General features: G+C 38.3%; 1 protein-coding gene and 1 pseudogene across 7 annotated transcripts; both read left to right on the top strand.

The window, feature by feature from the left end:
* The first annotated feature begins 5,480 nt into the window (after positions 1-5,480).
* LOC132439182 (heterogeneous nuclear ribonucleoprotein A1-like) lies at positions 5,481-6,443 on the top strand (annotated as a pseudogene).
* A 55,349-nt stretch (positions 6,444-61,792) lies between these two features.
* A1CF (APOBEC1 complementation factor) lies at positions 61,793-143,461 on the top strand. Of its 7 annotated transcripts, XM_060034562.1 has the most exons (13): positions 61,834-61,906; positions 85,236-85,296; positions 87,277-87,420; positions 104,423-104,557; positions 106,363-106,493; positions 111,391-111,629; positions 117,921-118,085; positions 121,148-121,245; positions 125,680-125,953; positions 127,902-128,107; positions 131,602-131,738; positions 132,452-132,603; positions 135,652-143,461. In XM_060034562.1, exons 3-13 carry the CDS (start codon positions 87,322-87,324, stop codon positions 135,801-135,803), a joined length of 1,788 nt encoding a protein of 595 aa, XP_059890545.1. In that variant the 5' UTR covers positions 61,834-61,906; positions 85,236-85,296; positions 87,277-87,321; the 3' UTR covers positions 135,804-143,461. The 7 variants fall into 7 exon arrangements, with proteins under 7 accessions (XP_069397634.1, XP_059890546.1, XP_059890550.1 ...); XM_069541533.1 differs by lacking the exon at positions 85,236-85,296 and having other exon boundaries at positions 61,793-61,906; positions 127,926-128,107; XM_060034563.1 differs by lacking the exon at positions 85,236-85,296 and having other exon boundaries at positions 61,793-61,906.
* Positions 143,462-144,179: the final 718 nt, after the last annotated feature.

Below are 144,179 nucleotides of genomic sequence, written 5' to 3'. Positions count from 1 at the left end.
CCGGGGGGGTTGAATCACAAACTGGAGAACAACTGTATCACAGAAGTCCACCCACTGGAGTGAAGGTTCTAAGCCCCATGTCAGGCTTCCCAACCTGTGGGTCTGACAACAGGAAGAGGAATTCCAAGAGAATCAGACTTTGAAGGCTAGCAGGATTTGATTGCAGGACTTTGACAGGACTGAGGGAAACAGAGACTCCACTCTTGAAGGGCACACACAAGGTACTGTGCACATGAGGACCCAGGGGTAAGAAGCAGTGACCCCATAGGAGACTGAATCAGACCTACCTGCTAGTGTTGGAGGACCTCCTGCCGAGGACAGGGGCAACTGGGGCTCACCAAGGGACAAGGACACTGGCAGCAGAAGTTCTGGGAAGTACTCCTTGGCCTGAGCCCTCCAGGAGTCCGCCATTAGCCCCACAAAAGACCCTGCATTCTCCAGTGCTGGGTTGCCTCAGGCCAAAAAACCAACAGGAAGGGAACGCAGCCCCACCCATCAGCAGACAAGTGGACTAAAGTTTTACTGAGCTGTGCCCAACAGAGCAACACCCAGCTCTACCCAACACCAGTCCCTCCCATTAGGAAGCGTGCACAAGCCTCTTAGATAGCCTCATCCACCAGAGAGCAGACAGCAGAAGCAAGAAGAACTACAGTCCTGCAGCCTGTGGAACGAAAACCATATTCACAGAAAGATAGACAAAATGAAAAGGCAGAGGACCATGTACCAGATGAAGCAACAAGATAAAACCCCAGAAAAACAACTAAATGAAGTGGACATAGGCAACCTTCCAGAAAAAGACTTCAGAATAATGAAGGTGAAGATGATCCAGGACCTCAGAAAAAGAATGGAGGCAAAGATCGAGAACATGAAAGAAATGTTTAACAAAGACCTAGGAGGATTAAAGAACAAACAACTAGAAGAATTAAAGAACAAACAGAGATGAACAATACAATAACTGAAATGAAAAATACACTAGAAGGAATCAAGAGCAGGATAACTGAGGCAGAAGAACGCATAAGTGACCTGGAAGACAGAATGGTGGAATTCACTGCTGCAGAACAGAATAAAGAAAAAAGAATGAAAAGAAATGAAAACAGCCTAAGAGACCTCTGGGACAACATCAAACTCACCAACATTTGCATTATAGGGGCCGCAGAAGGAGATGAGAGATAGAAACGACCCAATAAAATATTTGAAGAGATTGTAGTCAAAAATTTCCCTAACATGGGAAAGGAAATTGCCACCTAAGTCCAGGAACCACAGAGTTCCAGGCAGGATAAACCCAAGGAAAAACACGCCAAGACACATAGTAATCAAATTGACAAAAATTAAAGACAAAGAAAAATAATTAAAAGTAACAAGGGAAAAATGACAAATAACCTTATAGGAGTTCCCCTGTATGTTAACAGCCGTTTTCTCAGCAGAAACTCTACAAGCCAGAAGGGAGTGGCATGATATGTTCAAAGTGATGAAAAGGAAGAAACTACAATCAAGATTACTGTACCTGGAAAGATTCTCATTCAGATTCACTGGAAAAATCAAAACCTTTGCCCACAAACAAAAGCTAAGAGAATTCAGCACCACCAAACCAGCTATATAACAAATGCTAAAGGAACTTCTCTAAGTGGGAAACACAAGAGAAGAAAAGGACCTACAAAAACAAACCCAAAACAATTCAGAAAATAGTAAAAGGAACATATATATTGATAATTACCTTAAATGTGAATGGATTAAATGCTCCAATCAAAAGACACAGGGTTGCTGAATGGATACAAAAACAAGACCCATATATATGCTGTCTACAAGAGACCCACTTCAGACCTAGGGACACATACAGACTGAAAGTGAGGGGATGGAAAAAGATATTCCATGCAAATGGAAATCAAAAGAAAGCTGGAGTAGCAGTACTTATATCAGATACAATAGGCTTCAAAATAATGAGGCAAGGAAGGACACTACATAATGATGAAGGGATCAATCCAAGAGGAAGATATAACTATTATAAATATATATGCACCCAATATAGGAGCACTGCAATACATAAGGCAAATGCTAACAGCTATAAAAGAGGAAATCGACAGTAACACAATAATAGTGGAGACTTTAACACCTCACTTACACCAATGGACAGATCATCCAAACAGAAAATTAATAAGGAAACACAAGCTTTAAATGACACAATAGACCAGTGAGATTTAACTGATATTTATAGGACATTCCATCCAAAAACAGCAGATTACACTTTCTTCTCAAGTGCACACAGAACATTCTCCAGGAGAGATCACATCTTGGGTCACAATTCAAGCCTTGGTAAATTTAAGTAAACTGAAATCATATCAATTATATTTTCCAATAACAACGCTATGAGATTAGAAATAAATTACAGGGAAAAAAACCCATAAAAAATACAAACACATGGAGGCTAAACAATACACTACTGAATAACCAAGAGATCACTGAAGAAATCAAAGAGGAAATCAAAAAACAAATGACAACAAAAATGAGACAAATGACAACAAAAACACGACGACCTAAAACGAATGACAACAAAAACACGACGACCCAAAACCTATGGGATGCAGCAAAAGCAGTTCTAGGAGGGAAATTTATAGCAATACAATCCTACCTCAAGAAACAAGAAAAATCACAAATAAACAATCTAACCTTACACCTAAAGGAACTAGAGAAAGAAGAACAAACAAAACCGAAAGTTACCAGAATGAAAGAAATCATAAAGATCAGAGCAGAAATAAATGAAATAGAAACAAAGACAACAATGGCAAAGATCAATAAAACTAAAAGCTGGTTCTTTGAGAAGATAAACAAAATTGATAAACCACTAGCCAGACTCATCAGGAAAAAGAGGGAGAGGACTCAAATCAATAAAATTAGAAATGAAAAAGGGGACGTTACAATGGACACCGCAGAAATACAGTATATCCTAAGAGACTACTACAAGCAACTCTATGCCAATAAAATGGACAACCTGGAAGAAATGGACAAATTCTTAGAAAGGTATAACCTTCCAAGACTGAACCAGGAAGAAATAGAAAATATGAACAGACCAGTCACAAGTCATGAAATTGAAACTATGATTAAAAATCTTCCAACAAACAAAAGTCCAGGATCAGATGGCTTCACAGGTGAATTCTATCAATCATTTAGAGAAGAGCTAACACATATCCTTCTCAAACTCTTCCAAAAATTGCAGAGGAAAGAACACTCCCAAACTCATTCTACTAGGCCACAATCACCCTGATACCAAAACCAGACAAAGTTACAGCAGCAACAAAAAAATTACAGACCAATATCACTGGTGAATATGATGCAAAAATCCTCAACAAAATACAAGCAAACAGAATCCAACAACACATTAAAAGGATCATACACCATGATCAAATGGGATTTATCCCAGGGATGCAAGGATTCTTCAATATACACAAATCAATGTGATACACCATATTAACAAATTGAAGAATAAAAACCATATGATCATCTCAATAGATACACAAAAAGCTTTTGACAAAATTCAACACCCATTTATGAAAAAAACTCTCCAGAAAGTGGGCATAGAGGGAACCTACCTCAACATAATAAAGGCCATATACAACAAACCAACAGCAAGCATCATTCTCAATGGTGAAAAACTGAAAGCATTTCCTCTAAGATCAGGAACAAGACAAGGATGTCACCTCTCACCACTATTAGTCAACATACTTTTGGAAGTCCTAGACCTGGCATTCAGAGAAGAAAATGAAATAAAAGGAATTCAAATTGGAAAAGAAGTAAAACTGTCACTGTTTTCAGATGACATGATACTATACATAGATAATCCCAAAGATGCTACCAGAAAACTACTAGAGCTAACCAATGAATTTGGTAAAGTTGCAGGGTACAAAATTGATGCACAGAAATCTCTTGCATTCCTATACACTAAGAATGAAAGGTCATAAAGAGAAATTAAGGAAACAATCCCATTCACCATTGCAACAAAAAGAATAAAACACCTAGGAATAAATCTACCTAAGGAGGTAAAAGACCTGTACTCAGAAAACTATAAGACACTGATGAAATTAATCAAAGATGACACAAACAGGTGGAGAGATATACTATGTTCTTGGATTGGAAGAATCAATATTGTGAAAATGCCTATACTACCCAAAGCAATCTACAGATTCAATGCAATCCCCATCAAATTACCAATGGTATTTTTTACAGAACTAGAACAAATAATCTTAAAATTTGTATGGAGACACAAAAGATCCCGAATAGCCAAAAGAATCCTGAGGGAATAAAACAGAGCTGGAGGAATCAGACTCCCTGACTTCAGACTATACTACAAAGCTACAGTAATCAGGACAATATAGTACTGGCACAAAAACAGAAATACAGATCAATGGAACAGGATAGAAAACCCAGAGATCAACCCACACACCTATGGTCAACTAATCTATGACAAAGGAGGCAAGGATATACAATGGAGAAAAGACAGTCTCTTCAATAAGTGGTGCTGGGTAAACTGGACAGCTACATGTAAAAGTATGAAATTAGAACACTCCCTAACACCATACGCAAAAATAAACTCAAAATGGATTAAAGACCTACATGTAAGGCCAGACAGTATAAAACTCTTAGAGGAAAACACAGAAAGAACACTCTTTGACAGAAATCACAGCAAGATCTTTTTTGACTCACCTCCTAGAGTAATAGGAGTAAAAACAAAAATAAACAAATGTGACCTATTGAAACTTAAAAGCTTTTGCACAGCAAAGTAAACCATAAACATGACAAAAAGACAACCCTCAGAACAGGAGAAAATATTTGCAAATGATTCAACAGACTAAGGATTAATCTCCAAAATATATAAACAGCTCATGCAGCTCAATATTAAAAAAACAAACAACCCAATCCAAAAATGGGCAGAAGACCTAAATAGACATCTCTCCAAAGAAGATATACAGATGGTGAAGAGGCACATGAAAAACTGCTCAACATCACTAATTATTAGAGAAATGCAAATCAAAACTACAATGAGGTATCACTTTTTACCAGTTAGCATGGGCATCATCAAAAAATTTACAAACAACAAATGCTGGAGAGGGTGTGGAGGAAAGGGAGCCCTCTGGCACTGCTGAGAATGTAAATTGATACAGCCACTATGGAGAACAGTATGGAGGTTCCTTAAAAAATTCAAATAGCTGGGCTTCCCTGGTGGCGCAGTGGTTGAGAGTCTGCCTGCCAATGCAGGGGACACGGGTTCATGCCCCTGTCCGGGAGGACCCCACATGCTGCGGAGCAACTAGGCCCGTGAGCCATGGCCACTGACCCTGCGTGTCCGGAGCCTGTGCTCTGCAACGGGAGAGGCCACAACAGTGAGAGGCCCACGTGCCGCAAAAAACAAACAAAAAAATTCAAATAGCTTTCTGCCCATAGACACCACCGAGTAAGCATCGTTGACGTCTCCCCCCTCCACTGTCGTTATGTCTAAGTCAGAGTCTCCCAAAGAGCCCAAACAGCTGCGGAAGCTCTTCATCGGAGGTTTGAGCTTTGAAACAACCGATGGGAGCCTGAGGAGCCATTGTGAGCAGTGGGGAGCACGCACAGACTGTGCGGTAATGAGGGATCCAAGCACCAGGCGCTCCAGAGGCTTCCGGGTTGTCATGTATGCTACTGTGGAGGAGGTGGGTGCGGCCATGAAGGCAAGGCCATACGAGGTGGATGGAAGAGTTGGGGAACCAAAGAAGGCCGTCTCAAGAGAAGATTCTCAAAGACCTGGTGCCCACTTAACAGTGAAAAAGATTTTTGTTGGTGGCATTAAAGAAGACACTGAAGAACATCACCTAAGAGATTATTTTGAACAGTATGGGAAAACTGAAGTGACTGAAATTATGATCGACCAAGGCAGTGGCAAAAAAAGAGGCTTTGCTTTCGTAACCTTTGATGACCATGACTCCATTGACAAGACTGTCATTCAGAAATACCACACTGTTAATGGCCACAATTGTGAAGTAAGGAAAACCCTATCTCAGCAAGAGATGGCTAGTGCTTCATCCAGCCAAAGAGGTCAAAGTGGTTCTGGAAGCTTTGGTGGTCGTCGTGGAGGTGGTTTTGGTGGGAATGACAACTTTGGTCGTGGAGGAAACTTCAGTGGTTGATGTGGCTTTGGTGGCAGCCGTGGTGGTGGTGGCTATGGTGGCAGTGGGGATGGCTATAATGGATTTGGTAATGATGGGAACAGTTTTGGAGGTGGTGGAAACTACCATGATTCTGGCAATTACAACAATCAATTTTCAAATTTTGGACCCATGAAAGGAGGAAACTTTGGAGGCAGAAGTGCTGGCCCCTATGGTGGTGGAGGCCAATACTTTGCCAAACCACGAAACCAAGGTAGCTGTGGTGGTTCCAGCAGCAGCAGGAGCTATGGCAGTGGCAGGAGGTTGTAATTACTGCCAGGAAACAAAGCTTAGCAGGAGAGGAGAGCCAGGGAAGTGACAGGGAAGCTACAGGGTACAAGAGACTTGTGAACTCAGCCAAGCACCATGGTGGCAGGGCCTCGCTGCTACAAAGAAGACATGTTTTAGACAGTACTCATGTGTATGGGCAAAAAAACTTGAGGACTGTACTTGTGACTAATTGTATAACAGATTATCTTAGTTTCTGTTTTGTGGAAAGTGTAAAGCATTCCAACAAAGGGTTCTAATGTAGATTTTTTTTTTTTTGTACCCATGCTGTTGACTGCTAAGTGTAATAGTCTGATCATGACGCTGAATAAATGTGTCTTTTTATTAAATGTGCTGTGTAACGTTAGTCTACTCTGAAGCCATTTTGGTAAACTATCCCAACAGTGTGAAGTTAGAATTCCTCCAGGGTGATGCCAGATTCCATTCAAAATTTACTTACACCCTGCTTTGGTGGAGAAGCTATTGTCTTCAGAAACTTCGGTATAGCTGAACTGACAGTTACTGTGTTGTGACCTGGAGTTCACTGTGAAAAGGGTCACCCAAGCAAAGTCATGGAGTTTTTTGGTTATTAATATGATTGTTGGCACATATCCTATGCAATATATCTAAATTGAATTATGGTACCAGATAAAGTTATAGGTGCGAATGAAGCTTGTGTATCATCCATTATCATATGTAATCAATAAATGATTTAATACCCTCTTCTTTGGAATGACAACTGTATGGATTTGGGACTGGCAGAGCTTTGGACCTTCCCTACCCACTACCCCTGATAATGTTGAATGCTACTATCACAATTCAAATTCAAAACTCTGCCAGAGAATAGAAACCAGATGCTGGTTAATGCCACCCCATAAATCCACAAATTAGAAGTTTTCAGGAGACATTTTTAAACTGACCAGTACCAGTAAGGATTTTACTCTTAACACAAAAACAGGCTTACATTAAAGGAAAACTGTGGTTTCTCTTCTGGTTGGGTGGAATGACACACTAGTAATTATCTATATGGAGATAAAAATTTGCTGATATGGTAAGGAACCATATTAGCTACTTTAATTTATGCTAACTGCAGTTTTCCTTTAAATATGGCACAAGATGACACAACCATTCTAAAATGTTGTTTGTATAGAAAATGATTTCTAAAACTTTATAACAGTTTACTTAATATCCAATCACTGTTATTTGTACATAGCTTCCTTTGAGCCCTCCCTTTGGTGCCCTCAGTTTCAGTGCCATTGTACTTAGTAGGATAGAGATTTGTTTATCACTAGGGAAAAAAAATTAAAATAGAATTACCATATGACCCAGCAATCCCACTACTGCACATATATCCGGAGAAAACCATAATTCAAAAAGAGTCATGTACCACAATGTTCACTGCAGCTCTATTTACAATAGCCAGGACATGGAAGCAACCTAAGTGTCCATCATCGGATGAATGGATAAAGAAGATGTGGCACATATATACAATGGAATATTACTCAGTCATAAAAAGGAACGAAATTGGGTCATTTGTAGAGATGTGGATGGACTTAGAGACTGTCATACAGAGTGAATTGAGTCAGAAAGAGAAAAACAAATATTGTATATTAACGCATATATGTGGAATCTAGAAAAATAGTACAGATGAACTGGTTTGCAAGGCAAAAATAGAGACACAGATGTAGAGAACAATGTATGGACACCAAGGAGGGAAAGCAGGTTGGGGTGGTGGTGGTGGTGGTGGTGGTGGGATAAATAGGGAGATTAGGATTGACATATACACACTAATATGTATAAACTAGGTAACTAATAAGATCTCCTGTATAAAAACAGAGAAATAAAATTAAATTTAAATAAATACAAGATCTATGGGATAATACAAAGCATGCCAAGTTACACATAATAGGGGCTCCAGAGGAAGAAGGAGAGAGAGAAGGGAATCAAAAATGTATTTAAGGGACTCCCCTGGGGGTGCAGTGGTTAAGAATCCACCTGCCAATGCAGGGGACACAGGTTTGAGCCCTGGTCTGGGAAGATCCCACATGCCGCGGAGCAACTAAGCCTGTGTGCCACAACTACTGAGCCTGCATGCCACAACTACTGAAGCCCGTGCACCTAGAGCCTGTGCTCTATAACAAGAGAACCCACCACAATGAGATGCCCATGCACTGCTACGAAGAGTAGCCCCCACTCTCCGCAACTAGAGAAAGCCCGCACAGCAACGAAGACCCAACACAGCCAATAAATAAATAAATTCGTTAATTAATTTAAAAAATGTATTTAAGAAATTATGGCTGAAAATTTTCCAAACCTAAAGATGGAAACAGATATTCAGGTGCAGGAAGCACAGAGTATCCCAAACAAGATGAACCCAATTAGACCCACACCAAGATATATCATAATTAAAATAGCAATAGTTAAAGAGAGAATTCTAAAGGCAGCAAGAGAAAAACAAAGAGTCAATTACAAGGAAACCCACATAAAGCTATTAGACAATTTCTCTGCAGAAACTGTGCAGATCAAGTCCTGAAAGGGAAAAATGTGCAACCTAGGATATTCTACCCAGGAAGATTATCATTTAGAATAGAAGAAGAGATAAAGAATTCCTCAGACAAGCAAAAGCTAAAAGAATTCAACAATACTAAACCTACCCTAAAATAAAAATTGAAGGGTCTTATCTAAATAGAAAAGAAACAAAAATCTACAGGAAAGGGAAAAATCATAATAGGAAAGGCAAATATATAGTCAGGACTAAAGATCACTTAGATAAGCCAGGACATAGATTAAAAAACCATCCAAAAATTTTGTAAAAGTAATTGTAACTACAATTAAAATCAAAATAATAAACAAATGACACAATAGACCAGTTGGACTTAAATGATATCTACAGGACACTACATCCAAAAAATCCCCCAGAATACACATTCTTTTCAAGCTTGCATAGAACATTCTCTAGGATAGAACACACACTAAGTCACAAAACAAGCCTCAACAAATTTATATCAAGCATTTTCTTCCAACCACAATATGAAACTAGAAATCAACTATAGAAAGAAAAATGAGAAAAGAACAAACACATGGAGACTAAACAATATGCTACTAAAAAACCAACTGATCACTGATAAAATCGAAGAGGACCAGAAAATACCTTGAGACAAATGACAATGAAAACTCAGCTTAACAAAATCTATGAGATGCAGCAAAAGCAGTTCTAAGAGAGAAGTTCATAGTGAAACAGGTCTTCCTCAAGAAACAAGAAAAATCCCAAATAAACCACCTAACCTACCACCTAAAAGAATTAGGAAAAGAAGAACAAACAAAACCAAAGTCAGCGGAAGAAAGGAAATAATAAAGATCAGAGAGGAAATGAATAAAATAGAGATTAAAAGACAATAGAAAAGATCAATAAAACAAAGATCTGGTTTTTTTGAAAGATAAACAAAATCAACAAGCCCCTAGCCAGGGTCACCAAGAAGAAAAGAGAGAGGACTCAAATAAATAAAATAAGAAATTATAGAAGAGAAATAATTACTGATACCACAGAAATATAAAAAATAAGGGAATACTATGACCAGTTATATGCCAACAAATTGGACAACCTAGAAGAAATGGACAAGTCTGTAATTAAAAAAAAAAAAAACCTCCAAGCAACAAAAGGCCAAGACTGGATGGCTTCACAGGGGAATTCTACCAAATATACAAAGAAAAATGTATACCTATTATTCTCAAACCATTTCAAAACTTTGAGGAGGAGGGAACACTCCCAAAGTCATTTGATGAAGCCACCATCACCTGGACACCAAAACCAAAGACACTACCAAAAAGAAAATTACAGGCCAATATCTTTGATGAACATAGATGCAAAAATCCTCAACAAAACATTAGCAAAGTGAATCCAACAATACATAAAAAGGATCGTACACCATGATCAAGTTGGATTCGTCCCAGGGTCTCAAGCATGTTTTAACATAGACAAATCAGTCAATGTGATACACCACATTAAAGAAAGGAAAAACAAAAATCACATCATCATCTCAATGGATGCAGAAAAAGCACGTGATAAAATTCAACCTTCATTCTGATAAAAACTCTCATCAAACTGCGTGTAGAGGGAACATTTCTCAACATAATAAAAGCCATTATGGTAAACCCGCAGCCAACATAATACTCAATGGTAGAAAGCTGAAAACCTTCCTGCTAAATTCAGGAAGAAGACAAGGATGCCCACTCTCGCCACTTCTATTCAACATAGTACTGGAAGTCCTACTCACAGAAGTCAGACAAGAAAAAGAAATAAAAGTTATCCAAATTGGAAGGCAAGTGTAAAACTGTCATGATTTGCAGATGACATGATACTCTGTAATAAAAACCCAACGACCCAAGTGCCCATTAACAGACGGTTGGTTTAAGAAGATGTGTATGTATATACACATACATATATATGGAATAATTACTCAGCCATAAAAAAGAATGAAATATTGTCATTTGCAGCAACATGGATGAACCTAGAGAATATCATACTAAATGAAGAAAGTCAAAGAGAGAAAGACAAATATTATATGGTATCACTTATATGTGAAATCTAAAAAAGAAAAATACAATGAATCTGTATACAAAACAGAAACAGACTCACAGACATAGGAAAAAAAACTTGAATCACTCTGCTGTACACCTGAAACTAATACAACATTGTAATTCAACAATTATTTCAATTTAATAAAGAAGCCAAATTATAGTGGGTCAAAGAGTAAATGAGAACTAACGGAAAGGAGAAAAGTCTTTAACAAGCTACAATATATACAGAGAAACAGACACATCACACACAAAATGCAGTTATCACTAAGATATTTAGATACCTTAATTTTATAAGTAATGAAACTAATAGAACATTTAGGCGCCATGATTTTTTCTGTGTGCCTTTCAGACACCCTTTAAATTATCTGTGGTGTCTGATCTGCCTATGGTAGGCAGATGCATGTATTTAATATGAATTCTTCAATCTCATAAATGCTATAATTCAATGTGGGATTTAATCTTAATTCCAAAACTTACTAGTTTCATGACCTTGGGTTATATGGTTTGTCCAACGTCATACATCTAGTTTGTAAGGTAATTTGGGTTTTAAATTCAGACCTGACTCCAAAGCTCACATTCTTCACCATGGAGACTTCTGGTGAACATACTGACGTGTGAGTCGGCCCCCACTTTCATCAATGCCAGCATGACTTTGGTTTTTTCACACGAAGCTACCTATCCTTCCCTTCCACAGCACACAAAATGAGAGCTATATGAGGAGAGACTGGATAGAGGTCCCTAGGTCAAGAATACGGCCAAGAGGCAGGAGTAAAAGCGTTATAGTCTCCATATTCCTAAGGATGAGGGGTCCATTCCTTCCTCCTCGCTAACCATGCCCTTTCCCGAATTCCCAGCCAGCTGTAGCCGAGAAACAGATAACCTGTTATACAGAAAAGTTCTCCAGCAAAAGCCTGTGCGAAAGAAGAGTGTAATTAAGTGGTACCATTTATAGAAATCACTCACATGCAAACTTCACAGGCCACTCTATATTCATTGTGGAGGCCTTCCAAATGGCATCATCTGTGATAAGAAGAAGTATGTCAATTATGTCATTATCAGAGTGAAAAAGTGTGTGGACAAAATAAAGCTCTAAATATTCCTTTGAAGTCAACCACTCGTTTTAAATGGTTTGGACGTATAATGTAGGGAAGTGTTTTTAATTGAAAGAGAGTAAATAAGTTACTACAAAGGGTTTCAGAAGAAAAATGATTGTTATGCTAAACTGCAGCTATTTTTAATGGGTTTTCCATGGCCATAGGCTTGCCTTCTTTGCATTTTCTTTTTTTCTTCTACTAGTGAAGAAACAAAAAATGACAGCAGCTGATGCCAAGTCCCTTTGAGCCACTGCTCTATAACAAAGCAATTTAGGGAGGCAGACAGAGGATGGAGTCAACTTTTATGAAAAAGTTGCTCATGTTTTCCTCTGATACAACTTTTCCATTCAGATGTTTTATGACAACTACAGTCTCTAAGGACTGACTAACTGCAAAGTTAAGACTGATATTTTACAATAAGACTTCCCTTATTACTTAATCACTGCAATCTGACAATAAAACCATCTGCCTATAATGGGCCAACTCCACAGACGGCACACGTCCAGAAAGCTGTATGTCTAAAAGGACTCATTGTTTTAACCTGGATGCAAAATTTTACTTTCAGACAGACTTTGAGTCTGAATTTTATGCCATCAGTGGGATAAGACATTTTGCTATTTTTTCCCCACTATAGGCACCTTAAATTTAAAAAATCTGATTGGCTTTACATTAAATGATGAAAGAATCATCATCAGAAGTGCTTGGGATGATACAGATTCTCATATTTGATAATCTGTTCCTGTTCTACAATCACAGTAACAAGAATTCCTGAGATTTATTTAGTTGTTACACAAGGGAGTGTGCTTTACATGCAAGTTATTGTTGAATTCACACAAGAATCATACAGGATAAGAACTATTATTTTCTCCATTTTACAGAGGAAAAAAACCTAAGGCTTAAAGATATTGAATAAGCTTCCAAAGTCACAGAATTATTAGTGGCAGTGGTGGGACTCAAACTCAAGAGGTTTGAGATTAGAGTGCAGTACTCCTAACTTTTATTACAAAGAAAACAGAAGGCATCAATTGCTATAAGGAATGGGAATCCACATCTAGAAGACCGTGTCAAATGGTTAATGAGTTAATGCACCTCAAGAAAGGGAGATAAGAATATTTTTTTAAACAATGTACATAGCATTTAAGAGACCTACAAATATGAGCCTTTTTTTCACTTTTGACATAAAAGAATATTTTGAAAAATACACAAGAAAACTAAATGGATGACTTTAGGTCAGAACTATTTTAAGGAGGCTAAATCTTGGTAAGTAGACCCTGTTTGCTAAGCACTTGAGAAGGTTTCTAATACTTTTTAAAGGAGAAGTATTTATACCCAATTCATTTGGGTTTTTAAAGACTCAAAGGAAAAAAGAAAAAGTGCATTTTGTTACTGGTGACATACTTTCTAATTATGACATCAATTTCTTGAATTGATGCTTCATAACCAGGTTAACAGACTTGTGTCACAATATTGTTATGAACTGATCAATTGAAAGCCCATTATTGACCCAATTATTCCAGAACGGGACAAATGAATGAGATGAAAGTCATGGTCTCTGAGGGGCCCAAGCTTGATCAGTTTGATTCTGTTTAAATGGAAGTACTTTTGACAGTGGTAAGGGGCACTATTAATGATTATGAGGAGGGAACAGATGCAAAGCTATGGACATTCACTTACCCTAGCTAAAGCTCACTCTCTGCTTATCTCTTGGTGCTGCTACTGTTGGTTATGGTAGGAGAGTGAGACCCTCTGTGGAGTGTCGGGGTGTTAGAAAAGGAGCTTTTGATAAGAGTGGGTGTAGACAAATTGCTTGTGCTCCATTAAAGAGACAAGATGAAAATTCCTGTTGAGACCATGTTTCTTTAAATGCCAAACTACTCCAAATCTGGACTAGTGGGTCATGGTTTATGAGTTTTGCTGCAGTTTGTACATGAAAGAATCCACAGGATACATATGGACATAATCAGAGTGAGGCTGGTAGAGGCTGAAGGGATGAAATTCATGTGAAAACAAGAATGAGATAATAATAAGGTCCTGCAGAAAGGGAGAGCATGGGCAGTTTAAGTTGCAAGGAACAGACTTAAGCTGTAGTACTTTTTTTTATATATAAGATACATGTGGAAATAAGGATGATGAGACTGACCACATGCCGTGAACTTACAAAAATTTATAGTCACACAGATTGGCTTCACATAGAAGGAAATATTCAGAAATTGGAAGCTGGTTTAGAATCCAACATAACTCTAGACACTGGGTTGTCTCCTCCCCCTGGGCAACAGGAGCTCCTTGCTTCCTTCTCTGCTGTGATGTGAAACTACCCTCTGCCTCTGCTTCTTTCTAAGTCACTGTCTTCTGCCCTTCCTTCCAAACACTCACTTTTTTATGTGCATCTGGCATCTGGTATCTCCAGTGTAGAGAATCCATTTTGTTCATTAACCCACCATCCAATAGAGGGAAGGGTATTTGTGTCAGAAAACGTAATAGGCTTCTGGTTAGTCTGCAGGCCAGTTGTCTTTAGGTCAAAAGCCTACCCCTTGCCCAATAGCCATGGTCATGGTACTGGAATTACAGCAAGTAGAATGTGGTTACCCATGGTGCTGGGACACCACACTCTCCTAGATGTCCTCCCACCTCTCTGGCTGTCTTCAGGTTCTTTTCCAAGATTGTGTTCTCTGTCTAGGCAATAAATGTTGGATTTCCTTGAGGCTGAGCCTTAGGCCTTCTTCATTTTTCCCCAATATTTTTCTCCTTATATAATCTCTACCACGCCCATGACTTCAGTTCATACACATATGCCAACAGTTTTAAAATGTATCTCTTACCTAGGTCTCTCCTTTGAGCTCCAGACCAGATATCTAATTGTTAAGCTGATATTTCCACTTTTATGTCTGAAAGACTTCTCATTTGCAATTTGTTCTTGACTTACGTTCTTCTGCTTCAAATCCGTATGTCTTCTCGTATACCCTTTCTTCCAGTATCCACCACTATCCATTCTGCTGCTAAAGCCATTAGCTTACGAGTCATGTTTGACATATGCTTCTGCCTCAAATCCACTTTCAATCTATCCCTCTGTTCTGTTAATCTCACTTCCTCAACATCTCTTAAAGCCATTCCCTTTCAGGCTCTTCAAAGCCACCACCCTAGTTCATGCTACCATCATCAATCTCCTGAACCACTGCAGGAATCTGCACATCGGTCCCCTTCATCTACTCTAGCCCCTTTTTGATGCACCCCTGACACTGCAGTCACGGTGAACTTTACAAAAAGCAACTCTTACCATGTCATCCTGAAATTGAAAACTCCCAGTGATTTCCTATTGCTCCTGGAATTGAGAACAGCATTTTTAATGTGGTCCTGCGTATCTAGTCTAGGCCCCCTCTACCTCACCACCTTCATTTTACACAGTTACTTTGTTCGAGCCACATTAGCCTCATTTCTGACCCTTGAATATGCTAGGATCCTTCACTGGGACAAGTTCTTTTTCAGTGGGCTGATCCTTTACATGGAAAGCTCTGTACTGCCTGGTCATCTGTATAACTCCTACCCATTCTTCAGAACTCTACATTTTCTGATCCCCATCTATGTCAGGATCCTCTGCTATAGACTCTCATAGGCCCATATTTCTGTCTTTCAAAAGGATAGAGATGTGATTATTATTTTTTTTATGTTTCCCCTCCAGACTCTAATATTCATATTAGCTAGGAACATTTTTTAAATTAGTAAATGTGAAATATATGGGCTAAAAACAACAACATAAATATGCACACAATACTACATCAGAAACCCCTAACACCACCAACAGCACAAATCTTTAATTAGAATATGTAGGTATAAAGCTAGACTACGTTTGCTTACTATAGTCCTTCTGCTTAAATGTGTTTTCTCCTATTTCCAGCTGAACCCATAAAGTTAGAAGCAAAATTTTCCAGTAGGTACTATTTATGATCTGTGCTTTGCTTTTCTAATTACCTTTGCTTCCATAATATAATATCCTTAACCTATAGTATCTTTCCAGTGATAACCATCTTAATTTACAACAACTTCCTCCTTGACTAAATTTAAATGTTAGGCCAATTCTGTTCAAGCTTTAAAAACTTCATTTGAGTTGGTTAAGTTGTCAGTCTAAACAATATTAATTCTTCCAATCCAAGAACATGGGATACCTTTCCATTTCTTTGAATCACCTTAAATTTCCTCATCAATGTTTTATAGTTTTCAGAGTATAGGTCTTTCACCTCCTTGGTTAAGTTTATTCCTAGATTTTTTTGTTTTTTTGGATTCAGTTTTAAACAGGATTTTTCTTTAACTTTATCTTTCTGATATTTCATTGATAGTGTAATAAAAAAACTGCAACAGATATCTGTTGGTTCATCAGTTGTAACAAACGTACAGCTCTACATGGGTTACTGATAATGGGGGAGAGTACACACATGGAAGTAGGGAATGGATAGGAAATCTCAATAACTCCCTCTCAGTTTTGCTCTAAAACAATTGTCTTAACTGGACACCATAACACTCTTAGAGGAAAACATAGGCAGAACACTCTTTGACATAAATTGCAGCAATATCTTTTTTGATCCATTTCCCATAGTAATGGAAATAAAAACAAAAATAAACAAATGGGACTTAAACTCAAAAGCTTTTGCACAGCAAAGAAAAACTGTAAACAAAATGAAAAGACAACCTATGGAATGGGAGAAAATATTTGCAAATGAACTGTCCAACAAGGGATTAATCTCCAAAATATACAAACAGGTCATGCAGCTCAATAACAAAAAAACCAACCCAACCAAAAGATGGGTGGAAGACCTAAATAGACATTTCTCCAAAGAAGACATACACATGGCCAACAGGCACATGAAAAGATGCTCAACATCACTAATTATTAGAGAAATGCAAATCAAAACTACAATGAGATATCACCTTACACCAGTCAGAATGGCCATCATCAGAAAGTCTACAAACAAATTCTGGAGAGGGTGTGGAGAAAAGGGAACCCTCTTGCACTGTTGGTGGGAATGTAAATTGGTACAGCCACTATCGAGAACAGTATGGAGGTTCCTTAAGAATCTAAAAATAGAGCTACCATATGATCCAGCAATCCCATTCCTGGGCATATATCCAGAGAAAAACATGGTTTGAAACGATACACGCACCCCAGTGTTCTTTACAGTGCTGTTTACAATAGCCAGGGCATGGAAGCAACCTAAATGTCCATTGACAGATGAATAGATAAAGAAGATGTGGTACATAAGTACAATGGAGTATTACTCAGCCATTAAAAAGAATGAAATAATGCCATTTGCAGTAACATGGATGGACCTGGAGATTATCATACTAAGTGAAGTCAGACAGAGAAAGACAAATATCATATGATATTGCTTATATGTGGAATTTTAAAAAATGATACAAATGTACTTATTTACAAAACATAAACAGAATCACTGACTTAGAGAATGAACTTATGGTTACCAAGGGGAAGGGTGGGGAGGAGGGATAGATTGGGAGTTTGGAATTGACATGTACACACTGCTATACTTAAAATAGATAACCGACAAGGACGTACTGTATAACACAGGGAATTCTGCTCAGTTCTCTGTGATAACCAAAATGGGAAAAGAATTTGAAAAAGAATAGATACATGCATATGTATAACTGAATCACTTTGCTGTAACCTTGAAACTAACGCAACATTGTTAATCAACTATACTCCAGTACTAAATAAAAACTTTAAAATAATTGTCTTAAAGAAAATAAAACTATTCAAAAAGACAAGTTCCCAGAGGAGTCGTCAGCTGATCACAGAAGTATGTGATTCAAAAGGAAGAAAGATAAATGTCAAAAAAATGAAAAAAAAAGTATACTCTCACTAGTAATTTTTTTCAGTCTGCAAAGTAAAACAATGGGGTATAATTTTGCACCTCTTATGCTGAAAAACACTTAAAAGAATAAGAAAACCCACTGTTGGCATAAATGTTGGGAAAATCTTGGTCGTAATGGAAATGGATTGGTTCAATAATATGTATGTCAAAATTTTAAATATGTATGTCAAAATTTTAAAGACATATATCATTTGACCTAGACATTAAATCTGAGAAAATAATAGGAAAAGTGTAAAAAAAAATTTTTTTTTGAGACTAAAGATCCTAATTTCAGCATTGTTTACACCAGTAAAAATTCTATAAACAACCTAAAGTTACAATAGATTGGTTAACTAAATAAATATGGTAAATCTACTCTATGGAAACCTCTGTAACCACATCTTTTCTTTATGTTGATGTATATTTAGTGACACAAAAGATGCCTGTGGTTTATTCTGTAAAATGCATATTATAAAATAGCATTTTTCATATATCATATCTATCCTCTAGAAATGCTTCCGTCTGCATTTAAAGATCTCAAGATTTACCAAAAAGTTAACAGTGGATATATCTGAGTAATGAGATAGTGATTTCCACTTTTAATCCTTTCTATATTACTTATGTTTTAAAATAAGCATTATTACTTTTATAATAAAGTTGAAAAAGAGGCATAATACACAGTCAGTTAAAAGCATTTAAGAGAGATAATTCACACTTGTTCCTGTATCCAAGCTAGAGCCCGCCACCTCAGGTTTCTCAAACCTGAAAATTTCTGATTTGGAGAGGACTTCACTTTCCAAGAATGGTATAATAACTCTACCATGCCATCTAGTGTTAAGAACGGTGATGTCTTAAGAAAAGCTGGCAACTCAAAAAGATTTTAAGTATTCCAATTCACAATTCTATAGGCAATTTGAGGAAAACAAGTACACCTTTTAAAAAGGACACTGAGATTTGCTGTGAGTGTAGAGTCAGGTCAAAGTTTAAATTGCAAACTTGCAGCTATGTCATTTTAATTAGGTTGTAATTGAAGAAATCACAAAACAATACCCAAGAGCCAAGGTAGTTAAATATTTAAACTGGTTAAGGGGGAGAGTGAATCTCTGCCCTTAGCCTCATCTCACCCACACCACCACACGCACCTACTTTTACTACCATCACCACCATCACCTACAGAAGTTCAGAATCGACCAGTTTCTTTAAAAAGTTACAAAACCAAAGATTCTATCTGAAGATATACCCAGAGTCGACTTACTTTTGCTCTTAGAAGACAAAAAATGTGAGTAGCAGATTTATTTTCTTCTGTGTTATTGATAACAAATTAGTACTCAAAGAAGTTGATTTTCTGTTGGTAGCTTGGCTCCAGGGTCATTGGGAATACCTTAATACAACTCTAAGTAGAGCCATACACCAGTAAAAAATATTTACTGAGTACCTATATGCAAGGCTGTTTTAAGTGTTAAGAAACTATAATAGGTGTTATGAAACAATCATCTGAAAAGATAAAGTCTCTGCTAACAGGGAACTTATAGACTAGTGTGACTTTCTTAACTAAGCAAGATTTTTCCAGTTTGAGATCATGTACCAAGTACTTTGAATTTTTCCTGCTGTTAAAAAACAAAATTCAACTGAATAAATTTGAAGATCTAGTTGGTTCTATTGTATGACTCATGAATTGGGCAGCATCTCATCTAGTAGAGAGACAGGTGCGCCAAGGAACACCTGTTCATATTTCTCTTTTGCTACTAACTTTCTTATCCCATCCATACAGAAGCTGGATGGGATAAGAAAGTTAGCAAAAGAAAAAAAAGATTGTTTCAGTCAAGGTCGCCTTTATTTGAGGGAGGGGCAGCAGGGGTCTCATCAAGCAGATTACTTCACTATTGTTGATCCGGACATTCCAGACTGATTGGCTTAAAATTCGACTCCTGAGAGGGGTTGAAACTACAGTTCAGTCTTAAGTTTGTTGTCCTGGGAGCAAGTGACTCCACTTTCATACCTGTTCTTTCTTTTCTTTCTTTGTTTTTTTGTTGTTGTTTTTTTAACACTACCCCGTGACTGATAATTTGATTTCTGGGCATTTATCTTAAAGAAAAAATACAAGAAACTCATCTCGCAATATATAATAGTGATAAATTGAAAACAACCTAAATGGCCAAAAATAGATGATTGGTTAAGAACCATTTTTGCAATAGAATAGTATGCAGACATTTAAAATGCTATATCAAAGCTTCTAAAAATAAAATTTGCAAATATCCACAATGTCCAATGAAAGAAGAAAGAAACAATACTATATGAACTATCAGAAGCTCTTTGGCAAGTGGAGTAATCATGGGTGATTCAATCTGTCAGAGTTTCAGCAACTGTCATGAGCAAAGGGCATGGCAAGGTCCCAGGACAAGATGAGATGGTGGAGCTATCCAAGCCTCACAGGATTCCCTAAAGAAAGCCCCTAACACTGCCAGGTACATAGACAACCAGGTTCCCTCACAATCCTCGGAATGGAAGATGGTAAAAACTGGGTAAATAGCTGTCCTTTATCAAACCTACATCCCTCAGACTGAGGCAGGACAAGATGAGTCCGAAGAATATGGGAACGCCCTCATGTTTATAGCTTTCTGATAACCAAATATTGGAATAACAGTAGACCTCCCTTCCCACTCCAGTTTTCTGAATATTTTAATGCATTGAGTTGAAGGGGAACAGAATATGCCACCCCAAAATATGTCTCTTTGGCATAAGGATAATTTTGAGCTGGTTATTTTTAAGAACTGGCAGACATAGGAAAAGCTCTGAAAACCAAATAAAGTAAGAGACATTTACATTTATAAGGGAAATCTCCGTTTGTAGTGTGTCTCCCTCTCTGTACCAGGAAGAAGAAGAAGACAAAATCTCTAGTAAATCTTATCAATGGAGAAGACAGAGACTTAGATCTGCATAACAACGTACGCTTGTTTACTCTGCCTTTCCTGGTAACCTCCCCATAACTGGCCATTCCTCTTCCCATCAACATCTTCTATCTTTAGCTGAAGATGGTATTTAAGGAGGTGGCTTAGGTCATTTCAGGGAGTTACTCAGTTTTCCTGGGTACCTTCCACGTATATAGGACGTACACATGTTATTTAACTTCTGTTTTTCTCCTCTTAATCTGCCTTTTATTACAGGGAAGTCTCAGTCAAGAGCCTAAAAGGGTAAAGGGAAAATTATTTTTCATGCCCCTCCCCATACCCCAACCCCGCCAGAGTGACCAAGCAAGGCTTACTTCCTCTTCTGTAAAATAGACTGTTTGACTAGGAGTGTTGACGTGCCTTTTCCAGCTTTCTAGTCTATTGTATTGGCCCTTCTGTGCCTACATTGCTTAGAGTTATTTGCGTCCTTGCCAAAGCACTGGAGGAAGACCCAATTTGTGATGAAACCAGATGTCACAGGGTCCAAAGTGGCAGTCAGCAGGGACTTTGGGTTGAACCAAGAAATAGACAAAGTTTGTTCTCTAAGCAAAAATCAGTAAAGAGTTCTTTCTGCATCCTCATAGTAACTACAGCTTAATCTATAAACCCCAGCCTCACCAAACCTGCCCCAATGAAAATAATATACCCATCTACAGTATTCATTCATTCAACAATACAGTTGAGTATGTTCTGTGTACCAGGCACTATGCCACGGGTAGAATGGAGATGAGAAATATTCACAGGCCATGCCCTTACAGTCCTCAGGGTGGAGGGGAAGGTGGGGAGAATGATGGATATTAATTGAATAAACATAAAATAGTAGGAGAGCCAGAGTGAAGTGAGGGGAGCCTTTGATGAGAGGCAATGAGGGCTGAGCTCGTAAGGCCAGGTTAAAGATCCTGGTCTTTATTCTGAGAGTCAGAGGCCCCAGGCTCCACATACGGCTCGGCCGCTGCCTTCTCCCTGGCTTCAGGACAACCACATCATCTTAACAGTCACAGTTCCAGTTTATCTTTTTCTCCTTTGTAAAATGAAAGGTTGAATTAAATGATTTCTGTGGTTTCTTCTAGCCATGAACTTGTTCCTTTTACAGGATCTGCAGTTTACTTAGGCTTAAATCACTAGAATATTACAAAAATTTCAAGGATGTGTTGTGATCGTGAAGCCATGAGCCCTTACAGATCCTTGCTTTTAAAGAGTTTGAAATAGTCTTCATAGCAGAACTGCAAAGTTGACTACTGTTGACCTGAAATAGACTGCCAGGAAACAAAAACCAAAACAAAACAAAATAGACTGCCAGATATTTCTCCAGCAAAGATGGGTTTACTTGGGATCAGCAGATAATTGCAACTTGGGGGCCTGCAACCATGGCGAGCCACGTGCAAGTCCCTGCACAGCAAGGGAAGGAGAGCACTCTTATAGAGGGAGAAAAAAGTTGGGGGGCTGGGGGGCTATAGTAAACAAAGAGTCCATGGTTTTTCATGGACTGAGTCCTGGCCAGGAGACAAGGGGAGTCTTTTTTTTTTCCTGTTAGGCACTGCAATCATCTCAGGGAGTAGGACCCTCACCCCCCTCAACCTTCTGGTCTCCCACCTCCATGTAATTGACACTTCTATGCATTTTATAGTATTCGTGAGCATTGTGCAAAGAAAACGGACCAAGAATAGTGTGACTCAAATCATTTTAGCTGTTATTTCTTGTTTCCTTAGTATGGAACACAATGTCGTCAATTGCAAGAAAAGTTTCAGCTGCACAATCAATAAACTCTAATGCTTCATACACTAAAGCTGACTTGGAATGATGCTAATGTTATTCAAGTGTTTTCAGTTCCTTTTTTTTCTAGCCAGAGCCTTCTACCTTAGCAAAATGGGCTCTGATGAACAAAGAACATTCTTTACAATTCTATGCCACTTAGTGTTACGTTTTCTGCAACTTAGGTGTTGAATCTTGTCCTTCTTCTAACTCCAGTCTAATACAGTCTTTTTGTAGAGTTTTGAAGAGGGCTTAGTTTTGTTTCCCTCTCGTGGTACATTTCTAAATTCGCTTTCTCATGTTTTATTATGGTCATGAATGTCAAGACTGGGACAGCCTGAGTATTAAATGACAACTCAGAAAAAATAAACACCTTTACAAAAGCCAACTGAGCATAAATAACAGTAATTATTACCTGCCTAGTTTTAAGACATTCTTGCCATCAAATTCAACTGAATCCTTTCAAGATGTTGTGAGTAATGGAAACGTATTATATTTGTACAATGGATTGAGTTCAGCAGAAATACTAAATTTCTTTCTTCCTACACAGTGAGCTTATTATATCTCAAACAAGAAGCTATGATTTGGGACTTGAATGTGAAGCAAAACAGTTTTCTTAGGTTTTTCAATTTTGTCTAAGTGGTTGATACAACTCTTATTGCTTTTGTTTGATGGCAGGGAAGGGCTGTTTGCTTTGTGTAAGGAATCTGGAATTTAAAGTTGAGAAAGCCATGGCTTTCCTAGATATCATGATAAGTAGATACATATTGAATTGGATGAAAATGCCATGAAAAGGAGCCTGAATGATGTTACAAATATGAGAGACAGGCTTTAAACATGAAGAGACAACAAGAGCACTTTGGCTACCCAACTCTAAGCTTTTACAGTTTTTTCCCTCTGATGAGTTGGAGTTTGTTTTGTTTTTAGATTTTTAGTTTAAAAAAGTAGGCATTTGTGGCTTTTCAGGGAAAGGCAGTGGTTGGTATGGTGACAGACCGATGGATAGTGGAAACCAGCAGGCTGTCTGGGGATTGCCTTGCCCACAGGAAGGAACCATGGTGGGGTAATGAAAGGCGTGGATTCCCAAGTTAGCCAGGCAGCTGCATCACCCCCTCCCCTGAGTTATTTAGGCCGGGATAGTTTTAGATAAATCTCTCTGCGCATCAGATTCTTCACCGATGACACAGGTCTAACAGTACCTACTTCCTAGGATTTTGTGAGGACTGACATGAGATTATACATACAGTGTTCAGAAGAGTGTCTGCACATTATCTAACTTTACAGCAATGTCACATATGACTTAAGCCGTTGCCAATAACAGGCGATACATTTTAATGGTGATCAGCACCACACCTGAGAGAGTAAATGAGGCCATTTATCTCAAAATTTATCAAAAATAAGTAAAATCAGTGGTGTCAAACAGAACGCACAAATCAATGGGAAACTCTGTGGACAATTCTAATGCTTTCAGAAAGATCAGGTGTTACATTTTAATGTAGAATCTTGACTGTGCAGTCAAAACTTCATTATTTCATGTGGGAAGTTTCTAAAAACCAAAAGATAATTTGCTCCTAAATATAATAGCTTGTACTGGGAAACTGGCTTTATAAACTCTTTTGTTTTTCTTTCATGCGATAAACGTATAGTGAGTTTGATCCATCCCATAAAGTTGGCCTCCTTTCTGTGAAACCTATTTCAAATCATTCCACCTCAAGGGTAAATTGCCACCATGTTAAGAAACTATTTTTTAAAACTGGCGTTTCAACCATTTGGGCACTCCTTTAGGAGAAGTCAGATATTCTTTATTCCTTTAAATGATCTCTTAAATATGTAAGAAAACTTAAATTATTATTGGGTGACAAGGGTGAACATTAATTAACTGTTAACTGAACATTAATTAAACTGTTAACAGTTTAACAGACTCAACCTGTAGAGTCTATAATATGTAATTTATCATTTCCAGATAGTGAAAACAACCCAAATCAAGAAGTGCTCAAATCATGTATGGCATGTGGCATGTCAGGAATCGACTGGCTGTTTAAAACCTAGGGATCTCCTTGGGCATTTAATGTCAGCATGAAAAAAGAACCTAAACGGAAATGTTAGGAGGAAAGTACAGATATTACTGTTACTTAAAAGGAATGCAATAACCTAAAAATAGGTTACAGACTGTAAGTGAATTTAAATGGTTTTGAAAAACTTGTGACAAAAATTGTTTCAATACTTTAAAACATTAATTTTATACTCTCCATGACACTGGATTAAGAAGTATTAAACATATACATATTATATATTATATATTAAGTATATATGATGGAATATTATTCAGCCTTAAAAAAGAAGGAAATCCTGCCATTTGTAAGAACGTGGATGAACCTCTAGAGCATTATGCTAGGTATAATATAACAGACAGAGAGAGACAAATACTGCATGGCTGCATGGTATCGTTTATATGTGGAATCTAAAAAAAAAATAAATCAAAATCATAGAAAGAGAGTAGAATGGTGGTTGGCAGGGACTGGGGGAAGTAAGGAGAGGTTAATAAAAATGTACAAACTTTCAGCTATAAGATGAATAAGGTCTGAGGATCTAATATAACATGGTAACTGTAGTTGATAATACTGTATTATACAACTGAAACTTCCTAAGAGAGTAGAATTTAAGTATTCTCTCTCTCTCTCTCTCTCTCTCTCTCACACACACACACACAAAGGTAAATATGTAAGGTGATGGATGTGTTCATTAATTCAATGGTGGGAGTCTTTTCACAAGATACATGTATATCAAATTATCACTTTGTGCCCTTTAAATATACAACAAATTTTATTCGTCAATTATATCTCAATAATGCTGAAAAAAGGATTAAATATTGCTAAATATTAAGCACTGATTAAATATTCAACTTCTTTGTGGAGAGCCATTTTAAATCTCAGTTTTAAAACCATATTTAATCTTAAAATATACATTGCAGGGCTTCCCTGGTGGCGCAGTGGTTGAGAGTCCGCCTGCCGATGCAGGGGACACGGGTTCGTGACCCGGTCCGGGAAGATTCCACGTGCCGCGGAGCGGCTGGGCCCGTGAGCCATGGCCGCTGGGCCTGCGCGTCCGGAGCCTGTGCTCCGCAGCGGGAGAGGCCACGACAGTGAGAGGCCCGCGTACCGCAAAAAAAAAAAAAAAAAAAAAAAAAAAAAAAAATACATTGCTGCTGGAGCTGTGCATTTAGAATGACGGGGTAGAGGAAAACCTGAAAGAAAGGTATGATTAATGGAAGGTTTTGCTTTCAGAGCATTTCCTGACATTGTACAAGTGAAGGCAGGAAACAGGTGAGAGAGCTAATACCTCCACAGTCCTTATAATTGTGGGTCACATAAAATTAAATGATTTCTGGATCTATGGGCTGGGAAAGCTCACAGAATTTTAACTTATAATGCAAAGAATAAAAAGATGGGGAGCCTTAAGACAGTAAGCACGGGAAGATTTCCTGTGGCTTTAGGAAATCATAGAGGGATTGCTATATAATTATTTTCTATAATCATACAAGGAATCAGAGATCAAGAGCCGTATGGCCTCATCTTCCATCTCGAGAGAAAGTAGCAATCACCTTACCCATTTGACAATAAAGTAACTGAAGCTGCTAATAGCAGGTTAACTGGCCCAAGGTCATGAAGGTAGAAAAAGGATGAGGAATCTCTAATCCCAGTTCAGGGTTTAATCTTTCTGTCACATCTGAATAGAAAGAAACTAAGGCAAAATCAAATAGTACTTGGGGTAGATTTGCCATTGTTAAAACTAGAAAACAAAACCCAAAACCCAACCAAAGCAAACAAAAAAACCCAGCCATAACTGTTTAATTGTCTTGGCCTAAAATGAACTCTCTCTACCTTATACCAGTCAGAATGGCCATCATTAAAAAGTCTACAAGTAATAAATGCTAGAAAGGGTGTGGAGAAAAGGGAACCCTCCTACACTGCTGGTGGGAATATAAATTGGTGGAGCCACTATGGAGAACAGTATGGAGGTTCCTTAAAAAGCTAAAAACAGAGTTACCATATGAGCCAGCAATCCCACTCTTGGGCATATATCTGGAGAAAACTCTAATTTGAAAAGATACATGCACCCCAATGTTCACTGCAGCACTATTTATAATAGCCAAGACATGGAAGCAACCTAAATGTCCATAGACAGATGAATGGATAAAGATGTGATATACACACACACAATGAAATGTTACTCAGCCATGAAAAAGAATGAAATATGTTATTTGCAGCAACATGGATGGACCTAGAATCATACTAAGTGAAGTAAGCCAGACAAAGACAAGTATCATGAGATCACTTATGTGTGGAATCTAAAAAAAAAAAAAAAAAAAAAGATACAAGTGAACTTGTTTACAAAACAGAAATAGACCCACAGACATAGAAAACAAACTTACAGTTACCAAAGGGGAAAGGGGTGGGAGAGGGATAATTAAGGAGTTTGGGATTAACATATATACACTACTATACATAAAATAGATAACCAACAAGGACCTACTGTATAGCACAGGGAACTATACTCAATATCTTGAAATAACCAAAAGGGAAAAGAATCTGAAAAAGTTGTGTGTGTGTGTGTGTGTGTGTGTGTGTGTGTGTGTGTGCTTTGCTGTACACCTGAAACTAACACAACATTGTAAATCAGCCATACTTCAATTTAAAAAAAAAGAAAGAAAATGAACTCTCTCGTTTGGTGGGTCACTACATTTGTTGCAGTGGAGGTGACAGTAATGGTGAAAATATATCCCCAGTAGGTGCTTCCTGGAAGATGTAGTTTGTGTCTACATGTTTCTAACATAAGTGGCTAAATTATCTGTGTAAGAGCTGGTTGAATTCAAACTAGGCAAGCCTAACAGACCAACTGTGAAGTTCTTATTTAGACCTAATTTGGGTCTTTCCCGGTTCCAATTCCTTTGAACCAGAACCTGTATACCCAATATCCACGTCCATCCTCTTTCCACATGTGATACTGCCGCACGTAGGGGGACCAGCTTCCCCCGTTATCTAGGACGCAGGGCTTTCAGCATTAAAACCAGGATAATTCCTGCAAACCAGGACAGTTGGTCATACTAACTGCTGACTGCTCATTGAGGAAAAGGCTGACAGTGACGTGGCTACAGACAAAGGTCTGCTTCCCAAGAAGCCTGATCCACTTAGCTTGGTCCCGTTGCTGAGAACTGGGCAGATGTGCAGGGAAAAGCTGGGATGAGAAAAGGAAAAGAAAATGGCCAGGGCTTCCAATGGTTTCCAGATTTCTGATTTCAGTGGTCCACAAGGACCAGCTGCAACTCTATCATTTTATTAACCCCAAATAAACTTGTATAAAAAATTGCCTGTGTTTTATTTATTGTTTTGGTTTAAATTAGTGGAGGTCAGTTTCTGTTATTCAGAACTAAAATAACTTTGATTAATATAATATCCATCACCAGCACTGTCCAAACAATTAAAAAAGTTTTTAACTCTCACACCCTGCTGAGGGTGGGTCAGTAGTATCGTGTTTGTGCACCGTAGGGAGAATTATTAATAGTTTCTGGAGCAGTAGCAAGATCTATCCATTAATGCTTCAGAAAGCAAAGCACTAATGGAAAAGTGGTGCCTAGTTTCCAATTTTCTTTGTTAATGAGCACATTTCACTCTCAGGTCAGCAATGACTAGCTCAGATTCCCTGGTGGCGGGAAAGTTCTAATCTAGATGCTATCCTGGTCTGTTTTGAAATCACAGTGCAGACAAAAGCTTAGATGTCCCAGGTTGGAAACAGGTTTGGAAACTAAAGCTACAAAAACTAAAATGTTTTAAAAAGTGTTATCCCTGGGCTTCCCTGGTGGCGCAGTGGCTGAGAGTCTGCCTGCCGATGCAGGGGACACGGGTTCGTGCCCCAGTCTGGGAAGATCCCACATGTCGCAGAGCGGCTGGGCCCATGAGCCATGGCCGCTGAGCCTGCGCATCCGGAGCCTGTGCTCCGCAACGGGAGAGGCCACAACAGTGAGAGGCCCGTGTACCGCAAAAAAGAAAGAAAAAAAAAAAGTGTTATCCTGGAACACGTGTAGTCAAGGGTACAGTGATACCTGATGTGGGATAAAAGGCAACAATTTGTGAGAGTATCAGGGTCTTCCTGAGTCCTGAGTTGCTTCACATTCACAAAGGATAAGGACATTCTCATCCAAGTCCCTACCTGCTTTGGTCTCTCCCATGAGGTCTGAGGATAGAGGAACATGAGTTTCAGAAAGACGAAAAGAAAAGGCCCAGAGTGGCTGAGAGAGCTCTCCCCTTCCTGGAATATTAATCTATCACGAATCTCACCACTTCCCCAGTACCAATCTAGTTCACATGACTATCATCTCTCAATTTTACAGCAGTTACCCCTAACCTCGTCCCCCTGCTTCCTCTTGTCTTCCTAAAGTCAACTCCTCACAAAACAGCCAGTGTATAAGCTTTTGAAACCAGAAATCAGACTGTGTCACCCTCTGCTTCAAACATTCTTGATTCCCCATCATACTCAGAATAAAATTCAAACTCCTTATGGTAGTTTAGAAAGCCCTGTGTACTCTAGCCCCTGCCTCTCTTTCTCCAACTTCAACTCCAACCACTTTTCCCCCTGGATCACTCTGCTTTAGCACTTTGTACTTGAACACACTAAGCACATGACTCTTTATGGGCCTTTGCACAAGCTGTTCCTTCTTCCTGGAATGCTCTAACCTCAAATCTTTGCATAGATCTTCAGTGAGGTCTCAACTCAATTGCTACTTTTGAGAAGAGAAAAACTTTCCTCCCATCCTATCTAAAACAGTACCTCTGCCCCAACCCAGTCACTCTCTTTCCTGTTATTCTGCTTATATTTTATATATAGCATGTATTTCTTGACTACTTATACATATAGGTTTGTGTATAACATCTATGACACATACATACACATCTTCTCTGGGTCTAACAAAATAAGCCACTATTCTGGGTAGCGTGGAAAAAGCAGAGTGTCAGAAAGATTTCAGTTTGAATTTAAGTTGTTGCTGATATTGTCTGCCCCCCTCACTAGAACATAAAGTCCATGAGAGCAAAGCCTTGTCTCCTCAAATACTGCTATATCCTTGGTTTCTGGCACACAGTAAGTCAGTGAGTGAGTGAATGAATAGATGAATGAAGAAACAAAACAGTGCTCAGTTCAATTCCCAGCTCTTCCACTTCCAGGCTATGTTACCTTTAGCAAGTTGCTTAACTTCCCTGGACCCTAATTTTCTTCATCTCTAAAGTGAGCATAATTATCACCTCCTCTAAGAGTTGTCATAAGGAGTAATTGAGATAAATTGTATAAATCCTCTGAATAGTGGGATAGAACTTAGTATGTATTCAACAGATTTCCTTTCCCCTTCAAGGTATCACTTTTCTAGGGATACCAAAAGCACTGTAAAGTGAGGCTTCACAAGTTATCAGACTAGCTACTAGGTTATGTGTCATGAATTCATCAACATACCCAAACATTGAAATCCTATCATTTATTCAACTAGACCTCTCTGTCCCTGTACATTCCTTAAAAGTGCAAATATTTCTCAATAAAGTATCCATAAGGTCATCTTTACCTTAATAAAACTGCGTTTCAATTTTTTTTCTATGACTTAAAGTCCCGGAGGAGAAATAGAAAGCATAAACAAAGGATGCCAAAGAGCAGCTTCATAGATGTGTAGAGAGTTCGTTTAATCTAAAATCACAGCCTGAAATCAGACTCACAGCCAAATCATCAGAGATGAAACAATTGGTTCTTGAAGACGAATGGCTAAAGAGATTTTTTCTTAAGCATGGACATCACTCAAGCTTGGCAGGTTTGTTGCTACCTGACCAATGGGTACTCATGGTGGGAAATTCCCAAGTGGCTGAGCCAGAAACAAACTGAATTGTTTTATTGGTTAGAGGAATGATCACATTAAATTAAGCTAGTGATATGATCATTCCAAAAGACCTTAAGATTTCTTTATAGCTTAGCTAAGATAGCCCCAGTCCTAATGTGATTCAGCCTAATACCTATGCCTTCCATTCTTCTTCTATTCCTAAAGGTAGAAGGGAAAGGAACTGGCCACAGTCAACTACTCTGTTTTTCCACCATCCTTTCCACAAAGGATGCACTTAAACAAGCTCATCTAGGTTGCTCACATCACGACTCTAGCCTTTGAAGTAGTCTGTGCCTCTGATGTTGGTACCCTCTCATCTCACATCTCTTCATTGGCCTTGAAATACCTCACCAACTTTGTCTCTTCTGGGACCATAGAGTCTGTAGCCTAAAAACGCCTGGGCTCCCTGGATCACCAAGAATTTAGAATCAGGGAAAAGTCATTGGAAGCCCATTAGCTTGTGGGTCTAAAACATTGGAGGATTTCAAGACTTTCCTTTTATTCATTTAATCTTCTTCAATGACATGCTTCCCTTGCCTACGTCCATCTGCCACCCCCAACCCAGAAAAGCTTTTGAAGTTGAAAGCCCTCTTGAAAATAAAATTCGATCATTTAGTAAAATATTTTTTCTTTTGGTTGCCAAGATATATTTTTAATAGTCTATCACACCCAAGTGTGTGCAATTACGGGTAGATTGTTGCTAATCAACTTGGTTTGGCTGAAATATAGCTTTCTTTTATTTGCTTATTTCTTTGTGTAGTTTTGAGCCAACATTCCTAAAATGGATGGCTCTTGATTGAATAAACAGACGTAAGTGAGACTGATCTTTGGATAAACATAAACCTTATTTTTATATAAAGTTGTGCTCATGCTTGTTGTTTTTTTTTAACATACTCATACCTGAAGTCCAGCCAAAACTGTCTTATCTCTTACAGAAGTCTGTGCTAATATTTCTTAGAGAAAGAATTCTAAATCAGGGAGGGAGAGATGACCTAAAATCTCATCAGTGTCTTAAATTCTATACTAGTAATTTTAGAATCGTAACTTTAGAACATGAGATTGCACTGAGGAGCTAATAATACTAAGACTTGTTGCTGTCTTTTATAAGCCTAGATCAAAGGTTTTTAAAAGCAAAGAATACCAAAGCTTTAAAAAAAATTTTAATAATTACTATGCCATTTGCAGGACGATCCAGATTAATCTTTTATTTCGAGGGGCCACCTTATCCTCTCTATAAACTAAAGGTAGAAAAAGTGGGAATGAACAGCAAAATCTTGTTTAATATCAGCCTACTTCAATGGGTAAAGGAAAGTTTTTCAAGTAGAAAGTCCCTGACCTATGGCTTAAAATTTTATAAAGATTTCCTTTGCTATTTAAACTTTGCTGATTATGAAGAGGAGGAGAAAACACGAGACAGTTCCTGGGGTCATCGTTCATTTAAAAGTCTTCCGGGGACCTCTTGTGATGCATTAGGGATAACTATGTCCATTCTATTATTTTCTTTATCATCAACTAGTATTTTGAACTTTTGAATGTTTGCTAGAGGCCACACACTTTGCTAGGATCTAAGAGTAAAATGTTGACCCCACCCCTATTTTCAAGACAAGAGCGCAGTCTTAAATCTCACTTGTCCTGATCAGTGCCCCTCCTTAGAATTCATCATTATTTGTTTCTGGAATCCCTCAACCCTCCTTTCAGGGCTTTGCCCTCTTCAAAACCTCTGCTCTACAGTGTCGCTTGAAAAATAATTCACATTCATGTGAGTAAATCTATGACTAAGTTCTCCTTTCCCTCTCTTTACCTTTGCCTACAATTCACCTTCCCCAATAGACAGAATCTACTATAATAGAAGATATACAATGATATATGAGTATTGCCTTTCAAGGAATAACACTTCTTAAAGAGAACACTTGGAAAGGATAAAGTTTAGCTCAAGATATGAAACCTTCAACAATGAAGGCTTCAGGCTATGGGCAACCTACTGTCTTCCATTTATTTTGCCTGCAAGAAGCAGAAATGCACTAGCATAGATACAAAGTAGGACTGATGATAAGAATACAGGCATTTCATGGGCCTAGAACAGAGGGTGAAGAAAAGATGGGCATTTGGTAGAATTTTAACTAGAAACTAGGAACTACATGATTTCTAACTTCTGTTCCTCTGAGTTTGGTCCATTTCCTTTCTCAATCAGCTTCTTCTACTTCACCTTGCACATGGCTCAATTTGACCAGCAGTTCCAACTCTATGTCATAAAGTTTCAGCCCTTCTGCGCATCACCAACTAGTACCAGTCTTAGTTCCTTGGTTCAAATATGAAGGAGGGAAACAAGGAGAGGATATGAGTCAGAGTTTGAGTGGTCCAGCTCATCTCTTCAAGCCAAGCTATAAAAAATTTGCTGTCTAACCAGTGCATAGGCAGATATTAGATAAGGTGCTTACTCACGGCCCAATTATCTGGGCCCAGGATGTATCAAGGTACCAAAGTATGTAGGGCTGTCTAAGTGGCATTTGGATGGGGAAGAATGTTTTAAAATCTGTGGATAGGGGCAAGAGATGAAACATCTTTAGCGGACTCAACCTCTCTATTCCTACCTTGAAATATCTGTAGGTTGTTTTATAGTATGTTCAGCCCTTCCTCTCTTCTTGCTTTCCGATTATTATAGATTTTCTTGATTCAAATCCATTTCACATTTGTTTGCTAGCCTCCCACATCTCTTTCATTATCCTTCACTTTAAGCCCTCAACCTTCAGAACCTACTTAGTATTGAAACAAGGCAAAATCCACATGGATCATCTATCTAGTGACCATGATTGCCCACTTCTACAGCAATCATGATAAGAGGGTGCTCAAATTTTCTCCATCTGCCACAGCACACTCTGACTGTAATATTGAGTACCATAGAGACAAGTGGGCAAGAAGAATGGGATGTTCATAAATGCCCTTTACAATAGATCCAGAGAGGAGTGAAGGGGGTTCTACATTGCCCTCCTTTCAACTCACAAGAATGGAATGGCTCTGAAACAATAGAATCTGGTTTCTCTTTTATACCTACCTGGTCTCTTTAAATTTCTACCTCCCTTTGCCTTTCTTTCTCCATTCTCCCAGTATGTTAACCCTAATCTCAACTGCTGAGGGAAAACAAACTTTACTACAGATGGCAAATTGTCCATTTGCACAAAGTACACAAGGGTCTAAGAAACTATGGCAAGGAAGACAGAAAATAAAATCCTCTACCCTGATATAAAATGCCCCATCATTCCAGAAATGCAACCATCCTATGGTTACATTGCAAACCTCATTTAATAATGATGTATTTGATGACGTGGACAATTTGCAAAGTAAATATTATTTTTTGTCCTTCAGATACAACTATCTGATGAATAGGAGTATTTGAATAGCAGAGGAATAGTAAACAGATTAAAAGGAGTACTCAATTGATTTCCCTGGGTCTATTATTGGATCTGTCTTGACTAATCTTGTGACTTTGGACAAATTGTTTAACTCCCGCTGGGGCTCAGTTTCCTCCAAAGTCAAGTGCTGAGTTAGATGCTAAAGCAAACAGTGTTGGTTTCCAGACATCATTCTCTCCCCTCCTTCCTTGCTAGTGGAACTTATCTCCCACAATAAAGCTAAAAAGATCATCTCACTTCTCCATTTTCCTATGTATCTAGGACACAGGCACATAATCAGTCTCATCCACTGGAAAGTGATTATTCTGCCTGGGGTATCCTGGGAAAGGTTTTCCTTACTATTGAAAATAAATTTCCCTCCTACATGCCTTTGGACGCTTTTGTGCTTGGAGCGGTGGTAGCTATCATACAACCATGACATGGAAGGTAAGAGGATTATATAGAATCTGAGGGCCCCCCTGTCACTTTTGAGCTGCTGAATTACCAACATTAGAATTCATTAAACAATTTCTCATTCTATAAGCCATTTGGGGGGATATTCCATTACTTTTAGCCAGAATCATCCTTATTGAACAGATGTCATTCTAAGGGGTCCTAAGACCGCTTCCAGCTTTAAAAATTTATGAGTCAATAAGAAAAAAGAGAGACAGAGAGAAAGAAGGAAAGTTGTCCCCTTGATAAAAAGAATAACTGCAAATCTTTAAGGACCAATAGTAAAGAGACTTCAAAAAGAGATACTCCAATAAGACAGACTTACAGTGAGAGTAAAGAACTGCTGATATGATGTGGCTTGAAGAGAAAAAGATATGAACTTACCCCAAATATCTCCCACTGCTTTTGTGTGTGCCTCTGTAGCGTCATGTGTAATATTTTGACTGCCCATCATTTGAACACCCTTCCTATTTTAGCAATCTGTCTCCCACTATGAAAGTCAAGGGAGATTTGCTCTCTTCCTATCCCTGGCAGCCAGAATAAGAGAAGATGGCTAAGGCTTGGCCAATTGAGGGCTTCTACACAGCATTTTGAATTTTGGGGAATGGAGATGAGGGATGCCAAGGCAGTTCTAAAGTTATTGACGAGTCCTTGGCAGAGACAGGGCAGGGAAGGGATCACCAAGGGTGACTCCTCAACCAGACTGTTTCTATGGTGTGTCTTGGATGAAAATTCCTGATGCCCTGATCTCACTTGGTCCTGCCTGTGTTTTGACACTGGTTCTGCAAGAGCTACTGGGAGCTCTCCCCAATATATTTGAACCAGTTTTCTGGTTTTGGTTAACCAGAGCTTGTTTTTGTTTACTACAACCAAGAAATCTGACTGATACAGTCAACATCTTGAATGTGGAAAATGTGTCTTCAAAAGTCTAGATTTCATACAAACTTGTGAAAATAAAATTTGGAAGAACAGCTGGAGCATCTGAAGAACAGCTGGAACGTTACAGTACCTTCTGGCCTTACTCAAGAGAGGGATATCAGTCTTGGAAGGCATCAAGGGAAGTGAGACAGACTTCCCTGAGCAGCCCTGAGCATCTCTGCTGCTCCCCTTCCTGCGAACAGGAAGTTCCCTTCCCCAAAGACTTTAGAACAAGTGGTCACATATGATATCAGCAAACAGTCTCATTTCTTACTGTCATCTTTCAGGGAGAGCTGTGATTTTCCTTCAAAAGTGTTTCTGAATATTCTTAGTGAGGTATGTGTGTTTGAGAACCAATATTGAGTAGAATATGACTTTTATTAAGTGTGACCCCTGCAGAACTGGCTAGAGAGAAAGAGGCCTACAAACTTTCCATTGATGGTGGAATTATTCCCCTATCCCTCAAAGACCAAGCTTCCTGCTACAATGAAAAAAACAAGTTAAAAATTAAAATAAATAAACTTGAAGGAAAACATAAATGAGAGCTATATCAAAACACAGATAAGAAGTCAATTGGAGGTTAATGTTGTTGGTAAAAAAATAAAATGGGCAAAAATATTATCATTAAAAAGAAAACAGGTGATTTTTATCCTGTTATCAGTTAATGGCAGAATCAAGCTTTGAGACCAAACCTGAAATCACTGGGCTATCCCATCTCTTTTGCACTGTGCTGCTGAGGCCCAGTTTAATGTCTGGGACACAGCAGATGTTCAGTAAGTAAACTGACTAAAAGAAATGACCTCTACAGTCTCCCAAGGCAGTAGAAATAGAAGCAAAAATAAACAGAAGGGACCTAATCAAACTTACAAGCTTTTGCACAGCAAAGGAAACCATGAACAAAACAAAAAGAAAACCTACAGAATGGGAGAAAATATTTGCAAACGAATCAACAGACAAAGGATTAATCTCCAAAATATATAAACAGCTCATGCAGCTCAATATTAAAAAAACAAACAACCCAATCAAAAAATGGGCAGAAGACCTAAATAGACATTTCTCCAAAGAAGATATACAGATGGCCAACAAACACATGAAAGGATGCTCAACATCACTAATCATTAGAGAAATGCAAATCAAAACCACAATGAGGTATCACCTCACACTGGTCAGAATGGCCATCATCAAAAAATCTACAAACAGTAAATGCTGGAGAGGGTGTGGAGAAAAAGGAACTCTCCTACACTGCTGGTGGGAATGTAAATTGGTGCAGCCACGATGGAAAACAGTATGGAGGTTCCTCAAAAAACTAAAAATAGAGCTGCCATATGATCCAGCAATCCCACTCCTGGGCCTATATTCAGACAAAACTGTAATTCAAAAAGATATATGTGGGCTTCCCTGGTGGTGCAGTGGTTGAGAGTCCGCCTGCCGATGCAGGGGACACGGGTTCGTGCCCCAGTCCGGGAAGATCCCACATGCCACGGAGCGGCTGGGCCCGTGAGCCATGGCGCTGAGCCTGCATGTCTGGAGCCTGTGCTCCGCAACGGGAGAGGCCACAGTGGTGAGAGGCCCGCGTACTGCAAAAAAAAAAAAAAAAAATATATATATATATATATGCACCCTTATGTTCATAGCAGCACTATTCACAATAGCCAAGACATGGAAAAAAATCTAAATGTCCATTAACGGACGAATGGATAAAGAAGATGTGGAATACTACTCACCCATAAAAAAGAACGAAATAATGCCATTTGCAGCAACATGGTTGGACCTAAAGATTATCATACTAAGTGAAGTAAGTAAGAAAGAGGAAGACAAATGCCATATGATATCACTTATATGTAGAATCTAAAATATGACACAAATGAACTTATCTACGAAGCAGAAACAGACTCACAGACATACAGAAGAGACTTGTGGTTGCCGAGGGGGAGGGAAAGTGGAGGAGGGATGGAGTGGGAGTTGGGGTTAGCAGATGCAAACTATTATATATATAGGATGGATAAACAACAAGGTCCTACTACATAGCACAGGGAATTATATTCAATATCCTGTGATAAATCATAATGGAAAAGAATATAATAAACAGTATATATATGTATAACTGAATCACTTTGCTGTACAGCAGAAATTAACACAACATTGTAAATCAACTATTACTTCAATTAAAAAAAAAGAAATGACCTCTACCCAGCCAAGACACATATTTGCAAAGTTGCCATCTGAGGGAGTTTGACAAGGAGTTCCTTGTTAATTTTTGCATACTTATCCCACAAACACAGACAAGGCATCTATAACATGCAACAGATTGTGCCTTGCAGGTATGGAAATGGACTAAAAGTGGTTCTTGCCAGAAGCACCTGGAGGACACAGAACCCCCCCCCCATCTCATCTTGTACTCCTTGCTCTCAACTAGACACACACATACAAGAAAAAAGAAAACGGGAATCAGGATGGTTAAATTATAATACAGTAAAATACAAGATTCAAATAGATAAGAGTTAAAGAGAAATCAAAAGATCAGATGAAAATAAAGAATGAAAAGGAAAACAAATGAAAGATCCAAAAGATAAGATGAATCCAAAAGGAAAGAGTGTTTTGAAAAACCCTAACTCAAAACAGGAAAGTGTACCAAACAACACAGTACAAACTTAGTGGCTTAAAACAATACAAATTTCTTCTAACAGTTCTGGAGGCCAGAAATCCAAAATGAGCCTTACAGGGCTAACATCAAGGTACTGGGGCAAGCTGGATCATTCTGGAATCTCTATGGGAGAATCCATTTCCTAGCCTTTCCTGGTTTCCAGAGGCTGTCTTTGTTCCTTGACTTATGGCCCTGCAGCAAAAGACCTTTTCTCCCTGTTTCCATCAGCACATTGCCTTCTTTTCTAGTTCTGATTTTTTTGCCTGTGTCCCTTATGATAATAAGGACCCTTGTGATTACATCAGATCCATCCAAATAATCAAGGACAATCTCCCCACCTCACGATCCCTAACTTAGTCACATCTACAAAGTCCATTTTGTCATATAAGGTAACATTCCGAGGTTCTCAGGATTAGCATGCGAACATCTTCAGTGGCCATTATTCAGCTTGCTACGGACTGGTTGTGTCAGAATTTCCTGAATGGTGGGTAGTTAATAGTATTGAAGCCATGTTCATCCCAGTTTTGGGAATTATATTAAAATTATGTAAACTGTTAACAGGAGAAGCTGGATAAGTGGTATATGTGAACTCTCTGTATAATTTTGGTAACATTTCTCTAAGTCTAAAATTAGTGAAAAACAAAACAATGTTATGGAGGTTATAAACAAGAACAAAGGATTCCCTGGGGGTTTTATTAAAAACAAAGATTCCCAGGTCCCTCCCAGGATTATAGAATCACATTCTCCAAAGACAGAGTATAAGAATCCGTAACTCAGACAAGTACACGTTCCCTGTTCCACAGGCAGGTTTGACAGTTGCTAACTTGAGATTATGCCATTGCTATTCAAAATGTGGTGCACTTTCAGCAACATCACCTGAGGTCTTTCCAAAATGTCAATTCTCAAGCCTACCCCAAACCTACCAATTAGAACCTCTCTTGGGCGTGGGGACCAGAAACCTTGAGTCTTAACAAATTCTTCAGGTGATTCTTTTCCATAACGTATTTCGATAAGTACTAGACTGCACACATTTAAAGCATGGGGCATAACTCTTACTGTCTCCAGTTACTTCAAGCCCAAGAGAACTGAGGATCAGTTAGATGAGGTTTTCAAAGTAAGATAGCTGATAAGAGCCAAAACTGAGATAAAATTCCAGGTTCAGCTGAAATCTTCAACAACGTGTCATTCAATTCTGATATTTCCCCTTCAAGTTAAAGTCTTTCCCAAAATGAAAATAGATTACTCTGCATGGGTAAATCATTAAGATGAGCCAATTACGTTCATTCATTGAACATGAATGAGGTAACCTGTTACTATCAGGGACTTGAATGAGGAATGAGACTCTGAATAGTATGTTTGATGGTCAAAGGAAAATCTGATACCATAGCCCTTGAATATACTGACTCAACCACATATCTCAAAACTTCCAATCCAAATAGTCCTTTCTTCAATTATCTTATTCTATTGTCCCTATAAAAATGCTCACACTTCTCAGATATAACTTCCCAATAATGAGACCCAGAGAATATGATTATCTTACTTATGAAGGGATAGCCAAGGAGGCAGATTCATATGTTTGGTAAAAGGGACGTTTGGTAATGTGACTCAAAGGAAAGAAAGAATATGCCACAAAAAAGCACTCTGAGAGGTTGAGCATCACAGCAGAGTGCAAGTCTGACCATAATGGCAGTGTTACAACTGCGTGTTCAGTACTGCTCTCCACCGTGGTCCACCCTGATGGAAGAGGTGGAACTGCATGATTGATAACCAACACCAGAAAAGAAGCCCCAGGAGGAAGGTCCCAAGGGAGGGAGACGAGAGGCCGAAATTTAAAAGCATGTGAAGGAAGGAAGCACTTTCCCCCAGGACCTTGAGAAGAGTAATTAACTGTGGAGTGGGAGTCATAAGTGGCCCACAATCGCCGTGGTTGGAGGACAAGTGGATGAGAGTAACAGAGTCCCTCACACACTCCCCTCCACCAGTGGATTCCATGTGAGATGAAAGACACAAATCGAACCTGAGTTATGGTTTCATGGACTTGGGTGTGCTCATCCAGCAGATTGAAAGATGTTTAATAATAAGTTGAGGGCTTCCTTCGTGGTGCAGTGGTTGAGAGTCCGCCTGCTGACGCAGGGGACACAGGTTCGTGCCCCGGTCTGGGAGGATCCCACATGCCGCGGAGCGGCTGGGCCTGTGAGCCATGGCCGCTGAGCCTGCGTGTCTGGAGCCTGTGCTCCGCAGCGAGAGAGGCCACAACGGTGAGAGGCCCGCGTACCGCAAAAGAAATAAAAATAAAAAAAAAGTAATAAGTTGAACCCCTGTCCTATCCACAGGCGAAGACAGAACTCTGAGTGAGCAGTAGAGCAGGATGGGAGTGGGCTTGAAGCCCTGAGGGAGGTTTGGGGCAAGAAGAAAATCAGCTTCACCTAAGCCTGGGGGGGGCTCAGAGGGAGAGCCTAAACCCACCATGTGGGCCTCAGTGCCAGGCCATCCTCTTTGTCCAGGCTCCAGAGATGTGTATTGTGTGGGAAGCTGGCCTTTCACGGGTTCTGAGCACTTCCAAATGCTAGGGACACTTCAAAGGCTTCCTTATTTCAGATCCTCGTTTATCCACCCCATAAAATCTCTGGCTATGAAGAAAACCAATTGATTCTTTTTTTAACATCTTTATTGGAGTATAATTTCTTTACACGTGAGGGAAATTAATCCCAGAAATGATGCCAGGGCACTGTTTGACACTGGTTCAACAACTTGCATCATAACCACCTACGGCCTGATTTGAATTAATTTTAAAGTGCTTTGTAAACTACTCAAGAACTTAGCAGCTCTTGCTGAGGCATGGAGGCTAACAGCCTATGAGCAGAATGTGAGGAAGGGGGAAGGATGCTGCCTGCTATCTGAGCTGTCCTGACTTGCTGGCTGCCTTCCAGACTACTTGATTAGATCAGGACCTAAATTTGTCACTGACCTGTTTTCACATCTCTGGTATAGGCAGGTACTGTAAGCCCAGCGCTCTGGTGTTATTTATGTATGAAACTTGGGTTTAGCCAGTTCTGTGTCTCATATCTGAATTCTGCAAATAGTAGCCCGTGCCTATAGTTATTGTTAGAGGTAGGTAAGAGCCTAATAGTGTGGGAGTAAAGCAACCTGGGGAGAGATCCAAGCAAAGAAGACAAAATGCATCTCCATGAATGAGCTCATACACATGCTACTACCAGATTCTTGCTGAGGACACAGAGGCTACAGGGAAATCAGAAAATCATTGAACCGACCTGACTCCATTCAACACTTTTGAAAGCCATAGCTCTGCAAGGGTATTGAGAACAAATCTCACCATCCCAACCCCCTGTGATTGAGAAGCTCTTTGGTGAGGTGTTCCTAGCCTAGAATTCTAGAACAGGATACGTAAAAATAAAATACACAGCTCCTGGACCCAAAGAATGCACATTCTAATGCAAGTAAACTTATTTACGAGAGTGTGATAAGTGTTCTGATGGAGGTAAACCCTCGTGTGGTAGGAGCAGAGAAGACGGGCAGCCAACCCAGAATGACATGGCTTAAGAGCAGAAAGAAAGGTTAGGGATGGAAAGATACTTGGAGGGACAGAAGAGGAGAGAAATCCTAAACTACTAGGGCAATGATTCCCAAACTTTTGTGGGCAAAAGAATCACCAGGCAGCTCCTAAAATGCAGATTCCCAAGCCACTCCTCCTCAACCCCCTCCTGAGTTTATTATTAACTGGGACTTGGGTGGATCCCAGGAATCTGGTTTTTCACAAGAGTCCCAGGTGATTCTATTTCAAGTGGTCCTATACCCCATTCTGGGAAACCCTTTACCCAAAGCGAAGCCAAGATCACCCCACTCTCGTGTGTGCTATTCCTGACCTGAGGTAGGCAGGCTTACAAAGTCAGAAAAGTCATCATTAATGACTTTGTCTATATTTTCTGCACTCTTTAAGCTGCAATCCACTCAAATTACACCCCTCTTCACCCAGTCACTCATGGCCTCCTCTATGGAAACATATTCTCTGGAAAGTGCACCCTTCACATCCCAGCGTGAAGTGAGGGTCCTGAGTTACCATGACCAGTATGAATCTGCTTTTTATCCTGATCTCTGAGGAACAAAAACCTTTGTCTTCAATTAAAGGAATGTGAACATCCTCAGGGAGGCAGGATTACCTGCAGATTAGCAGGGAACCTTTCCTATTGACCAGAAAAATCAGACCTTGAATGTGACCATTTATTTAGCTTGTGAGAAAAGGTACCCCAGAGCTCTGGGACACACCTGCTCTGTGGACTGCTCACCCTATCCACACTTGCTATCTCTTACACAAGATGCACAATGAATGAGTCTTCATTTCTTTGTGGTCCGATGAGTTTTATGCTTCTCTCCATATTTTCAGAAGATAAGGACTGAAAATAATCTCTGAAAAACCACCAAAGCCAGGGTCCTTGGGAAGGCCTGTCCTTCCCCAAGGCACTGAGGAGAAAAGGAAGGAAGGCTGATGGCAACAGGAACCTTCCCAAACAAATAGTTTTCTAAGACAGTTTACATATATCACCAAACACCAAAGGAAAAACAACTTAGAACACACTACTGGGCACTACTTTTCCTAATCAGATGAAGCCTATGTCTTCAGGGTCTCCTGTGGCCCTTTTCTATATCACTTCCTTCCATACCTAAAGCATTCCCTGACTCTGTGGTCCATCTTGCAATCTCTCTCCCACTCCCATCTTTTTGCCTCTGCTCTTGCTTGCAAAACACCACCCGGATCCTTGTTGTATCTTTCCTGGAGGTCCACTGTAACAGGCTCAGAACCAGCCTACTGACTTCAACGCATCACACTGACTCATCAGGCCAGTGTGGCCAGATGAGTATTTGCAAAGCACAGCTGCTGTCAGGTAAGTCCTCTGCTCGGTGGCTCCCCAACGCCTCCATGGAAGAGCTTCTTCAACACTGGGAGCCAACTTCACCCTGTGCAACAGCCAAACATATCTTCATGCTGTTTTCTTCCAAGGACTGTCTCAAATTCTCTTCTTTTCTTTGGTTGTTGTGGCTGCTTTTTAACATTATTTTTGTAAGCTTGTAAATGCACATAGTAAATATTCAAACAGTGCAAAAGGGTATGAGGAAATAAATTACATTTCCTTTCACCATTGACTCCCACCCTGCACCCCTTCCCAGAGGCAACAATGCTGCGAGTGTCAGAGCTATTCAATGCATCTATAAGCATATCCCCATGTATACATGTCCCCGCCTTTTAAAATAAATAGTAGCACACTATACACACTGTTCTGAACTTGGCTTTTGTCGTCTAATCATGTCTTAGAGATTGTTCTATATCGGTACATAGGGATAGACCTCCCACATGCTTTTTAGCGGCTGTATAATATTTCATTAAAAATATATCATAGGGCTTCCCTGGTGGTACAGTGGTTGAGAGTCCGCCTGCCAATGCAGGGGACACAGGTTCATGCCCCGGTCCGGGAAGATCCCACATGCCGTGGAGCAGCTGGGCCCGTGAGCCATGGCCGCTGAGCCTGCCCGTCCGGAGCCTGCGCTCTGCAACGGGAGAGGCCATAACAGTGAGAGGCCTGTGTACCGCAAAAAAAAAAAAAAAAAAAAAAAAAAATATATATATATATATATATATATATATATATCTCTCTCTCATAATTTATTTAACCAGTACTCTGCTAATGAACAATTTGATTAGCCCAGACTTTTGCTACTAAAAATGATGCTAAACTACACAGAGACAGATTCACGGTGAAGCTACTGAAGCCCAAGTCTCAGAGTCTCTCACTTTCATGGGTCTTTTGGTGTATTTTTCCTCCTAACCAGAGAACCACAAAATTATAATATATATGCTTCAAGATCCACAAAACCTGGGTCAGCACCTGGATGTAGTATGAATTTCCTATGACAGCAGAGTCAAAGTGCATGTGTATTTTACATTTTGAATAATGTTGCTGAATTCTAAAATCAAGTCTATAATCCATGTTGAAAGACACTCTCACTACCTCCTTCAATTCCCAGGGGGATTCTACTGACACCTCTGGTAGGATGCATCCTTTGGTATCTTGCTTTAGTTATTCAGGTACTTGTCTTATCATCTTCTTCGGGCTGTAAGTACCTTGAAGTTGACACTCAAGTCCTCTATCTCTATTCTGCTCAGAGCCTGGCATAGCTGCTCCACACAGCAGGCATTCAAACACCTGTTGACTCTGCTGGAAGTCCTTTTCAGACATGAGGGACATAATAATCAGACAATAAAATACTTATTGAGTGAATAATAAACCACTTCTGCATCACCTTCAATACAATTTGATTTTAGATTCTATCCATGAGATACCAGCTCTGCCAACTTTGCAGATTTAAAGACTATGCTTTCCTTTCCATCATTAAAGTCATGTAAAATAGTACGTAGCAGTGGCCTAAGGCCAAAGGCCTATAAAATATTACCTAATAAGTTCTCTTCCCTTTTTTAATACTGCTATTAAGCCACTGATATTGCAGTCTAAATATAGCCTTGCAAACAAATTTAATTTGTAAATATGAAAAAGAATCAAAAGCTTATTGAAGCTGAAACACAAGCTGGCTACTTCTTTCTCATTATTTTCAATAAGGGGTCCATTGCTTTACCTAAGAGGCAAATTTCATTTGTTAGACATAGTTGGTTCTTTACAAAACAGCACCAGGTATTAGAAAACTCTTCAATTTGTCTGAAGTGTTTGCCAGTAAGTTCAGAGGCATTCAAGTTAAGGTAACCAGAATACGTAGGCACTAAATTGGATGGGATATGTAATTTCTCATTTTAAGCAATATGAAGTTTAGCAATGTTGAAATCAGTGCTGAAGCCACCATTTTTTAATATAATAAAAACTTACATTAGAGGATCCCAGAAGTCCACTTAAGCATTATCATACATTAATCCTCGCCTCTGACTGTCATTAGGTATTCACTTGATTCCAACTCAGCTGTCCCTCCATGTTTTCTAAAATCTCTTTTCCTCTTTCATTAAGCCCAGTAGTTTTCCAACTTTGATATGTGTCATAATCACCTGGAGAGTTATTAAAAACACAGTTCCCTATTCCCATTCGTACAATCCCTCTAGACCTTGCTACTTAAAGTATGGTCCCAGCAGCATCACCTTGACATCACCTGGGAGCCTGTTGTATATTCAGATCTCAGGTCTCACCCTAGCCCTACTGAATTAGAATCTGCACTTTTACCAAGATCCCTAAGAGATTTGTATGCACTTCAAAGTTGGAGAAGCACTGAGCTATCCTCCTCTTCCTTCCAGCCTTTTCAGTTTGTCTCCTTGATTCTAACCCCTCTTGTCTATTCAAAGACATTATTGCTGAAATCACCTCCTTATTTTCTTATATTGTCACTGTGCAAGGTAATTGAAATTCAGCAGTGAATGAGTCAAACAAAGTTCCTACAACCACGGAGTTTATCTTCAGAAAGAAAGATAATAAATACAACCAACAAATGAAATGAAATAGGTAATGACTAGGATAGGTTAAGAAAGAAATAAACACAGTATAAGGAGAATGAGGTAGGTACTATTATTATTCTTATTTTACAGACAAGGAAATTGATTTTGACGGTTACACAATTAGTTGAGTCACGTAGCTAGTAAATGGCAGAGCTGAATTTAACCTAAACCAGAGCCTACTGTCTTAACTACGCCACTAACATGGCTTCATTGAAAGCCCAGGTGGGATTCATTTTTGGTCACCTACGAGAACTTTGCATTTATTTTTCCAGGATTTCTGACCATTCTGTTCCAATCTGCATGTTTTCTTGCCCTGTTAAGTTTGGGTGCATTTCTCAAGCTCTGATCCTGGCTCCACCGCCAATGTATTTACCCACCCTCTGCTTCTCATACCACAGAGGGGAGAAAAACAATCTAACCTTTTACCCCAAACCCAGAAGGTCCAACTGCCCCTCCACTGGATAAAGAAACTGACCATCTTGTCCATCATCTTATCTAAAAAAAGAAAAAGGAAAAGAAGGAAAGAAACCTGCTTCTCTGTAACTACAAATCACCAGTAGTGTGCCCTTAAATCCTTTCCTAGAGGTAGAGCAGATAGTAAGTTAAAACACACACCTAGGGAATATAGAAGAGATCCCATCTCTTCTCTGAGATCCAGAAGATGACAACTGTTCTCTTGCCCAGGTTATAAAGACACTTGGGTGATTCTAGTCAACTTTAGGCAAATAATCTCCCAAAGAGCAGCGTTCAATTTTGATAGTACTATGCTAAAATACCCTCATTCAACCTTGATTCTCTGAAATGTTGATAACGTTTGTGATATAATAGAAATATTCAAGTACTAGAATATTCTAACAGATAACTGTGAAACATTGTACACGTTTGTTCCAAGAAAGTATTTTACAACTTTGCCCATATTTAAATATGAAAACTGCAAATAGATTTTATTTTGTATAAGTACTTACAAAAATTTGATGCTTATTGAATCAGGTAATGGGGAAAAGATTTTGGTTTCAACAATAGCATTAAACTTTAAAAGTACGCCTTGAAAACAAAAACTGCCTCGACGCAGTGTAAAACAAAGAGAAAGAAAAGCGCTGTGGTGGACCCTGTGCGGCTGCCTCTCAACATTCTCTTCACCTTTCCACTTAGGGTACCGGCCCATGTGGTTTTCAGATTGAACCCTGGTTAATCTTAATCATGAGAATGAAATTCCCCTTTGCCAATAATTGGCTTAGAAAACAAGACTTAAGCCATGAAATGGATAGCTTTTCCCTACAGAGGTTAACTGAAGAATGAGCTCATGAAGATCTTTCTCATCCTCTAGATTTTGCTATGTGAGCTTGTAAGGCCTGAACCAAATTAACTATGAGGGGCTGACACATTAAACCAAGAGTGTTGGCTGAAATATGGGTCCAGAAGCTCTAGGAAAAAACTAAAGCCTGTGCTACCTGAGGGCATCCAGCTGCCATATTTTATCAAATTTAATATGCCATCCATTGTAAGACATGCCATTATTATAGGCACCACTAAGAAAAAGCTCTGTCCCTGAAACATAATGCTTTCTTACACTTAAGGTTTTGTTTTTTTTTTTTAACTTTGTTACTGAAATAGCTCTTTTAGACTTATTCAGGCAGAGACTGGAATTATACCTCCTTTTCATACATAATAATAAGGGATGCATGCAAAACAAATTTAAGGTCATCTCAAAACTTCTTCACACTCAATCTGGCTCTCCTCGGATTCCATATATCCCAACCTTTTCTATGCCATTAAGGATACCGACAATGCTTTTATTTTTTTTCCCCCTACAAGAATGGTCCACTACTATCTTCAGGACCGCCTTTCAACCCAGTAACACCTATTCTTCTAATACTGATACGCAAATGGAGGCAATGACAACATTATATCCACTGTCTGGCCAACAGTGACTGTAAGACACATTGAGATTTAAAATATGGAAATTGTGCATCTTAGAATCACTAAATACCAGTATACATGCCAGTAAATGTCCTTATTGCTGCAATATCCTCTAACCATTGACATGAGACCGTGCCCGCTGAGAGGCCACCAGACCTCCCACGATCGCTGACTGTGAACTGCTCCTTTAGAATCATGAAAAACAACTGGAGAGGTGGGCCAACAACAGGGTCTGTGCTGAAGGATTCTGTAAAACAACAGTGATTTATGGGTTGAATGGTGAGTCATTGGTGAAACTTTACACAGTATTAGAAAGCAGTTCTTAAAGGGCATGGAAACTTCAGGGCAATAGGTATTAATATCTACATTATAATTCATTGTCCAGCACACCCAATATGATCAAATGGAATGAAACATTATTTGTCATAATACAGAGGGGGATTTGCTACCATTGGTTTAGAGGATGACAATATTCCCAAATAAGTGGAGTAAGTGATAGTCTGTGGGTCATTAAAAAAAATGTGTGGAGCATGTTTATCAAAGAGTATGAGGCAGTTGAACAGAGCCAGGGAGCTATCTTTATAAATTAGATCATAATTTAAGAGTAAATGTATTCAAGTTAATATTTTGGCCAGAAAAATAGAGTCTCATCTTGAAACTAAGCATTTTCCAAAATTGGTCACGTGTAGTTTATGGGTTCTCTCAGCTTGAGTCTCCCTATATTCCGTATCAGTCCTCCATTAAAACACTTAAAAAAAACAACTCTAATATGTTTTAAACTCCAGAGAAGGGAATAACAATGATAACAAAAATAAAAACAGCAGCTACCGTGTATTGAGTTCTTTGTATATTAGAGGCACTGTGTTATGCCCTTAATACACAAATGCCCCATTTCATCTTCACTTATGAAGTGGGCACTTTGAACACCACCATTTTATAGAGGAGAAAACTGAGGCTTGAAAGTTTTAGAGAACTTGCCTGAGGTCTCCTGCTGGGAAATGGCAGAGCCATGAGTCAAACCTGGTCTTTCCATCCCCTAAGACTATTTGCTTTCCACTGACTGCCCATTGTCACTAATTTATAAGGGGGTAAAATAAAACCAGGGGTCCCTTCTGAGCCTTTCCATGAAGAGCAGAAGGATGCTTTATTTAACTCTCACCAGTATACTGGAGTAACCTACAGTGATTTAAATAAACAGCTTACTCAAATTTTGGAATTCCTCCTACAAACCAGGATATGCGAGAAAAGGTTGGAAGATGCATAATTGATGCATTGAGTAAAGGACTAGTAAAATTTTAAATTTTTTGGGACTTATACTCACTATTTTTGGTTCCATTTACAACAATAGATGATAGCTGGTTGTATGTAAGTACGGATAAAGAGAGAGAAGGAGAGAAATAGTGAGAGTGGTGATTATATACACATATAACCTTATAATTAGACTTTTGATGATCTTTAACATATGTCTCAGTTGCAATATTCAGGGCTGCCCATGTGCATCAAGTCAGGCAACCTGGGGTTCAAGTTCTTGCCTACTGCTGTGTGACTCTGGTCAAGTTACTTCTCTGAGTTTAGTTCTTCCATCCATAAAACAGGGGATAGTAATGCCTCCTTTTCAGAATTATTTTGAAGTTTACAAATGATGTATGTAATGTGCCTCAGACAGTGTCTGACACATTCATTTACTCATTCGTTCCTGTATTTAGCCATTCAATATTCATTGAGCACTTACTACATTCCAGTCAACTTCTAAACACCAAGGACACAGTGGCAAACAAACTCAATAAGACATATACCTTGCCCTCATAAAGTTTATAATTTTGTGAGGAAACTGCATTAAATCAACAAATCATAAAAGTATGTGTAAAGTTACAACTGTGAAAAGTGTACCTGGACACAGCAGCTAACTGAAAGATAGCCCAACGGCCAAAGTTGGAACAGTTTGAGCAAGAGAAGAAAGTACTGTTAGATTACAACCCAAAGGGTAAAATAAATATCCGTGGTTCCACACTGATAAATAAGCAAGCAAACAAGCAAGCAAAAAAGCAAGCAAACAGGGGAGAACTGCCAGATCTCCCGTGCAGAAGAATTCCAGAGATTATGTAGGTCCTATACTCTGAAGGAGGGGGGACGCAGCTCCCTATTCCTTCAGTGGGGCCTGTGCACAGTGAGTCTCTGCCGAAGAGTACAGTATGGAAAGGGGAAAATAAAGGGTAACTTTGCAGCAGAGAAAGCTGACAAACACTGCTTCAGCCAGGGGTTCAAGGTCAACATCAACAGTCCTAAGTCATGTTGATAGTATGTACCCTTGATATGATATGATTAAAACAGCACTTTACCTCTGTGCTCTTCCCCAAATCTATAACTCCAGTCTCATCATGACAAAAACAGAGAAAACCCAACTAAGGAATGTCCTACAACTCACTTGATCAGTATGCCTCAAGACTGTCAAGGTCACCAAAAACAAGGAAAGTCTGTGAAACTGTCACTGCCAAGAAGCACTTAAGGAGGCATGATGGTTCAATGCAATATATCTTGGATGAGAACCTGTGACAGGGGGAGGATATTAGGTAAAATTTAAGGAAATCTGAATAAAGCATGTAGTTTAGTTAGAAATACTGTGTCCATATTGGTTTATTAGTTGTAGCACATGTACGGTACTATTATATGATGTTAAGAATAGGGAAAGCTGGATGCTGGGTATATGGGAACTAAGCACTGTCTTCACAATTTTTCTGTACATTTAAAACTGTTCTAAAAATAAAGTTTATTTAAAAAATAGTTATTTTAAAAATCTAGAATGTACTGTTCTAAACTTTAATAAACATGTTTTCACAAACTTTAAAAAGTGTTCCTAAAGAGAAGCATATGGAACTAATAGAGCAGGCGATTGCTAGATTTGATTTCCAACTTCTGGATTTACACGTGTGTATATAACAGTTTCCTTGAGGCAGTATTGGAAGAGCTGGGTTTGGACTCATTAAACAGTAGCTAATTTTTTATTCTGATAAACTTTTCTGGTTTAATTAAAAAAAAAAAAGATCTCTGCCTCCTATTAGAAATCTACTCTACTGGAGTCACTGATTTGAGTTAGGCTACCCAAGGGCCTTTGCCTGGGAGAGGGGATAAGATCCCTAAGTGTGATTGTTTCACCCAAGAAGTCAAGATGCTGCCATTACTCCATCAACCTAAGGAGGAAACTAACATGTCTCAGATGCTTGTGTGCTCAGCACGTAACAAGCTTTTTAAACAGAACCAATCTCACTTACTCTTCACAGCACTTCTGAAGTGTGACAACTCCCATTTTACAGATGAGGAAACTAAGGCACAGAAAGTATGTGGCCAGACCTGCCAGAGCTCAGACTCATTAAACTGAAATCTTTCTGGCTCCCTGTTTTTTCTGTACAACCCAAAATAACTACCCTAATGAGATGAAACATTTTTAAAGGCCTGTCCTAGTCACAGTTATATGGGAATGTAGAAATTTCACAAAATGGTGAAAATGTCCATCTACTTCCATACTAAAAATTAAAAAAGAACAAAAAACAAAACTCCTTGGCGTGAAGTCAGCAGTCAGATGTTTGAACTCAAAGGACCTCAGCAAAGTAGGTCTTGCTGAATTAAATGTGCCTTTAATTGGTGTTTTGGTTGAATGTCCCTTTTGCAGCAAAGGGATCACAACAAATGCCATTAACATGGAACTCATTTTCCAACTGAGTGAACAGAACTGGCTGAGGTTGTAAAGTTTGGTTGGTCTCTTTTCAGCGGTTCTCCGCTGTGTGAAGTTAATGGGGTAGAAGTAATTTGTGTGGCCAGGTCAAAATATTGCCAGCAACAAAATCCAGAAATATTGGAGCTGGCCAAAGCAAACACAACCTGGGATGCGTTTTATACCTTCCTCTCCAATTCTCTCACCCCAGGATTCAGGCATAAATAGTGCTACCCTGAACACCAAGCATGCATTTTAATTATGCTTTGACACAAACTGAATATACTGTGGGCCCTTCTACTTTCTCTCACATTTCTGTCAAATAACAATATAAAGGAACTCTTACCTTTCTCCTTTATTAGGAAATCTTTCTGGATGGCGAACTCATGATATCACTGGAACTCATGTTCTACTTCAATAACCTATAGCTAACATCCACTGCATCCTTAGAGTATGCCTGACAGTGGGTTAAGCACTTTACATAACTATAGTGAGTAATCCCCCAAATACCTCATTTTAAATGGAAGGAAACTAAGCACCAAGAATTTAAATAATTTTACCAAGATTTCACAGGTAGTGAGTGGGGGAGCAATGTACATAAGCAGGAAATCAAGCTTGAGAGCCTGAAAGCTTCATCACCGCACCATCTCACCAGGCATTACTACTCAGCCATGCCAGCCAGTGAATTCCAGAACTGACCTCCTAACTCTAACTTAGAACAAAGCTTTAAAGTTGGATTTCAAGTTTGGGAGCTGTTATCCTAGGTCTTGATGTTCTACACTCTACACTCAACCTTCTGCCAGCCTTGCAGAGGTCACTTCTTTCCTCAATGACAGAAAAAGGGAAGTCAGTGCTTAAAGGGTGTGGATGATAAACCAGCTGGTGAAGGCAACACCCCTCTTCAAAGCCTGCTTTACAGAGTAACTGCCATTCCTAAGATGGGAACAAAATTTAAAGTGAACCCTCCCAGGCTTCTCTTTTCTTGACCCAACTACATTCCAATATGTCAAATTCAGTTTTGCTAAGCATCTCCTTATCAACCAATTTAGCATACTCTTTACAACAGTAGTATACAGATTTCACTTTTAAAATAATTAGTATTCAAAATAATACCTAAATATAGTCTTATTGTTGAAATTCCAATAATACTGAAGTGAGCATTCTTAGTTGCCCAAGATTTCTTTTTTATAGTAGCCTATTCTTTTTTTTTTAATAAATGTTAATTCCTATCAAATATCTGAAGATAATAATTCTTGGACATGCTATGTTCTGAATTTGTTGCTTATGTATCACAGATCTACCTTTCCTCAAATGCTTATTGACCTTGATTGTTCATTTCTAATTTTATCATCCCTTTTTGGTAATTATCAAATTTCTACCGTAGGTTTTATAGTAGCCTGCCTCTGGCAAGTGGCTGTGTGTGTGTGTGTGTGTGTGTGTGTGTGTGTGTATCCACAGAGAGACAGACAGAATTTAAGGTATTGGCTTATGTAATTCAGTCCTGGAAGTTTGGCAAGTCCAAAATCTGCAGGGTAGGCTAGCAGGCTGGAGACACAGGGAACAGTTGCATTTCAAACCCAAAGGCAGTCTGCTGACAGAATTCCATCTACCTTGGGGAAGGTCTTTTTCTCTTATAGCTCCAGCTGATTAAATTAGGCTTACCCACATTATGGAGGGTAATCTGCTTTATTCAAAGTCTACTGATTTGAATGTTAATCTCATCTAAAGAATACCTCCACAGAAACATCTAAAATAATGTTTCACCAAATATCTGGGTACTATACCCTAGCCACGTTGACACATAAAATTAATCACCACAAAAGCTCCTAATTGGATGTAAATTTTCAAGTGAGGAAACAGATTCAGAGACATGAAATTGTCTCCACAGTTATTAAGTTATATGACAATATATCCCTCTAGACAAAAGCCCCATGAGAACAGATACCATGCCTGCTGGCTCCAATAAGTCCCACATCAAGCATGATCCAAATGTTCAATGAACGTTGTTCCTTTAGGTGCAATCCTATAGACTAGACTTCTTGAAAAACTTCTTGTGGCGGAAAAGACTAGTTGCTCACCTCAGTTCTGCCTACATAGTAAAAGAACACTGTTCTTATTTGGGACGGCCTTGAAAGAATAATTCCTCCAACTAGGATCCAGATGAGGCCGTTTGACCAAATTTTCGCCAGTAAGATACAAGCAGAAGTGTTGAGTGGGATTTTGGGGAGAATTTCCCTAAAGAGAGGAGGTACGACTTCTAAACCCCTTTCTGTACCCTGCATTCTGGATTTTAGAAGTGATGACCCTCTTGGGACTTCCCTGGTGGCACAGTGGTTAAGAATCCGCCTTCCAACGCAGGGGACACGGGTTTGAGCCCTGTTCCGGGAAGACCCCACATGCCGCGGAGCAACTAAGCCCGTGCACCACAACTACTGAGCCTGCGTGCCACAACTACTGAAGCCCGTGTGCCTGGAGCCCGTGCTCCGCAACAAGAGAAGCCACCGCAATGAGAAGCCCGTGCACCGCAACGAAGAGTAGCTCCCGCTCGCTGCAACTAGAGAAAGCCCGCGCACAGCAACGAAGACCCAACGCAGCCAATAAATAAATAAATAATGTTCCTTTGGGAAAAAAGTGTGATGACCAGCTTAATCAGGATCCAGGTGTGTGAAGATGAGGGTCACGACATAGCTGAGGGCTGGAAGAAACCCGGGTCCCTGAGAAAATCTTATAGCTACCCTGCCAGCTTTCACGGCCTCCTTTGGACTTATTTTACATAAGAAATAAACTTCTATCTTCTTTAAATCACTGCTATTTTGGGTTTCCTATTATATGAATCCAAACCTAATTCAGATATAGGTAATTTCCACTAAAAGACCTAGAAATGTGGATAGAATATAACACACTCATATAAATGCATAAAAACAGTAAGAAAGCAAAAAATTGGCAGAACCTGATTATTAGTAACCAAGTGGAGTGGATCCTTGCAACCAGGTGGGAACCTTGGACCTGAAATAAGCATAGTATCAGCATTGGTACTGAGCCCCTTCATAAAGCCAGGACTCTTGAATGTAACCACGCCATCCAAAACGAAATGTAGACTGGAAGATATTTGCCCACTGGCAAAGGAAAATTAAAATGGAATTTGTCTCAATCTTAGATCTAAATGAGATAAAATTTCTCTAATGTTTATAACCTAATATATCCTTACGCAGGTTTTAAGGTACACACACAGACACACACAGATGATTTGTGTCTGTATATGCGTGTGTGTCTGTGTGTGTATATATGTATTGCACAGTATCATAAATACCAGGCTAAAACATTAATTTAGAAAAGTGTCCCCCAGAGGAAGCAAATGCAAAACCTCTCTGGAGGGATACAACCCCGTTGGCAAACTCAGGCGGTCCAGAATTCCTACATATAAAAGCACATATGAAATATAACCTCTCTATTAAATAACTTATATACTATATATAACAATCTAAAAATGACAAAACTACAAGGACATAAGACATCTTAAAAGAGAGTTAACAAAAACAACAAAAAGAACTGGACATGAATCGCTTCATAGACAGACCTGTAATCATATACAGACTATAAATGAATGTGTTTATCATGATTCACAAAATAAAAGATGGAACTGAAAAAAAAGAAAAATAATAATGCACAGCTCTGTTAAAAAAACAAATAGAACTTCTAAGATATATATATGCACATATACATATGTATATGTGCATATATATATACATACACACGTACATATGTATATATGTGTTTGGCGAAGTTTAAAAACTCAGTAGATACATTAAGATGAATAAAACATAAGATTACACAGTGTTGAGAAGGAAATTAATGAACTGAAAGGTGTATTTGAAGAAATTACCGAAATATATCTAATCATAGCTATAAAGAGAAAGATTAGAGAGAATGGGTTCAGGGGCAACATTTGAAGAAACGATGATCAAGAATTTTATAGAAGTGATGAAAGACTCAGATCTTTAGATTCAGGAAGCAGAAGTCTTCTCAAGCAGTCTAAATAAAAACACCGATTTGTTAGTGGGAGAACCAGGGTAAGAACACTAATCTGGATGGATTAGGGTGTGGTAGAACGAGACCCGGAGCTGAGACAGGAATTTACCATGTGCCAGCCATAGTACAAACACAAAGCTCATTTAATTCTAACAAAATATTATAAATTAGAGATTACAATCCTATTTTACAAATGAGAAAAAATTAATGTTCAAAGACATTAGGAAACTTTCTAAGGCCACTCAGTGAGTAAACGGCAAAAGCCTGTATGCTTTGCTCCACCCCTGCACTGTTTCCTGGTATAACACCACTTTGCACAAAACATTTAACCTCTTATTATCCCATCTTTTCTTCTTCAAAACAGAGGAAATTGCCCTCCTGCCTTAATTGTTCCCCAGAGCTGCTATGAAGATAAAACATACATACATATAATATCTTAATTCCTACAGTGATCTACGATTCTCAAAGCACAAGTACACTGTTTACTCCACATTGTAAATGCATGGTGTTCACCAGACCATGCGCATGACCTCGGACCATCTGACAGGAAACACCAGTTTTCAGAGCGGTACATTTGAAACCACACGGAATCACAGTTGTCTGTTCACTGGTATCATGGAAGGAGGATGGTTAACCCTTAAGGCTCCTTTTAAAACTAATATAAAATTAATAGGTAAATATATACTATGAATTTGGCTTTGGACTAAGCTCTTTCCATGCCTTCTCTCCTTTGAGTCTCATAGGAACTCTGAGGTAGGTTTTACCATGATCCCTATTACCAGATGTGAAAACAGAGGCTCTGAGAGGTTAGAAGACTTGCCTGAGGGTAGGTAGCTACTGTGATTAATTGAGATGACAACCCAAGCAACTGGACTGCAAAACCCATGCTATTAAACATTTCACTCTACCGCCTCCTAATCTGATATGGTTCTTGAGAAGACACATTAGAAGTGTTTTGGAAACTACAAAGTGCATTTGAAATGTAAGTTTCCATTTTGTATAAACCACAATGAACACAAATTAGCAATTAGGCCCATTGATCAGCAGCTTCAGTTATGTTTGAAAAGTTAATGTTCTCTTCCTAACCAGCTCGCCATTAATTTCAGCTTTCTTTCACCATTTGAAAATGTATTAATGCAAATAATTAGCATTTTATTATTCCATTTTTGTTATTCTTAACCCCAATGTTATTCTAGTATTTAAGAAAATCAGAAAAAAATGTCCTTTTGGGTTCATTGATAAATGTTTTTCTACTTGGATGTGGAAAACCTAGATTTGCTAAATTGGCCAGATCTAGTTTTACTGGAAAAAAATTCAAGATGCTGCCCAAGTTGCCATATATTACTTCTCAGATGCTTTGTGAACCTGAAGAATTTAGCGTATCAACTGGTGATAAGGAGTGGTACATTTGATGAAAGAAGGAAAAAATATTATTAATATGCCATAATTATCTTGCCTGGGACGTGTGTGTGTTTGTGTGTATGTGTTGTGTGCACATACACACGTGTATGTGCGTTTTAACTTTGCATCCCCCAGGATGTCTCCTACCTTTTGAAGAGAAGATCTTTTTTGTCAAAACTTAGTAAAATTAACTCAAGGAAATAGGTAATGTCATGATCATTAGGAGAGAGATTATATAATAAATTCCTCTCAAGAAGTGATCTAAGAGCCTAGAAGCAATTTTTCTGTGACAATTATTTTCTTTATAGTAAAGAAAATAGAGCAAAGCACATTAGGCACATTAAAAACCCAATGATCAAAAAAAAAACCCCCAAAACCCAATGATCAGTATTTTCTAATATCAATAAAGGAAAACACCAGATTACCAACTGGCTTTCTTGTTCTAAAACTGTTCTTTTACCAAAAAATCCATATTTGCTTTTGCTTTGGGGTTGAACTAAATAATATTGCTTTAAAAAAGCAATATGATCTTTGTAAACTATAATTTCAAGAACATTCATTTCAACACAGGAATGACTATGGAAAGGAGCAAGGATTCAAAAGTGGGAGATACTCAATTCACGTTTAAAGGACAGGGTCAGGGTAGCCTCCCACTTGCTGCTATGATTTTTAGATTTAGCCTACACTTTAGATAAATTCTCAAGTACCCATTTAATCCTACAATTATGTGATATGGAAAATACTGTTCAAGTATGTCAGGAGAACCAAATGCAATTTCCTAAAGCACAGAGCAAAGAGAGGGGTGGGTAGGTGTGTGTGGGTGTGTGCGTGTATGTGTGTGTGTGTTTTAATCAGTTCAACACTAGATGGCTCTAGTTACAAAACCAATAACTTGTCAAAAGTCGAAAATCCTGGGATGTGGCATTAAAGAACAGATGGATTCTAACCCACTGAATCAAACTCTGCTTTCTTCCAAAGTCTAGCAGGCATTAAGAATAGCAACAGGCTTTAAGGTTGAAATGTTATGAATCTAAAAGAGCAGGCTTAAAATCCTAGAAGACCTTATTTCACAGTTAAATTAAAACAAGAAGTTGCATTGACGTAGCCTTGAGGATGTAGATTTCATTTGCTCTGCACTCATTCTACTCTGTACTCTATGGTACTCTACTATTTTCAAATCATTTTCACATATACTTTGACCGTCTCAATAATCAGTGAGGTAGATAAGGCAGGTAGAGGTTTGCCTCATTAAAGGCAGGAACACAGACTCAGACAAGGGGCAGAAATTTGCTCAGGGTCAAGCAGCTCTTGAGTGATAGCATTAGCCCTGGATTCCTCAGGTACCAGCTCCAGGCTCAAAGCTCTTTCTCCATAATAGAGACGGAAAAAGAATTAGGCTTGTGCCCTAGGTAACGTGTCCAACACGGCCCTTTCATTATCTAGAATGCTCCCTTCTAGGGAAGTAGATAACACCCACCCACCCATCAAACATCCAAAATGAATTTTGAATTCCTAAGAACTTGAAAACACTGAAGAAATCTTTTATTGATATAGGAGAGGAAGAATCATGGCTGGGAAGGAAGCTTCTTACACTTGGTAACCTTTGGCTTTAAATTATAGTTTAAGTTTTTTAAAGCTTTCATTTTACCTAAGCCAGCAACTATCAATGAATTTTGCCTAAGTATACCAGCTCTGTTAGGTGGCAAAGTCAGCCCAATATTAAAAGCAAGATTAGTTAAAATCCACAAGCCAAAGAGAACATGACTGATGAGAGCTCCCATTTAATGAGCAGCTACTATGATCCACTTTGCAAACCTCTTCCTCCAAATTCTATTCATTCTCACTCCAATGCCACCACCCTAATCTTCACCACCATCTAGTCTGTTAGATGCTTTGCCTCCCTCAAATCCAAACCACTAACTCTTATTTGAACATATACATGAATAAAATAATTCTAAAACAAGCATATTTTGATCTTAAAAAAGATAAACTAATATATATCAATTATACCTCAATTTTTAAAATAAGGAGAGGGGCAGACAATGTCATCTCATGACAATTTATTCTCAACTCTACACCCAAAATATACACAAATAGATCATGTGACTCACCTTCTTAGAACCCTTCAGTGACTACCCATGGTGCCCCAGGATAATGTTGGAATTCTGTATCACCACGTACATGGCCCTCTAGGGGCCACTTTCTGCCACTTTCTCCCTCTTGCTGCTCACAACTGGCTTTCTACCAGGTCAAACTCATTCAAACTCAGGGCGTCCACATGTGCTATTTCTACCTACTCGAATGCCCACCCTCCCGCTCACACATCTCTCAGGTCTCAGTTTAAATATCTGGTGTTCTGGAAGCCTTTCCTTACTCCCACACAGTCCCACACTAGGTTAGGTTCCTGTATTGTTGTTGTTTCTGTTTGTTTCTTTTTTTAACATGATTATCACAATAAGTGATATCAGTGAATATTCATCATCTCATATAGATACAAAATTAAATAGAAAATTTTCTCACGATGACAACTCAGGATTCACTCGCTTAACGACTTTCATATATTACAGCAGTGTTAATTATATTTATCATGTTGTACATTCCATCCCTAGTACTTATATGTAACTGGAAGTCTGTACCTTTTGACTGCCTTCCTCCAATTTACCCACCCCCACCACTAATAACACAAATCTGTTCTCTCTTTCTATGAGTTTGTTTGTTTTTGAAGTATAATTGTAGGTCCCTGTGTTTTATGCTCTGCTTAGCATCCTGTACTTCTCCCTCATAATACTTATAACTAAGTTAGTCACTGGGGGGGGTGGGGGTGGAACTGGCTTAACGCATATACCCTGTATCTGGCTGGTTAACCATGGAACACCTAAAGACTAACAATATTTTGTGAGCATTTAAAATTGTGCTCCACAATAAAATAAAATTTACATCATAACCAGTACACACATACACATACATGTAACTGAAACAAAAGTTTCAGAAATACTATATACCCTTTCTAGAAGCAATTCGCTTGATATTTTCTATTCTATTCTAGTTTTAGTATGTTGGATATGACCCAGTATATTGATTTTACACCCTACTTATAAATTCAACTCTCATTTTAAATAATTACCCATCTACACTTAGCAGATAGTAAGTCCTCAGGTAACTGAAGAATAAACAAATGAAACCATATTTACCAACCACTGTTTAAACCGAATTTGTTTCCTTGTTTACACTGTATTAACAGTTTATTTGATTATTGCTTTGTCTCTCCTAGGATAATGAGGCCCCAGGAGGACTAACCTAGGTCTATATTTACGAAGTAAAAGCAAGCCTTGCCATTCTAGGTACAATTATTTCCCTTGATTAGACTGATGAGATCAAGGTCATGAACTTGATCTCATTCTGATCATTTGGTTTCTCTTTGTCCCAAGGCCACAGATTGCCTCCCTAAGTAAGTAACCTTAGGAAAAAGAGGCTGATCCACTATTTTTCTTTTTATTGCTGATCAGCACATCCCTATCACTGCAACAAATATGGCTTAGAAAATAAAAAGGAAGAAACTTTCCAGCAATATCTTAACAATACCACCAAATCCATTATTGCCTTTGGCTCTTATGAATAATATATGAATTGTCTTACCTGAATTGTCAGATCTAAGGGCTATTTTAACTTATTTCCAAACATTTTGGTTTAACGTGATTATAATCCTGCCCTGTTAAAGCCAGGACAGCTCAAATAGGAAACCGATATATTTTTAAATAGCCAGGTAACATAATGCCTTCTTTTACCATCGTATTTTGCTGTTCCACTAGATACCCTCAAAACCCTGGCTTTTTTTGCTTCATCTCTACTACTCGCCATCCAGGCATCTACCATACCAAACAACCAACAATAATCCTCCCAAGACTGACAGTCTTAAAATATCAACAGTTCTCTGCAGGACCAGATGAACTCAAGGAAAGAATTCCCCACACATTGGGGAACGAAACGAGCCCAGACTGAGCTTTCACTAGGAAAACCAATAAAACTGCTTGGTGAGGGGGGTCCACTCCCAAGGAGGTTGTAGAGGGATGCATCCCTCAGAGAGCTGTCTAGCTGGGAGGGGCATGATGCTTCCCTCAGGTCTCACTCCAGGGGCAAAATTTCAGGGCAAAACAATTGTTCTGGGAGTGTTTTTGTTAAACCTTGTCAGGCCTTGCTTTGGAAAAAGCTTAGGTAAATCAAGGCTTCCTTGTGTTTGAGAACTGAAAACTGTGGACAGAACTAGCATTCTGACAGTATACTTTATTTTCCCAGATGTGCGCAGTCGACTTATCTTCCTCTATGTCCATATTATGGAACGACTGTTTGTAAAAACAAACAAACAAAAGCACAGAATGAACAAGTACTTCTGTTAATAGTTGGTTCCTAGAAAATCAGACTCCTCTTATTAGAACTGAAGCCAAGTGTGCCCTTTAATTTTAGCGCGGGGACCTGTAGTTTATAAACCCTTACAATTTGCTCAAAATTAGGAGGGTTTTAGTTTTTTTTTTTTTTTTTAAGTGGGCTTTATGACCCTTAGAAATTTCCTCTATAGACTGGAGCTCTTCTCAGAGAACTGAGAACGTAGAGTTTATATCTTTGGAAATAACATTTTCCTATTCTTCAAAAAATGAACAAGTAATGAACAATAGCTTTGGCTCTCATATAACCTCAGTACATGGCTGATTATGACGGCTCCCTCTTAAAATCTGAATGAGCAGCCTGTATAAAAAGAAGCGTGCTTTCCCCAACCTGATCTGACCCTATTTATTTGGTTATATAAATGCTTTTTGTATTTTATTTTGGTAAGCCTGCCTTTATCTACATACTTGACCTAAAACTCCACACTTTATTCCATGTAATACACTGACATAGGAAGTGTGGAGGGAAAAAAAAAAGGAAACGTTCTCCTAAATTACCATAGGGTTAATATCATTTTGGCATAGCAGAAAACAAGGAAGCCAATATAAAGAAAAGCTTAGTTACCCAAATTGCAGTGAGTTCTACTTTTTAAAATATATATCACTTAAAACGGCATCAAGATAATATTCACATTAATGATTCTTAATGCAAAATTCATTTTAATATGGTAAACAAATGACAACAGTAGTTTTGTAGATTCTGCTTGGGTTGTAGTGACCCAATTATCTGGTCAAAGGGCTGCATGGATGCAAGAGACAGGGTGAGTTAAAGTTTAACTCCCAGGAATTGTAAACCAAACCTAAAGCCACTGAACCTTTGGAGTTTGATATGATGATTAGAGCATACCCAGAGTGACACGTTGAATTCGCCATAATCAAGGAAACCTTTTCCGGGTGGGGATCTCTGAAATCACTCAGGTATTGTCCATGTGTTTTGCTTTTTCTATTTCAACTGTGTGAAACTGTGCGGTGTGGATCAGTGGGAATGCAGTGAAAACAGTTTTTACCCTCTTCCACTATAGAGCTGAATTCAGAGACTTTTCTAGTCTGTTTTTATACTAATGAAGCCACCTGAAAACAAAAGAAAATTAGAATGATCGTGTAATGTCAAAATGAGACGGCAGCTGTTTTTGCTCCTTGATTTAATCAATGTCTGAGGGTTAAAAAAAATGGAGATTTATCACATTGGGTATAAGAGTAAGGCTAACGTTTCTGAGAAATGTATTTAGCAATAGCCGGACAGCTGGGAGAGTTGTGGTTGACTGACTGTCCTGGTCCTCAGATCCCAGGAAGCGTAAAAGTATAATTAAGAAGAGAAATAGTATTAACATCACTGACAGATTCTGAGTTCTCTGTATAGGTCATAATTCCTACCATACTTTAGACTTCACATATTCAATTATCTTCTTTCCTCTCCTCCTTTATCCTGCACCACCACCGAAAACACACACACACACACACACACACACACACACACACACACACACACACAGAGTCATGAACAATGATTGGTTTGAGTATATTAAATCTCAACCTTGAGATGGCTAATTATTAGATCTTTTCCTTTCAGGATGGTTTGGGCAACTGTGCTGCGGTGGATATATTTCACATGATCATTTTGTTCACTCCAACAAGATGATTCACAATCAGACTATAATGGTATTTTACCTAAAAAAAAGAAATCAATCAGGGCACTTACCAGGAATATCCCATTCCTCCCAGAAATCTCTTAAATACTCTGATTGTGATAGTTTTGTTCTATGATTACCAAAGTAAGTTCCAAGGAGAATGGGTTCCCAAACAAGTTTCTTTACCACGGGACTTCTTAGATGTGTATTGTGTATCTCCAAGAAGATGACTAACACACCATCATTTGTGCATTGTGCAGGATTAGTGTTCTGCAAAACGTGCATTGGCAAATTTAACTCTAGTTGTATACAGTTTAAGATCGTCAAAGATGTGGCGGTCTGGTCTGAAACATTCTTTTTTATTAATATGTGCTGAGATGCATACAGTAGGAGCATAATAGGTCTGGAAACAAAAGTGAAATTACTAACTTGTCAAAGCACTGAGGCCTTCCCCTGCTAAATACAGGTAATAGACAATGACTTACAGGTTCATTTTTAAGGGCAATATTTTCTGGAATAGTATTGATACTGCCCATTTGAGACAGTTCTCATATTTTACTGTTCCAATTTATTATTTATCAAGTGTAAGGGAAGGAGAAAGATAGTTGTCAAGAAAAAAGAAATTAGTTATTATGGGCAAACATAAAATGACATAGTGGATATGAAAACACTGAATATTTGGTTATTATTTCCAATTGGGCTAATACCAAGTTGCTTTTGTGTCTTTTCAAATATAGCATTTCCTACACTGTATTCAGTGGACATTAATATATGTGGCTCAGAAAGAGGGATTCTATTGTCCAGTAAGTTGAGGAAATGGTGGTTGGACAAGTTAAAGCAGGTCTTGTTACTACATGAGTATTTTGAATAATAATAATAACAGACGTTTATGACGCATATTGCCAAGTGCACTTCTAAGCGCTTTCCATGCGTTTATCTCAAGTTATTCTTAGAAGAGTCATATAAGGTAGATACTATTATAACATTTTTCAAAACGAGAAAACTGAGGCACAAGTAAGTTACCTAATGGGCTGAACATCACTCAGTTAGGAGGTGGCGAAGCCAAGTTCCCCAGCCAAGTGGTCTGACTCCAGAGCCCAAGCATAGAACCATGAGACGTCCTCACAATGACTGGAGATTTACTCTGTGTGTAAATACATTCATTCATCTTGAATACCTAGGAGAGCAGGCAACGTTCTGTTTCCTAAGCTTAATTTACAACAGAACATCTTCTTTCAGTAACATTTATTAACATCTCTCAGAAATGGTATTCCTCAGACTACAGATTAAGACAGAACAAATCACTTTTATAGCCCGTGTCCAGCCTTCATAACAACCAGAATTGACTGAAACCGTCACTATTGAAATCATCACGATTGAAAACCTCTTAGGTACCTGAGAGTCTAACCATCTTTCGTCAGACAGGACCATGCCTATCTTAGAGACTTTCCAAATTAATTATAGACAGAACACTGGACTTTTCTCCTGACAGAGCTGGGTTGGACTGCTTGTTCACAAACTCCCTAGGTTTGTGACCCTGGGCATGATATTCAGCTTCCCTAAATCTCGGATTCCTCAAAGGTAAAATGGGGGCAAAATCTGTCCTGCAGAATTTAGTAAAGATTAAATGAGATGATAAAGCAAAATAGTTAAGCACAGTCCCTGGTACACAGGAGGAATTCAGCAAAACTCTCTTCCCTTTCCGTTTCCCTGTTGGTAAAAACCTCCAGAAAAGTCTCCTAAAACTTTCCAAACTTACCTATTAGCTCCTCTTTGTCAAAACAATGCTACTATCATTTAAGTAAAAAGCTGTATGTAAACAATGAAGTTTTTTGATGAGTCACAAAGTGAAACCCCATTCCATTTATTCAGAAAATAAGACAACTTATCATTCTCTTTTATTCTAAAAAAAATAATTTTTTCACTGAAACCCACAGGATACCCTGTCACAGTGTGTGTTCATTTCATCACACAGCCAGTTGATATTAAAAATCTGTTTCAATAACTATCTTTTAAAATACTGTCATCCTACAGAAACCTGGGCAGTATGGGTAGTACGCTGGGTACTATTGCACAATGGTTTTCATTACCTTATGTGTCTCTAAATGACTCAATAAGTTCAAACAAGATGGTATTGATCCACAGAGGATAAACACCATTTTATCTTATTCATGGAAACAGTAACCAGGTTCTTCTAAAGTGCAGTCGTAACAGTCCAAACTCCCCCAGGGAAAGCATCTAGAAAAGGAGCAGCACGACTACAGTGACATTCTGTATTAGAAATCTAAATCCCATCTGCTCCTTGGCCTGATAAAGTAAAATCCAGGCAGTAATTAACAAATATTTACTGCTGATTCGATCAGAAAAGCTGGTTTATCTCTTTATTCCATCAAACCTAACCCAACTAGGTTATCAGCATTAAGAACTATTTCAAATTTTTATTTTAATAAATTAGAATTTTGTGATGAATATTTTTGATGGATCCAAATGAAAAATTAAAATATTTCTCTTTGTAAAAATAGTTGTCTTGGGCTTCCCTGATGGCACAGTGGTTGAGAGTCCGCCTGCCAATGCAGGGGACACGGATTCGTGCCCCGGTCTGGGAAGATCCCACATGCCGCGGAGCGGCTGGGCCCGTGAGCCATGGCCGCTGAGCCTGCGCGTCCGGAGCCTGTGCTCCGCAACGGGAGAGGCCACAGCAGTGAGAGGCCTGCGTACCGCAAAAAAAAAAAAAAAAAAAAAAAAAATAGTTGTCTTGACTAAAACATACTGGTATCTTAAGCTCTCAGATTTGATTTTCTTTTAAAGATATACACTAAACTTGTTTTTTCCTTATTCGGATATATACGTGGAACTTTATATATGTAGGTATTACTGATCATACAGAAAACATTTTCCAGATTTGCTTATTCCAATAGGACTCAGTTCGTGCTAATATTAAGAGGAAAGTAATAATAAGGATTAGGATAACTCTCCCTAGTTTGCAAGGTTATGTACAGGGTTCTGCCCCAGTCAGTAATATGGCTAAAGAGAATTAGCATATGACAATTTGGCCAGACAGAATGACTAAGCAAGCAAACCGGTTTGCAATTCTATCAAAATGCCTCCTTCAAGGACATAGCAATGTCTTCTCTTCCTCTAGCAGTTAAAAAATGACCATTGTTTTGGGATGCCCAGTGGACTTAACACTAGATTTACATAGCAAAATTAACTACCATGATACCTTATTTCTATAGAATATTCTAGTTTACAAAGCATTTTATACAGAAGAATTTAGGTTTCTTTAATGCCAAAGTTCTTCATAGTCAATTTAGTAATCCTAGTTTCTTCAAGGTAATTGTCATTATTCATCACTGAACGATGCTCTCACCTAGAGTTTATAAGCTTAGCTCCATGTATGTAGCAATAGTGCAGACTACGTAGCCTTCAACTACTGTCCTGGGCGTTAACTGATTTGTTGATGAATTAAGAGGTTTGATGAAACTGTGAGGAAAGGACATAAGGATCCAGATGGAAGCTGAGAGGAGAACAAGTCCCATGCAGGTCCCTGAAGAAAACAACCCTAAAAAGATTTAAACCAGTGCAGATGCTGTAACTAAGATAGTGAAGGAAGCAAAGAAGGGAAGATTCTATAACATCTCCTAAAAAACTGACAGAGCACTGGCAGGGTATTAGGTATAAACGCAATTGATTTTCACTTCTATTAACCCATCTGCAGTATCCTTCTATCCAGCTCGTCTATTAGGTTTATATTTCGTGCTCAGCTGGGGCTCAGCTGGGGCCTTCTGCATGAATTGGCTTAGCCTAAAACCTGTGCTTACTCGCAGTGGAAGTCAAAAATCAGAATCTGATACCATGGAGAAAACTCTGTTGGCACAGACAAATGCTCCCCTTAGGAACCCTCTTTCCAATCCTCTTTCCTGAAGAGCCCTAACGCTGCCTCACAATTCAGGCATTTACTACCAGCCAATGGACACTCTATGATGATGATAACAATGATATTAATAATAGCTCTTATATCCTTACATAGCTCCTGCCATTAACTCATTTAATCCTCTGGAATCTCCTGGAATCGGTACTGGTGCAATTCCATTTCTCCTGTAAAGAGGTGACATCTCAGAGACATGAAAAAAATTGCCCAAGATCACACAGTTAATCAGTGGTAGAAACAAGAGTGAACTCCAGGAGTCTGGCACATAGACTCTGCAAACAGAGTAGAAATGGAACACTGAGAAGCGCTGAGTTTTGGAGTTAAAAGGAAACGTTGAGGTCCTTTGACAGAGAAAAAGCTATATGAGTGCCCCAAGGATAAAAGACACTTTTTATCAGGGGAAGAACCCATGTGCAGGACTCCACCCCTCAGGCAGGCCCTTTCCATTATACCACCTCCCACAGGACAGCATTTCTAATTCATCCTGATTCTCTATGCAAACTCTGAGACAGAGATTAATAGGACCTCCACGATTATGAGGAAATATTCCCTTCACTCTGAGTGCCACTCTCCCTGTTATGTTCAGATTCAGGGACTGACACAGTCCGAGACGCAGTTAAAGGAGACCTCTCTTGTGAACAGAGAGACTGCCAGGCCCAGGTCACAGAGGAGATATGCGCAGGCACAGGCCAGGAACACAGTGGCGTCACCTCTGAAAATACAAAGTAATTGTCCTGAATGACTTGGCTGCCTTACACTCGAATTCTGTCAGTGTCTGAAAAGGACATAGCACCTCCCACCTGGAGGACACACCCTTCTCCCCAGGGAAAGGATAATTGGGTTGCTAGGTCTCCGAATGCTAAGGGAATCCCATATTTAAACTGACCTAATTTGGAACTTTAAATTGAAACCCAGATGCACCCAAATAGCAGCTCCACCAGCCTCAATAGAGTTCTTCATTTAGGATAAAAAGAGTATGTTTCCAGAAGTTCCTTTTTAAAATACGAATTAGTTGGAATACAGAGTGGGAGTGATCAGGACGCTTTGAGGTGTTGACATACAGGAACACTGTAGCCTAAAATCACCTAGCATATTCACTAGTCTCATAAAGCCTTATGGAAGTGGTACTTAGGATAGGTAAGTTTTGATGGTGGGGAAGAGAAGACGTAGAGGAGAGATGGCCCAGGGTGAAAGTGTCATGGGTAACCAGTGGATAATAGAAGGTATTTGAATGGCAGGTGTTTGTCTGATTTTTGAGAAAGAATTTACTTATTAAATAATTTTGATTTATTATTAAAATCGTTTGAGCATCATACCAGGTACTAATTCCTCCACGTGTCTCTCTCATTTCATAACAGTTACTTAATACAACTGCATTACTTAAATTGGAATCAATCAGGGAATGCCATTATGTGGTCCCAGAGGGTAATAAAGATAAGAGAAAAAATTACAATGTCTAGAAACTCTTATTCTTATTTGCCTTTCAAAATAAGCCATAAGATCAAGTATTTACTATAATAATAATAATTCAGTTTATTACTTCCAATAATTATAATTCAATATTTCAAAGTATTCCCCAAATTCCAATGAAACAAAGCTGATTCATGGTGCTGGAATGGCCAAGAGGGAGATGAATGCAATGTTAGAGCAGAAGGCTCTGGACCCACAATGCCTGGGCTCAAATCCTAGTTTCACCACTTACTAGCCATGTGACCTTCAGCAAGGTAACTTCTCTGTGCCTATTTCCTCTGCTGTAAAATCAAGGTTGCTTTGAGATTAGAGCAGAAGTTACACATGAAGATCTTAGAACAATACCAAGTAAGTGTGCAGAAACCTCAGCTATTGCAGCTGTAATTCTCATCTCATTTCTGTGTTGATTTCACAATGCTTTACTGGAGGAAAATGGTTAGAAGAGAGAGAGGCTATGAGGTCAACATGTAGAAAGTATATTTTAGCCTGGAAGTCCGTGGCTTAGAAATTAACTATCCCCATGACTGGCTTGCTGGGCAAATTGGGAACAATTTCTCCCCGACTCTGTTGCAGTTTTCCCAAGGCAGAGATGTTCTCTATCATAGGCAGGGCCTCCTAATTAAGTCAGTATAGAGTGATTTAAAGGAACCTGGGTAATTAGCAAGAGAAGCAGACTAGAAATCTGGTCTGAAATCACCCCAGAGTACAAACCTCTCAGGCTCTGTTATTTTCACTGTTATGACAAAAAAAAAAAAAAAAAAAAAATCAAAGTATTCAAAGGCACAGTACTCTTTATTGAATAAAATAGCCACCTAATTGGGGACAGAAGGCGAAGAGGTAGAAGAAGAGATAAAGAAAAACATTAGTGAGTGTCATGTACCAAGCTCCATGCTGTGCACTTATCCAATCACTTTGAATCACTATAACAACCCTATAAGGCAGGCATCATTATCTCCAATTTTGAAATGAAGAAACTGGAAGCCAGTTATAAATAACTTAACCCAAGTTTGCAAAGTTCTTAAAGGATGGAACTCAATATTTGAACCTAAGTCAGTATGACTTCGTGATTCCATGGTTTTATGTTCATTATTGACTATGACACCCTTAGACTTGTGAACCAATAATGAACAACACAGTGCAAAATATCGTGTATTCTAATATCCTGTGGTGAAACTAGAAAATTAGGAAAAAGAGGACAACGTCTAGAGTAGTCAGAGGATATAAAATGTCCATTCTGCTTAGCAAATAGGTATGAAGTGCCAACTAACACGAGGCTAAGGGCTAAGGGCTAAGATGAGTGTATGTCCTTGGTGAGTTTATGGCCCTCCCTCTCTTTATCCTACCTTCATTCCTCAATGAATGAATGAGGAATGAATGTAGGATGTTCTGTCCTCCTTTTTCTTTTCCATCTGTCTCGAAACTAATCTTTCTGCCTTTAAGCTGCTTCTCAACAAAACTCACGAGTTATCTTTCTAAAGTACACAGGGTCCTAGAATTCTTCCATGCTGTTCCCAGTGACTTCATAATACAGTGCGAACACTCTATCATGCCAATATTGATTTAATTCTTGCCTACCTTACCAGCTTTATCTTCTGTCACTCTCGCTCCCTCCCTCGAGAAACCCCCTCCCAACTTGAATTCAACATGCTAATCATACTCAGCTTCTCAACCATCCATATTATTTTCACTTACACCTCTGTCCCCTAGAGTCCCTTTCTTCTCCCTTCTCCTAACTCCTAGTCATCCTTCAAACTGGCCTGAGTAGAGGGAATGTATACACTGGAAATTAATATGAAGTACAACATTGGAGAAGTTTGGTAATAAGATAGAAAAATTGACATTAGTTCATAGAGTTATATGAGGCCATTGGAATTATTTTAGTTGAAGAGTAATATAAAATGGATATTTAAGAAAATCAACCAGTGTTGTACATATGACATTAGAGTTAGAAAAGACTAGAGGCTGAATTACAGCGATGATCTAAATATTAAATGATGGCTGCAGAGATGATAATTAATGGCAGTGAAAATTCAAAAGAAAGCAAAGTATCGGAACTCAGTGGCTGACTAGAAATAAGGAGGCAAGGATTTAATAAGGGCAGTTTATACCAACGCATGTAAGTTAGCATAAAATCAGAATTTATATAATCTTTTCTTTTCACTGTGATTGAAATGTATTATTTTGTTTATATATACATTTGAGCTGATTTTATTTTTGCAACCGAAAAATACTGCATTGACACAATTTAATCATTGACATACACTAGGATCTTTTCTTTCATCTTCAAATGTTCTGTCTAGCTGACTCTTGTCCTTGAAGCAAATTGTCCAATTTTGAGATGTAGAACTATAAATCTAAGTTGTATGTGTGGTCAGACTGCCGGGAATTTGTGTGAGTAAATTTCATAGATGTTTCAGGAGGTACAGACTGTTTTTCTTGCCTCCTCCCTTTATTTTCTGACACTGAGTCTTGGAAGTTTCTGGCTTTTCAGTGGAAAAAAGTACTGAATCGTGGAAACAAACACTTCAAATTATCATTCATCAAGCTTCGCACAATCTGGTCTTTAATCTTTCACTTTTTCTAAGCGCATCAGGTTGGGAGCAGCCATATGGTTGTAACGCTGGGAGGGCTGGGGAAGACTAGATGTGAGACCAGGGTAGAATTGGGGGTTGTTGACAAAGAGCAGGGAGAAGAGGATCTGGATTTCTTTCAGAAGCCTGAATCTTTGGAGGGCAGTCTATGATCGGGGATGAGGGATGGATGCTGCAATTGGTCAGCCTGGGTCTGACTAGCTAAGTAGAGGGCATGAAGAACACATGGCCAGAGCCCTGTGCTACTCATCCCGGTGAGATACAACTGGGCAAGTCAGAGCCCTGAAATTCTTACTACAGGAAACTGTCACCTGCCTCTCTGTGAGAATTACAATTGCAGGCAATTCATAAAACACCAAGGGACTTCCCTGGTAGTGCAGTGGTCAAGAAGCCTCCTGCCAGTGGAGGGGACACGGGTTCGTACCTGGTCCGGGAAGATCCCACATGCCACGGAGCAACAGAGCCCATGCACCATGACTACTGAGCCTGCGCTTCAGAGCCCGCGAGCACCAACTACTGAGCCCCCAGGCCACAACCACTGAAGCCTGCATGCCTAGAGCCCGTGCTGCGCAACAAGAGAAGCCACCGCAATGAGAAGCACGCGCACCGCAACAAAGAGTAGCCCCTGCTCGTCGCGTCCAGAGAAAGCCTGTGTGTAGCAACGAAAACCCAACACAGCCAAAAAAAAAAAAAACAGTACATTTTTTAAAAAAGAAAACACCGAGCAGAGCCATTTGCTACATCTCTTATCAAGGTATATCAGATGGCAAGTCACCCTTACTCAGTGACCTAGTTATAGAATATCCATATAATCTTTTTTTTTTTTTTAAGGGAAACGTAAGGCTGTCCTTTATTGAAAGAGTCAGATTGCCTCAGGGCCATTGTACTACAGAGCTTTAGATCATTGGAATTTGTAAGCTTCACTCCAGGATTGAATGTCTTCCATTAGTCAGTGATTGGCAGCCTTGGTGAACATTGAGTTTTCAACTTAAGTTTTCCAAATTGGTCTGAGGAAACCAGATGCAGGAACTAAGTTCAAAAGGACAATCTCAACGAGAATAAAAAGAGACATGATAACACCAGACCTCACCAGCTCATCAGGTCTCTGTAATCAGCCACACAAATAATTGGTCCCAGGACTATTGGATAAACATCTGCTTTTAAGCTGAAGGATATCTACATTGTATGCTGTGATTACCACCATACCAATTTGTAAGTCAACTTAGAAATTCAACATACATGCAAAGAAATTCTACTCTTCTCGTTAGGTTATGTGATTCTAGAATTTCTAAACTCTGCCAGTTTTCTTTCCCAGGGATCTTTAAGAAAGTCAGTCATGGGGTCAGAGTTGGGCATTATTATTGAGAGAAGACAACACAATAGCCATCTGTACCCTGATCTTACATGTACTAGAACAATGACAACACCAAAACCATGTATGTATACGTATTAGCCAGGGTTCTCCAGATAAACAGAACCAATATTCCAATTGGAATCCTAACTGGCTAATACATATACCTACATGGTTTTAGTGTTGTCGTTGTTCTCGTATCTGTAAGATACATATAAATCTATTTATCTATCAATAGATAAAGAGGTTTATTATAAGGAATTGGCTCATCCGATTATGGAGGCTGACAAGTCCCAAGATCTGCACTTGGCAATCTGGAGACCCAGGAGAGCCAACATGTAGTTCCTGTCTGAAAGCCAGAAGGCTTCCCAAGAAAAGCCAATGTTTCAGTTCAACTCTGAATGCAGGAAGAGACTGATGTCCTAGCTCAAGCACTCAGGAAGGGCAGAGTTCTCCCTCTCTCTTTTTTTTTTTTTGTAATAAACTGGGTGTTCTCTCTTATTTAGCCTTTTTATTCTATTCAGACCTTCAGTTGATTAGGTGAGGCCCACCCACATTAGGAAGAGCAATCTGCTTTACTCAGTCTATCAATTCAAACATTCATATCATTCAGAAATACCCTCAAAGACACACCCAGAATAATGCTTGGCCAAATGTCTGGGCACTCTGTGACCCAGTCAAGTTGATACGTAAAATTAACCATCACAGTATAACCTTAAGGGAATAGAAAGCACCTCACGTTGTCTGGTCTTAAGGATGTCCATTCCTTCTCCATTACCCCCTCCTTCATCCAACACATGCACAGTTCCCATCTGCTGTTAAAATTTTCCAAAATCTTTTTTGGATTAAAAACACTGCTATTCGTCTCTCAATATTCAATGTTGTCAAGTACAGGTCACTTATGAGGATCTCTGGTTCAGAGTTTCTGATATTCTTATCCAAGTTGAGCAGAAGCTGGAGGATTTGTAAGGGAGTGGTGGTGTCAGAACCAGCTACAAAAGAAAACTTCTTGTGTGATGTTGTGCTGTCAACACTGGCCACCAGGAGTTTATTCACCCTTATGTATATATACACATTCATAGCCACACGTGTGCTTGTGCATTCCTACATATGTACAACCACACACAACCTGATGGTGCAGGCATAAATTCATCTCGGCCAGGGAGTGTGTGAAAATAAGGATGGGGACTCTAGGCACATGGAAAATGGGAAACAAGAACAAAGGAACCTAAGAAGTAAGAAGTAACTGGTGTATCTGGGAGACCTGACGGGCTTGAGCGCAGAATAGCTCTAGACTTGGATTGAGAGATAGTCAGAAAAGTAGAGTTAGGACCAGATCATGGTGGATACTGGATGTCAGGCTAAGGGGTTGGACTGTTTCTTTATAGTTAATTATGAGACCAATGAAGAATATTAGAAGGGACATTTTAGGGAGACTGATCTCGCAGGGGTAGGCAGTAACTAGGGGTAGTAAGCAGTGAAGTTTCATTCTACTTTGACTGAGTTAAGTCTAGTAATGGAAGAGAGGGTGGAGGATGAGGATAGGAGTAAGAAGAGCAACAAGTAAGGATACACATGTACAGGAGCAGGAAAATGTCAAGATCCAGACTTCATGAGGAGCCTGTGCTGGAGGTTGTTCTGGATAAAGAGGCTATAAGGACCTCAGCTGTAGGTATTCATGGATCTGCTAAGGTGCTTCACTGTTAACTTGACTCAACTACTTCCTACATCTGCTCCTCTCTCTTCTAAAAGCCATCCTTACTTTCTACTCTCTATCCTTTCTCTACCTCACAGCTTTTGCTTCCTCTCCATATATAGAGCCACGACATAGAGTTTTATGCATACAGTGCTAATATGAATACCTTACTGGTTGGTCCTCATGGAAATGGAGTTGAATATGAATCACTTAGGCAAGAATCTAGGAAGAATGTGATCTTTTTGGTATTTCAAGGGCATTATTTGTAAATACTGGCAATTATGAAAACATTTATTCATTAAGTGATGAAAAGTAGACAGGACAATTATTAGAGACAATTTTGAATTATTCTTTCTCCTGTAATCTAGTCTCTTTCTTTTATAGACTTTTTCTTTTTTTTAGTAATTTTTTAAGATGTGTCTGTCCCAACTATTTGGCAGGTGGAATAAATTACTCTCCATATTTCATTTTGTTTGACATTTAACATGCATAGACTGATTTTTAACATGCATAGGTTCAGAAGTTCTAACCTCAGCTGCGTATTATCACCTGAGGAGGTTTTAAACCATACAATTTCCCGGGCTCCACTCCAGACCAGTTGAATGAGAATCCCTCTAGGGGTGGTAAGGGTGATGCCCAAGTACGGGTGATTATAACATGAGGCCAGGTAGGGAGTCTGTTCTTTCTCCATAGTTTCTGCTAAAATTTAGAAACACCTGCAGTTAAATCTTGAAGTCCTATTTTTGACAAGACATGCATAGGTTAACACTTCCTCTCCTGTCTTTCCTTGTGTAGTTTATAGTTTCAAGCTAAATTCCAGGGATTTAAAGGCTCTTTGTTGATATTTAAAGGGCATTTGAAGCAAATAAATGGTGAAATGTCTTTTGAAGCCAATAAAATACACCTCTGTAATATCTACTTAATGAGAATATGTTAAAGAGCAGGAGGTGTCTCCACTGGACCATAAATTATGCAATTTTAAACAGATTTTCTAAATGAAAATAAAAACTTCTGACCATTTGAAATCACTTTTTTCTCAAACAAAACAAGAAGGATTTCCAGATGTCAGGATTGTTTTGCAGTAATGATGATCTGTGGGCCAGATGAATGTGCTTAACTTTCCCAAGAGTTTGGGTAACTTTTTCTTTTCAAAAGAGATTGTGTGTGACTCCTGATTTTTAATTATTTTTTAAAAAATGTTGGGAAGACATGTCTTCTCATCGCCTGAATGTTCATAATGCCCTGATTTAGTACAGGTGTAATTATATACACATGTATATACACAAAGAAATGTATAAATATTGTAATCCAATCATTTGTCTATTATACCTCTGCTTGTTCTTTTTCTCTGATAAATTCTAAGTTGGTAGCCCCAATAGTATTTTCTTCTCTGGTATAGTTTTATTTTTGTCTATAGATATTTTTACTGTGGTACAATTTCCCCAGTATCTTAGGATGTGCTATTTTAAGTCACTCTATTTAGGACTTGGAATGACTCCAAGTAAGATGGTATATGGATTTAAACATCAACAAACAGTAATCAAAATATCAGTTTTTTACATCTTTGAAAAAATAGCATTTAGAAAGCTTGTCTGTCAGCATTGCTTCTCTACAACTGTTAATAACTTGTCTTAAAAACATGGTGTACCTTCCAGATAGAATCAGCAACTTCTTTACCCAGGGGTGTCACCAAAGGAGCAGGAAAGAGAACAAAGTACAGGATTAAAGAATGGAAGGGAGTAAGAAACAGGTAGACAGCTACTTAGAGACAGGTAGACAGCTACTTAGATTCAAATCACGGTTGTGCCACTTATTACCTAAGTAACCTTGGGCTCATTAACTTCTCTAACTTGGTTTATTACCTATATCAGAGGAATGAAAATACCTACCCCATTAAGTTTTTATAAGGATTAAATGAATTACATTTTAAGTTTTTAGAACATAGTCAATAGTATTCGTTCAGTTAATGTCAGCTATGTTTATTGTTCGTATTATTTGAAATCTGTTCTAATATTGCCCCATAATAGGCAAAACCAAGTATCTTGGTTTTCCTTTGTTTTTTCTGACCACTAAATGACCATATTTAAATAAGTTTATAAACTATTTTTTTCTGTGAATTTACTGCTCATGTCCTTTGCTCTTTGTCCACTGACTTCTGAGCCCCTTTACTATTGATTTTAAAGTACTCTTTGTATATTGCAGATATTAATTCTCTGTATATTATGTAAGTAGCAATCATTTTCTTCTAGTCTGTGGCTTCCTTTTAACTTTATATTGTCATTACAGATATTTGTAATTTTTATGTAGTCACATCTGTTAGTCTTTTCAATCCTGGCTTTTGGTATGCTTGGTTAGGAGGACTTTCTGCATTACAAGATTATAAAAATGTCCTCCCATATTTTCTTCTAGCAGTTATACAATGTTGTTGAAAGGTTATTTCTTTAAGTCACTTAGGAGTTTGGTATGTGTTGTGATATGGTATGCCAACTTTATCTTTCTTCTCAAATTGTCTATGATCTCCCTGTGATTGCACCTATTGGCAGTTCCGATATAAACACAACTATGGGTCTAGACTTTTTACCATTCCATTAATCTATTTGTCTATTCCTGTGCCTATTGTATTTATTTTTATTGAAGTATAATTCATCTACAACACTATGTTAATTCCATGTACACAACATAGTAATTCCCTGTTTCTATATATTACCAAATGATCACCATTGCCTGTTTTAATTTTAACTTTTGATTAGGCTAGTTCCAAATAACTCTATACTTTCAATGCATGTTGTGATATGTATTGCCGTTTTTCCTGCCAGATGAACTTTAGAACCAGTTTGTCAAATTTCAAAATAATTTAATTGGAAATTAAATTGGTATTGCACTAGATTAATAATTTTGGAAGAATTAATCTTTATAATAATAAGACCTCTATTTACCCAGGCTTTTAGATCCTGCAGTAGAATTTTATCATTTTCTTCATATAGATTTTGGATATTTCACATTGTTTGTTATTCTATATATTTTGTTTATATTGTTCAGATTCTCATTTCATTTTTTTCTGCTTAAATACGGAACATTTTTATAACTGTCCTCGTAGTATTCTTTTATTAGTTCTAATAGTTTTATATAGTTGATTTACTTCTTTTGACTGAGAATGAATGATTGCAGTGTTTCACTATTTAGTGTGATGTTTGCTACATGTCTCTGATAGATACTGTATCAATTTAAGAATTACTATTCTATTACTAACTTACTAAGAGTTTTTTTTTTTAAACCACTAGTGGGTGTTGAATTTACATTTACTGGGATGATGATGTGTTTTTCTTCTTCATCAATGAAGTGAATTAAACTAATAGAATCCCTGATGTTGAATAATCTTTGTAGTCTTGTAGTAAACCCATCGTGTTTATTGTATATTTGTCTTTTGATATTTTGCTGTATGCAGTTCATATCTATATTTGTGATACTGATCTATAGTCTTCTGTTTTGTGATATATTTGTCTGGCTTTGTATCAGAGATATGCTAACTTTGTCAATAATTTCATAAGTTTTCTGTTATTATTCTATGCTTCAAAAGCTTTCTATAATAAAAAATATATTTCTTAAATGAGTCTGTAAAACTCATTTAAGAAAACTTAAAGTTTATAAAACTTGCCTAATAAAGCCATTTGGACCATGTGTTATTTGGGAGGAATACAATGAATTTTTTCAATACAGTTTACAGTTATTGGTATATGCAAATTTTTGACTTACACTTGAAGCAATTTTGAAAATTCACAGTTTTCTAGGTAATTGGTTACTGCATCTAATTTTTCAATTTATTGATAAAAACACAGTCTTTAAAAGTCTCTTGATCTGTGGTTATATTCATTTTCCCTTTGTTTTTAAAATAGGTTTTCTTCTTTTTACCTTGTCAAGATTGCCAGAGGTGTGCTAATTTACCCATCTCTTCAATCAGCTCTTACATGTATTTATCAAGTCTACAGATTTTTGTGTTTTATTAATTTACTTTTATCTTTAATTCCTTCTGATTTCTTTTAGTCTCTTTTCCTTTTTCCTAGCCTCCTTAGTCAAATGATTATCGCTTATTAGAAAAATGCTGAAGAGAAACAGTTTCCTAAGAATTTAATCTTGACCACATCTCATAGTTTTTGATGACTTGCTTACACTGACATTCATTTGTTAATATAATTTAACTTTTAAAAATTAGAGTAAGAGCTGCATATTATAGACAGCTAAAACTAGCAAGAATGATAAAAATAATCAAAGAAGATAGAACGAGTTAGCCTTTTATAATCACTCTGATGAATATAAAACTTAACACAAATGAAATCAGACTATACATTGTTTTGTAATCTGCCTTTTTTTACTTGATTACATTTTACAAATATCTGCTTAAATAACATGTTCTACTAGAACATCAGTTTTATTAGCTGTACAGTACCACTGCTTATTAATATATTTCATCATTGGATATTTAGATTGTGTCTAATTTTTATTACAAAATTAACATGCTCTATGAGACACCACACACACACACACACATACACACACACAGAGGACTTTAAAGATTTTTCCTACTGAGAAACGAAAACAAATGAAATAACTGGATTATTAAAACAATATGAAAGAAATCAAGATAATACATTCAAAACTGCACTTTTCTTCACCCCGGACAGTTTCTAGAAAGGAGAATAACCACTCAGAGAGCCACAGATGGTGGTTAAAAAGTCAACCAAAGCAGCAGATAAGGAAAAAAGAAGGAATGTTTACTGAGTATCTTCTGTATGTCAAGCACTTTGTTAGATGCTCTTATATCCATTATCTGATTTATTTAATCCTTTGTTTAGAAAAAAAAAAAAAGGAAAGAAAAACATTTAAGTATCCTATTATTGTGTTCCTATTCTTTTCTTAAAATAGGAAACAGTGTCTCAGAATAGTGAAAATCATGGTGGTAGAACTGAAATTTAAATGCAAGCTTGTCCTTCTCTAAAAATGTGAAACCTACTCTAGAAAGAGGATTTTGTCAATAATTACCAGTAAGATTAATATATCTACTATGAAAAACTTTATTTTTCTTTATTTTAAGGCTTGTCTAAGCTCAAATTGACCAGGCCCAACTTAATGCATGATTCATTACTAATGCCTGAATAACATAGAAGGGATTCTGGTTAATTTGATTTTTTTGCTGATATCCATTGCTTTTTAAAAATTAAGATGCCACATATTAAGACTTTGTGAGATGTTTTTATGGTTACGCTTTGGAATTTTATGGATGTGTATTCTCTATTCATTTTGCTATGGTTCATGATTCATGGCCAAATAAACAGCTATAACATTAATTCACTTCCAAAATGATCTTAAGACTGATTGTAAACATTTTTCCAAAGAGAATATTAGAGCTAATTTACATTTTTTATCAAGTAACACAAAGTAATTTTTACTTAGCCTCATTAGGCAAATGTGTAAACTTTGGTCATAAATCCTTCACAAACCATTTCGACACAATTTGGAACTCCTTCGGTGTAAAATTCCCAGGAGATACTAGAAGGCTGAAATTCATGATAAAATCACTTGTACAACTTGCATGTTGCTTTAAGAGTTATGTCCAGCCTACATCATGCAACATCCGTATACAATAAGACACTGGGGAAAGACTGGATTGGGTTTGGAGAGGTCCCAAAGGCAAGTGAAGCTACCATCAATTTGAAATGCACCCGGCACATTGCTAGTACAGGCCCTCCGCAATCACAAAGGACACCTCTCCTCTGTTTACCAAGTCAGAAATAGGCTTACTTCCCATTCAATTTCCTTATCGGTCCTCTTTGGAAAAAAACCAAATAAGATAGAAATGATAATATTAACAAAACTACTCCATTTCCTAACTCTAAATTGTTAGTACAATGGCTGGCATTGTATGCCTGTAATATGTTAAACATTTTAAGATATTAAACATTTATTGACCTTTTTGTTAAAGTTAAGGATAATTACTTCATTTAGTTTTTTACCAAGAAACCTTCTAACTTTAGTTCTCTGCCTTTATCCTTCATCTCCTTTTTGTTCTTCTCTGCCTATCATTCACAGCTACCATTTCAGCTTTTGCTTTTCTAAGTCATCCTTTCTTCACTCTTTAAGTGTGCTTTTCCATCGTGCACTTCTCTTACCTTTGTCTCATGTCTTGCCCAATTTACTATTTTGAGAGACTTTAAAAGCAAACAAACAAAAAACTTGTTTTCCCACTTTCTCTGTTTCCCTAGCTGCCAACTTATGTTCCACCAGGGCATTAACATCTTCCCACTTTGCCATAACTTCAGGCAAATCTAGAAAACAAATATCACCCAAAATTCTGTCATATTATCATATTTTTCCTTCCACAACTTGCTTCTCTATGGGAGCCCAATTTTTATGTATGCTTTTCTTCTTTATAGATTAGGGTTATAATTTAAGAGCAGCATACAGTATCTTCCTGACAGCTCTAGATTTGGAAAAGTCATAATCTCCCACCCTACCTGCTGCTCTCCTCCAGCTTCCTTCTTATTTTGTTCCCTGCCACCTTCCCTGAGCCGGGACACACTGGCACTGGAGGACATCAGGGTCAAGGGTCAGGAACAGCAGCTCTGATCTTGCCCAACAGTGAACTCTGGAAATTGCTACTGATCAGTATTAGCCAAGTGATGAGGTGAGCAGTTCACTCCAATCCACCTGAGACTTTAAGGAAGGCAGAAATCTTGAACCTCCAATAACTTCTAGGTTCTTTTAATCTTCATCAAATAGGCACTAACATTGCAAATACTAAACCAGAAAGGCATTGAGAAGAAAAGTGAATCCAAACATCAACTATTTTTGAATCACTTTGCACTCAAAATTTTAGTCTTACAAAATTTTACCCTCCCAAATACAATGACACATTCAAAAATGCAGAGAAACCATGCCAATCAATTTCTCACACAGAGCAAATTCATTCTAGGATAGAACTTTCAGGAAGCGACCGGAACAAGCATAATAATAAATGTTAGGAAATTAGCTGCAGACTAATTTTACTTCTGATCCAGTGCAAGTCACTATCATTTATAAAATGCGGATCCAAAATCTTTGGTTTGTTCCGTAAGTATTTACTGAGCACTTAGCATAATGTCAGGCTAAAACTCTTGGGTAAAGATGAGTACAACATAGTCCGTACATGCAGGACATTCACAGTTTAGTTAGGTAATAACTAAACTATAATAATTATAGTACCACCTGCAACAACCGAGGGATGTACAAGCTTTCTTGAGAGCATTAAGGAAGTGGCACCTACCATTACCCATAAATAGGATCAAAGGAAGCATCGCAGAGCAGATAATATTTCAATCAAGTCCGGCAGGATCAACAGGGTCAACGTAGTGAGACCAATGTGAGAAGAGAATGGTAGACAAGAGAAGGGAAGAGAAGAGAAGGAAAGGGCATTTGAAGCAGAGAGCCCAGAAGTATAAGAAAACACGGGACTTCCCAGGGGCAGGGTATGTGAATGACACTGGAAGGGGAGTCTGGGAGCTAGTCCTGAAGAGATGAGGTATCATGCTAAGAACTTGAGACTTTATCCTTCCAGCAAGTGGTTTTGCAATTCTACCCCTTGGAATTAGAGATTAATTAGAATAATAATAATTAAATAATAAAACAGCTAACACTTCCTGGGCAGTTAGTAATCGTCAGGATCCACTTTAAGTAAGAATACATTCAAAATACTTAATCCTTAAAAACAACCCTATGAAATAGGAACTAATATTATCCTAAATTTTAAATGATAGGAAACTGAGACTCAGTTTCCACTGAATGGAAGCAGAGGAACAAAAGAGGGGAGCATTTTTATACAGCAGGTTTGGTGGCGAGTACACATTTGAACAAAGTATTACTTTGCTGAGAAAAAAGAGGATGGGAGACACTGAGGGCAGATTAGTGGAAGCTGGCAGAGCTGGAAGAGACCTCTCATTTTTTGCATTATTAGCTCCTCCCTCACTCATTTTCAGAATGAATAAGGAAGGAGGAGAAGGGAAGGAAATTACAGAAGGAAGTGCTGTCATGTCCAGCAGGTCCTTTCTACAATCTCTTTGCTATTCCTCCCCTCCAACATGAGTGATTAGCAGTAAGTCAGGTGGGAGTACTTGCTGTATGCTGGACCTAACTAAACACTTGACAAGTATGTTCTCATTTCACCTTCACAACAGCAATGTCACAGCCTGCCTGTTACCCCAATTCACAAATGAGCAAACTGATGCTGGGGGGAGAGGAGTCCATGATTCTTTCCTATAATATTGCCTGTATTCTTTCTCCATCCAACTTCCATTTCTTTGCCCCTTTCTTCCCTCATCCATTCTCATCTAGATAACCGTGCTGTTCCATGAACCTCTGGAATTTCTTACTGCACAATCTCTGAGAAGTTGGGGTGATTGCCTCTCCCTTTCTGCTTTTATATTTTACTTATCTATGCCTAACAATAGTCTAGCACTCACTACATTCCAGGAATTCGTCCAAAGCCCTTCCAACGTATTTACTCATGTAATACAATACCCCCAGAGACATGTTACTGCTTCCTCAGTTAAAGATATTGAGTTACTAAGAGGTTAAGAAACTTTTCCAGGGCGCAGAGTAAGAGGCAGAATGAGGATTTGAACTCAGGAGGTCTAGCTCTAGGGTCCGCATCCCTATTCAGGCTTTATCTTCCTTGACTTAGCAGGTCTTGGCACACCTGACCACGCACTTGATCTCAAAATCCTTTTTTTTTTCTTGGCTTCCAATCCACCTCTCTCATTTGGTTTACCTCCTACCTACCCGGCTGCTTCATCTCATTCCCCTTTGCTGATTCCTCCTTGTCTCTCCAACCTCCAAAAGTTAGAGTACCCCAAAGTAGGACCTATTTTCTACACTCCGTCCCTACTGATTTCATCCAATTTCACAGCTTAATCATCATCTCTACACAGATAGCCACCAAATCGATATCTCCTGTCTGTAAATCTCCCGTAACATCCTGACTCAGATATCTAACTGTGCACTGAATCTCTTCCCGTGGCTGCCTGATGGGCATCTCGAAATCAATGTGCCTCCACCTGAGCTCCTGCTCTTCTTCCACACTCGTTATTCCTCATCTCAGTAAACTGGCAACTCCATTCCTCTAGTTGCCCAGGCCAAGAAACGATGTCATCCTCAACTCCTCGTTTTTCTCTCTCACGATGCATCCAACTCATCTGTAAAATCTATTCCAAGATTCGATCACTTTTCAGCACCCTCACTATCACCACTCTAATCCAAGCCACTATTCTCTCGTACCCGGATGTCGCAGTGTTTCTAACTGGTCTCCCTGCTTCTCCCCTCGACCCCTCTAACCAGAGCAAGGCAAGTGAGGCACTGCCTCAAATGCAAAATGTAAGAGCCATCAAAAAACTCAGTAATTAAGACAAATGATTTTTTTTTTTTTTTTTTTTTTTTTTTTTTTTTGCGGTACGCGGGCCTCTCACTTTTGTGGCCTCTCCCGTTGTGGAGCACAGGCTCCGGACGTGCAGGCTCAGAGGCCATGGCTCACGGGCCCAGCTGCTCTGCAGCATGTGGGATCCTCCCGGACCGGGGCACGAACCTGTGTCCCCTGCATCGGCAGGCGGACTCTCAACCACTGCGCCACCAGGGAAGCCCGACAAATGATATTTTAATGCAGTTAAAAAAAAATAAAAATCAATGGAAAAACATCCATGATGAACAAAATGGCAAAATTTAAATAAAAACAGGATCAGAGTGATTGCCTGACCTCCCTTGCCTCACCTTAGCCCCAACGCTGCCTGACTCCCTTCAGTGTTTTCTCGATGGTTAGAGTGAGTCTGTTAAACATAAGTAAAATCTTCACATCTCAGGGCAAAAGCCAAGGTCCTTACCGTGACCTACAAGATCCTTCATGACCTGGTCCGCCATTATCTCCCTGACCCCAGTTCCCATTCTCTCATTCACTCAGCTCCATCCTCTCCACATAGGCCACTGTTTCATCGACAAGCTCCCACCTCAGGGCCCTCCAACTTCTTGGAATGCTCTCCCCCAAATACATCCCTCATTTCACCCAGGTTCCTTTCCAAATTCACTGTATCAGGACCACACTATCTAAAATTCCATCCTCCTCCCAACACATATACTTCATATTGCTCTTCCATTCTTTATTTTTTTCTCCTCAGAAATTAACATAAGCACAGTGTATATTTTGCTCATTTATCTTGTTTACTGTCTCTCACAACCACTATAAAACTCCATGAGATTTTGCGGGGAGAGGGGTTTGTTTTGCTCTCTGATTCCCAGTGTCTCAAAAATTCTTGGATGATGGTAGGTACCCAGTAAACAAGTTTTGAATGAATAAGTAATACATGTTTATGAGTGCTTTCCTTTAGCTCCAATGGTCTTAATGCCTGCTATATATAGGTTTCAAATTCTATTGCCTCAATAAAGTACACTGGGAACTACTCTTCAAAATGCAGTAGCTCAGATCTGAAGAATCTGCAAGGTGTTAAATTAGAAAATGTATTGCAAAACGTTTCTTTCAAATTTGACCAAATTTTTAAACAAAAGTTTGACTTGCTTAAGAAAATATTTATCTTGGATTCGAGTTCACTCCTTAGATTAAGTCAATGTTGAAAGAGGGGGTTGTTTTTGAGAAACAAACATTGAAGATCAAGTGTCTCTTAAGGCGAATTCTGAATTTTGTTTCTATGTCCTGATTTCCAATGACCTGATTCTATGTTGAGATATTATACAGATTTTCTCAATAATGTCAGAGTGAACCCATGTGTGATCAAAAGACCATTCTGATGTCAAAGTATTTTTAATCACCTTTATTAATAATTAACCGAAACTAAAGGCAGGTTTTACAAATAAAACTTGTCTCACCATGAATTGCTATCTCTCGATGGAGAAGATGAAGTTCAGCAAAGAGCAAACCTACAACTTGGCTAGAAGACAACAGACTTTGCCTTCCAACCTCTGTTAAGACATGCAAGACTAACCTCATCAGACCCCAGTCCATCCATGGCCTCACTGCTCTTACAGGTTAAATCCAGCACTGTGGGAGCATTTGAGAGTATCCTGATGAAAAGGCAATTTTAGTAACATTTGAGAAAAGTGCACGAGTTAGAATTAGTCTTAAAGGCTAGTTTTTCTTTGTAAATCTTCAAAATTCCTTTTTTTAATTTATATTTTTTATTGAAGTATAGTTGATTTATAACTTAGTGTTAGTTTCAGGTGTACATCACAGTGAAGTGATTCATATATATATATATACACATACATACACACATATATATATATACAAAACTGAATATATATATATATATTCTTATGCAGATTCTTTTCCCTTATAGGTTATTACAAAATACTGAGTATAGTTCCCTGTGCTATACAGTAGGTCCTTGCTTGTTATCTATTTTACATGTAATAATGTGTATATGTTAATCCCAAACTCCTAATTCATCCCTCCCTCTTCTTTACCCTTTGGTAACCATAAGTTTGTTTCCTGTGTCTGTGGGTCTATTGCTGTTTTGTATATAAGTTCATTTGCATATTTTTTTTTTTTAGATTCCACATATAAACAACATCATATTCGTCTTTCTCTGGCTGGCTTACTTCACTTAGTATGGTAATCTCTAGGTCCACCCATGTTGCTGCAAGTGGCACAAAACGCCTTTTGTAGTTTCATCTTTTAAGAGGATTGTATTGTTTCACAGCGATTTCTATGACTGTACTCACCAGCAGTTTAGGATTAAAAACTGAATATAGGTCTCATTTTATGCCTACCTTGTAGTATCCATAGAAAGAGTACTTACACTATAAATGTGTCACTAAAGCTACACGTCCAATCTGAATTGCTACATATATATATCAAACCACCATTATCAGAAAATACTTTCCAATTTGTCTTAGTCAAGATAAAAAGATTAAAACAAACAAACAAACAAAACACTGCCTTTTGCAACGTAACAGACAATACAGACCGGTGTATTAACTGAGTTAGCCAGCTGTCCATAAAACACAATGCCCTAAAGCTGGGCAGGGAGTGAAGCTGCCATATAGACAGCACTAACTAAATACTTCTTGAGAGAATGAATGATTGAAAACTGAATTGATCTGGGTCAGAAGCAAGCAAGAATTATGAGAAAAGTCTAGGGCAAGAATGGCCATGCTTATATACAGAACATGAAATTGTTTTATCCCTGTAACAGCTAATGAATATTCTCGCTGGAATCTAGTTGTTTTTTTAAATTTGGTTTTCTAAATTATATTGAAAATATTACTTTCTAGATGATGCTTGTCTATTGTTTGGGAACTTTATTTTTAATTGAGTATAATTGCTTTACAATGTTGTGTTAGTTTCCGCTATATTATTCTATTACTTTCATAATAGAATACTTTGAAGTTGCATTTTACTCAGATTATCTCGGCTTCACTTTTGTCACCCAATTGTTTACCCATTCCTTGTATTATTAATGGTACCTTTACCCTGAACCTTTAAATGAAAATCAAAGTGGTATGGGAAATCCCAATGCATAGAACAGAAAAGTTCTTAAAGGGCCTATAGTGAAATACATTATATTTGCATGTGATTCAAATCAGTGTAAAAAGAGCTTCCTTTGTCTTGGTTGGCAGAGTACATCAAGCAGAGAGAAATCCCAGCCCGGAACCTTCACTGAGTCACTCCCACTCTAATCCAGTGGGTCAATGCACTCCCCTCTGTACATGAGAGCCTCCAGGGGCTCGCACCATCATAGCCTGGGACCTTCACCATGGACAAGCCCTTGTGCTGGGAACCTGTGAATTTGAACAACCATCAGATTTGGAATGGGGTTCAAACCATGTTCCCTGATAGGAAGTATAGATAATGAAATGCTTAAGTTTCATATTCACATCTACATAGATCAACATGGACATATGTAAATTTTCCTAATTTCTTAGATTTTACAAAGGGCTTCATGTCCTTTTCTGAGTGGTCTATGTGATATACGATCCAGGTGTCAGTAGGCCCTTCCAACACCATTCAAAAGGATCCACTGTTCTTATTTTGTTAAAACCCATGTGACATTTTTATTACAGAGTAGTTTGCATGATGACTTCTGTACATCTGATACCAGCACACTCTGATCTAGAAATTTATCTTTGAAGAATAAGTAGATAAATGTCTCAGGTAACAGACAGAATAGATAAATGAAGCTAAAACTTTCAGGATCTTCATACCATATCCTCGTCAATTTGATTTAGTAACGGTGCTTTCTTCCCACATCTGCAAGGACCATTCCTCATACTTTTAATTGGCAAGAATGAATTTGTTTTTGAGCATTTGGTGACATTCTGAGATAATTGGACTGAGAACTACTGGTCTGCATTCTAAGTGGAAAAAGGACATTATTCAGTGTTGACTTCTAAATTTCAACTATAATTGAACATTTTTAAAAAAATTTTTTAATGAGGTTATTTAACTGCCCTGGTTTGTGGGTGTCTGTTAGTTGCTCTAACCTTAATGAGTAATTTATAGAGAATGTTTCCTAAAGATGTCCTTCATGAAAAGGACAAGTTTGGACTTGGTAATAGTAATTTACTTAATTTATCTTAAATTTGGTTTCAGTGAGCAACCCTAATTAACCTGATTTTTTGCTGATAATCACTCTCAATGGAATCAAATCACAAATCCGGGGATGGATTGAGCGGCACCCAGAAGGAAGCAGCCCTCCGCGCACTGGTCCAGCGCACAGGATATAGCTTGGTCCAGGTAGGAACTTCTTGTGCCATCTGCTGAAACTCACCACTGAATTCAGAGTGGTGGGAATATTAGCGATCCTAACATGCAAAATGTGATCGATCAGTCGTATAACTCTTTAGTTGGACATTCCTTTCCAGGGGGGAAGGAAGTTGGATCATTTCAGTTTTGTAGGTGATCTCCCAGGTGATGTTCTTTCTACTCTGGGTTATCAACTCAATTTTGCCTTGCCATTTGGAAGCAGAACTAGTGTTAACAGTCATAAAGACTATCACAGTTTTGAAAGGTCAGTTTAGTATAAGAAAAGGCAGCTGGAATTCACCACCCAGAGCTTGTCAGTGAACGAGAACCCAGCTGGTGCTTCAAGAACCAGAAGAAAACAAACTATCCAGGAACTTGCCTTAGTTTCTAGAGAGATATTTGACAGCAGATGTAAAACAACTTCTAGATGAAGGATCCAAGAACTGACCATCTGGTCAACCTAGCTATTCCAGGATGTTTTCTCATAACACCTATCCAATCTGTTTAGGATATATAATAATTTCTCTCCATGTTCAGCATTTTTGAAAAAGAAAGAAGAAAAACTATCCTAAAACTATCTATTCATTATCACTGGTTGTTATGAATTGTCTGTACATTATTATTGTCTTTATGATAACCTGTTAGAGAGCTTATGATATATTGAAAAACAAACTAGTTTTAGACATATAAGTTAATTATCTTACTTGAAGAAATAATGTTGCTTTTTTTTAATGTTGTTCTTTTTACAGTAAGACAAAGTATTTTACTGCTCAGCTATTATATTTTATCACATACTTTCCCAACTTAACCAAATCTTTGTGCTATTATGAATACGAAAGTCATAAGTGGGTAATAATAACATATACAATAGTGTCCTTTATTACATGTTCCTTTGTCAGATCAGTTGAAAACTAAATGTAGTACATTTTGCAATAATCTTATAAGTCATGGCACACTTTGTTAGAGATAATATAATGCTCAAAGTTATTTCTAATTTTTCATCCTAATGAAGAGTATTTATTTAGACTTTTTTAAGATTTCAGTATTTCACAAAGGCTTCTAAAATTTCATTTAAGTCAAGGGAGATACTAATGTATTATTAGTTTTTAATACTTAATAAAAGTCTATTTTAGGATCATTACTAAACTTTTAAATGTCTTCATCTCCAAATTTAATGTGCTTCAAAATTAATGCCTGATTGAAATTTTTTATGCAGTCTTTTCCCACATAAAGGGGTATTTCATAATCCACAGAGGAAATTCTATAGAGTTTACGGTCTATAAAACAGATACACTTAGGATAATAATTTTTTACATTTGCTCAGGTACAGTTAGTTGAAAAAATGTTTTTATCTTTTGTAATCAGCAGTTTCATAAATGTTATAAAATCAAAAATGTTTTATATCAGTTTATCTTTTTAACTCCTTTGTATCTGAAACACTCATGCAAAGATAGTGGTAGTGGAAAGCACTTAAACCCTTTTGAAAACCAATTAGTCAATATTCATACATAAGTATATTCCCCTCTGGAAACAAACCTTTAATGATCTGAAATATAATGATGAAAACATATAAGCCTTTCTAGTGTGACGCTATTTCTAATATCTCAATATCATAAACCTAATGTATAAAAGGAAATTATTAACTATGAATATATAAGTATACTCAACAAACAGAACTTTATGAGAAATAATCCTAAAACAATATAAACTGTCCATTTAATTTTATTCTGGGCACTGGTTCTTTCATTCCCCCCAGATGAAATTTCAGGGAAAGTCTCATGACTTTTCTGGTAACTTTCAGCTAATAAAAGATCCTCCACTAAATAATGAATATGTCTTGTCCAGTAGAATAAAAACTTAACTTTATTCCAAGTGAAAGCCATTTCCCTTTTCCAGGCATGTCAGGGTGGAGGGCAATTTCTATTTTTTCTCCTTTATGCTTTCAGAAGTATAGTTTCCGACACCAGTTTCCTAACTAGAATTCCTGACTCAGCTGGAGCAGAGGAAAGGGGTGAAAGCAAAGGAGAGGGGACAGGAAAGTTTCTACTTGACTGATTTTGGCATTGGGCTCTGGGCCCAGCAGGTGTGTAAACCTCCTGGGATACTCTGTAAGGTCATCAAAAACCTCCTTAAATCCATTGCCAGGGGTCTCTCAACTGGCTACACTCTGCTCTAGCTAGAGGCTCCTTCCCTGGGCCTCAGTCTCCTTTGGCAGAGCTCTTTTCGACACCCCAAGCATCCCTCTTGGAGAAGATGGAAAATGACCCCTGATTCCTACATTTGGCCAAACTCTAGTCCCCTGGAAACACACATTCTGACCCAGTAAAACCTGCAAGTGCACGTGACACAAAGCAACGAGCTCTCCTTCTCACCACCATCAAAGCAGGAGGCCAGCCCATTGTTTGCCATTAGATACTCTAGGACTGAGTTAGACTCAGCAGCTTCGTGTGTTCCCAACAGCAGGGAATACATAGCAAGTTCTGAGTGGTTTCCTATTCCTCTCCCCTGCTTTAGGTTAGCTGAGAAGCACCTCAAAATTCCTCCCACTTAGGGGGAACTAGGATTCACAACACACCAGCAGTGGGCTCCAAATATCTTTGAGTCAACTCCAAAAATTCCTTTCAAACTCTTCAATATTATTTTCTAAATTCAGGGATGCGGAGGGGTAGGGGATGTTCAGTTAAGAACATCAAACAGGGCTTCCCTGGTGGCGCAGTGGTTGAGAGTCCGCCTGCCGATGCAGGGGACGTGGGTTCGTGCCCCGGTCAGGGAAGATCCCACATGCCGTGGAGCGGCTGCGCCCGTGAGCCATGGCCACTGAGCCTGCACGTCCGGAGCCTGTGCTCCACAAGGGGAGAGGCCACAACAGTGAGAGGCCCGCGCACCGGAAAAAAAAAAAAGAATGTCAAACAGTTAAACAGTTTCTCCCTACCTCCTTGTCCTGCTTGTGGTCCAGTGACAGTTTCGTATCCAAACCAGAGGCCAAAATAATCCCATTCCATCTTAAAATCCTGTTACAAATGAAACGTAAACAGTCATTAAGTGATCATTTAGAAAATTCTGCAGAACAGAAAATTTTAACATATTAGAACAATGCAAAAAGCTTGCATATAACAATACATTTTTAAAAGAGACTCAAACAGCAATGGAGATCTTTTCATAAACCTAAAAATTTACGAACATTTGCATTAAAAAGGAAAAAAACAATAAGGCTATTTTACTTTTATCATTTTAAATGTTTTCAAATATAATACCCCTAAAAATATACGGCCAAACTGCCTATTACTTTGATCTTATATATTCAATTACATTCAGAAAATATTAATAGAGGTTTTAGATCACAAGTTAATAACAATTACAAAACAGTAAACATTTACTGGACATTTATATTCTAACTGCTTTGTGTCTATTAACTCATTTAATACTAATAACAACACTATGAGGTAGTTACTATGATCATCTCCAGTTTCCAGATAAGGAAAACAAGGCTCAAGGAGTTAGGTAGCTTGCCCAAGATTTATAGGCCATCTTAATTCCACTGCAATTGGCCAAAATTTCTGGCAAGATTTACAGAACTAAGAGCTGTTATAATGTTATCTTTAAGACTGCAGTTTGAGAGATTAGCATGGCAGAGCGTGCTAAAAATATTTTGTTGAGCTTAAACTTTGTAACATGATTCACTTTAAGTAATTATTTGTTAGCAGAATGACTACTGGAACAGAAATTTTCTAGTAATGTAGAAACCTAAAATTCTGAAACCTAGCTATCTAGATCTAAAGTCTCTAATCAAGATGTAAATATATACATGACTTGGGTCAACCACTTTGAATGATTTGGAAAATACCTTCTGATTTTGGCTGCAAAGTGTAGAAAATCACCCAAGACTTCAAATCAGAGACCTGCTATTCAACCCAGTACCTACCACACGCAAGTATGATCTATATTTTAATTCCTTTTTTAAAATTGGCGTATAGGTGATTTACAAGGTTGTGCTAGTTTCAGATGTACAGCAAAGTGATTCAGTGATATATATATATATTATTTTTCATATTATTTTCCATTGTAGGTTATTATAATATATTGAGTATAGTTCCCTGTGCTATACAGTAGGTCCTTGTTGTTTACTTATTTTATATATAGTAGTGTGTATATGTTAATCCCAAACTCAAGTCCCTTAACTGCTCTCAGCCTTAATTTCCCAGAAGGTTGGCTAGGACCTACCCCACTCCTAGTCAAGATTTTGTGATTCTAGCATCTGCTCAATCTAGTTACTGGTCAGCAAACTTGTCTAATTGGAAGAGGAAACCAGCATGTATTGAGACATAGCTTCAAACTGCCATTTAGGGAAAAGCCTTTAGCCTTCTCAATACTGCAGTCTTCCTACTCTGGATTAGAGAAAACATTAGTATCGTCATCAAAAAAAAAAAAAGAACATTGGGTTTACTTTTTTAAAAATCTCTGTACACAAATGAAGGTAAATATATTAATACAATTCAGGGAGCATATCTATAAAATGATATTTTTAAATGTTATGGTATTTGCTAAATTAGGGATTGAAGGATTTGCTTCTGCTCTTCTTTGCAGTCTCTGATATTGAATGCTGAATACTTGCAAAACAAGAATTTGAAAAAGAGAGGGTGACTTAATTTGTGCTCTCTTATCACTAGCAGGACAAATACAGTGGTCAAAAATAGAATTTTGCAGGTTACTTAATAACATGAGCCAGTCTTTTATATACAAACTGATGCAATAAAACGTGCTTGTGAGGGCTTGAAAATATGCTTTGCGATATCTTTTTAATAACAATTGGATATCTTTAGAATTCATGGCTAAAATTTTTATCAAAGTTCTTTAAAGAATAAAAGAACATTAATGCAATACTCTGCATATATAGGTTCAATAAATATTATTGATAAGAATTGTGTAATATTGACAAGTTAAACTTTCAACTTAGTTGCATTATGCCACACAAAAAGATTTTGGATGTGTGCCACTATGTTAGCTGGTAAACAGACTTTTTCTCCAGGCAATGAAATATGTGTGGGGCTTTTTTTCCCTCACTTTTTCACTCTTAACTGTACTTCTCAGATTTTCTAAAACTACTATACATGTCTTTGAGAGTCAAAGGAAAAAAAAAATCACATTATGATGAACCTTTCCTCCAGAACGCATTACTAGCGTGGGTCACCAACTCTGTGAGATGCGATGCTTCTTTCAGCTGGAATTTTCTCCTTAAATCTAGAAAAATACATTTTCATAGATGAACATTTTCAGAAAACTTTCCACCCAATGTGGAGTCAGTTTACATCAGTTTTAATTCTACTACAAGGAAAGCTAAATATATAGCTAATAAAGATCACCCTCAAGTAGTCTGAATATTTTTTTAAAGAAGACTCAAGATACTTATATACTATTCTTAAGTGATTTAAAATATGGTGTGTATTAACACTGTCCAGTTACCCTACTGATAATCTATTATCTTTCTTTTTTTTTTTTTTTTTTTTGCGGTACGCGGGCCTCTTACTGTTGTGGCCTCTCCCGTTGCAGAGCACAGGCTCCGGACACGCAGGCTTAGCAGCCATGGCTCATGCGCCCAGCCGCTCCGCGGCATGTGGGATCTTCCCGGACCGGGGCACGAACCCGTGTCCCCTGCATCGGCAGGCGGACTCTCAACCACTGTGCCACCAGGGAAGCCCTGATAATCTACTTTCTAAAAATGATTACAACAAATATTTACGTGGTATGTCAGTCCCATTGCTTGCTTAATCCAGTGGTTGTCCTTAAAGTTTTTTTGTTCTTGTGTGTCTGTTTTGTTTCCTTAGTCCCTATTATTGAACACAATGTGTTAGTGTTGGTCCTTGGCATTATAGAAGTATAAGGCGTAGCAGCTGACCTAAAATGCATAGCAAGTAGTTGAAATAAAAATGAATTTACCCAGAATTTAAAAGGACACTATAAGACTGCATTAAGTGAGCAATACAGCTGTGGGTGTTACCTTTCTGTTTAGAGCCTTAAAACTGACCATAGTCTTTGACCTAAGGAATGAGGACAAATATTTAGACATAAGGATGCTCATCATAGTGGAATTTGTTTAAAAATATTGGATATATCCTAAGTGTCCAATAAAATATTACTGGTCATATAAAATATGTCACCCTTATATTTCCAAATTATATAGTCATGTAAAACGGTGATTTCAAAGACATGCAGAAATGTCCAAATTTTAATGTTAAAAATTAGAATGCAAAACTGTATATATCAGTTTACAGATCATATTTTAAGAAATTATTCACACACACAAATATTGGGAGATAATGAAATGTAATCTCTGACGAGAGTAGCTTTTTCTTCCTTGTGTTCTTTATGTTCCAAACTTTCTATAATGAATATGGATTATTTTTATGTCAAGGAAAACAATCTCATGAAGTAGAAAAAATTTATAAGAAGCATTCGGTTAGGAATAGAAAAGTTGGGAAAATTTCATGAGGAAAATTTCATTATTGAAACTGGATGATAGGTGCTTGGGTTCATTAGGCTATTATTTCTAATTCTTTATATGTTTACTACATATACATTTAATACTGGTATAATCCAACCCTTTCCATTTTACATTGGAAGACAAGCCCCAGAGTTATACAATTCAGTAGAGACATAAGCCAGAGGTCAGCAAACTGACCCACGACTCAAATGTGGCCACAGCCTGTTTTTGTAGTGATTGAAGGCTATGAGTGATTCTCACAATTTCAAAAGGTCGGGGTTTTGGGCTTCCCTGGTGGTGCAGTGGTTGAGAGTCCGCCTGCCGATGCAGGGGACACGGGTTCGTGCCCCGGTCCGGTAAGATCCCACTTGCCGCTGAGCGGCTGCGCCCGTGAGCCATGACCGCTAAGCCTGCACGTCTGGAGCCTGTGCTCCGCAACGGGAAAGGCCACAACAGTGAGAGGCCAGCGTACCGCAAAAAAAAAAAAAAAAAAAAGTCGGGTTTTTTTTTAATCCTAAAATATCAACTATCTGGCGTTTTATAGAGAAAGTTTGCTGACTCCCTAACTCTTATCCTTAATCTAGTACTCTGCTATAAGTTAATTCACAGGTTTTTTTAAAAAATTGAAGTACAGTTAATTTACCATGTTGTGTTAATTTCTGGTGTACAGCAAAGTGATTCAGTTATACATATATATACACACACATATATTCTTTTTTATATTCTTTTCCATTATGGTTATGGTTTATCACAGGATATTGAATATAGTTCCCTGTGCTATACAGTACGACCTTGTTGTTTATCCATCCTATATATAATAGTTTGCATCTGCTAATCCCAAACTCCCAATCCATCCCCCACCCGCTCCCTCTCCCCCTTGGAAACCACAAGTCTGTTCTCTATGCCTAATTCACAGTTTTTAAAGAAAACTTCCTATAACATAGATGAGCATTTAAGATTCCTTAAAGGAAGTAGGAGCAACCCTCCTTGTCCTACCCACCAAATGAAGTCTAAACCCTCATTCATTCACTTATTGATTCCACAAAGAGAGACACGGTGCCTGCCTTCATGAAAATTACTCATGAGGAAACAGAAAATAAACAAGAAATAAAATAATGACATATCATGTTGAGTGCTATGAATGTCATAAATCAGGTTAAATGACAATGGCAGGAGGCCTTCTTCAGACTAGATGACATTGAAGCTGAGACTTAGAAGATGAGAGCAAACAAACATTGCAAGGAGCCAAGGACAAAACAGCATCCTTGGCAGAGGGGACCACTTGGGTGATACTGATTCACCAAAATATTTGTAAAATGCACAACACTTTTCAGCGGTGAAGATATTAGTGTGTCTTAATTTCAAAGATCCAGTAAGATTACAGCAGATAAATGAGAAATCGGCGGGCTTCATCCTTCTCTTCCTTTTTTTAATCAGTCATCAATCTGTTCCTCGGAACAATTTCCTCAAACTAGAATAAAATACAGACTTTAATTCCCATTTCTCAAACTTTGCTTTCTAGGTGTGTTCTCTTATTTGGAGTTTCACTGCAACTGCATATTTTAATTCTAATTTATTCAGTTCCTCAATAGATCTGTATCAGCCATAAGGTACAAAGCATGGCACTAGATCTGATTAGGAGACCATCCCTCTGCTAAGTGTGCCTCAAACTAAGTTAACTCCCCTATCTCTCTGGTTTGGTATAATGTACTTTAGTAAATTTCCTTGGGTATTTTTCAAATTACAATTTTTCCTACAAATAATGCAATAAAAAATAAGTGACTTAGGATCCCAGAGTTTACAAATGGCTTCGACTAGACTAGCTCAGTGAGAAGCAGATGGAGGAACACTGTGGCATTGACATTCTTTTCCAACCACCACACAAAAATCCTAGGGACAGAAAAAGGAATTTGACTTCATGGTAAAATATAGTTCCTGGGTCCTACTTTTTCTTCTATTGCCTGTTCTCACCAACTGCTCCTGTCCCCGCTAGCCAAGGACTTATCGTTCATGCACTTGGTGAATGTCCTAATTCCTTAAATAGGTGGCACTAAGCATGAGAACAGGGGGGGACCAGTAGATCATCACAGGCATGTGTTTCCCTAAGCTTATCACTCCAGCCACCCACAGGCTAACTTAATTATCAAGCACCTTAGAAGCCTTGCTTCTACTAGCCAGTAATGCCACAGGCTGGTGTGGAAGACTCCAAATGAAGAAGCAGCTCTGTGAATCCTTTTGTGGAGAGTGTGTGTACCTGACATGTGATGGGAACTTCAGCGTCCCACGAAATAGAAAGGCATTCCAGGAGCTATTTTCAAACAGCAATGAATTTCTCCTCCAATAGCCTAATAGAAAGTTGGTTATATATGAGGTCTTCAATACAAGGTTCAAAATCTTTGCAAAATATGGATTATAGTGTTTTCCCTTAAACTAGAAGCACATAAGGGTTTCCATTTTATCAGCTTAAAAACTGGTGTAAATTTCATGACTCAAATACACAGAAGCATCGATGGCTGTTTTGAACTTTAGACTTTGTTTGCAGACAACTTCAGGATTTTTTAAATTGTTACCTGTTAATACCAATCAGCAATCAAAAATAAGTGGCTCTTCATCTTCAGAAACTAAAATGTTATTATGACAGGCGAAGAGAGCTCTCTAACGTAGGCTAAGGAGAAAAAATGAGATCACAGAAACATGCGATCATGAATTTGGGTAGGACTTCAGTAGCTGTGATCCTTTTTTTAACATTGTTTCAGAGATGCAGGGTAGAGAGCCGAACCGTACCTTGAATCCTACAGAGGATTCAATAACCTTGAATTTCATCATGAGAGAATGATTCCACTTTCAATTCTATTTTAAGCTTTCTGATGAGGGAAGTCATTGAAGGTATGTCTTAAACACCTCTCCAGCCCCTGCTAATCTTTTTTTTTTGTTGTTGTTATTTTGTAATATCTTTATTGGAGTATAACTGCTTTACAATGTTGTGTTAGTTTCTGCTGTATAGCAAAGTGAATCAGTTATATGTATACATATATCCCCATATCCCCTCCCTCTGCTAATCTTTTTAAACAGCAGAACTAGGGCTCAGAACTTTTAGTAGACAACGATGTCCGGCTAGAACTTGATCATGGTTTCCTTCTTTTGCAGTTTCTTTTACAGTGACCTTCCATTTGTGGGAAATGATACTCCACTTATGAGAACGATATTTTCTTTTTTGTGTAAGTTTAAGAAAGTGAATCAATGCAAAGAAAGTCATTAAGTAATTAATGGACCAGGTGTCAAGGGGATATGCAATGGAGACACATTGGTTTTAAAAATCCCTACATTTCCTTTAAGGGTCCTATTGACTAACTCAGAAAACATCCTATGAACATTTTTCCACATTTTAATATGGTGAAAGTCAGCCTCCCTTTGACAACCATCCTAATACCCTCCCAAGACCTCTGCAATCACCTAGTTAACCCTATTCCCTTTTAAATGAAGAATTTCAAGTCAGGAGAAATTTAGTGTCTTGCCGAGACCCTCAGCTTGTAAAAATTCATGGGGGTGTGGTAAGGAGATTAATTACTGTATAAAATTTCTCACATGCTAAAAGACAAGTGCATTTGATGGAATTCTCCTTGGCATATGTTGAACTAGGAAAGGATAGAAGAGCAATTAACCCAAACCAAATGTTCATTATCTGCATAAGGCCAAATGTCCTTATTTGCATGGGGATATCTTTATGTCATTTAATCAGATCTCTGACTACTATTAGTCAATTCAGAAAGGCAAATTGTATCTATAATAAAAAGTTGCATGGGCCTATTGAATAAATTACACATTGCAAAAAGATAAACGCCCCAAATGGATAAAGGAATCACCAAAGATTTCACCTAGTTATTTTGTAGATGGAATTTATAGGTTCCTGGAGATTGCAGCAGTAAGACAAGGCAACTGCCCAGAGCCAGAAGTGAGCATGAACACAGCAAATCCTGGTCTCAAGATAATATATGCTGTGCAGTCCATCATTAGTGAAACTCATGGCAAATGTGAACAGAGGGTCTTAGAAGTTAATTGGCATTTTACTTGTTCTCTTATGTAGAAACACACATACACACTCCAAAAAAATAAATTTTCTGATTTCTAATTTTGGGTAAGGATATTCTTGAATTTAATATACCCATGAATTGGCCAAAAACATATAATGAGCTTTACAAAATGCAAGTTATTTTTAAAAGCCTGTTTGCTCTTAAATACTTCAACAACTGAGATACTGAATTCCTCAAGGGTGGTTGTCACACATAATCCATAAAGGGAAAATATTAGAAGATGATATTATTAAAGGCATCATCTGATAACAAGTTAGTTCTGCCTCCATAAGACAAGTAGCAACTTGAAATGAAATTAGGACTATTTTCCTAGGCAATAGGCTTTCAACAGTCAGTCTTCCAAAGTGATACAGGAACATGATTCATAATTTGCTGATAGCTGTTTTTATGAACAAACCATACCATATATTTTTAAAAAATCAAATGTGGAAGCTTTTTGAAGACTGAAACAAAGATAAATTTTAAAAAGCCAAAATCTATTTGCATCTTTGTGATTTTTGCCATAAACACATACAGCCAAAAATAATATTTATTTAGAATTCATTAAATAACTTGAATAGAAATACTGAGTTTAGTGTTAAAAGTAGACTTTTATGTAAGTGGAAAAGGTTTTATGTGATAAATATATTTTCCTGATGTACAATAAAATAAATGCATAACTATTAAAATAAAGCATTGGTCTATAAACCACCTAATATTACCTCACATAAAATATTTTGAGAAACTCTGGGCTGTATGATAAAGTTAAATTTATATTCATGTGTTATGCTCCTGCCCTAACTTTGCCTCTTTGTTACTAACTATAGTACCACATTTCTACAAATTCAAACATCCCATTTATTCAGTCTTTACACCACAATTATCATTGCTCTTTCTATTTTAAAGAAAATATCTGACATTCATATTGTGTATGAATGCAAAGATTTTAAAAAATAGCTAATAATGGTAATGCCAACTTCCACAGAATATAAGTTAAATAAATTCTGCCTTCGAAAAATTCTTAGCCTAAAATAGATTTTACCAATATGCAGTCACTGGTCTTAAGATGTGCAGGTAAACAAACAATACACAAAACAGATCATTATCTTTCATACAGAATTAACAAAATAAACATTCCCTATAGCACCGTCTGTTGTCCTCAACAACAATAACAGCATTAGCAGACCAAAGTTAAAATCACATCTAAGAGGATTCTTTTGGTACATCTTATTTAAGGCCCCTTAGATTTGCCTTGAACCCTATCACATATTGAGATATATAGTTGGTACACAGGTGAAAGGTAATAAAAATAATGCCTTGTAAAGACCTTTATTCAACCTTTCAAATCAACAACCAGGAAAATATGCTATTAATTTATGAACTGCAATAGACACAGTCCAGAAAGCTGTTCTCAATGCATTGGCATCAGCTGTGAGAAGAGACCACAGGAGTTTAGCCATGGAACCATTGTTCTTGGTATGGCGGTGGTGACTGGCATGCTTGTGAACGTCAGAAATGTCACCAAGCATGGGGAGATTGTCCAGCACCTGAGCGATCAGGAGCAGAAATAGATACAAACATAGTCAATTGGAAAATGGGTAGGAGAACAGCTGAAGGCAGTTGAATAAGGAAACATACACAATTTCTTCCCTCTTGGCAAGAAAAAACAAAGGACCAAAGGGAACCACAAAGATGATTACAGACTTGGAATATCAAATTTCCAAAGAACCATTAAAGGAATTGAAATTACTACTCAGAAAAATAAACTGAATGAGGGTTCATTAATTAATATTCTTTGAGTTTATGAATCGGTTCATTTATGGGAGACAACCAATCATCTGGTGTCCATGTTTGATGAAGTTGAACAAGAAAGTAGGTGTGACATACAACATACAAAATTGTGAGGCTGGTAAGCCTGAGAAGAAAAGTCATCACGACTTTTGAACAGTATATTTGCCAAGTTCACCAGATTGAGAATCAGAGGACATTTAGTCTAGTGTTTTCTGCAACAAATTTAACCAGTGTAACTTTAAGGAAGTCACATAACATCTCTGGACTCAGTTTCCTTATCTGTATAATGAGCATATTGGGTTAATATAAAAAAACAGAGAAAAATGTTATAACTACAAGCATGGACTCAGGATTCAGATTTTGTCTTTGCCACTTACTGCTTTTATGTCTTTGGATTTCTCACCTACAAAATGAAAGTAATAGTAGTATCAGCCTCATAGGTTTGTTGAGAAGATTAAATGAATTAATACCTGGGAAGCACTTGGCACATTGCTTGACTCAGAGTTAGCCGCTGTTTTAGCTGTTGTTTTTTGCTGCTGTTACTATCATGTGCAAGTATTAGAGGTAAATTCTGGCTGATTCAGCAGAAAAGGAGTTTATTAAAAGGATGCTGGGTTACAGAAATTTTCAATTTAGAGAACTAGATTCAACAGTAGCTTTTAGGGAAAAAAAAAGATATGTATGTGTGTAACTGAATCACTTTGCTGTACGCCTGAAACTAATGCAACACTGTAAATCAACTATACTTTAATAATAAATTAAATTAAAATTTAAAAATTTTTTAAAGAGTAAGCTTTTAGGAATGAAACCCAAAACCACACCACAAACCTGGAATGATAAGAAAATGTATCCAAGGAGGATTCAACACTAATGTTAGCACGTTGAAAATTTCTGCACCAGAACGCAATTTATTATAACCATTACTGCCCTAGTTGCAAGGGACACTAGAAAAGCAAGTATCTGCTATTTTTAACTGCTATAGGAAAAAGGCAGTTTTGCCCAGATTTCCCAGATGTATTAAAAGATCAGATACCAGGTGGCCCAAATTAACTCTGTCCACTTGTCCTTCACGCTAAGATTTATTGCTTAGAATCATTTACTAAAGGTTGGGTGGTTTTATCCAAGGTCAAGAAGATGGCGTATAAAATTTCTTAAAGACTCTACGGTTCCTTCATGAAAGGTTTAAAATATCTGCAACAGAAGGGACTTCCAAATACTTACTGGGTAGGCTCAGTATCCAGTATTTAAATTAAAGCCACTGGATTTATAGTTAGAATGAGGTCTTTAATTTTTAAATTCACACAGTTGAAGGTCTTCACCTATTTATGTGTGATGTGAGAGAATAAATGGTTTCCAAGTCTTTGGAAAAATAAAAGATCCCAGAGTTCAATGAACAAACATTCATGGAAAACAAAAACCTATATTTTCTCTCTCTGAATGACTAATACATTTGTGCTGCCAGAGGAATTCATCTCACAAGAAGGACATCAGCCAGGAGAGGAAAGAGCAGCTATAACTAGGCTTTATCTATTTTAAACTCCTCAACTATAAAAATACTGCCTAAAATACCAGCAATCCAGCTCCCAACTGTCCTTTCCGAGTAACGGACAGCTATTTCAACCCCATGACTAATGCCCAGCGCCTGTCTTAAAGTGGCCTGGACCTCCACCACTGGTGCATTCCCAGCCCAGTGGGTGGCTCATAGGGCAAATCTCCCCCAGTGCTTGAACTTCACCAGTCAGACTCTTGGTGATCCCCCAAAATACTCTTGGTGAATTTATTGCAATTGTTTACAGAAACAACAGAATTAATCATTTCTCCTACCCAATCATTTTGGCTTATAAGCAGATGAATTCTCCTATATACGTGACATGCACAAAATAGTTTGTGACTTTTTTTTTTAACAATTATAGCAAGAAAGTTGAGGGGAAAATTCTAAAGGTCAATCTGCTGGTTGCCTATTTATTTTCAAGCTATCAGACAGAGCTTGTCAAATGAGAAATTCTGGAATAACCATTTCACTGTGATGCGATGAAAGTTTGGTTTCCTCAGCATGAATAGTAAAAGTACTGCCAAGTTTATACTAAATTTATTCCAATAATCCATTGAATAGTATATCTCCAGACATTTAAGAAATACAGAAATGGCCTCAGAGGAACAGCATAAACCAAATGGTGACAGTCGACCCAAGGAAGTAGATTGTAGTATGGCAATAGAAATACACCTCTGTAAGCAATAGGTATGAGATATGTTCTTCCCTAAAATTTGTGTAGTAAAACGATTGGAAATTGGAAAGGATTTTAAATGCAGCAGAGAATTTTCAATTCAGTGGCATGATAATTTTTTCATAAATAAGTACTTAAATGTGTGAATCTGTTATAAGTGATTAGACTACCACATAACAAAGCAAAATGTAGTAGAGATTAAGCTGATGGCCTTTGAAATGAGACTGCCTGGCTTCAAATCCTGACTTTTCCACTCCCCAGCCACATGATCTTGGCAAATTACTTAATCTCGGTGGGCTTAACTGTCTTCTGTGAGGTCCGGATAGTAATAGCCCTTAACCCATGATACTGAGAATTAGAACAGTGCTGTCATATACTAAGTGTTATACAGGTATTTGTTAAGTAAGAAAACTTTAAATATGTCTCTGAAAATATGATTCTTTTTTTAGGAAATTCTTGGTTGAGATATGCTCATTGAATTCTTACGTTTTGTTTTGTTTTGTTTCCTGTAAGTATAAAACATTTTATTTCTCAGATTTTTCACTGACACTTTTTCTACTGGATAATCCTGCAAGAATATAGGGGAAGAAAAAAAATGCAAGAACTCTTGAGGCAAACATTTCAACGTTTAGTAAAATGAAAAGCACCTACTTGCTTGAAGCAAAAAGTAATCAAGGCAATGTAGAACACCCATATGACATCTTTTTAACTTAAGGCAACATGATTAAATTAGTAGGAATTTTTTAAATGATTGCAATAACAGACATCATTTAAATACTTAAATACTGTGATCCAAAAAGCCTTTGTACTACCACTTATAAAATAACCGAGAAAGTCTCAGGTTAGTATATATAAAGATTTAACAGTGAAACTAGAAGCTGCTTTACTTTGATTTTTTTTTTTGACAAACAACTATCGTGAAAAACAATGTCTTTAAATAACTAACATGTCTTTTGAAAATATACATAGAAAAATATTTGGAAAGGCAGATAAACTTAACAGTAACTATTTCTACAGATGGGTAGGGTGATGCGTTGGGGAATTTTTCTTTTTACTTTATACATTACTAGGTTTTATCCATCATTTTACGGTATAAAAGTTTTTTAAAGTAGTAATTGTAGAAGTTAGCAACAATACTGATATTTGGTCTTTTATGTTTTCCTTTCTCCAAAAATCACTTAAAGTATAACAAAGAGCTTTGGCTATACCTAAGTGGAAAGTAAATTTATTCTTCTCCAGCAAATGAATTATTTCAGCTCAATAACGGTGGATTAGGCCTATCTTTTACTTTGCGGCCCCTGAAGTTATGTTTAGGTCATTAACCTTCAGAAAAATACAGACAGCAGGGCAGACAAGCATCAGTGCTACTCCTCCCCCAAAAGGACATTGAATTTACCAAGGATTTTTTAGAACAAAGGAAAAAATATATATAGAAGCTAATGCTACAGTATTTGGACTGAGAACTGCATTGTTCTCCACAGAGATGCAACATTAGTAAACACCTTTCACCATCTTGTCAGCTTTGAAGACAAGTCCCTCATTGGTTACCCCCAAAATTAGCCAGTCCACTCTTTCAAATGTTAACCTTCAAGATGTCTCTATTTAGGGGCCTACGTTGCCATGCTCAGTGCATGAAACAGCCTCAATCCAGGGAGGCAAGAAGAGAATTAATAACTATTGAATATATATCACATGCCGAGACCTGTGCCATGCATACTCGATACATTATCTCCTTTAATCAAAAGCTGATAGTATCTCCACTTAATATATGAGAAACACTGAGGTTTGGGGAAGTAAAGCAATTTGCCCAATGCCCCACAGCTAGTGGGTCATGGAGCCAAGTAGTTCAGGTCCAGAACCTCATAGACTTCAATATTAAATCAGAACCCCAGATTCAAATGATAATCATATCCTTTGACGATCAGGCATTGGTGAGTCTGAATGGCAAAATAATAACAAACCAAAAAAATAACCCTTTATATTTGTCCAGCACTTTATAAGTTTTCACAGTGCTTATCTGGAGCAAGTCGCTGAAGCAAGAGCACGGTGTTGAAATTCACACAAAAAAGGGACTTCCCTGGTGGTCCAGGGGATAAGACTGTGTCCGGACTCCCAATGCAGGGGGCCTGGGTTCAATCCCCGGTCAGGGAACTAGACCTCACATGCATGCCACAACTAAGAGTTCACATACTGCAACTAAAGATCCCATGTGCCACAACTAAGCCCCGGCACAGCCAAATAAATAAATATTTTTTTTTTAAATTCATACAAAAGAGACGTCCATTTTTATCCTCTGACCAGTCCACTACTATTACTTGTCAATAAGTATCTTCCTTATTGAGAAATGATTTTGAAAATAGTTGAGGAACTCAAACTAAAGATTCTATTGTTTTCTTCTCTCCCTCCTACAATCCACATGGGATTTGCAGGAAAATGGACAAAGAAAATATGGTGGTCCCCCACCTGGTTGGGATGCTGCACCCCCAGAAAGGGGCTGTGAAATTTTTATTGGAAAACTTCCCCGAGACCTTTTTGAAGATGAACTTATACCATTATGTGAAAAAGTGAGTCTAAAGATTTTTTTTTTAATCTTTCAAGGAAAAAATACTACTCTCTTCACCTTGCTTTCACTCTCATTCTTCTTGGTCAGTGATGGTTTCTTTTCCAATTACCATTCCTCAATCATGCACAAAGTTAAAACCTTCCCAGCTGTTAGTGATTGGCCCCTAATTATCACTGCCTTGACTCAGCTGTCCTGTTACTGACGGCTGAAACTACCATTGCTGATGACTTTTTAATCTATATTTCAATCCCCCATCTCCACTAGCATAGCCATCTTACTGCAAACTCAACAGGTCTATCAATCTAGAATAACACAACAACCTGTCTAAAAGAAGATATTGCTTCAACTTTGAAATGTTAATATGGTTTTATAAAGTGTAAGATTTTCACGTTAAAAAATATGTATGTCATGGCTCAGCCGTGTCCCCATACATATTGATCCAGAATAAAATTTCCTTCTACAAATTTGAATGCAATCAACAAGATTAATAACATGGTTTTTCAAAGTCACTATATAATTAAGGAATAAATTTCCTCAGTTTGAATTCCAAATGATGTTTTGCTACTAAACCCAAAGTTAAAACAAAAATACAAAATTAACATTTCTGATAATTTACCACGTGGTGTTTAAAATTCCTAGAAAATTTAATAAGAGTTTAGCTATTTCTTTTCCTAAATGACAAAATCAGCTCTGTGTGTGTGTGTGTGTGTGTGTGTGTGTGTGTGTGTGTGTGTGTAGTTCAGCTCAGTTTCAGAACTACTCTTAATTTTATACAAACAACGTCACTTGGCACATGCATAAATTACAAGGACTTAATCCTATAAGAATCTTATATACTGAACATGAAAATGAGCACCAAGAAACACTTGAAATGCAGAGATGAAACATGCTTGAACTCTTTCCTAATGAGCCCAGAAAAAAATAGGCGTCCATCACTGAGTAGCGTGGGGTGGCGTGGGGCTGACCTGTGGGTCAGACACCACTGACGTAATAGAAGTAGCTTACTGATGCCTCTTCTCCCCACGCGTGTCCCTCACGTCTGTGTGGGCCACCCGTCTTACAGCAGCCAGCAATAATGAATTGCTGTGTCTGGATTATAGAGAACAGTTGGGGTAGCAGGAGGGAATAGTATATAAGCAAAGCAGAGGAGTTACAGTGAGAGGGATAGAGTGAGTACACTGCTACCATGGAGGTGCTGGCCCTGGATCAGTTGTGTTAAGACTAGCATTTACCTTCAGCCTACAGATGGAGAAAACAGGGCTCCCAGGACCATCCTCTGAAACACACCTTCTATGGTCACCTTTATATCATGGTAGGTGGAAAAGATAGCTAAGAAGTCAGTTTCACAAGGCTCCAAATGAGTGTTCTTGGTTTTGGTTTTAAACATCACTGGTGAGTATGACCAAGTAAAGATAAAAACTATGGAGGCCTCAGAGGCCAATGTAAAGGGCAAGGACAATCTATCAAGAAATTGTACTTCTGATGACAAATGTGTTTTCTGGTCCCTAAGATATCGTATAAATCCCCAGATAATTGTGTGATGAAAGGTCACTTGCTCTGCCAAAAATATACATTCTGGCAACTCCGGCTGAAATGCCACTTGTACATGTTTTCTTTATTTATCCTGACTTTGCCCATGAGTCAGATAACAGATCTCAACCCAGCATGAAAACATGCAAACTATTACACATGGGATGTAAATGCCAAACACGGCAGAGACTTCAGAAAATGTTGTGTATGCATGTGTGTGTGTTTTCATTTGGAAGTACAAATGTATAAATATGAATTCTCTCTTATTACTTGTAGATTGGTAAAATTTATGAGATGAGAATGATGATGGATTTTAATGGCAACAATAGAGGATATGCATTTGTAACATTCTCAAATAAACAAGAAGCCAAGAATGCAATCAAACAACTTAATAATTATGAAATTAGGTAAGACCCATCTTTCCTAGATTAAAAGTGAATCAGACAATGTACCTTTATCTGTTCTTCCATCAAGTTTATCTAATATAGTATATGCAAAATATAGCCAAAATCAGAAATAAAAGGTTAGTTCTTTTTCTTGGAAATCAATTTAATGAAATGTTTATTTAACCATCACTATGTAAGGTGCCAGACTAAGTTCTGTGAAATGTTCAAAGAAGCAAAATTCATTGATTTATCCATTTCAAAAATATGTGCTGGACACTGTTGAAAATATTAGAAGTATCAAGGTACACTTTCCTACTCTCATAGTGAGCAATCGGATGTATTAGGTTATTTAAAAGAGTTTGAAAAAATAAAAACCAGGAAATGGGGTAAAGTTGTATGAGGAGGTTGCTACTCTAACTTGATGTATTTAAGAAAATACTCTTCCGGAAAGTAAAATTTGATCTGAGACTTGAATGAAAACAATCTGCCATGACGGTCAGACCTGGAGGAAAATCCTTTCAGAGAAAGAACGAACAGCAAGTGCAAAGGTCTCAAAGTGAGAATAAGCATGATGTGTTAAAGGCACAGAAAGAAAGCCAGCCTTCGGAACAGAATAAAGAGAGGAGGGTTGAAGGCAATACAGCTGGGGAGTCTTATATTTCATCATTAAGAATTCGGATTTTATTCTAAAAAAAAAGGGGAAATTACAGGAGGTTTTAATCAGATTCATGCTTTTTTACAACATTCCATTCCTCTGACTACTAAGTGAAGAATGGACTGTAGCAGGGTAAGGACTGAAAGAGGGATGGCAGTTCAAAGGCCGCTGCTGTGTCTAGAACTAGATGGGAGACGGTGGTGCTTGCATAAGGGGTTAGTGGTAAAGGTGGTAAAAAGTCAGATGTGTGATATATTTTGGAGGTTGAATAGACAAGACTGGCTAAATATTGGATTTAGAGTGTGAGTGGATTTACAATTTAGGGAGGAAAATTAGGATTTTGGTCCAAGTATGTGTGGATGTGATAGGGTCATAGATGGAAAAGGCTGGGAGAATAACAGGAAAACATGAAGAGCTCTGTTTGGGACAATTTACATTTGAGATGCACATTAGACGTCCCAGGGGAGTTGCTGAGGAGGTGATTGTATGATATTGGAGTCAGGAGAATGGTCACGATTGGAACGTAAATTTGGGGGTCAGCCAAATATAGGCAATATTTAAAACCATGGGATTAGCACAGGGTTCCAGGACATAACTGACCCTATACAATCAATAACTGGTTTTTATAAATTGACAATACATGAAATTGTCTACGTTCTAAAATCTAAACCAGAGGGAACTGCCATAAATCCTTTCTTAAGGAAGCCCAGGGCCACATGGAAGAAAGATTAGTGTGTTAGATGAAAAAGCAATAGCTTGGGGTCAGATGGGCCTCAGCTGAGTGTCAAAAAATGACTTGACCTCTCTGAGCCTCAATTTCCTCATCTATAAAGTGGGAATAATAATACTTACTTCATAGGTTTATTATGGGGATGTTATCAAGATTTCAATATGTTTAGCTTAGTGTTTGGAACATAGTAATATGTCAATAAGTGATAGAACTCTTACATATTAGCACATTCATTAATTCTGAGATGCAGTCTTTCACCTATATTTTCTTCCTGTAATAGAGATGCACTTTAAAACAGGGAATCTTAAATTAAATGAATACAGAGAGAGTAGATTTCCTGTCATTAGTTTTCTCTCACTTCCTATAGGTTCAAAATAAGTCCTGCATTATCCTTGTAATTCTGCAGTCAGTCAACTACTGGGTCATTTTTCTTAAGCCCCTTAGCCATGAAAAGATTGATTGGACTTGGCAACTACTAGTAGCCTAGTCATTCAGTACCAGGATTGGATTCTGGAACAGATTCTTGGAAAAAACATAAAGGAGGCTCCCCTTTCACACATGCCACCATGGATCCAAAAGAGCTCCGATATATGGAAAATTTTTTGGTATGAGAATCAGGAGACCAGAGGTCTAGCCCAGGTTCCTTTGGACAAATCCTTTGACCTCTTTCAGCATCCATTTTATATTATCACCTGATCACACAGAGTTATTCCGAGCACCCATCATACGAAATAATATATACTGTTATTTTAGAAAGGGCTATAAAAAGCTATATTAAGACATATTAGTGATGCTTTCAGGAATTAGAAGATTCTCCATTCCTTGGTCTTTCATAGAAACGAAACATCTTAATAGCAAAGGTTATTCTCAAAATAGCTTTTAAGTTGAGATGGATGTAGAATTGTTTCTGTAGGGAATCAACAAAGTTCGCTGAATCTACTTAATACATTGTTACACACTGGAGCCGGTCAAGACTTTCTGAAAATAGATGGGGTATGAACAATGAACACAAGCCATTAAAAAGTAACAGTATCCTCTCTGTGAATTTCAATGTCTTCATCTATAAAATAGAGACAAAAATATACCTACCTCATGGAGGGGATTAGGAAAAATAAAAGAGATAATGCAGGTAAAGCTCAGTGCCTGACACATATCAGATGCTCTATAAATGTTTGCTGATGGTTATGATGATGGCAGGAGGGTGCAGAAAAGGAAGAGGAAAAATATGACAAAGCATTTGGAAAGAGAAAGTTGGTGGCCAAAATGCCAGTTACAGTTCAGGTTGGATGCCAGAAGCAAGGTGAAGGCACAGAGTGACTTTGGATTTTAATGAGTAGGATAAATGGAATGTGAAATAGCAGAATAGACACCCCAGGGCCAACCTCACCTACTTCCACTCTGCCTTGGATGTTGTCAGAGAGAGAACCTTTCTTGTAGAGAAGAGGTTTGTTTGTTACCTCTTCTTGTTACAAACCTTTGGTTTGTTTTTAGCCACTGTCTCTGAGGGGATAGATAAGGTTCTTAGCCGGAAAAGACCCACAGGTGTCATATCCTCCTCGTCATCAAATATCCACTGAGCATCGTCTAAATGCCTGGCTTCTGGAGACATTAAAGTCATGCCCTCAGCTTTTGAGGGAGAGTTTTTCGTCTCCAAGCAATTCTGGGATTCGCTGACAAATCACATAGATTTAAAAACAGGATATGGAGGCTCCAGGCGCCCCCTACTGGTAGCTGACCGGCCCCCGAATGATCAAAAATATAAACTTCTAAATAAATAGTATCTTGGAACAAAAGGTTTAAGTTAAAAAAGAAAAAAAAACCCTGAAAGATCACTTTATCGACCCTTCCCTCCCCCCAGAAAAAACACATTGTTAGGACAATGTTCAACAAACGGAGATGGACCTGTTACATATCTGATATGCGGTCCTTAGTTCTTCAACAAAGCACAGAAGACAACTGGGACAGGGTGCAACCTGGGTGAGAACACCTGCCACACAGCTGAGAGCCACTAGTTCCGAGAAATCAGAGCAATCTTCCACTCACCTGGCTGAGCACTTTTTATTCAGGAGGAATGAGTGGTTTCTGTTAAGCAAACTTTACCCATTTTTAATAACTTTGAGTTATTACAAAAGTCACATGGCCTAATACACAACACACAATAACAGCCAAAAAACAGTAATAAAAGTTCAAACCGTTCCTTCATTACCCTATTGCCTAAAGAGAATCACCATGTTGAATTTTTATAGTTTTTCTAGATTTTCTACAGTTTTAAGCAAAATGGCTTTCTCATATACTCATTTTACATTTTTTTTAAACCCAGCAGCATAGTGTGAACTGGTATTTTCAACCATCAAATACTCTCCTATGTTACTATGTTTATTGACCACAGAGCATCCTATGTTATGAACGCTCATCTTTTATATACCAGTGCATCCCAGCCAGGAGCAATATTGTCCCCCTAAGGGACATAGAGAAAGATGAAGAGGCATTCTTGGATGACCTAACAGGTGGCACTTGGCATTTAGTGGTCAAGAACCAGGGATGACAAACATACCACGGTATACAATGAGGAAATGTCCAGCCCCAGAGCAGTCACCTCAGCTGAGATACATTAAACCAGTCCTGCACGGTGGACTATTTTGCTCATTTCCAATTTGGGAGCTATTGTAAATAGTAGCAGTGAATAACCTTACACAAAAATGCTAATGCTCATCTTTATTTCTAAGGACACTCCCCTAGAGGGGCATTATTTGGCGAAAGGTTACGCACACTTAAGACTTCTGATACATTTTCCCACATGTCCCCCAGAAAAGTTGAACCAACCTACACCTTGCCTACGAAGGTATCCACCAACTGGCTGATAAGCAACACTGCACAGTGGAAGAAACAGGGATTAAACTGAATCCAGAGGCCAATTTTAACTCTCAAAATCCACAAAATCTTAAGCAAGTCACTTAATATCTTGGAGTCTCAAGCTCTTCAACTGTAAAATGGAAACAATACCTATTCTGCCCATCTCACGGGCTCCTTGTGTCGGCCAAATAATATGTGAAACTCTGTTCTGTATAAGGGACCATCTATAATAATGATCATGTCAGAATAGCTTCTCTGTTTGGTTGGACAAAAAGGGAGCACCAGGGGTTGCAACCTCAGATACCTCCAGGGCAGGATACAAAAGTACATTGAGCCAGGTGTAAAGACCTCAGGATTGACGATGTATTAGGGAGTGTCGAGGATTCACAATAACTAGTGGAATCTACATATACTCTAAAGACAGCAGACGCAACTCAGTTTCAACTATTTTTTTTCTTTAAAAATGCAGAACCAAGGTTGACAGAACTTCCAGTTTCTCAAAAGCAGCTACCACTTTCCAAAACCAGTTTAAACACTAAGACGACCAAACGTTCCATATCTACAGGCCATATCAGGTCCCGGCCTGATATTTTCAATTTCAATATATATTTTCATTTTTCAGTCTTAAACCTTAATCAAGCAAGGACTCTCCCCAATCAAAATCCCTGCTGTTTTCGCAGAAATGGGCGTCTGTTAGGGGTTTGTGCCAGCGTGGACAACTGCCGATTATTTGTTGGGGGAATCCCAAAAACCAAAAAGAGAGAAGAAATCTTATCAGAGATGAAAAAGGTCACCGAAGGAGTTGTGGATGTCATTGTCTACCCAAGTGCTGCCGATAAAACCAAAAACCGGGGCTTTGCTTTCGTGGAGTATGAGAATCATCGGGCAGCTGCCATGGCCCGGAGGAAGCTTCTGCCAGGTTAGGACCCCTCCTCAAAGAGGAGACTTCTCCACTCCCGTCCTGCCTGCCTCAGGCTGCTGTGCTCCTTAGCAAAGGAAACAGAAGCCTGTTGTTCGGTTTTTTTTTTTTGCTCTTTATCTCTGGTTATGTTACATTTTTTAAACTCTCGGTCTTTCTTATTTATCTCACAGTTGATTCAGCTCCCTGAAGTTTTCACAGATTGGGTTCTGAAAACTATTCACTTCGTGCATTAAATCCAATGTATACTGCACAGGAGAAATCCAGAACTTGAAGTTATAGCAACCCTATACTGAATCTTTAAACTGAAGAATCTCCCTAAAAGTAAATTTATCAGTCAACAGTTATCTTTGTATATAGTTTTTGTTATCAGGCTTATTAGAAATAGGGTATATGTTATCCATTATAATGTAGAAATAATAAATATGCAAGTGATACATTATCCCAATGACAATTAAAATGACGTACTTTTTTTTTTTTTTTTTTGCGGTACGCGGGCCTCTCACTGCTGCGGCCTCTCCCGTTGCGGAGCACAGGCTCCTGACGCGCAGGCTCCGGACGCGCAGGCTCACCAGCCATGGCCCACGAGCCCAGCCGCTCCGCGGCACGTGGAATCCTCCCGGACCGGGGCAGGAACCCGTGTCCCCTGCATCGGCAGGCAGACTCCCAACCACTGCGCCACGAGGGAAGCCCAAAATGACGTACTTTTATTATAACTTCCTAGTGTCTAATAATTTGTCTAATTTTAGGTAATAGAAATAATAGCTTTCCATAGAAAGACACCTTAGTTATATGCTACAACCACGAGGTAGGTCCTATTTGGTCAACAGCCATAAATTCCTGGGTTTAGAAGACTCCACCAAGACACTGCCCCACTAAGATCAACTTAGGAAAAATTATTGAAAGTCCTGTGCTTGTTATAAAATATTTCCCAAACTTACACAAAGGTATTAAAATGAATATTAAAATGATACGTATGTCAGGAATGGCATATTGAACACACTGGAATCAAGGATTCTCTTAAGCACTGTGGAAGTCACCAGAATCTAAAGCAAAGCAAAACAGCAACAAAAACACCCACATTTATTTTTATTTTTTAAAATAAAACCAATAGGAGTAGCCCTCCAGAAATTTTCAAAATTGAAAGATGGCTTCTGAGCTTGGGGAATATGTTTTAATAATATTTTCATGAAGGCAGCTTAAAGTGAAAAAATATGGGATATCCCCCAAAATGGCTGAATCTATTGAGAGGTGGACATTTTTTAGATTCAATATAATATTATTAATATATTTTATACATGTGTAATAGTATTGCTATAAAACATAGGAAAGAGAAATTTTGCAAAGACTAGGGAAGATGAAATCAATATTTAAAATTTTGACAGTAAAAATGTTTTGATCTGAGGTGGATATTTTTAATGGGGAAGCTTCCATTCACTACTTCTTCACTACCCAAGCGGTCAAGTCGCCTGACTCACAGGTGCATAGAATCACTAGAACTCCCCACGCTGCTTACCTAGCCTCTCAGTGACCTGAACTTAATATTTTGCTGTCCTCTTCAACATCAACAATTCTGCCTTCGAAAAGTGCCTCCTATCCATCTTGTTCTCAGGTCATCACTGTAGGCTAAACACATATATTCCCAACCTTGGATTATTTTTTTTCAAGGTCTCCTAAGTATTCTCCCAGCTCTGCTTTCTCTTTGATGCCCCCAGCCCCCCACCTCCCCCACCTACTCCATCCTAAACATTACCACCAGAGTAGTGTTCCTAAAATAACATATCATCCTTTCCACAAGTTCTTCCAAATAGTAGGAATTCAATCTCTCCTTGTTAAGAGGCTGAATGATGTCACTCACTCATTAGTTCAAAAATATTCACCAACTTGCTGCTGCATATGAGATAAAGCATAAACCTCTGAGCTCGTCATTCACTCGGGGCCCCAGTTCTTTTCAAACAATTTGGACCTTCTTTTTCACGATAAACACCCTCCTTTCTATCAGGACAAACTCAGTGGCCTAGACAACACCATGCTCGTTTTTTGTATCCTTTATTTCGAAGGCTGTATCCCCTCCTAGAATGACCTGCCCCTCCCCGTCTCTACTGACTCATGGAAGTCAAAGCCCCAGCTTAGCCACCACTTCACTGAGAAACCAGCTTCCACTATTCCACCCCACATTAATCATTTTCCTCCTTCATTACCTGTAAAAACAAATACGTACAATCATTTGGGGGATGGGGGAGGATGGCAGTGAAAGAGGGTCCAAAATGGGAGAGAGAGTTTTCAGCAGCCGGACAATCAGTGTTCCTAGGGAATTAAAACTTCCCGTCAGCTTCCCTTCTTCAAAGAAAACAGCACACTGACCCACAGAAAGAGCTTCTCTTTACCTGAGTTGAACTGACTAGGCCGGGCAAGGCTGAGCAGCTAGGCGGCAAGAATTCTCAAGCACCGTGTTATGCTTCCACCCAAGATCCTGAGTTCTCCCTACGGATGCTCTGGCCAGGACGCAGCAATATATAGGCTGCCTCACTCTCCTCAGGCATTTTCTCATCCTCATCATGATGTGAGGCAGCCCCGCCCACTTTGCTTGTTGCCCTTTAAGTTGGCCTCAGCTGGTTGAGTTTCAGTCCGCTGGAGTTCAGTCAGACTGCCTCATCAGCAGATTAACAAGAGGCGGTGAGTAAGCCAGCCAGAGCAAACTGCTTCCTTTCTACCGAAGCCTGAGAGTAAAATCTATTACCCATTTGGACATCTACCTATGACCTCACCATAGATTAAGCAACAACACAGGATTTCAGTAATGGGCAATCCTCTGGAGACCCCACTTTGAATGGACAAGGAGAGCTTTAAGAAACGTGATAAGCAAGGACCACAAGAAGCTTTTCCTTCTTAATTGATCCAGACTTGAAGACAGAGAGAAAATTGTGGTCTAAAGTGGCATATTGCCTTCCACCACCTACCTCCTCCAACAGTGGAAGCTCCCTCTTGACATTGCGTCTTTACTGAGGTGTACGTAGAACAAAGTGGATGCATCCAGTTCAGGCATTATCAAAGCATTCTAAGGATACTCTGAAAAAAAGTTCCAACAGTGGTTTGCAATCTTAACCTCCATCAGAATCACCTGGAGGGCTTGTTAAGGCATAGATTGCTGGCGCCCCCAACCCCAGAGCTCCTGATTCAGTAGGTGTGGTATGGGGTCTGATCATTTGCATTTATAACAAGTTCCCAGGATGCAACTGCCCCTGAGACCACAAGTTTGAGATCTGATCATCTAAATCAAGGGTGGCCCATGGTGGGCTACAAATTTGAATCATCTGAAGAGGTTTTTAAACAATACCAGTGCCCAAATCAACCTCTAATCAATTGAATCTGCTTTTCTGGGGTGCGGCGTTGGAGCACTGATATTTTAAGTTTTCCAGATAATTCTGTTGTGTAGCCAAATTTTGTGATCCACTGCTAAATCTGTCAGCTAATGACACTAGCCACTCACCTGCATGGGAAGTAAATAGCAACACCTGGGGAACCACTCAGTATGGAAACATTTATTGCGTCTACAATGTAATTTGCTTTCTTCTAAATGACAAAGTTCTAAAAAAAATCATACCTAATTTGAGTGAGTGACACTATTCACATTGGACACAAAGAATGCATATTCTGAGGAAACTATACTTCCCAAAAAATAGATCAAAAATACTCAAGAGGAATGTACATTATTGAATTATCATCTAAAAGCGATAAATTAAGTCCCTTTTTTTTAAAGTTTTAAATAGGTGGGTTTTTAAAAATTTTTATTGCTGTATAGTTGCTTTACAATGTTGTGTTAGTTTCTGCTGTACAGCAAAGTGAATTAGCTATATGTATACCTATATCCCCTCCTTTTTGGATTTCCTTCCCATTTAAATCACCACAGAGCACAGAGTAGAGTTCCCTGTGCTGTACAGTAGGTTCTCATTAGCTATCTGTTTTACACATAGTAGTGTATATATGTCAATCCCAATCTCCCAGTTCATCCCACCCCCCTTTTCCCCGTTTTGTGTCCATACATTTGTGCTCTACGTCTATGTCTCTATTTCTGCTTTGCATATAGGTTCATCTGTAGCATTTTCCTAGATTCCTCATATATGCGTTAAGGCATCACCTTCTTTTGTCTTCACAACAACCCTGAAAGCAGGTACTTTTATTAGCCCCATTTTACAGATGAGGAAACTGATGCTTAGAAAGGTTGTTTCCTAGCCAGGATCATTAATCTGATATTTGAACTTGTCTGACTTCAAAGCTCAAGTTCACAAATCACTTTCCAACACTGACTTTCACAGGGATGTTTATGGAAATCACTGCTCCCTGCACTTCCTCTCACTTCTATCCACTTTAACCTTTTCCACATCTTCAGGCCTGTGAATGACTTACCGTGGTCCCAGTCTGGAAAGGCAAAAGCCAATGGGCTAGAACAGTGTTCTCAATTTTGGCTGAATTAACTGAGGTGCTTTTCAAAATCCTGAGGCCTAGACCACTTAAATCAGAATTGGAAAAGAGGATCCAGAGGTCAGTGATGAGATGATTCCCAGGGGAAAATCAAAAGCACTGATTTGTAATATTTTTGGATTTCTATACTGTTAACGCTCCCACTGTGGTTCATTTCAAGCCACCAAGGTGACATCAATTGACTCACAAAATTCTGAAAATTTAACAGTCTATTCTTGCAGGTAGAAAGGACCTGAGTCCAGCACACACAGTGGAATCCATATTTTTGTAAGCTCTTCTACTATGGGGCCAAGATTGAGAACCACTGAGCTACAGAAACCAAAGTCACCTGGGAGCCTTAGGGTTTTTGGGATAAGACCCTTAGTAAAGTCTATGTAAAGCATAGAAAGGAAGGGAATGGAATAAAATGGAAACGAGATGTAGAAGGGGAGTGGAAAGGAGGGGGAAAAGAGTGATGGAGAAAACTATCGTCTGGGCTACAAGGCAGAACAAGGTAGCCAGCCAACTGGGATAGCAGGAGCCAGCCTCCCGCTAACTCACTGGGATTCGCTAACTCATTAGGATGCATCTATCCTTTGTTTGAGTTTTAGAATGTCAATGCCACAGATGCTTTCACTGACTGGTTTTTTGTTTGTTTGTTTGTTTTTTGCGGTACGGGGGCCTCTCACTGTTGTGGCCTCTCCCGTTGAGGAGCACAGGCTCTGGACGCGCAGGCTCAGTGGCCATGGCTCACGGGCCCAGCCGCTCTGCGGCATGTGGGATCTTCCCGGACCGAGGCACGAACCCATGTCCCCTGCATCAGCAGGCGGACTCTCAACCACTGCGCCACCAGGGAAGCCCCAACTGACTGTTTTTTAAGGAATAAAAAGATGCATTTTGATTAAAAATACTTGCCTCTTGTGTAATATTTAAACATTTCCAATCAAATTAAGAAATTGAGTTGACCCTCACCCTCCTCTCATCACTTCAACATGGATCTGTACTGTGTAGGGGTACAGGGGTTGAGTAACAAAAAACAAAAGGGAGCAGTGGAGAAGTGAAATAGATCTGGGTAAGGTATCCTCTCAAAAGCTCATTTCCTCTTCTGTAAAATTGGGAAAGTCATTCCCCTCCCCACAGAGTTACTATGACTGAGAGAATATGAGAAACACACAGTGGAGTGCAAGACAATAAATTGCAGTTATATAGGAATATAAATATATATGTAGTCATGGATAACAGCTACCCTTTCACGATGAGTTCAATTTCCCATCATAGACTCTTCATTGCTCTTTGTCTTAATTTGGAAAATAATAATAACTTTTTCTCCAGATTTCTGAGTTGTCTATGTTCTGACAAAGCAAGAATTAGGAGGGAATATATTTGATCAGAGCTCTGACCGAGTGTAAGCGACCGAAAACAAACTAGGGGTACCTGAGCCCTACCCACCCTTCACATGCACCATTTTTGGATGGCTCAGTGGTGGTACCTAATCACTCAGATTCCAACCGCAGCACATATACTTCCTAATGACCTTTCTAATGCTTCAGGAAGCTAGACTCTATGTCTGAGCCCTAAATCCATTCTTTTCCTAAACCACGTTCGAGTTCTGTTTATACCCTATCATTATAATAAGCCTCTTGTCATACAGAACTCCCTTCTAGCCAGGTCTTATTTGAAATGTCTCTTAAAATCAATAATCACCTCTTTTAATATTAGTCTTCTTGCTCAATCAAGACCTCAAGGTTCAATTTAAAAGTCCATTAGTATGAACTGAGATGATGTCCTAATTTCTATATAATTAATCGTACTTGTGATCTTTCTCAACAGGAAGAATTCAGTTATGGGGACATCCTATTGCAGTAGACTGGGCAGAACCAGAAGTAGAAGTTGATGAAGACACAATGTCTTCCGTGAAAATCCTATATGTAAGAAACCTAATGCTATCTACCTCTGAAGAGATGATTGAGAAAGAATTCAACAATATTAAACCAGGTAGGACATACCAGACAACACTACTTTTTCAAAACATACTTTAAAAACACTTATGCTTGGGCTTCCCTGGTGGCGCAGTGGTTGGGAGTCCGCCTGCCGATGCAGGGGACACAGGTTCTATCCCTGGTCTGGGAATATCCCACATGCTGCAGAGCAACTAAACCCATGCGCCACAACTACTGAGCCTGCGTGCCACAACTACTGAGCCCACACACCACAACTGAGCCCGCGCACCACCACTACTGAGCCTGTGCTCTAGAGCCTGTGAGCCACAACTACTGAGCCCGCATGCCATAACTACTGAAGCCCGTGTGCCTAGAGCCCATGCTCCGCAACAAAAGCCACTGCAGTGAGAAGTTCGTGCACCACAACAAAGAGTAGCCCCTGCTAGCCGCAACTAGAGAAAGCCCGCGCAGCAACAAAAACCCAACACAGCCAAAAATAAATAAATAAAATAAAGTTAAAGAAAAAAAAAAGATTTCCAAAAGCATGTGTGGCTGGACATTACTGTTCAAAAATGCAAGCTGATTTCAATATCTACAAGCAGAATTTGAGAACATCAAAATCCATTATCATCTGAAGTGCCACCTAACTAATGTGAATGATAGGAGTTGGAGTGTGAATTGACTGATAATATTTGCTCATCCTCTGTGCCCAGGTCCCACTCGGTTTCAGTGCCTGGGGGCCCCAGAGGGCCCTACTCGGTTTCAGTCCCTGTGTACAAAACACTAGGTAGGATCTAGGGTAAAGACAATACCAAAATGCCTCTGGGAGCTAACAGTGGAGCCTGGGTGGAGGATGGCACTGGAGGATGAATGGGGCAAACACTGGAAAGGTAAAGGTCCTCATTGGCCCACATTTTACTTAATTTCCAAGATAAGCCATAAGGTTAAGTCACACTAATTACCCCACTTGACACTGAAGGAATAAACGGACCAGGTTAGAAGTTCGGTTAATCACATGTCTCATGATTCATGGTCTCAAATACCTTTATTTATTTTCAGCTTAGCCAGACCATTTTGCTCTGTACAACCACTATCATAAGAAGTCATGGGTTGAATGCTGAGGGGTGAGAGAAGAGAAGTACTGCAATATTTTTAAATTATCCTTCCATTAGGACCCTACTATTATTGCAAAGGAAGACAGTTTATAGCCATTGAACCACATGATAGAGTAGAAGCCTAATTGCCTTTGTGACCTTGAACCTAAGAGGGTAGATAACTGAACTTTGACAGGGAGAGGGGAAAAGGAGGACTTCTCTCCTCTCTTCTGGTCCTCCCTGGCATGGGGTCCCATCCTAGGTTGTCTCTGGAAACTAAAGATAGGAGAAAACCTGTTCTCTCAAGATATACCCAAGAAACTATTAACTAAAAGGTGGTAATTTACATGCTAAACTAACAGGTTAATGTTAAACAAGTTTCCATCTTACCTTCACTCTAGGCAAAAGTTCTATTTTTAAAATTGAGTAAGCAACATTTCATAATAAAATGTAAATATAAAGCTCAACCATCTCAGTAGAACTTTATTTTTACACGTTACCATCAACATATTCAGCAATCCCTCTACATAAAAACAGGATAGTTTGATTTGTTATTTTTTTATTACACAAATAATATAAATAAGCCTTGTTAATATTTGTAGAATACTGGAGAATATAAATTAAAATATCAAAGTCCCCTGTCTTCTCCCCAACTCTTCTCCCCATTCCTGAAGTAACCCCTACTAATGGTCTGATATTTGTCCTTCCAGTCCTCTTTCTGTGTGTGTGTGTGTATTCATATTTATGTGCACATGTATGCCAGGTGGGATTTTTAAAACCATAAATGCTATGATATTATACTTATTTTTTTGTAAATTTTTAAATTTAACAACAGGCCCTGAATCTTTCCATGTATATATAGGCCTATTTGTTCTCTTTAAAGACTCCTTAGTGCTATTTAATAAGAATAGGGCTTCCCTGGTGGCGCAGTGGTTGAGAGTCTGCCTGCTGATGCAGGCGACATGGGTTCGCGCCCCGGTCCGGGAAGATCCCACATGCCGCGGAGCGGCTGGGCCCGTAAGCCATGGCCGCTGAGCCTGCGCGTCCAGAGCCTGTGCTCCGCAACGAGAGAGGCCACAACAGTGAGAGGCCCGCATACCGCAAAAAAAAAAAAAAAAAAAGAATATACCAAATTTAATCACTCTCATGAAATTGGACATTGTTTTATTTTTGCTATTTCAACTGACGTATAATTAATACCTCTATGCATGATCTTTTTGCATATGTGTGAATGCTTCTGTAAAAGAGATACCTCAAGGTAGAATTAGTAGATATCTACATTGTTTCCAACTTTTAGATATTATGAACAGCATCATAAGGAACTATCTTGGTTTTCAGATGTTCTTTCACAAACTATTTTTTGTTTGTTTGTTTTGATCAAGAGAGTAAGAGATAAGCAGATGGGAGATCTGAGTTCTAGTTCCTAGCTATGTGAACTCATAAATCTTGCATACCTTATCAGAACCTTACATTCCAAATCATTAAGTTAAAAATAAATAGATTAAGGTAAAATGAATTAAAAATTAAATTATTACTAAAGTCTCTCCTAACTCTAACACTTTTTATTATATAAATCAAAAGAGACAAGGTATTTTTCTGGGGAAAAAGCCATAAAATTTCAAAGGTAATTACCTAAATATATATTTATAATATGACCAATAATTGAATTCAACTCAATAATATTTTACCATGTATAAGTTACTATCTTTTATATTATATAATATACAAAACAAGACACCATTCCTACCCTCAAAGATCTTATAATCTAGGAAGTGGAAACACAAATCCACAACAAATTATAATAAGGCAGAATATAAGTATTATTTAAAAATTAGAAAAAAATATTCTGTTGAATGTGCAGAATTTTAAACCTGGACACAGGAAATATTTTCAATGACCTCCTTACTTAAATAGAGTCTCCAAAAAAAAAGGATAAAATATTCTTGGAAGCCAAATGCTTAAATATATCATGTTCAATGCTATCTCAGGTTTGCTAATGGGGCTACTTTCAATCTGCTTCCAGGTGCTGTGGAGAGGGTAAAGAAAATCCGAGACTATGCTTTCGTGCACTTCACTAACAGAGAAGATGCGGTGGAGGCTATGAAAGCTTTAAATGGGAAGGTAATGTAGGACAAAGAAAAAATATGTACAGGTTCCATCAAAGTTTGGTGTGGAAGTTTTATTCAAGGGAACAGTCCTGTAAGTCCTTCTCACTCAGCCTTCCTCCATCTCTGACATGGCTGCCTCAATCCATCTAAGATGAACAAAAAAGAAGTGATGGAAAATACAATGGAGATGTGGCTCATATGTCCAATTCTATCTCTAATTTTGGCTGATTTGGGCATATCATTGGCCCTCAATTTCTTTACAAAGAGAGAGCTGGAGTGGATTATCCCAAGGTGTTTTTGCCAATTCAGTTTTCTCTATTTCGAAGAAACTATCACCTTTGTAGTGCAGGATTTTGGAGGCTGATAATCTAAAAAGATGTTAAGGTTATCATTTCGCCCTCAGAGTTTGATCTTCCAAACTCTGGAGGCCTTGGAATCTCTTCCCCTTGCCAAGAGTAAGGTCTGGGGAAAACTCAAATACTATATCCTTACTTCTGATTTGTATATAGAAACCAATATAATATTTACTTATTACTCCAATAAACATTAAAAGGCTTTTGTAGACCACTTATCATGCTAAATAATGTTTGGGATACAAAAAGGATCAAACCAAAGATGTTTATCAAAGGGCTAAAAGTCAGCTGTAAGATTAAGACAAGTATGCAGAACTTTTGCAAAGTCCAGCCAGATAAGTTTTGTTTAGAAAAAAAAAAAAAGTGGTGAGAATGTTCAAAGGAAAGAGGAGTGGGTCATAAAGAATCAGAAAAACTTCATGGATATGAGAAGATAATATTTAAGAGAAGCCATGAAAGTTGGGCAGAATTCCAAAAGAAAAAACATGGAAAAGGAGAGGTAGTCTCAGACAGAGGCACAGAATTTGGAAAGAGCAAGATACGATTGGAGACAGTAAAAGTAGATTGCTTTGCTACGAACCTAATGCGCATAGGGCTGTTTCACCCGCTGGACCTTGCATCGGTCAGTCCTAATAGGAGACAGTTGGCAAAGGGACTAATTACAAACATGTGAGTGTGGGGTAGAGGAATTAAAAGAGACAGTGCAGGAAACTGGGGCTCACCCACTCCTGAACCCAAGGGGACAAGGGGCTACAGAAGGAACAGGAAATCTAAAGGAGACAGGATTCTAAAGAGCAGGTCTCTGAGAAAAGTAATGAACTTTGGCCAGTGGACACGTCCAGGCCAAGGCGACCTCTCAGAGAGGGAGGCAAGAGAAGAAATAGCTTGAACTCACTGTTTTCTCTCCCTCCAACCTCCTGCCAGGCCTCTCCATTGGCCAAATCCAATCAAAATCCAGAAAGCCCAGGACTCTGAAGAGGATGCCATGCAGAACACCCTCCCGGAGCTGGGAGGCTGGAGACCAGTGGGAAGTGGATCTGGAGGGCAAATAAATGGTCTCCCAGCACAGGCCCTTCAGAAACAGTGGGGCCTGGGCTTATGAGCCTACAGAAGTGTTTGAATCCTGGTGGGGGGTGGGGGAAGTACTGACTCCAAAACACAAAAGGAAAACTGCAGCGCAAAAATTAATGTATATTTAATTGCATATCTATGAAGCAAAACATTATTTCTTCTTCATTGATGATTATATTTATTATCAAAACAATGTTATTACTTTGATAACAGTTTGTAGATTAGTTTCTCAATTTGAAAACATTCTTGAGGGACATATGATGCTTACTGAGAAGGGATCATCATAAATTAAATGCTAAATAAGTACATTGGAATAATCACAATGGAAAAGTATTCAAATTGTTTCCAATCTTTGCAGCTAATATATTTAGAGCTAGATATTTTTATAGCAATGTATACATGTATTATGTAGTTAAATACATACTCAGTGTAATTATAAATATATATACTAAATACTATAATAATATTTAACTATAATGTGGTATGGGAAAATCAGAAGTAAGTTTGCCTAGGAACTATGAAGGTTTTTAAGTATACATATGGATATTTATATTTAATTTATTAGACAAGGTGAGGCTTTGAAGTTTTTTTTGTGCAGTGGAGTAATGATCATGTTAACAATTTAGGGAAATTAACCTCTTAAGAATTGAAGTTTCATAGAGTAGAGTGAGCGATGTAATTGGAACTAGTTAAAAAACTATTATAGTCGCTCAAATGGGAAGAAATAAGGGCTTGAATAAGGGTGGGAATGGAATGTAGGAGAGATCTCTATACAAGACTATGGGGGGGGTGAATTCAAAGGATAAAGCAACTGATTGTATATAGCAGTGAGAAATAAAGATGAGTCATTATAGGTTTTCAATATAGGAGACCAGAAGAAGGCTGATAGGGGAGTCAAGAAGAGAAAACTATTTGGAAAGAAAGGTGATGAATTGAAGTTTGCACGTGATTATTCTCTTATTCTGTAAATACTTGTGAATGTCTATGACGTGAGAGAAATTTTGCTGGGCTTGTGGCTATATAGGTTAATAAGATATTGTCCTAGATCTTGAAACGTCTAAACCAAATAAGTGAAATACAGTACTGGGTTTAAAACACGGTTAGAGGGGCAGAGTAATGCAGAACAGACTCTATTACAGTAAGAAATTTGACTTTGCAGTTAAAATATTAAAAACATCTCTTGATATGGAAGTTCCTATAAGCAGAGACCTATCTGGGTATCTTATCTTCCTCAAGACAGGACCGAAGACAAAGAATTACATCCAAGGTCTTTAATACTCCAAGTCTGTTTCTTCTAATTACATCAACATCAATATAATAGAGTTGAGTATGAGCTGAATTCTATCTCTCCATGTGGTCCATCTAACGTATTTGATACTGACTCCCGCTACTAAAAAGTAGGGTAGATACATGTAACTAGGAACAAGAGGCGGACCAAAATGATCAGGATGACCATAAAGCACAAATTTTGTCCAGCAGACTTCAGTGATGCAGGAGCCACTGAATCACTCATGAAATCATGAGCTGCTGTGAAAGGGAGTTTTTGCAGGAACGCTTTACATCACTTCTTTTCTTTATAACAAACGACATTCTTATTTGAAAGGAGCCACCAACTGTTTCCTCAAAACACCTTGTCCCTTTGATAAGAAATTCACCCATCTATCAAGTATTTGTTGAGAGCTACCTTTATCTTTTGTGTATGCAGGCAGCACGTAAAAGCAAGTCCCACTTGTAGATGCACACACAGCCATTATCTTCAATATCCGGATCTGGTTACAAAATGTCAGAAACATGTGTCAGAAAAACAACACTTCAACAATTCTTGAGGACAAGTTTTAAGTCGTGCCTGACTTGAGAAACTTCAGCACTGCCCTGCCATCCCTGTTTGTTAGTTCCCAGCTGTTCAGCAGATCAAAAGGTTGCTTCATAAGGAAGCGCCTCCAGGGGACAATGCAGTAGCCTCAATGATTCCTCTTTCTTAAGTAGGGCCCCACTTTTAAGCCTCACTTCTCTTCCAGTAAAAATTCACCTATTGCATAACTGCACCAAGAAGTAAGACACGTACCTGGCTGGCAGCTGGAAAGGCCTGATATGCTGCCCATGCCAAGGTGTTAACAATTGGTAAGATCTTTTATTGGTTTCCTTTTATCTTCATTACACTGTGCTAGGTACTGGAGATTATATTCCATCCATAATTAACCTAAAATTTCTTAGAATAATTATATAAATAGATAATTAAAAATATATATCACATATAAATATTACATAATTCTCTGTCTCAGTAACTGTATTCACTTAATACATTTGTAACTAATATGTCAATAGACAGTGGCCAATTTTTCACTGTCAAACCTGTTGATAGATTATATGCAATTTACCAACAAACCACTCAGGGAAAACTCAGCTGGCACACAAAACAAGAACCTATGAAAAGATAAGATACATATGTCAATGGAAAAAAAGTGCACAATCTAAAAGTTGAGAATTACGTCTTATTCTGTGGATATTCTGAGGACTTCAAGCCCAGGAGACAGCCTCTCAGATAGCTCTAAGGGATTGCTCCGAAGAGGGAAGAGAAGAGCCAGGATATGTAGGAGTTTTTGCAACAAAGACCAGGTGGTTGGAACACCAAAAGATTACTGTTAGTTAAAGAAAGCCAGATATCTCAAGTTAAGGAATTTAGCACTTTCTATGTATAGGAAGATGCAAGAGTCTGTGCTCATTGAAATCATTCCTTTGATATGCACCTCAGCGCTCTTGGGCCAGTATCCTGTGTTTTCACATCCTGAGTTTCCTCAGGATCACCGTTGGGGGAGTATGTAATGTGATGGCTCAATGGCTGCAACGTCCTTTGTTTACTGATATGAGAGGCAATATTTTCCATTCACACATATAAGTGAAACAGTCAGTAAACACAGCAGCAACTAGACTAACACTTAGAAGGAGACGTGTTACTAGGGCTCAGTCACACCTGGCTGTCTTCATGTCTTTTCACATTGCTTTTTCCTTGCTGTCTAAAACAGGTGCTGGATGGGTCCCCCATCGAAGTGACCCTAGCCAAACCAGTGGACAAGGATAGTTATGTTAGGTACACCCGAGGAACAGGTGGAAGGGGCACCATGCTTCAGGGAGAGTACACCTACTCCTTGGGCCATGTTTATGATCCCACCACAGCCTACCTTGGAGCTCCTGTCTTCTATGCCCCCCAGGCCTACACAGCAATTCCCAGCCTTCATTTCCCAGCCACCAAAGGACATCTTGGCAACAGGGCCATTATCAGAGCCCCTTCTGTTAGAGGTAACATTAATCAGCTCTTGCCTTAGAAAAAAACTCTGCGATTTCAAATGCTTTGTATTGCAATAGCCTTAGACAAATTGGACGGGTCCACTGGGAGACAAGAACTGGAAAATTGTTTATTGAAAATCAAATATGATATCAATAGTTTTCCTTCCATATGAATCTTTTTTCACATTACAACTGGTTATTGAAAAAACTTGGTCGGAACATAGTATAAATGAGTCTGATGTACACATCTGATCTTTGCATGGGCCCGTAAAATGTGTACAAACTAAAACTCGGGTCTACAATGATTAGTTTCTTCCTTATCACTGTACTACCATATTGGAGTCATATGTGACTCATTACAAAACTTCCAACTGAGAGCAGTATGGTTCAGTGGAAACCAGTTACCTCAAATATCAAGACACGTGAGTATTGGATGGTGAGTCAGTGCCATCACATCCATATATAAATCACAATTCATCATAAATATATTTAACAGATATATGAGATGCTCTCATCTGATCTCCCCCAAGAAATATGTGCTATGCCTTCTAAAAAGCCACATTACTAAGGAAATCAACTTGTTTCTCCAGGATGTCAGGAAACAAATAGTAAAGTCCAAATAGAAAAATAAAACACAAAAAAAACGCGACCTCAATCTTACTGCCAAACAACACGTTTTCCTGCTGAATCCTGTGAGAATTCCAAATGTTCAAGCAGTTTTCTGAGCTCAGTTATTTCAAAAAATGTAAAAGATAAGGAAAGCATGTTTTATTTTCAAGAAACTGTTTTGTCTCTGCCTAATGGGATCCTTCAGAGTGGTTCTGCTAGGAACCAATGCCTACAGAATCTCAGATCTGTCTGCCAAATATGACACCAGTCTGAGCAATTCAACAGCAAACTGTGTACTTAATTCTATTCTTGGGTTTGACTAGAAGCAAAGGGGCATGTCCAGATTACTGTGAAAACAATTATCTTACTGTGTTTTACTATTTTTCAGGAGAACTGAATTGACCATCCTAGGAACTCTAGTCTTCAACAGCCTTAAAATTTCCATACTCATAATACTCCACCCAAAATTGTAATGTAAAAGAAATCTTCAGGATTTCCTTCAAGATGATCTGTCTATAGGTTTGATAATTATGTCATTAAAACACTGTACATTTATAATCTAAAATCGCATCATTAAACAATCCCTACATTAAGTATAAGTTGTCAACCAGTTGTAATGTAGGAAAAAAACAAACTTCACTCCAAGGGAAAAAATACCTGTCTTATAACAAGAAAGGAATCAATGAATGATATTCATGGATGAAGGGTAATCAATTTAATTTTTTATCTCTTTATGCCACCAATAGGAAATCAAAGTAGCAATGTGGCAAAACAAAAAATCAAAAGGAATCTATTAATGAAACTCAATGGAAATTTAAGCCTCACATTGATAGAATATAAGAGAGAAAATGGTGAGTTTTAAAACACATTTTCTAAATGTTGGTTTTCCAGCAGGCCATCACGAATGGAATATTAGGGAAACTAGAATTCATTTCTAATTTACTGATCAAAGACAAAAAGGCAAGACTTATTTTAATACATGTGGTCATATTATGCTGGGATGTTTTAATAAATACCTTCCCAACATTTATCAGTCTACAGAAAAACGTCAACGAAAGGTTAACTGAAGAGATAAATTGCAAAATTTCTCTGTACCAAAGCTTTAAAGTTGCACGTGTACTTATCCATAGCTTTGATAGTATTGCTTTCTTCTACAGACAGTTAAAAAAAAAAAAGGACACCTGTGGTGAACCCTATCTTATGTTGAGTTTCATTACATTAGAATCCTGGAGTTTTCTATCTGTCTTCAAGGAAATAATCAATGTGACTTGGGCTAACTTTTCCATTACAGTAAGATTCAGGGTGATTTTCTGGTGGTTTGATTCGGTTTAATGCCTTCTTACATTCCTAGAAATTTACATGAATGTACCTGTAGGGGCTGCGGGAGTGAGAGGACTGGGCGGCCGTGGCTATTTGGCTTACACAGGCCTGGGTCGAGGATACCAGGTCAAAGGAGACAAGAGAGAAGACAAACTCTATGATCTTTTGCCTGGGATGGAGCTCACCCCAATGAATCCTGTCACTTTAAAACCCCAAGGAATTAAACTTGCTCCACAGGTAGGTAACGTTATTCCAGAGATAGCTTGGATAGTTTGTATAAGTTGGGCCAGAGACCATCATTCACCATTTGTCAAAGGATTTGACTTGATCCCTACTTCAGCTGCTGTTTTGTTTTGTTTTATTAAATAGATATAGCGGCCAATCAACATAATGTACTGTGAGAGAAAAGTGGGTGTTGAGTACAATTGTTTCATTTTAGACTCTTTTTTTTAAAATTATGAAATTTGACATCTTAAGTAATCTTCCACTGAAATGCAAGGATTCTGAGCACTACCAGGAATGATCAACCAATACCTTAAATGAGAATAAAATGAAGCAAGGCTGGTTGGCAAATGAAGAGCACTCATGACAGGGAATGAACAGATCATTTAGAACATCTTTCCTTGGAAGCCCTGTGTCCAAGAGAAAACACTGTGCTATCTCTGGTGCATCATTACTCATATTAACTATAAGATGCCATCAGCCATATCGAATCAAGTCATCTACAATGACTGTATTTGGGCAGTAACATTAAGGTAAATTTTTTGCTTTCACTTCACAATTCTAAGTTTCCATGTTTCTGCATGAGGCTATGATTTTATTATCGGAAAGTTAAAAGTTATAAAAGTTGTTCCAGTACGGAAACTGAACAACAGGGTTAAAAATAAAACAAAACAGGATCTGTGTTAACCCTTACACTGTCCCCTCTGGACATGCAGTACATGCTGGACTCTCTGCAGAGACACTTTGGCTGAATAATCAATATCCAGTTGTTCAGAGTGACAGTTTGCATATCCTAAAGGAAAATTCCCAACTCCCACCCCAAAGGTATAAGCCCCAAATTTATGGGAGTAGCCTTATGATTGCAATCAAGTAGAAAACTTGATTTTCTAAAATCTCATCTTGACTGGGTTTTGTTGTTTGTTTTTGGTGTATTAATGGCTTTCTTATACATACGAATTAGCTCATCTACAGTTTCTGCTACCCCTCCCCATACAATTCTTTTTTAAGGGATGCCTATCAGAGTGGTAAATAGTAATCATGTGTCTGTTCAAAAACCATATGGGGGGCACACATTATGCACCGAGTATTGTGCTAGGTTCTGGGGATGGAAAAGTGAATATAACACAACCCTTGCCATCTAAAATCACACGGCAATCCAGTGAGAGGATCCTGACACATAATAATTACAATAAAATCTAGTAAGTGCCATGATGGAGCTTTGCTCAGAAAACACAAAAGCTAGTCAATCCAATCTATCTTGGGTTAAAACCTAAAATACACAACCTAATTAAAGTACTAGGATACCCAGAAATATTTTTAGAAAATAAAAAATAATCATTGTCATAAATTCTGTGTAATAGTTCTAAGAACTGCCATAGCATGAGTAATGATCTCTGGTTTTATATTAAATCCAGATTAGAAATTGGTCATGCTTAATAGTAATATATGGGGCCTTCACTGGTGGCACAGTGGTTAAGAATCCACCTGCCAATGCAGGGGACACGGGTTTGAGCCCTGGTCCGGGAAGATCCCACATGCTGCAGAGCAACTAAGCCTGTGCGCCACAACTACTGAGCCTGCACTCTAGAGCCTGTGAGCCACAACTACTGAGCCTGCGTGCCACAACTACTGAAGCCCACGTGCCTAGAGCCCATGCTCCGCAACAAGAGAAGCCACCTCAATGAGAAGCTTGCGCACCTCAGAGAGTAGCCCCCGCTCACCACAACTAGAGAAAGCCCGCGCGCAGCAACGAAGACCCAACGTGGGCAAAAATGAATAAATAAATAAAATAAATGTACCAAAAAAATATATACAGTAACATATGAGTAACTATCTCTATCAACTAATGGAAGTTTTTCTTAATTAATTTGTCTCTGAATTTCTGCAACTGTATCTTAGAAATTAAGGGCCATGCCACCCCCGACCAGCATAGATGGAGCCTGGACAACTCCATGGTGGAGTTATGAACTTCCAACAAGAAGAGCAGGCTGCCCTGCAGAGTCAGAAGTTAGACGTGGAATCCTTTACATGTGTTTGCACAATGGGCACAAACGAGCAGGCAGAATATCAGCCCGCTCAAGTAACTGACTATTGCCCAGGAATCTTAGAGAACAGTTTGTAGATGACAAGAGATGCTACAAAACTAAGAGTATTAAGAAGCAACAGTTAATAGAGGAGATAGGAGCAATCTATAAATTCAATAAACTGGAAAATGTCATGCTATTACAGCTGGATAAGCATTACAGCAAATGAGATGAGAAATTCCACAGACTCAACCTGGGAACTGTTCTGTCCCAAGAGTTATTTTTTAGGACTTACTCCCTGTTTTGCACAGTTTACTGGATCTGCTGACCAATGGGAGCATCAGGGCTTGTGGGCCACCAGAAATGGCTTCGGCATGAAGAAAATATGTGCCTTCAGGCAAGGTTTGGTTTGGAGTAATGACAGAGGAAAGAAGCATGAAGGAAGATTCCAAAAATCAGATCATAAAAATAGCCAGAAGTGGTGTTTTGCCAAACAAAGACATTGCAACTATCAACACCCCTCTATTTTTTTTTTTTTTTTTTTTTGCGGTACGCGGGCCTCTCACTGTTGTGGCCTCTCCCATTGCGGAGCACAGGCTCCGGACGCGCAGGCTCAGCAGCCATGGCTCACGGGCCCAGCCGCTCCGTGGCATGTGGGATCTTCCCGGACCGGGGCACGAACCCATGTCTCCTGCATCGGCAGGCGGACTCTCAACCACTGCGCCACCAGGGAAGCCCCTCAACACCCCTCTATTAATGTTCATCAATAAATACTAACCCATTAAACTTTTTAACTCTATTTTTATGAAAATGTAAAGTTAAAACCGTATGACAAATGACATGAAATAGGAATAAATCCTTAGGTTATTTTCTCTAAACCATTATAAACAGAAGGATTCAGGGTAATAATGAGTAAATCCAGCTACAGAGTGCTAAAATATCAATTTTTTTTTTTTTTTTTTGCGGTACGCGGGCCCCCCACCGCCGTGGCCCGGAGCGCAGGCTCCGGACGCGCAGGCGCAGCGGCCACGGCCCAGAGGCCCAGCCGCCCCGCAGCACGCGGGATCCCACCGGACCGGGGCACGAACCCGCATCCCCCGCATCGGCAGCCGGACTCCCAACCACTGCGCCACCAGGGAAGCCCTGGAATATCAATTTTGTAAAAAACGGAATAAATATACCAAACAAATTGTACATTAAACTATTGGTAAAAAGTTAGAGCTAATGGACTAAACTAAAAGTGTATTAGAATAAATGGTGTGAAAATGATTTTCCTGAATTAATAGACACAACATTTTAAATGGAGTTCAAATTGAGTTCATCTTAAATTTTATGAGTCATTAAACCATGTGGCATTTTATCTCTTCTTATATTTGCTTAAACTCTGAAGATTCAAGTTTAAAAACCTGAAAGTTAGAGAAATAATGCAAATGTGATATTTGGAAGGGAAGTCACTTTTTTGTTGTTTTTTTTTTGCTCTTGTAGATATTAGAAGAAGTTTGTCAGAAAAATAACTGGGGACAACCTGTATATCAGCTGCACTCTGCCATTGGACAAGATCAAAGACAACTCTTCTTATACAAAATAACTATTCCTGCCCTGTCCAGCCAGAATCCTGTCATGTGTGTAACTTCTCCAAATTCCTAATCATTTCGATTTTAGAATGAGTCTTGTAAATTAAGTGTATTTTATCGCTATCTAAATAAGATAAATATTCAAGTCTACAACCTACTCATTTTTCATTCAGTGCAAACGCTGAGATGTGTATTTGGGATATACGTGACAGCTATGAGACTAGCATCTCAAAGCCCCTAAATTTCATATAGACAATGAAGACTGTGTACTCTCACCAACCAATGGAAAACTGCAGAGGTTAAGTGTAATAGAAGTGAAAACTATAGCCCATCCTTTTATCTGTGTAGTATTTGGGTTGAACCATACGAAACTGCCCTTTTATACCTAATAACACCATGCCCTGCCATTTAAGTTTTGAACCAAAGCTATAACCTCTCTATTAGTGGTTATCACCTTCTCAATTTTACCTTGAGCCTGCATTTCTACATGTTTTAGGAACCATCCTGTTTCACACATACATTAGAAAGAACTTACAATGAGTTGCAAGTACGCTCCAGGAATGTCATCGTCCACCGATGTTCTAGGTCCATTCACAAATGCTCCAACATGCATGTATATCTGGAAGCTTTAAAAGCAGAGAGTGATAAGTCCCCACGCAAAATTCCATTATCCGATCAAAAAAGTGAACAGCGCCTTAGGTTTTCACCTGTCTCAGCTACATAAGTTTAAAATGCACACCCTGACTGACTTTGCTTTCCAGCCACCCTTTCACACCCCCGAAGCTAAGTGCCTATGTGGATGAAGCAAAGACATATGCAGCCGAGTACACCCTGCAGACCTTGGGCATCCCCACCGATGGAGCCGATGCCCAGACCGCAGCTGCTGCTGCCGCTTCTGCTACCGCATTTCCAGGTATGGAAAAATAATGCCAGAAATGGCACCCTGCAGAGAGTGTTTGGGAGACCCTCTTTGGGACCATGGACTCACAGAGTTATCTGTGAACTTCAACTACAATAAATCTGATTTACACCACCTGTGACCAAAAAGAATTTGCCCGATGAGCGAGCCATTAACAAGGCAAGAGAATTGAGCTGGGCAGCAGAGGAGGGTCTAGTCTCAGCTCAGCTATAAGCAGCTGTGTGACCTTAAATGAATCAATCTCTCTGCGTCTAGTTTGTTTGGGTTTTTACTTTTAGTAAGAGAGTTTAGAACTACCACATTCTACTACTACTACATTCGTGGATGATGTTTATTTGAACTCTTACTATGTGCCAGGCACTGACTTATCTCAGCAATGCTCATGACACCACAAGAGACAGGTTCTATCATCACGCACATTGTACAGATGAAGAAACCAACTACCATCAAGAGAAAGATTAAGTCATTTGGCCAAGGCCAATCAGCTTTTAAGCAATCCATGGACTCTCTCCCCAATTCTAATCTTCAGTTCTACTCAATTCTACTTGTATTGCTTTGCTTTCTGAAAGAAACGTGTAGATCGGATTTTTAAAAATTATCTTAAGACGAAAACTCTATGTGTGTGTGTGTGTGTGTGTGTGTGTGTGTGAGAGAGAGAGAGAGAGAGAGAGAGAGAGAGAGAGAGAGAGAGAGAGAGAGAGAGAGATGGAGAAAATGAACAAGAGAGACCATTTCAGTAAGTGGCTAATCAGGCTCATTTTATCTGTTCTATAATTTAGGTCTGGGGCATATGCTGATTACTTAAAGTCTGTCTGTAGATCAACATGCCTTCAGGGTCACATTTAAAAGACTTTTCCCCATTTATTATGTACCTACAACAAATGCTACTAATTAAAAATGAATCCTCTAGAGATTAAAGAGGACCAGACAAGAAATTTCTTTTGGAAATTTTTCCCTCAGCAGTTAGTTTGAGCAACTCCACTCTTTCTTGGTAATAAAAGTTTAGGTTCTTTCGAAGAAATCTGTCATTCTGACTTGTCATTGTGTTGGCACACCTCCTCCCATAAGCCCAAATCAGAGAGTTCTGACTAGACCTAGAAATAAGACATTCCTATCAATTGATTAATTCATATATTGGTCCTGTGTAGGTATGAGAACTGCTATATACGTCACATCCATAACACCTGAGCTGGCTCTCATTTCCTTTTATTTCTCAAAACTTGCAAATGTGGCCTCCATCCTGGCAAGTGAAGCCGAAACTAAGCATGATTCCCACACAAATGTGACCTCAATTCCAGCTTTGCTCTTAGAATGTGGAGAAGATGCGTGATGCACCCCTTCGAGGTTATCAAGGCAACGGCTGCCGAGGGCCAGGTCCTTCCTGGGCTGTGCTGCAGCCATCAGCGCCGTGCTTGCTTTCCATGAAACGGGGTGTCTTGTGCCAGGCTTCTCAGTTCTTGCAAAAAGTTAAGGCCCTGTCTTGCAGAAAGCTGTACCCCAAAGACACCAAATTAATGTACTATAAAAATAAATGAGCCACTGCCAGGAGAATTTTAAAGTTTGCTTTTACATTGGAAAGGATTTGCTCTTTGCCCAAAAATATTTTATCTTATCCTCACTTTTATTTGCTCCTACAAGAAATAAAAAATTATTTAGAGCATGAGAATTGCCTTGGGAATGCCTAAGAATTTGAGAAGATCTTTTATAACTTGCTATGGAGTCAAGTAAAGAATAATAGCCTCCAAGGGAAGAATCTATTTAAAACACAAATGCTCTTGTACTTTAGAAATTAGCCAAATTGAAAAAGAAAATTCAATTTGCTTTTCAAAATCCCTAAAGGTAAAACCTACGCGACACACGCACATACACGTGTATTTTACTTACTTACTTTAGAAATACTGTTTCCAAAATTATGAAAGTAATTGTTAACATATTTCTCATATCCTTGGAAAAGGTACCAAACTTCACTAGCACGTTAGTCAGCATTACTGCCCAAAGTGCACGAGCCAAGGAGGGGATTCAATTTTTTTACAAATAGTCCAGCCAGCTTCCCACTACCACTTCCTGAGAAGCCACCAGAAAGAAATCAATGTGCCTGGGTTTAGGCGGACTTCCACAACACATAAACCAAATGCGCTTTCTTTCTTTTCTTTTCTTTTTTAAAATCAGGTCCCCATTTTCTGCTTAAGCATACTTTTTCCCTTTTTCTCATCCTCTTTCACAATTTGGGGATCATCTCAGAAATAACCAGATTTGGGTCTAAGACATTAACAGGGAAATACTGCTTTTAGATAATAGCTATTATGCTCTTTTCTTCAAAAGTATTAATCAGCTAGACATGATAGCAATACAAAAGCACATGAGTATTTCCTTATCACTCAAGCCCCTTAGTTCTCTGACAGTAAGGACGAGCACTAAGACCTCTGCATACATCAAACACAGCTCGATGGTGGGGTGAGGTATTGTTTGTCCTATCCATTTAGACCAAAATGTGGACACCCTAGGTATGTGCTTTTATGGTGCTATATAGAAATACGCTAAAACTTTAACTACTTCTCTTATTGGTCTACCCAGTCCCTACAAACCTCCCTGGGTAAAGGCAATGGTTTTTAATATTCTATTTAGGTGAGGGTGGGGATGCAGCAGAACCAGACCCACAGGGCCCACCCCGATCTCCTTGCCAACCCATCAACTGCCTCCCCTCCTTTACAAGTTCTGAGACCCTCTGAAAAAGTTCTGGACATCAAACTTTAATCAGCTCCGCATTCTGTCAAGTTTCTGTTTCTTGGGGTCTATCCCCCATGTTGCCAGTTTTCTAAGAGTGAAACGATACTGATATAAATGGTCGACCCCACTTTGAGGAAGACTCTTCCCTACTCAATGAGTCCAGATATTACATCCCCTGAGGGCACCTTTTAAAATGTACACGTTAACTTTTGGCTTTAAGCAATACGTTAAATTTTCATCTTTCATAAAGACCGTAAGCCAAAAGGAAGCAAATCCGAATCCCTTTCATGAAGTTTTCTCTGCCTTCTCCTCCAGGCTATGCTGTCCCTAACGCAGCTGCATCTGTGTCTGCAGCCCAGCTCAAGCAAGCGGTGACCCTGGGACAAGACTTAGCAGCGTATGCAACGTATGAGGTCTACCCCACTTTTGCAGTGACTGCCCAAGGGGATGGCTATGGAACCTTCTGAAGACATCTTTCTTTTAAGAATAAAACACACAAAACTCAATCTAGAAGAAATACACCTCTAACTCGGTCCCCTAATGATCACACGTAATACTTGTCCCAGAGTGATGCCTTTCCTGAGACTGTACAGCTTACATTGATACTAACTGTAGAATCATGATATGAGAACTTTATTTCTAATGAAATCCAATGTTAAGGAGCCATTTATCTAACAGGAAGCTAAAGAGCAATTGCCCCCCAGAGTTGTTCTTCCAAGGTTCCTGAGTGTCTGGGGAGTATGTTTACAAACCCTGACAGAGTGGAGAGAGATCTTTTAGCCAGCAAGATGTCAGGGGCTAAGCAGACCTGGACAACCAGTAACAACCAAGGGGGCCAAGTAATTCCAGAGTCTTAACCCCTGGCTTACAGCTGCTTTTGTAATACACAAAGTCACAAAAGGCTGAGGGACCGTAGGAGATGCTTTTCAAAGCACATTTCCCATTGCCCACTGCATGAGCACATTTCCAAAGCACATTTCCATTGCCCACTCCCATGGCTCACAGCCTGGACCTCGTGAGAGATTATCCAAGGTTTAATGGAGTCAGCATCATTTCAGTCTGAAAATTCCATCCAGTCAATTTGTCATAGGTCAGGATCTTCTCATCCCCTGCAGCCCCTGGGGACTAGGAAATTGATGTGCTATGTTACAGCTATTGTTAAGACAAATCCAGGCCCACTGTTTATTAAACTCATTAGCCCACACCTCTTTTTCCCTAGAACTCCTACGCTTCCTAAGGATGCCCACACCATAATAGTCATGCCAACTTGAAATGACTTTTTCTCATTTTAAACATTTTGACTTGTCCATATTGATCTATTTTCATCTCAATCTCATTTTGCTCATCTCCAATATCATAAAAAAAATCAAATCTACAGCATATCATTTATGATACTTTTTGCTATTCAGCAAATTGGATGAAAAGTCATTTCAAAGGGAGGAGTGAAGATTTACTCTCGTTTCTATGATGTTTCTGTAGCACCCAGCCCACCATCCAGCATTCAGAGACAGTTATTAACCTGGGTTCAGCCTTGGACTATCTAACCCACTTATACTAAATCTCACGAGAAATCCACCGCCTTCTCTTCCTTTTACTTTCAATAAGTATCAGACAGCTTTACCATATCTGAGTCCTTTGGTTTTGAAGTTATCACAGGAGAACTTTATATCCATCACTGATTATTATTAGAAGCCAATTTTTCAGATATTCAGCAAGGGTGTTATTTATCAAAATCTCCTAGAGTTTTGGGTCTCTTCCCTAGAACATCTGAGGTGAGTGTGCTACAAAAACTGGGGAGAAGGCACTGCTTTCTTTCCATACTTATAAATGATGGCTTTTTGTTCAAAACAGAAATAATCAAAGTCCAAACACAAAATACCTATTACTACCACTCCAGTCTCATTAGTGGTTTAAGACATACAGTACTAGATTTCCATTTCCCTTGGCTTTTGTAAAATTCTGCAAGACTAAAGGGAAGACATAAACACCAAAGCATAGAAAAATCTGTCAACTCTTGAATGGAATTCTGTGACCCCTAAATCAGGCCAGATTCCAATGGAAATCAGGTAAATTCCAACAACAATTAAGAGTCCTTGTAACCTTTCTGTTCTACTAACTCCAATCTGATATCAAAGGCCTCAAGGCTACAGCTGAAACTCTGAAAGGCCTCATGCTATCAGCTTTGTTTTGCTTTTCATATTTCCCAGACTTGACTGCACATTAGAAATACCTGGAGAGCTTTTCAAACTGCCAATGCCAGGGTCACACCTCATACCAGCTACATCAGAATGTCTTGGGATCTGAGCCGGACATCAGTTTGTTTGTTTGATTGTTCTTAAAGATCTTAGCTGATTCAAGTGTACAACTAAGTTTGGGAACTGCTGTATTCTTTGTATTTCCACTCTATTTTAATACTTTTTATTTTTAACATCTTTATCGGAGTATAGTTGCTTTACAATGGTGTGTTAGTTTCTGCTTTATAACAAAGTGAATCAGTTATACATATACATATATCCCCATATCTCTTCCCTCTTGCGTCTCCCTCCCTCCCACCCCTCTAGATGGTCACAAAGCACGGAGCTGATCTCCCTGTGCTATGCGGCTGCTTCCCACTAGCTAGCTATTTTACATTTGGTAGTATATATATGGCCATGCCACTCTCTCCTACTAGAGAATGAACTTGAGGATATGGGGAGGGGAAAGGGTAAGCTGGTATTTTAATACTTTTTTATTTCACTTTTATTAAATAGAAAAATGCAAGAAAAATTGTCTAAGTTAAAATAGCCAGATATTTTTACATATGTTCATCTCATGAAAAGTATGAATGTGAATATAATTCATACTGGCTTCAAACTAATTCTTGGGCCAAACTAATTCTAAGTATGGGAAAGTGAAACATTCCTCCTTAAGCAATTCTTAGGTCCAAATTTACACTCCTCCACAGATCTGCTTTCATACTCAAGGAGAGTAATTACAGTGGGGGCAGGCAAATTGCTCATCAGTCCAAAGAAGCATTCCAAATTCCAAGAACAAAAGTTTTAATGTTCTTTAAAATTTTTGAAAATAAACATAAAAAGGCACTCTGCATATCTAGTATATGCAAAAAAGAAGGTATGATACAGAGGAGTTTTAAATTTAATCAAAATGAACAATTAGTTAATACAGGAATCATTTTATGAGAAAAAAAATCATTATTCCAGATTAAATCATAATCACTTTTTAAAAAGATTAAGAGCAGAGACATAAATATATAATAGTAGCAAAGTATCAAGAAAATTACCACTGGAATATCACCTCATTACTTGCTCAAGGAAAATAGTCACAAGTATTCATAACATTTACTTCCTGAGAACTAGTTTTATTCAAGTGAGTAGATGTGATTTTATTTTTTGCTGAAATCTTACTTTATTCTAGTAAAATCTAGAGAATTCCATTTAGAACATAAATCATAGAAAGTATCAATGTGTTCGTCATGCCATATGTTTGCATTGCCTTTGCCCAAATTAAGTAATGTAGAGCAACTCCTGTTATGATGAGTTTGAAACTTTAAAAATTGGGATTTTTAAAAAAATCAAGCGTAGAACCAAAGGTTTATTTTGCATTATGTTTATAGTTTTGAACTTCAGAAATTAACACTATTTTTTTTTTTTTTTTTGCGGTACGTGGGCCTCTCACCGTTGTGGCCTCTCCCGTTGTGGAGCACAGGCTCCGGACGCGCAGGCCCAGCGGCCATGGCCCACGGGCCCAGCCGCTCCGCGGCACGTGGGATCCTCCCGGACCGGGGCACGAACCCGCGTCCCCTGCATCGGCAGGCGGACCCCCGACCACTGCGCCACCAGGGAAGCCCAATTAGCATTTATTTAATACCTATCATACCTTGTGTATCAATATCTTTTTCTATTTCTTACTTTAATGCTTAATAGAAGAAAATCTTCATAGAAACAAAATTAAAATGAGTCAACCCACTAAGTGACAACAACAAAATACCCAAACCAATAATTTAGAAACATCTAGTAAATTAGGATTGGGTTTCTAAATTTGGGTAATTAATAGTTTAATGAGAATTAAAATCAGCCCTATGTTACTTAGGAGGAAATGAAACAGCAGTGAGATTAGATATCAATTTCTTATCTATAAAAATGCTTCCTCTTCTTAAATTGCTATACTCCTCTCCCACCCCATTAATTTAGCTAGAACTGCCTTTAACTGCCACAAAACATAATTTTCCTAGATGACTATCCACACCCATCCATCCCCGCCCAAAGCTGGTATCACGCCAAACCACACGATATTCGGGTGACAGCACCCAAAATGCTGCTAGAAAGCTACCTCGTGTTAAGAAAACACTGACTTCAAAAAATATCTAACAAACGAGAACGTATTTCAAAAAATATCTAACAAATGAGAACGTATTTCCAAACCACAGGTGTTTAACTTTCCAATGATGGATGGAAATTAAATTATAGCTATGTATTGCTAATAGCTATGCAGGAAATTTTAGTCTTACATAAAAGTTTTTTTACAAAAACATTCTTCCAATCACACAGATTAGCTTTTCAGAAATACTGCTTCAATATAATTTTTAATTTATGTTAATTTTCGCTATATTTTTAAATGACTATCTTATCGTTCTTTCTTGGGCAGCTGGGTCACAATTTGAATTCATGGGGACAGGGAAACTTTCCAGGGTGCCTTCGCAGAATAAGGGTCAATAAAGAAAGTTAGGATTTTCAGTAAACTGTCTTGTATTCAAAGCTACAAAGTTTGATAAAGTTTATTATTGTTGTGCAACTCCAGCCCTGTCCCAGATTTCCTGAAAGTAACTTACAACTAAAAGGGAACAATGTGCCCGATATTCACACAAGGCCATGATCATGTATTCCCCCCTTGCACTCATATAGAAGTTTCCAGGGGGTGAAAACATAGCTACAACTTAACCTAGAGAATTATGTTAAGAATTAGGTTTTTATATTTTGTAGATATATTTTTATATATTGTAGAGACATCTGCTAAAGACAAAACTAAGTTTCAAATATGACACCATAAGTGAACTTTATGATAAACACTTTTAAGAGAAAATACTAATAGCATAATTTAGGAATTTTAAAATACTTATTGAAAGAGAAACTAGGCAACAGACATTCCTACCTGACAGGCAATGGTTATCTACTGGGTTTTGTCAAATCTGATGTTGAAATTTCACTTCATTCTAGTGACATCTTGAAAATGCTCTCGGTTTAATGAGAACATATTCATAGAAAGTGGAAAGTATCCACAAACTGTATGTTTGTGTTTGCCAACATTAGAACAAAGCAAAGCAAGTCCTGCTGTAATTAGTGAAACTATTAGGAAAATAAGATTTTTTTCTGACCTCCATACCTATCTCTTTACTTATGGAGTAAAACATTAAAAAAAATTTTTTTTTTACTCAATAAAGAATGGGTACAGAATATTCTATTGCCCCCAAAATGTCCAACATTTTAAAAGCCAGCTTTTTCTTACAATGTTGATACAGAGTATAGGATGAACAAATTCAATAGGGACAGCAATGTATACCTTGAACACACAGACTCATTGATGGGAAACGGCAGACTTTATGCATCCCCAGTTACCCTCAGTTTTGTAGGAAAGATAAAAGAACACCTTATAGTTTAGCTAATAGTGAAGAGAAGTTCATAACCGATCTAGAAGTAAAAAGTAATTAGGAAACCAGAGCCTCCATTCATTCAAAAGTGCCTGGAATAAAATATAGAACTCTTCTGCATCACCTCTCCCTTGTGGACGTTTCTCCTATTTTGAGAGGGAAATCAGGAAAAAGAATATAGCCCATTCTCTCTTCACATATGGTACTTTGTCTAAGGGGAGGAGAGATACCAAGAAACAGGTCTTTAAAGAAAGTTAGCTGCCAGCAGGAATTTCTTGAAGACAGAAGAGCATCCACCCCACTCATGGTTTAACACCATCTCTCTGGAGTGACAATACATCCTGGTTTGCCAGGACAGTGCAGGCGTATGTCTGTTGTCCCACTATAAATATTAACAATCAACAATTAAAATGAACAACTGTCCCCCTTACTCTCAACTTTGTCTCAGTTTAGACAACAGATTATACAGTGACCCCATTTTTATGGCTCTTTTTGTTTTTTTTATTGTTGTAGAATTGGCTTTATCCTCTCTAGAGCAGATACAGCTTAAACTAAAAGGCCCTGCCACTTCTTTCTGACTGGGGTAGGATCATGGTGAACACAGAGGAAGGCAACATCTTCTCCTCCACTCTTCAATCCACTCCCCATCTAGCTGACCCTCTACTGCCCCTTGCTGGTCCTAGTTTTCTTCCCACTGCCCCTGGGCTCTGGGTCCTGAGTTCTGCCTTTTGTTGACAGAGCTAGCAGCCACTTGGCCACATGGTGCAGAAGAAAAGATGAAAGATAGCTCTTGGGGGCATGTGCTTAGCCTGTCAAGGTCAAGAGGGCATTAGTAGGGTCTTAGAGCATTTGCTGGGTTCTTTCTTCCTGGAACCAAGCTACCTACACCTCAAACCAGAAAGGACTTCCTGTGTGAATCTTCATATTAAGAGGCAGGATGTCTTTTTCCCTCCTTCTGTGTTTTCCAGATTTGCTCAAACACTGACTCCCTTCTATTTAACTTCACCATTATGTTTGCTCATCAACTATCTTTCACCCCAAATCATCATATAATCCCATATAAAGAATTTATTATTTTTAATGGAAAATAATGTTAACAGATAGTTTCCTTTTTAACAGGAATTCCTTTTCACTCTTCCTTTATTCTCTTTACTAATATTGAGAATTAAACAAAGTTTACAGTCTCTATTGCTATTAACCCACAAAACTATTCTTCATAGAATGTATGATCAGTCTGTGTTTACTATGCACCTACTCTTATGCCAGAAACTGTGAACACAAATCTATTTTAAAAAATTTCTTCCTTCAGTGGGGTACACAGTCTAGTGATCCATTCTGCAGTTTTTAAAACTGAATATAATTGCACGTATTTAAGTGTGTCATCTGGTAAGTTTTGTCACTTAGTCAGAATCCCCAAAATAAATCGACTCTGTTCTAAACCTTGTTTCCACTATCACTGCCAAACACTAGGTTCGTGTAGTAAGCCTTTTTAAAGACGAATTTAACTCTTGATCTATCATTATTGCTACTTAAGTAAAATGAGTTTTCAAATATTTTCCCCAGAAGAAATATAAAAGACTATGCAAAAATGTAAAAAGAAGAAAAAAGTTTAGTTAGAGACCCAGAAGGAGCTTTAAAACATGGAGCTGACAAACTCACATACTGATTTATGATGTTAATGAGCAGGGACTCATGCTTTTTATTTACTTGAAAACAGTTTGGTTATTAACAACTTCTATTTTCTAAATATACCTGTGTTTATAAAATTAAAAACTCTGCGTAAAAAGCCTTATCTATACCTATATTTTTTGCAGTAAATGATTTACAATGAAGTATACCTATTTTCAAATGTAAATTTATTTTGAAACTTGGCATTTTCTACAATAATTTATAAGGGATTTTTGGGCTCACAGGCTGCAGATAAGTCTATTAAATCAATCTGTCATTATCACTGGTTCAAATATGTGATGTAATTATTGGCATTTTTATCCCTATTTCTTCATGAGTTCTTTTTTCTACTTTTCTGACTGCAATATAGCCAGATATTATTATCTCTTCTCTTAATGAAAAGCATGCTGTCAGCAAAATGTATCTCTAGTTTCTAGATGTTAAACAATCTCTTCTTTTCCTTTTTGTTATTATTGACATTATTTATGTGAAGTTAGTTAGCTGAGGTACCAAGAAACAAAAACAGTATTAAAGAGTATGCATAAAGCACTTATTTTTGTACTTTGAGTACAATGTTTTATAAAACTCTGTGATCTATCTATATATACTGAATAAAATTACAACATTCATTCATTGGGAAAATAATCATTGGTTTGGAAGATAATGGGCACTGTAGAATCATAAATCACATGAAATGAGAAATAATGCAATATTGTGATGACTAGTGTAATTCCAGGATGGTAAAATGATTTTAACTGAATTTTCAAGCACCATTATAAAGTTTTTAAAAGTATCAACATGTGTTGCTGATTCATTTTTTCTTTCCTGAAAACTAAAGTTTTGCTTTTTTTGAGCAAATACCTAAATATTAAGGATCCATAATTGCAGTGTCCCTTTGGCGACTCCTTTACATTCACATATTTTATAAAATTTCCCTCTGGTGCATCTTCTGAGGATAAATGTAACTTTTAATGATTGAGTGCATTATTTTCCAATCAATAAAGAAAACAAGAGGAATACTAAGAAACAAAAAAAATAATGAGAAAACATGACTCCAGAAAGGTAAGTGGGCTGTGAAGTCAACATTTACCCTGGGGGTAACTGCTGATCCCTTAATGGACGTGAGCAGAGGTCAGTAAACCATCCCTGGAGGACCAAATCCAGCTGCCTGTGTTTTGTTGGCCCTTGAGCTAAGGATGGTTGTAGTATTTTTATAGGACTGAGCTAAGATGTTTTTTACATTTTATAAAGTTGTTTTGAAAAAAAGGAAGAATTTGTGACAATGTCCATAGATGGCATATAAAGACTAAAGACTTTGCCATCTGGCCCTTTACAAAAAGTTTGCCAACCCTGCACTAAGCCAATACCACACATTTTGATGGTATTAACAGAATACCTTCTGTTACAGGTAGCATCCCACTTCTAGGTACCAAATTCTGAATTAGCTAGGATTAGGTTTGGCTGCCAGTGACAGTCCAAAATGGCACTGGTTTAAATAATATAGCAATTTATTTCTCCTCACCCAAAGTCC

The sequence above is a fragment of the Delphinus delphis genome, chromosome 16 (assembly GCF_949987515.2).
Source record: "Delphinus delphis chromosome 16, mDelDel1.2, whole genome shotgun sequence".
Lineage (NCBI taxonomy): Eukaryota > Metazoa > Chordata > Mammalia > Artiodactyla > Delphinidae > Delphinus > Delphinus delphis.
This window is presented reverse-complemented; position numbering and strand designations above follow the sequence as displayed.

What these genes read in the sequence shown, in the direction of transcription:
- A1CF (XM_060034563.1), top strand. Translation starts at nt 87,322, where the DNA reads ATGGAATCAAATCACAAATCCGGGGATGGATTGAGCGGCACCCAGAAG. An exon ending in CAGGATATAGCTTGGTCCAG is followed by an intron (nt 87,421 to 104,422) that starts GTAGGAACTTCT and finishes TGGGATTTGCAG; the next exon opens with GAAAATGGACAAAGAAAATA. An exon ending in CTTAATAATTATGAAATTAG is followed by an intron (nt 106,494 to 111,390) that starts GTAAGACCCATC and finishes CTGTTTTCGCAG; the next exon opens with AAATGGGCGTCTGTTAGGGG.